We start from the raw sequence: 140,912 nt of genomic DNA, 5'->3' as shown, positions 1-140,912 counted from the left end.
CTAAACCAATTTAACAAATTTACTGTATAGGAATACTTATTGTGTACATTGCACTAATTTAAAAGATCAATATTTTAATAAAAATTAAAAGAGAAAGCGAAGGTAAGTACAAGTAGGTAGACGTAGAGAAACTGCGGTCGAAATCGCTGACATGTCAAATTAAAATGTTCTATAACCTTTACTGTGGAAAGTGGAGGCCGGAGATAAGTCGGTCCATGGATCTTTATTATTATTTTTATTAAACAATAAAAATTTGGGTGAGAAAATTTAATATTTGTGCACGTTCTGAAACAGTTTGACATAGATTGATTGATGCGATAACATAGTGAACATCCGGGTATTTAGGTTCATACTCCCCGGAACTAACATGGCGGCCGTCGCTCCATCCCGGCACAAACCTTTAACGTTGTAGTCTCGGTCACCCACAACCTCCTAGTCTTCAACATACGGAGGGTCTGGGAAGGTTGTCAATATTTGACGTAAAGTCCATTGCCCATGCGTAACCGGGAGTTTGGTTTTTAATGTGGTTGATTATCCAGTCTCTTTAGCCAAGTCAAGTAAGAGTTGCGCCCCTTCCCACAATAAATCCCATAATTCTTGCATTAATATAAACAAACATGAATCGTGACGACGAATTAGGATTAATTTTAAAAGCATAGATATGGCTCAATGAAGAGAGAAATTTTACAATAAAAAAGTAAGAGTGTTAGATATTGGACTCGCATGCAATCAAATGAATTTTTTGAAATGACATTCTTAAATTAATTTCATGGGCGTAAACATCTTAAATTTAAGGAGTTATCTCCCTTAGACATTGTTTATGATAATGTGAAAGACCGGCTTATCTAGCCAATTTTTCTCAAATGTTGACAACCTGTCCAGACTAATATTCGTAGAATATTTTTCTGGATGATAGAGACTATTAACGTTGTAGTCATGGGGGGTCACGTGATCAGTGCGGACTCTAGTTTCTATATATAACTCTATGGTTAAACCTCATTTCATTTCATTTATATTGTGGGTATTCCACAGAGTAAAACTTTACTCTGTGGATATTTCCCAGTATTTAATAATATGCAGACGTAAGAGTAGACTAGACTATCATGTTATTAATTTATAACAACAAAACACAAGACAAGTATAATCTCGTCTACGACACTTTAAATCATAGCCGCAAATAGACGGAGATTTCCCTGTTGGAGATTTTATTAAATATTTCCTTTCATTTTGTCTCGCCATTTCTGTTGACCAGAGTAGAAGAAAGTTGTGTGTTTAAGAATCTGTTACTATAACAACATCATGATGTCTGATACGGTGAGTAGAATTAACATGTCTGTGAATTTTCAACCGATTGTAAAGATAAACTATGTCTAGATTGCGGGGTCTATCTTGTCCGATGCTACAATTATTGATAGGAAAGTGAAGGAGTTATCCCGTAACTGTTTTACAAAACTTGCATCAATTACGTCCTTAGAACCATCCCCTACTGTGACCGGGGGCAAGTTGGAAACATCGTAGTGGAACTATTTCTACAGTAAACCCGACACTCTTTACAAACGACTCAATCCAGCTGTAAAAATGCTTACGCATGACACAAAAAGACCTATAAATATATGGAAATTATTGAAAATGGAAATAACGTCCATTCGACGTCTTCTACATCACCATCTATATTAAAAGCAGACGTATCCCAGCGAACGAACAACCGAACAAGTCTGACCCAATCTCAATACAAGTTATATTGTTTCAATATAATATATAGAAATTAATCTTTATCGTGGTCTTTATCACCAGGAGCAACCCGGATAAAACCCAGAGAAACCCCACGAGGTTAGAAAGGCGACTCCATTTCTTGTCAAGTACAAGCCGGAGATTTAAAACCGCAACACATTGCTCAATAACAGACCTTTACTCAATAACAGACCTTATGGTCTTAGGGCATTAGACCACTAGACTCACCCTGCAAACAATCCACGAGGATATATGCTGATGTAAGAATGCCCTCGATATAAGAATGGACATATACATATTCATTGTCCCCCCCCCCCCCAATCGGAAGAGTTAGGCAGAGCAGAACAATAGGACCTTGAATTCCATTTCAATCTTCCCCAGCTGGTCGAGATTTTTTTGAAAAAAAAAATGACTGTAGATGGTATATCGAGTATATCTTTATGTTTCTTTACTTTTAACTGGTAGCAATCTTTCCAATTTATCAAAAACTATTCGTGATTAAAACGGCCCCAAAGTTATAAAAAGCCCATATCTACTTCCTGTCGTACGTAGAGGCTCCTTCTCTTATTGTGTAGACATTCACTATGGTGACTGACCCTGTGTATACAAGCTAAATAAAATATTGTGTAGACATCTACTATGGTGACTGACCGTGTATATACAAGCTAATGTGTAGACATCTACTATGGTGACTGACCGTGTGTATACAAGCTAAATAAAATATATTTTATGTTTACAGTCACTTCAACAGATTGTCAATCACCAGAGTCTTAATTTCAACCTCCCTTGTAATTTACAAATAGGAGAACACAACATCATACAAAATCATCCGACCAACCAACTCAAAGAAGATGTTGACAGGATGAAGAATGAGATACAACAACTTCAATCAGACAAACAGAATCAAAACGATGATATGATAACTCTTAATGTAAGGCGGATGTAAGTAGATACCTGACCTGGTCTTAATTGACATAAAATCAAACTTGGATCCTTCATGATATGTATTGAAGATTGTAAATCACATTGATGTTGTTCAACTTATTTTATATTCTATATTCTCTTTAACTACTTGATATACAAGAATTATAATTATAATATATTTACCTGTATCTATAGAGATAGGTATTATAATATATATATTTACCTGTATTTACAGTGGTGGTAGAGGTAAGATGGCTATAAGTGTTAGTAGAGATAAAACTATAAGTGAACTAGAACCTATAATACAAGAGGAGTATAGAAGGAAGTATGGTGGAGATGGTGGTGTTTGTTATATTTGTTCTATTTATCATATCTACAGTGTAAAACATAAGAACATCTACAAATATACCAACAACAAAGATCTACCATTATCACATTATGGTGTAGGTGAGGGTGATAAAGTCAATTGTTTGAGAATATTGAGTTAATAGTATTATAATCATATAGTACTTACTATAAAACAATATTCAACATTATTATACATTTGTATTATGTAAGATATAAGTATTGTGATGCTATAATAAACAATATTAAACATTATAATATTATGTAAGATATAAGTATTGTGGTACTATAAAACAATATTAAACATTATTATATTATGTAAGATATAAGTATTGTGGTACTATAAAACAATATTCAACATTATAATATTATGTAAGATATAAGTATTGTGGTACTATAAAACAATATTCAACATTATAATATTATGTAAGATATAAGTATTGTGGTGCTATAAAACAATATTCAACATTATTATATTATGTAAGATATAAGTATTGTGGTGCTATAAAACAATATTCAACATTATTATATTATGTAAGATATAAGTATTGTGGTGCTATAAAACAATACTTATCATATTATGTAGAATATAAGTATTGTGGTGCTATAAATAGTATATATATATAAGTATTGTGGTGGTATAAATAGTATATATATATAAGTATTGTGGTGGTATAAATAGTATATATATATATATATAAGTATTGTGGTGGTATAAATAGTATATATATATATATATATATATATATAAGTATTGTGGTGGTATAAATGATAAACTATTAAAGTATTGAATTACACATACTAACTTTAAAGCCTTTTACATGTAACTTGATCATTATTATTGTACTAATTATGGCTGTATATATGATATAGACCTAGTGGTGGTATAAATGACAGATTTATTATAAAGACTGTGAATATAATATCATCATCATATCATGTAGTGCTTATACGTGTTTTGTGAGAAACCGTATTATATTGTAGTGTTTTATGACAAACATAATGAATACATGAACCGTATTATATTGTAATGTTTATATGTGTATGCAAGAGGGAGTAGGAGACAACATGAGGGTATGTATGACGTCACCATGTAAGTGATGACGGAATAAAAAAAAGCAGAAAGAAAATATTTGACTTTATATAATTAATTCTCAAAATTCAGTAAAATGCACGATAGATGTCCTAAATGCTTTTGTCCGTACATGGATTCGCCATGTTAACCTATTTTTTTTTTATTTTCAAATCGATTAAAATCTGTTGTTTTTTAGTTGTTTTTATATTTTACTGGACTAAATTTTATCAAACATCTGGCTTGTCTAACTTCGTTTTATCCTGGGTAGCTCCTAGACAGACAATCAATAAACTTGTATCTGTGTCCAGTGAATGCCCCCCCCCTCTCTCTCTCTCTCTCTCTCTCTCTCTCTCTCCTTTTACGAAGTCCTTGACAATTGACAATAGAGAAACTCACAAAAAATAAAATTAGTAAATGTATGCAAGTTTAAAGTTCCAATACAATTCAAGGTTCTCTTCATTCGTTGTCTGTAATAACATTCTGGGTCGAATGTTGGCTCCAAGAGTAAGAAGGGTCAATGTTGTCTGTAAGACTATGTTGGCTCCAAGAGTAAGAAGGGTCAATGTTGTCTGTAAGACTATGTTGGCTCCAAGGGTAAGAAGAGTACATGTGATCAGGAAATGTTGTCTCAAAGACAGGAATATTTAGTTTAACCGTTTGACTATCCTGTATTATTCCAATAAACCAAATTAAATATTAAAATCTAGATCGCATTTACACTGTCAACAAATAATACGTCCACTCGATGCAAACTAGGCCATTTCGGGACTCACATATGGTTTAATTTTATTTCAAATATTTGTTTGCCCATATGGGTCTTTAGCACTGGGAGGAAACCGGAGGACCCGTAGAAAACCCACGAGGCTGGACAGGCGACCCTACTCCTTGTCGCGTACAACCGGGGATTCAAAGCCACGCCAGTTGACTCAATGACTGACCTTATGATACAGCGCGCACGTGCTAACCATCCGGCCATCCAACCCCCCTACATGAGTTGGAAGTGTGTCATATCGCAAATTCAGTCAAGTATTGTTTTGATAAATCGTCTTAAAAGTTAAAGTTTTAAAGTTGACAAACCCTAAAGGGTTAGTTTTTTTTTGTTTTTAGTTTTTTAAATTTATGTTCTACAAAATAATTTTGACATACAATACCTAACCCAAGCCATTCGTTAACTCGTTAGAATATAACATATTTGTCATCCATCTAACAGACAAACTGAACATTACAAATCCTCGGTTTGCTGGAACTCAATGTTGCAGGTCTTTGTAAATATTGATGGTTTCTGCCAGGTAAATATTTATGGTTTAAAGGCGGAAGGATGACAGAACTAAGAGGTTGGTTATGGTGATATGTTTATAGTAGGCTACTTCTGGTTGGAGTATTTCAAATTTTCACGTGGCAGCCACATACAAACCTTGGAGCAATTTAAAGACATGGTCAATTATTGTTCCATATTTGAGAAAAGGTTGGAGCCGGCCCCCAGTCGGGAAAGCATGCCAGAATTAACATTAAAATGAAATTGAGAATAGTTGTCTGCATCCCGATGTCTTTAATTGGAGTTATTTACCTTTACCTATATAATGATCGTACGGTACAAATAAAAAACAGTTTTCTATAAGATTAGCATAGAATACCTAAGTACCAGAATGTGTACACCCAAAACATTATAATCTCTATTGCACATCACAGTGAATATGAGGTAGTGTTAGTTATAGACCGGTCTAACCGGTTTATATTGGGGTATTCCCATTATTTAATAATATGCTGACGTAACAGTAGACTAGACTGTCCTGTTATTAGTTTGTAAACACAAGACCAGTATAATCTTGTCTACAGCGCTTAGATCATAGCCGCAAATAGACGGGGATTTCCCTGTTGGAGATTTTATTAAATATTGCCTTCGCGCTTGTCTGGCCCTTTCTGTTGATCCGAGTAGAAGAAAGTTGTGTGTATTAAATCTGTTACTACTATAACAACATCATGATGTCTGATATGGTGAGTAGAATTAACATATGTCTGTGAAATTCAACAGATTGTAAGGATACACTTGGCCTAGCTACGAGAACGTAGCTAAAAACATTGAGATATACGGAGGGTGGAGGGATGAGGTTTCTTATCTACACTAAGCCTAGATTGCGGGATATATGTTGTTGACTGATGCTACAATTATTGATAGGAAAGTACAGGGGTTATCCCATAACTGATTTACAAAACTGGCATAAATTAAGTCCTTAGAACCATCCCCTACTGTGACTGGAGGCAAGACGGAAACATCGTAGTGGAACTATTGCTACAGTAAACCCGACACTTTTTACAAACGACTCAATCCAGCTATAAAAAATGTTTACGGATGAGACAAAAAGACCTATAAATATATGGAAATTATTGAAAATGGAAATACGTCCACTCGACGTCTGCTACACCACCATCTGTATTAAGCAGACGTAATCCCCCACGTACAAACAAACGAACAAGTCTGACTCAAAACAATTTATATAGTTTCCATACAATATATAGAAATTAATCTTTATCAAGGTCTTTATCACCAGGAGCAACCCGGATAAAACCCAGAGAAACCCCACGAGGTTAATAGGCAGGTGACTCAATTTATTGTCAAGTATAAACTGATGATTGAAAAACCGCAACACAGACCTTTACTCAATGACAGACCTTATGGTCTAAAGGCGTTAGACCACTCAACTCACCCTGGAAACAATCCACCACACCCAACTTTATTACTGCGTCCCCACACCGACAGTAAATGGTGCTTTCTAGCGTCAAGGGTCCTCTCGGGTGGCACCTGTCCAACCTCGTGGGTTTTATCCAGATTCTCAAGTTCCTCCCACTACTAAACACCTATACGCACAAGCCAATTATTGAAATAAAATTAAACAATATGTTAGTCTCGAAATGACCTAGTATGTGTCGAGTGGACGTTTAATTCCATTTCTCTATTTCTCCGCTCTGTTTGGCATCATTATCATTCATGATTATTACATCATCATATTGCGGCAAAGGATATATGCTGATGTAAGAATGCCCTCGATATAAGAATGGACATATACATATTCATTGTGCCCCCCCCCCCCCCCATTCGGAAGAGTAAGGCAGAGCAGAACAATAAGACCTTAAATTTCATTTCATTGTTCCCCAGCTGGTCGAGATTTTTTTGAAAAAAGAAATGACTTTAGATGATTAACTTATCGAGTATATCCTGATGTTTCTTTACTTTTAACTGGTGGCAATCTTTCCAATTTATCAAACACTATTCGTGATTAAAATGGCCCCAAAGTTAATAAAAAGGCCTATATCTACTTCCTGTCGTACGTAGAGGTTCCTTCTCTTATTGTGTAGACCGTGTATATACAAGCTATTGTGTAGACATCCACTATGGTGACTGACCGTGTATATACAGGCTATTGTGTAGACATCTACTATGGTGACTGACCGTGTATATACAAGCTAAATAAAATATATTTAATGTTTACAGTCACTTCAACAGATTGTCAATCACCAGAGTCTTAATTTCCACCTCCCTTGTAATGTACAAATAGGTGAACACAACATACAAAATAATCTGACTAACCAACTCAAAGAAGATGTTGAAAAAATGAAGAATGAGATACAACAACTCAAGTTGGACAATCAGAACCGTGCTGACGAGATACAACAACTCAAGTTGGATAATCTACAATTTCAATCCGATAAACAGAATCAAGCTGACAAAATACAACTCCTTGAATCAAGAGTTAAAGTTGTGGGAGATAAAACAAGAGTCAAGAAAGTAGATAAAACTATAAATAAAGTAAAGGATGATATGATAACTCTTACTGTAAAACGGATGTAAGTAGATCTCATCTTTATACAAATTAAAACATTTCTAATCTAATCTTGGATCCTTCATTATGTGTATTGAAGATTGTAAATCACCTTGATGTTGTCCAACATATTTTATATTCTATATTCTCTTTAACTATTTATAATATATTTACCTGTATCTATAGAGGTAGGTATTATATATATTTACCTGTATTTACAGTAGGTATGGTGATATAAGTGATACAAGTGTTAGTAGAGATAAAACTGTAAGTGAACTAGAATCTGAAATAAAGGAGGAGTATAGAAGGAAGTATGGTAGAGATCGTGGTGTTTGTTGTATTTATCGTATCTACTGTGTAAAACAGGGGAAGATCATCTACCACCGTAACAACAACAAAGATCTATCATTATCACATTACGGTGTAGGTGATGGTGATAAAGTCTACTGCGGGCTAGAGTCATGTTTGATAGAGAGATAGAGAGAAATGGGGTTTAACGTCCACTCGACACAAACTAGGTCATTTCGGGACTAACATATGGTTTAATTTTATTTACATAATTCGCTTGCGCGTAGGGGTCTTTACCAGTGGGAGTCATGTTTGATAAACTTGACTGGGGGTACCAGTTTGATTATATTGGGTTATTTAATAATCATATACATACTTAAACTATAAAACAATACTTATCATATTATGTAGAATATAAGTATTGTGGTGGTATAAATAGTATATATATATATATATAAGTATTGTGGTGGTATAAATAGTATATATATATATATAAGTATTGTGGTGGTATAAATAGTATATATATATATATATATATATATAAGTATTGTGGTGGTATAAATGATAAACTATTAAAGTATTGAATTACACATACTAACTATAAAGCTTTTTACATGTAACTTGATCATTATTATTGTACTAATTATGGCTGTATATATGATATAGACCTAGTGGTGGTATAAATGACAGATTTATTATAAAGACTGTGAATATAATATGTCATCATCATATCATATTGTAGTGTTTTATAACAAACATAATGAACACATGAACCGTATTATATTGTAGTGTTTTATGACAAACATAATGAACACATGAACCGTATTATATTGTAGTGTTTTATGACAAACATAATGAATACATGAACCGTATTATATTGTAGTGTTTTATGACAAACATAATGAATACATGAACCGTATTATATTGTAGTGTTTTATGACAAACATAATGAACACATGAACCGTATTATATTGTAGTGTTTTATGACAAACATAATGAATACATGAACCGTATTATATTGTGGTGTTTTATGACAAACATAATGAATACATGAACCGTATTATATTGTAGTGTTTTATGACAAACATAATGAATACATGAACCGTATTATATTGTAGTGTTTTATGACAAACATAATGAATACATGAACCGTATTATATTGTAGTGTTTTATGACAAACATAATGAATACATGAACCGTATTATATTGTAGTGTTTTATGACAAACATAATGAATACATGAACCGTATTATATTGTAGTGTTTTATGACAAACATAATGAATACATGAACCGTATTATATTGTAGTGTTTTATGACAAACATAATGAATACACGAATCGTATTATATTGTAGTGTTTTATGACAAACATAATGAATACATGAACCGTATTATATTGTAGTGTTTTATGACAAACATAATGAATACATGAACCGTATTATATAATACATGAACCGTATTATATTGTAGTGTTTTATGACAAACATAATGAATACATGAACCGTATTATATTGTAGTGTTTATATGTGTGCATGGGGAAGTGGGAGACAACAAGAGAGCAGGTATGACGTCACCATGTAATTGATGACGGAATAAAAAAAAAAGCAGAAAGAAAATATTTGACTTTGTATAAATAATTCTCAAAATTCAGTCAAATGCACGATGGATGCCCTAAATGATTTTGTCCGTACATTGATTTGCCATGTTAACCTAATTTTTTGATTTTCAAATCGATTACAATCTGATGTTTTTCGAGTTGTTTTAATATATTTTACTGGACTAAATTTTATCAAACATCTGGCTTGTCTAACTTCGTTCGTTTTATCCTGGGTAGCTCCTAGGCAGACAATAAATAAACTTGTATCAGTGTACTGTGGATGTTACCCCCTCCTCTCTCTCTCTCTCTCTCTCTCTCTCTCTAAGTGAGTCAAGTGCCGTAGCTTAGCGACCCCCACACTTCAACTTATTAAGCTTCATGGGTTTTCTCCAGGCCCTCCTAAAGACCCCTACGCACAAGCAAATTAGTGGATGAAAATTGAATCATATGTTAGTCATGAAATGACCTAGTTTGTGTGTATGTGTGTCTCTCTCTCAATTAAATGTTAAACAATCAATTTAAGTACAGTTTTACCCTGGAGTAATAAATTTGTATATATATATATATATATATATATCTAATGTCTTCAAGTAATGTGTCCAGTGTGTTTCTGGGGTGAGGGGGCGACAGGGCCGTAATTAGCTCAGAGCAACGAGTCTCGGGGGTGCTGTAAAATATATCTATCGTCGACAATTTTTTCACAGGGAGGGGGGGGGGGCGAAACTTTTTGCAGGACTGAGGGGCCTGGGGGCTGGAGGAGAAGGGTGTACCCATAAATATTGTCTGATAAATACTAGAAGATAAAATACAGATCCCTTGCTGTTCTGTCACGGTTCAAATTACTATCTTAGTTGAATTTAAATATAAAAAAATAAAACCGTAAAATGTGTTCTGCTCTTTGGAGATAGTTAAAAGCTTTGAATAAAAAGTGGGGTTGTGGTGGTCATGTGGAGCGACACCTTCAGAATTTTTCAAACCCCCCCCTTCACTTGTCAGTGGTAGCGGGTGCACGTTGGGGTGCACATAAAAGATCCCTTGGCAGTTGAAAATCGAAGAATTGTTCACGGAAATTCCGTGCACAATTATTATCCTTACTTCGCATTGTTTACATAAACATAAAAATAGAAATGCCCAATATAAAGATGCTTTCATCTTTTACTGTCAGTGCGTGATACTAACTGCCTCATAGGCAATTATACTGTGTTGATAGGTGTCTCTGTTACTGGAGCCATGGTGACTCAGTGAGTAAGACGTTGGCTAAATAACCTGGAGGTCCACTGTTCATTCCCTGCCTGTGTTGGCCGAGAAAGTTGATCGGGATTTTCCGGTATGGTTCCCCCGTGTCAGTGGAGCAGGAAAATGGGCATGGCATGGGACAACGTTTAGTTGTTAGGATGGGACGAAAAAAACTGAGGTCCCGGATACAGATAGGTGTGCACATAAAAGATCCCTTGGAAGTTGAAATTTGATATAATAGTAGGCTGTAGCTAGCGCCACTGTCCAGGCAAAAATTCCCTCATTACACACTGTGTATGCCCATCTTTATTAGCATAGTCGAGGCCAAACAGTAGGATGTTAAACCCAATTCCATTTTGTCTGTGTTACTGTCTTCAGGATATGTTGTCATGGGTATCGCATTTGTTTGTGGCTTTAATCACCTGCAGTAGACAGTTTTCCTGACCTGGGATTGAAACATGCCAGAATTCGCTGGTTTCAGATTCTACTCTGTCTTGTCCTCTTGAGACAAAAGATTACTAAGAACATTTTACTTGAACAATTCTTTTAACAAGAAAACAAATATCATATTTTTATATTACGACACACAGATCAACTAAATGATATCTATCCAGAGCTCTAAATGGCTTGTTCTAATAACATGTCATCTATCCTGTGCCATGGTTTCAATAACATGCCATCTATCCAGTTCTCTTGTTCTGATAACATGCCATCTATCCTGTGCCCTGTTTCTAATAGCATGTTATCTATCCAGTACTCTGGTTCTAATACCATGCCATACCATTGTTATATGTCAGTGTTGACATGTAACATATTTTGTTTCGAGTGTCGACGTTAAACACTATTTCATTTCTCTAACTAGATGTCATACCTGCGAATCCCAGCGTAACACCTGTACTATTCAGTCACTTCACCCATGTTAATCAAATCATGGGTCTGGATTGTAGACACAAGGACCGTCGGAGGTTATAGGAAAATATATCATTAGTTTAAAATTGTAAAATGGCAGAATCATCGTAAATACCCCACCCACCTCAACCCACAACCTGGGAAAGTAATGGTGGTCTGCTTCCGATTGTCTTTAATTGGAGTTGTCTACCTTTAACTTTATCATCATACTAATAAAACATTTACCAAGTTTATAGCAGTGGGTATTCCCAGTATTTAATAATATGCTGACGTAACAGTAGACTAGACTATCATGTTATTATCTTGCAACTATTAAACACAAGACCCGTAGAATCTAGTCTATAACGCTTAGATCATAGCCGCAAATAGACGGGGATTTCCCTGTTGGACATTTTGTTAAATATTTCCTTTCATTTTGTCTCGCCATTTTTGTTGATCAGAGCAGAAGCAATTTGTAAATCTGTTACTATAACAACACCACGATGTCTGATATGGTAAGTAGAATTAACATATCTGTGAAATTCAAAAGATTGTAAGGATACACTACAATTATTGATAGGACAGTACAGGAGTTATCCCGTAACTGTTTTACAAAACTTGCATCAATTAAGTCCTTAGAACCATCCCCTACTGTGCCCGGGGGCAAGTTGGAAACATCGTAGTGGAACTATTTCTACAGCAAACCCGACACTCTTTACAAATGACTCAATCCAGCTATAAGAAATGCTTACGGATGGGACAAAGACCTATAAATATATGGAAATTATTGAAAATGGAAATAAATAGCTACGAGAACGTAACTAAAAACGCTGAGATATACTGATGTGAAACACGGAGGGTTGAGAGATAAGGTTTGTTATCTAGGAAATAAAGTCCATTCGGCGTCTGCTACACCACCATCTGTATTAAAAGCAGACGTCTCACGAACAAACAACCGAAGAAGTCTGACTCAATACAAAACAGAGAGAGAAATGGGGATTAACGTCCACTCGACACAAACTAGGTCATTTCGGGACTAACATATGTTTTTTAAATTTTATTTCAATAATTTGCTTGCGCGTGGGGGTCTTTAGCATTGGGAGGAAACCGGGGGACCCGGAGAAAACCCACGAGGTTGGACAGGCGACCCTACTTCTTGTCACGTACAACCGGGGATTCGAAACCACGCCAGTTGACTCAATGACAGGCCTTATGATACAGCGCGCGCATGCTAACCATTCGGCCATCCCCCTCCCCCTCCCCCAATACAAAACAAGTTATATTGTTTCCATACAATATATAGAAATTAATCTTTATCAAAGTCTTTATCACCGGAAGCAACCCGGATAAAACCTAGAGAAACCCCACGAGGTTAGGATACGACCTCATTTCGAGTCCAGTACACTTTACTCAATGACAGACGTTTTGGTCAACAGGTGTTAGATCACTCGACTCACCCTGCAAACAACCCATGTGACCACACCTACCTTTATTACTGGGTCCCCACACTGACTGTAAATGGTGCTTTCTGGCTTCAAGGCTTCACTAGATTCTCAAGTCCCCCCCCCCCTCACTACTAAAGACCCATACGCACAAGCCAATTATTGAAATTAAATTTAACCATATGCTAGTCCCGAAATGACCTAGTTTGTGTCGAGTGGACGTTAAACCCATTTCTCTATCCCTCCGCTATCGGCTGAAACAAAATATAGATCTGTATTTTAATCAGATTGGCGGGTGGCAATTTTTCCAATTTATCAAAAACTATTCGTAATTAAAACGGCCCCAAAGTAAAAGAAAAAGTCCCTGTCTACATCCGGTCGTACGTGGGGATCACGTGGCTAAGTGGGTAAGACGCTGGCTCGTTAGCCTGGAGGTCGGATGTTCGATCCCTGCATTGGTCGAGAAATTTCATCCAGCTTTTCCGGCATGGTTTCCCCTTGTCAGTGATGCTTGACGCAGCTCCTGACAAGGACAGCTGTCTAGTCGTTCGGATGGGACGAAACACCGAGGTTCCGTGTACATATTGGCGTGCATGTAAAAGATCCCTTGGCAGTTGGAATTCGATATAAGAGTAGGCCGTAGCGCCGCTGCCCGGGCAAAATTTCCCTCATAGCACACTGTATGGCGTATGCCCGTCTTCATTAGCCCAGGTTAGGAGCAGAACAGTAGGACTTTAAAGCCCATTTCATTTCATTTCATCTTTTGTCGTACGTAGAGACTCCTTCTCTGATTGTGTAGACATCCACTATGCTGACTGACCCTGTATATACAAGCTAAATTATTATGTTTACAGTCACTTCAACAGATTGTCAATCACCAGAGTCTTAATTTCCACCTCCCTTGTAATGTACAAATAGGTGAACACAACATACAAAATAATCCGACTAACCAACTGAAAGAAGATGTTGACAGGATGAAGAATGAGATACAACAACTCAAGTTGGACAATCAGAATCAAGCTGATAAGATACAGAAACTCCAATCAGACAAACAGAATCAAGCTGACAAAATACAACAACTTGAGTCAAGGGTTAAAGTTGTGGAAGATAAAACAGGAGTCAAGAAAGTAAATAAAAAAATAAATAAAGCAGAGGATGATATGATAACTCTTAATGTAAGAAATATGTAAGTAGATACCTGATCTTTATTGACTTGTTACTCAAACTAAAATTAAAACATTTCTAAGCTAGTCTTGGATCCGCCATGATATGTATTGAAGATTGTAAATCACCTTGAAGTTGTTCAGCTTATTTTATATTCTATATTCTCTTTAACTAATTAATACGGTTGACAAGAAACATAATTATAATATATTTACCTGTATTTATAGAGGTAGGTATTATAATATATATATTTACCTGTATTTACAGTATTTACAGTATTTGCGGTAGTGAGTATTATATGATGGCTATAAGTGTTAGTAGAGATAAAACTATAAGTGAACTAGAATCTATAATACAGGAGGAGTATAGAAGGAAGTATGGTACAGATGGTGTTTGTTGTATTTGTAATATCTACAGTGTAAAACAGGAGAAGATCATCTACCTCTGTAACATCAACAACAATGATCTACCTTTATCACATCATGGTGTAGGTGATGGTGATAAAGTCAGATTTCGATTCTAGTCTGTTTGATTATATTGAGTTAATAGTATTATAATTATATAGTATTTACTATAAAACAATATTAAAGATTATTATATTATGTAGAATATAAGTATTGTGGTGCTATATTGAATTGTACTAACTATAAAGCTTGATCATTATTCTTATATTATTATTATGGCTGTATATATATATAGTGAAGGGAATCACGTGGCTAAGTGGGTAAGACGCTAGCTCGCTAGCCTGGAGGTCGGGTGTTCGATCCCTGCATTGGCCGAGAAAGTTCATCCAGATTTTCCGGCGTGGTTCTCCCTTGTCAGTGATGAAGGACGGAGGGCCTGACAAGAAAAGCTGTCTAGTCGTTCGGATGGGACGAAAAACCGAGGTCCCGTGTACACTTTGGCGTGCACGTAAAAGATCCCTTGGCAGTTGGAATTCGATATAAGAGTAGGCCGTAGTGCCGCTGTCCGGGCAAAATTTCCCTCATAGCACACTGTATGGCGTATGCCCGTCTTCATTAGCCCAGGTTAGGAGCAGAACAGTAGGACGGTAAACCCCATTTCATTTCATTTCATATATAGTGAATCACTATATATATATATACAGCCATAATAATAATATAATAATAACGATCATAGCCCTAATAGTAGTTTAAATGACAGATTTATTATATAATTATAAAGACTGTGAATATAATATCATCATAGCATATTTTAGTATTTTATGATAAACATAAACGTGTAATTGATGACGGAATAAAAAAAGGCAGAAAGAAATATATGACTTTATATAAATAATTCTCAAAATTCAGTAAAATGCACGATAGGTGTCCTAAATGCTTTTGTCCGTACATGGATTCGCCATGTTAACCTAATTTTTTGATTTTCAAATGGATTACAATCTGATGTTTTTCGAGTTGTCTTTATATATTTTACTGGACTAAATTGTATCTAGCATCTGGCTTGTCTCCCCTCGTTCGTTTTCTCCTAGTCCGGTGGCTGAAAGGGGGTGGGGGGGATCGCCACCCGAGCTGTGAATTTATGAGACAAATTTTTTCTAGACCAATTTTTTGCGAAGATTCCGAGGCTGGGTTGTGATCAGGCGTTTGAGGGGGCGTTTTCGAGATATAGGGGGTCAGATTTCTACAATGGGGTGGGGGGGGGGGTGACATCAGTATGTTGGCATAATATTTGACCCCCTATCAAATTGTTTTAAGTTTTTTTTTATTTCAAATATCGTTCGTTTTCGGGCAGCATCCGTCACTTTTGCTGAATGAGTTAGTTGTCATACTCGTGGTCACTTTCTGTGAAGTTAATTTGCGCTCTTTTTTGGAACCGCCCTGTATGTACGCATGAAAACGAGACTTATTAGTAACACGTGAGTTTCCACCTAGGTGAAAGGGTTATCACCTAGGTGAAAAGGTTTCCACCGAGGTGAGAAGGTTTCCACCGAGGTGAGAAGGTTTTCACCGAGGTGAAAACGTTTCCACCGAGGTGAAAAGGTTAGTCTCTGTTACTAGAGCCATGATGGCTCAGTGACTCAGACGTCACGTTGGCTCACTAACCTGGAGGTCCTCTGTGTTGGTCGTGAACGTTCATCGGGATTTTTTAGCCTGGTTCCCTCTTGTAAGTGGTGAAGGACAGAGGTCCTGACATGGGTCAACGTATAGTTGTTAGGACGGTACAAAAAACTGAGCTCCCGTGTATACATAGGTGTGCATTTCAAAGATCCCTTGGCAGTTTGAATTTCTGCCAATGTAATAGTAGGCCGTTGCGCTGCTGTCTGGGGAAAATTCCCTCATAGCACACTGTATGGCATGTGCTCATCTTTATTCGCCCAGTTGGACTTAGTTGAACCTTTTTTTAATTTTGTCTCTTACTATCTTCAGAATATGTTGCATGTACTGGGTGTCGTATTTATTTGTGTCTTTCACGGACAGTAGACAGTTTTCCAGAGCTCTGTACAGAATTGGCTGGTTTCAATACTATCGTAAATACAACACAACTCGTAAATAGGGAGTGCTAAACTTGTATTCTACAGTAAGGAGAGCACGCTGGATCGGAGACGGTCTAGCCCATATGACGTCATATTATATGAATTGTGGGTTAGGGTAAGGGTTAGGCTTCGTTAGCAACAAATATTCACCAGGCCGCTACAGTCACTGATAGGGATGAAATCGATACGGCTTAATGAACCCCCAATATTAACTTTTTCCTTCTGCAATTTAAATTCTAAAACATTGTTTTAAGCATAAGAAAAATAAAGGTGTTTGAAGTATATATAGGTAAAAAATATTTTCTATTTAGTGCAAATAGTGATGTAAAATGAGCAACGTCTAAGTAAACACCATTAAAGCTATATTGTAGTAGACGCAGTTCATATAATTATTTACAGGCTTACCTGATCAGACATTTTGCAATCTTCAATAATTTGGTATACTGTTGGGAAAAATACAGCAATCAACGAAGCGTGTGTTAAGAATAACACCGGATGTGTACAGCTGGCTGACAAGAAACAAACAGGAAGTGAGATCGGCTAACCTTTCCACGTCATAAGCCTCCATGTCCGCCATATTTATTTCACAAATTGGAAACAAGTATGGCGGCTTGGGGGCGTTAACTTATTTTTATTTAATTATTTCGGTATTTTTGTAACCGGAGTTCAGCTTTAAGTCAATGATTGACTCCCCGTGATGTGACGTCACAAACTCAAAGCAGTCATCTTTTACAGAGTTATTGCGAAACAGATTGTCTATTTATAATATATGCTACATTATTTTATCGTGTCGCAGTTGACTATCTCAACATACGGGGGTGTAGATAGGTATGTCATAGATTTCCGCGAAGAGTATATAGGAGATAAAACATACATTTTTTAAACGAAAAGAATAGCGGAACATACTATCAAACATACATTATGCAAGAGCTAAATCTGTCTATTGCAGGTCTTTCTTTACGCCTGAAATGTTATCTAAACTATTAATTAGACATTAATTAACCTATCCAGACCATAATCAACTCTAGATGGCATCGCTAGCCTGCGATCTTAAGTGGTTTATGAGCCGATTTACTGCACAAATTTCCTTCACGATTTAACGATTAAATGGATAATCGAGACTATGCTGTTTATCGTAATAATGATAGAGGCTAGGCGGAAATTTCAAACGCTTAGTTGTCAGTTCATAGTGGGTCAATTTGAATGAAATTTTCAGCAAATTGCCTTTACATCATCTAGTTTTTATACGCCCACATTTTCATGTGGAAGTATATTGTCGTCGCCCCTGTCCGTCCAGACATCCGGACGTCCGTCCGTCCACAATTGTTTGTGGACACTCTACAGGTCACAATTCTTATCCGATTTTGACGAAACTTGAAATATAGGTTTATCTCCAAAAGATCTCGACTGCTATCGATATTGGCATGTATCGGATCGAAACTTCATGGACTGGACGTATATTGTCGTCGCCCCTGTCCGTCCAGACGTCTGGACGTCCGTCCGTCCACAATTGTTTGTGGACACTCTACAGGTCACAATTCTTATCCGATTTTGACGAAACTTGAAATATAGGTTTATCTCCAAAAGATCTCGACTGCTGTCGATATTGGCATGTATCGGATCGAAACTTCATGTATTATGGCCCCTGTTTGTACGAAAAATCACGTTTTTAGCTTGTGGACCCTATAGAGGTCACAATTTTTATCCGCGATTTTGTTGAATTACGGCCCCTGATTCTACGAAAAATCGCGTTTTTAGCTTGTGGACCCTATAGAGGTCATAATTTTTATCCTATTTAAAAAACCGTATTATTATATCACCGTTACACCCTAAGGACAAATGAGTTCGAATTTCGTGAAAATCGGCCCAAAATTGACGGACAAAATGGCCGCCGTTCGTTCTCAAATAGCGTAAAAATATGGTATATCAAGGTTGTGGACCCTATAGAGGTCACAATTTTTATCCGATTTTGTTGAAACTTGAAATGTAAGTTTTTAGCTCGTGGACCCTATAGAAGTCATAATTTTTATCCGATTAAACAAAAACGTATTATTATATCACCGTTACACCCTGAGGTCAACTGAGTTCGAATTTCGTGAAAATCGGCCCAAAATTGACAGACAAAATGGCCGCCGTTCGTTCTCAAATAGTGTAAGAATATGTTATATCAAGGTTGTGGACCCTATAGAGGTCACAATTTTTTATCAGATTTTGTTGAAACTCGAAATGTAAGTTTATAACCCAAAGATCTCGGTCCCTTTCGATATTCGCACATATCGGACCGTAACTTCCTGAATTATGGCCCCTGATTCTACGAAAAATCGCGTTTTTAGCTTGTGGACCCTATAGAGGTCATAATTTTTATCCGATTTAAAAAAAACCGTAGTATTATATCACCGTTATATCACCGTTATATGGTATATCAAGGTTGTGGAGCCTATAGAGATCACAGTTTTTTTTATCCGATTTTGTTGAAACTTTAAATGTAAGTTTATAACACAAAGATCTCAGTTCCTTTCGATATTCGCGCATATCGAATTGTAATTTCCTGAATTATGGCCCTTGATTGTAGGAAAAATCACTTTCTTGTTAGCTTGTTCTCTATCCATCTCTCGAAAATGTGGGCGTATCCTGCCTGGCAGCCGCTGGTTAACTATTACGGTGAGAACTGCCAACTCGTTATCGAATCCCCCATAACGTATCTTTAATATTATTATACAACAAAAAGCTCACATTATTATTATAAGAATATAGTTTAATTCATAAGAAAATGAAATAAAAGATACACCAGATAAAAGCGCTATTAAAGATATTTAACTTGCATAGGCTTTTAAAAATCAGATTTTTTGTGCAGACGGGTAAAGGGAAAAAAAAAATATTTTGTGGAGGAAAAAACGCTTTTGCCTTCTAGCCGGCTCGAAATTCCACGACGTTTTGGTCTGGGGCCATTCCGGATTGTGTGACAGTTTTCGGTCATCGATCATTAATTATATCATCAATAATTTGGGAATCGAAATTTCTATAAATTTACTAATGGATAAAACATGTAAAATCAATGTAATTCAAATGAAAGGTCTGTAGCACCACTCTGCTCTAAGCGCGACATTTGTTTCGGGCATATTTGTTTTAACAGTGAAATTTCTGGTGTTATGTGAATTATTAATATTATTATTATTATATTTATATAGCGCTTCATTACATACAGGTCTTTCTAAGTGCATTCACAACAAAACAGTTCAAAAACATTCTTGAAATAAATATGTAGTCTTAAAGCTCTGGGTGGAAGAGGACCCCCCAAGAGATTTTGAAGATCATTCCACAATTTAGCTGCTCTAACGGAGAAAGCATATTCACCAAAACGTTTATTATATTTAGGAATCCTCTATATGCTACGACCACTTGGCGGACGAAGGTTGAATCTCCGGGGAGTATGGAAATCAAAGAGTTTTTTTTTTTAAATAACTGGGTGCAGTGTCAGAATAAATTGATTTGAACCCATTCACAAGAGCTTTAAATTGAACCCTCGCTCGAACTGGACGCCATTGGAGTTTCTGTAACTTAGCTGATATGATCCAATTTCACGCCCTAGTCATGAGACGTGCAGCATTGTTTTGCGCTATTTGTAGTCTGTTTAATGCTGTTTCTGATGTTCCTAATCGAAGTGAATTTGCATAGTCCATATGCGACGTTACTAATGCTCTAACAACACTCTGGCAAGCATTAATATTAACATTAGAGCGTGTTCTCGAAATAGTTCTCATTTGAAGATGCATTTTCCGTATGATACTATTGATTTGGGAAAATGGGGACATAAATTCGTCGGTTACATAGCCAAGATGTTTAGCCTGCTTCTTGGGAGATATAGAGCAATCACCGAAATTCAGATTTGTCACCGTCAAGTTTTAGTCTATTTCTGTTCATCCATTCTCGAATGTAATTAAGACAAGACTCTAATAGTCTAGTTATAGAATCCTTGGGACCAAGATAGTTGTTGTGCTGAAAGTATAGTCATATATTTGGGTGTCATCAGCAAAGGCGTGGTTTTGTACCCCATGTCTTATTATGATTTGACCAAATGGAAATATAAATAAGAGAAAAAGTAGAAGTCCTAATACAGATCCGTGTGGAACACCAATTGTAACAGCACAGGGTTGAGACACAGACCTGTTTAATTGCACCTGTTGTGTTCTATCTTGAAGATATGACTTTATCCATGACTGTGCGGCACCACAGATCCCAACTGAATATTCCAGCTTTTGAAATTGAATGCTATGATCTATAGTATCAAAAGCAGCACTGAGTTATTAATAATAATAATAATAATAATAATAATAATAATAAGGTTTTATATAGCGTCTGCTCAAAACGCTGGGTGCACAGCTAGATTCCTATCTAACACCAGGTCAATATCGTTTTTTAATTTTAAGTAGAGCCGCCTCTGTGCTGCGAGCAGATTGAATGCAACGACAATAGCCTGATTGGTTGATTTGTTGATTGGAGTTCAGATGTCTTCATTACAATGAACCACTTTCAGGTTGCTGTATTTACGCCCTGAACAACGTAGCAATAAACCGCGTATTCCGGCTAAAAATTTTAAAATATCTCTGGGGGAGACGGCGTGTTTCACGACTTCGGCACTCGACGGTGACCTTTAATTCAGAGACATCGAAATCCATTGTAAAAGTCACATCTTACAAGATTAACGCTAGTCTTATTGGAAAAATGACATTTTAGTACTGAATAGACTAATGGAACAATAGAACAAGCTCACCGTGATGGTGACAAATACGTAAGACGATATGGACATCAACAAATGATATATGATTCAACGGAAAGGTGATATATATGCAACATAGGAGGTTAATATCTACATTCAAGTTAAACCAACTGTGTCTATATATTTTACGTCTTACGTCGAGCTGAATAAAGTATATGATTTACTGTCATTAAAACATATATGGGCGGTTAAACTATAAAATATAAACTATTATTGCATCTTTGTAGAAATAATTATATTAATTTATTTGAGATGGCATACGGTTTCACATACCTCCCAGGCAGATTCAAAGAAATAATATAAACTAAGATATTATTAAATTCAATACTCAGTAGTTGGGAGGGGGGCGGTAATTTATTGTGTAACATTGTGATTATAATAAAGACAATGAACCACATTCTATACCACCAACAAGCCATAACAAGAAATCCCTCCTATTGCCAAAATGTAATGTACCTAGAATTTTCTACACGAAGTCTATTACATCCAGATATTTAAAGCGTGTTAACAATATATTCATTTAAGAGAAACTATGTCATTTCGGGATTAACATATCGTACAATTCACATTCATCTGACGATCGACCTCCCATTTACAAAACTACGGGAGGCATCATGGTTTAGAGACTTAATATAAACTACATGGTAAATCGTGGCTTAGAGACAATATCCGAACTATAGGATACATCATGGTTTGAAGACTCTAAACTCCGGCCCGTCCCTTGTAATATCAAGACCGATAGTTACCACGGGTTCATTCCTGTCTGTTATTCATTTCACGACAGGCGCTTGTGATTGCCACAGTAGTACAGTGTTTCACACGCAATGGACACTAAGGGGGGCGGGGTAGGGGGGCGAGAGTCCCTGAAAGTCGCCTCACGAGGGTTTCCCACTCTATTGGGGGTCCAGTGGGGTTATCACCTTGCTTTTATAAAAATGACCATAAAAATGATTTCTGTAATTTATCCGGATGTTTCTAGCTTATAGCTTATGCACAAATTTGGTGTGTGACAGTCCTATCTGAAATTAAGTTTTGAAACCGAATATTGAATTCTGTTACCTCAAAAATCCTTATTTTGGTTTCTATTTTACACCATCTGGACTATTCTGAATTACTTTTTTTTTCAGATAGAGATTGAACCATAACAACCACAAAACCCATATATAAGACATATAACAAGTCATATCCAACGGAAAAAAATGACGGTTAATTAAAAGTCCACCAAGTTAGATTTCTTTTTGACGGCCATTTTGAAATTCTACAAGCAAGAATTCTCGAAATTTATTTTTGAGATCAGAGTTGAACCCAACAACCCCAAATCACATATATAAGACATATTAATCAAATTCCGCATTTTTTGGATTACGTTTTGCTGGTCATTTTGAATTTCTACCATCAGGGATTCATTTTGAAGATCAGTATTGAAGCCGGCGACATCGAAAACCGTGTAAATGACATGTTACAAGTAATAGGTAAAAGGACGATTTAATTAACATCTGTTGATTTGTGTTGCTGTCATTTTGGATTTTCGAAATTTATCTTGAAATTCACAGACATCGAAAACCATATAAAAGAGACAGCAAACGTTATCGAGATTATAGTTGCCCTTTTATTACCAAATCTATGGTTTTTTTTAAATGGCATTATATTACCAAATTTGGCAGCCATTGTGAAAGAAATTCCCGGCACCATATGAAAAATGCATTGTTTTAATTGATGTTTCCCACATTCGATTTTTCGGCACATTTCGCTTGCATAACCACTCTGTGTTTGATGAATCTAAAAAGAAATGATTTATCCTCACACCACTAAAACACGCCGATTACGAGATATCGCTCTTTGAAAATTCCTGAAGACCGCACCTATAATGCTGCAAGAAGTAAATAAACGTTTTGTTAACTAAAGTAGTTGGGACCCAAAATGGCGCCTGGAAATGAGTTGTCGTAACTTTCCCTATATAGGACTTTGTGATCAGTTACATGGTGACGTCATATACATGCTCTCTTGTTGACCTCCACTCTCTCATGCACACATGCACGTATAACCACTAGAATATAATACGGTCCATGTATTATTCTCATAAAATACTACAATATGATATGATGATGATATTATATTCACAGTCTTTATAATTATATAATAAATCTGTCATTAGTCTATATCGTCACTCTGTACGCCATAATAATAGTATAATAATATTAATCAAGTTGGGGATCACGTGGCTAAGTGGGTAAGACGCTAGCTCGCTAGCCTGGAGGTCGGGTGTTCGATCCCTGCATTGGCCGAGAAAGTTCATCCAGATTTTCCGGCGTGGTTCTCCCTTGTCAGTGTCTAGTCGTTCGGATGGCGTGCACGTAAAAGATCCCTTGACAGTTGGAATTCGATATAAGAGTAGGCCGTAGTGCCGCTGTCCGGGCCAAATTTCCCTCATAGCACACTGTATGGCGTATGCCCGTCTTCATTAGCCCAGGTTAGGAGCAGAACAGTAGGACGTTAAACTCCATTTCATTTCATTTCATTTCATTAATCAAGTTACATATAAAAGCTTTATAGTTAGTAATAGTTTATCATTTATACCACTACAATACTTATATTCTACATAATATAATAATGTTTAATATTATTTTATAGTAAGTGTGTACTATGTATAATTTTAATTGGTCAGCTCTTTCTTTTAAAAAATAATATAATGCATCTTTAGAAAATCAATACCTTGTTTATTATCGCATCAATCATATTCAAGACTATACTTGACAAAACGTAGAACATTCATAATTTGACTGAAAATCTCAACACATTCATTTGTCTATTTTTAAAATATTATAGCGAGTATGCCCAGCTCTTTATTTAAATACCTAATGCACTTCGGGTGGACCACTTGACTATATCCAAATCTTCTACTCCATAATCTGCTAATGCCAGATCTTTGTTGTAGTTAGAGTGGTAGCGACACTTCTCCTGTTTTTTACTGCAAATAGCAGTAATAACAACATCACTATCTGTACCATACTTCCTTGTACACTCCTTCTGTGCTATCGCTTCTGTTTGTCTAATAGTTGAACCTCTACTAACACGTATAGCCGTCGGAATCAAACCACTGTAAATACAGGTAAATATATAATATATTATAAAACCTACCTAGATACAGGTAAATATATTATAATTATATTAAGTAGTTAAAGAGAATATAGAATATAAAATAAGTTGAACAACATCAATGTGATTTACAATCTTCAATACACATCATGGCAGATCAAAGACTAGACCCGTTTGATAATATGTCAATAAAGACCAGGTATCTACTTACGGCCAATCTAGTGTAAGAGTTATCACATCATTCCTTTTTTTATGTATATTTCTATCTGTTTTCTTGAATCCTGTTTTTTCCACAACTTTAACCCTTGACTCAAGTTGCTGTATCTTGTCAGCTTGACTCTGTATCTCGTCAGCCTGCCTCTGTTTGTCTGATTGGAGTTGTTGTATTTCACTCTTCATAATGTCAACATCTTCTTTTAGTTGGTTTGTCAGATTATTTTGTATGTTGTACTGGCTTATTTGTACATTACAAGCGTGGAAATTATGACTCTGGTGATTGACAATCTGTTGAAGTGACTGTAAACATAATATATGTTGTATTTAGCTTGTATATACACGGTCAGTCACCATATTGGATGAGCTGAGCTGAGCTGAGCTTAATTCTATTACAGTACGATGGCAGTTATCTACCAAGAATGCCATCATTACTAGTCAAGTTCCTAGCCTACAAATGACTGGAGCGAGTGAAGTCGTTCGACAGTCGCTGAGCTACTAAAAAAACATTAATGTCGAATCTTATTAAAAAATCTTCGACGTCGACACGACAACAATTTTTGGTTTCACTAACGTATCATTTCAGAAAGTTTATACCCCTTCACCTTAGAATCACACCATGAACAGATTTGTAAAGCCCCACCTCCCTAAATTTACCGCGTTGACCCACCAGCATGCAGACAGACATGAAAAATATGAAAATTTCGGAAAAACTCATCAAAAATAATGATTAAATTCCAGCCTTTATCATGGTTAAATAACATCAAATATACACCTCCGTGTTCTAGGATATATTCATAAAATCTCTATGGCACATATTCAGTATCAAAGTAGCAAAAATACGGTAAAAGGACGAAGATATTGTACGGACCTTTTCCGTATGAAAGCTGTTCGATACGGGCTGCCGTACGCGTGTGCCGTATCACGTATGAGAAATACACACACATTGATGACGTCACACGCAAAGTCGATACGGATACGCGATACGGACCGGAAATTTACGCTTGCCAAAAGTGTCTAATCAGAGAATGTGCCTCTTTTTTAAATCACGAATTGTTTAGTTTATGATGAATTGGAAAAATTGCCACACGCTAAAAGTATGCATAAGCAAGAAACATCAGGATGTACTCGATAAATTAACATAGGCGTGCGAGCTCGATGAATGTTGGGGGGGGGGCAGAACCTGAAATACCCGAAACAATTTCCTGTTACAGACGGCGGTGCCGGCTGTCCCTCTGCGAGAAGCGAAGGAGCAGAGCTTACCGAAACCACCCCCGCCCCCTAAAGACCTTTTATACTCATTAACGCCGTCACATGTGTAAAAATAAAATATATATTTGAGTAACTTCCTTGGTGAATAAGTATGCCAATAATAATATACGTGTAATAATATATAATATAAAGAAGGCGATGTGTGAAATTTTATACTATGGTTGGTGTAATTCTTTATTTATACATTTGGATGATGACGTGACTTTTAAATTTTTTAATAACTAGAAACCTTTTATATATGAAGGGTGTTTCACTGGTGTCCTCTTACTGCAAGGTAGATCTAGAAATATCAGATATCATTATTTATACATAGTCCCGGAATGTTAGTGGACGGGGGCTAAAATGACTGAAAAACTTTAGGGTTACAGAATTCGGTGCCGGTTGTCTGCGAGAGGCGAAAGAACCGAGCTTACCGTGTAGGTACCCCCCCCCCTCCCCACGAGACACACACCCCAAAGAAAATTGGGAAAATTTGATTTGACGGCCGAAAACGGGGGAGGGGTCCAAGAATATTCAGACCGCCCCAGAAAAACAATTTTTTTTTTGGGGGGGGGGGGGCCGCTAACAGAAACCTTGATAATACAACAATAAAAAGGGCCATGGCACGCATAAACGCAAAGGCAGAGGGGCTAGATGGGAAGTCTGGACTCTGGGTCAAAGACTTCCTTTCGAACACTGTCCCTCTGAGTTTGACCGTTTTCTGACCAAGCAGTGTGTGACAGGACCCAGGTAAAGGTTGATTGTCCAAGTCAAGGTGGCGGCCTTTTAAAATGGTTACGTAGAGCGGGTCGTAATTGAAGATCAAATATCCAAAAATGGATTTTGAAAATTTTGAGTTTAGTTTTCTGTAACGCGACCTTGACCCACCACTTTGACGCAATTATCTTTTCTGAAGCGCATCGCCTCTGCTTTCTTCTCGAACATTAACTTCGATGATACAGCAATAAATATAGCCATGGCATCCATAAACGCAAAGGCTCCGAGCGCGATAGGAAATTTGAAGTCAACGTCACGGCGATATTTACACGTAAAGGCCAATCCAACTGGTCAACGCCAAATAGTCGTTTATAGAAATTGGTGGCTTAGCACAAAAATTAAAATATACAAAATTTATTGTTATAATCAATCTGCAGCGTTAGGCAGGAAGCCAGTATGTTGGAACCCGTCTTAGTGTCTTGGTATTCGAGTCTAAATAGTCAACAAACAAAATGGCGTCAAAATCAGATAAACTTTCTCAAGTTACAAGCTAAACTACGGTAAATTGGTACGAAAGTGCAATAGCGCCGGTAAATTAAAGGTATTATTATTGTTCGATTTATATAGCGCTTCATTACACGTGAAGTGTTTCTAAGCGCATATCACAAAAATATACTTCAAACACACAGAAACATTCAAAATCAGGAGAACATAATTAAACACAGCTGCCTGTTAGGCGCTATTATTCAAAGTTTTATATCCAACAAATCAACCGGCTAAAGGTACTATTTCAGTAACGTACATCTACCAGTTCCCATGATCGTAGAGACTTGAAATTTTCAGGGGGTGTTCATGGTGCCTAGCCATGACCTCGCACCAAATTTCAGCCGAATCTGTCAATAACTTTTTATTTTACCGTAGTTTAGCTTGTAACGAGAGAAAGTTTATCGGATTTTGACGCTATTTTGTTTGTTGGCTATTTAGACTCGAATAACAAGACAGGGTTAGGGCTAGCCCTGTCTACATCTACAGGTCCTAGCCCTTACCCTAACCCTTATCCTAATCCACAATCCCCATATGACGTCATTCGAGCCTAAATAGTCAACAAACAAAATGGCGTCAAAATTTGGTGTGAGGTCATGGCTAGTCCCCGTGAACACCCCCTGAAAATTTCAAGTCTACGATCACAGGAACTGGTAGAGGTACGTTACTGAAATATTACCAAAATAAAAAATGATTGACCGATTCGGCTAAAATTTGGTGTGAGGTCATGGCTAGCCCCTCCCCCCCTGAACATTCCCTGTAAATTTCAAGTCTCTACGATCACGGGAACAGGTAGAGGTATGTTACTATAAATAAAATAATCATTGTGACTTGATAGTATAATCCAACAAGTTAGATGTTACTCTTTGATATTCTGATGACGTAACATGTAACATCCGAACAGTCAAAACCTTGTCGCAAAAGTTGACAACTAGTTTACGTCGTTCAGCGGACGGCAAAATTCACAATTTTCAGTTATCTGCACCACTAACACATTACACTTCCATATTATATCCATCTATGTTCCGAAAAATCTTTTTTGGGTGTCTATTTTAAGAGATTTCACAAAAATCTTTGCCTACAACCAACAACACACAGTGAAACAGGAAATGACCTACATTGGCGAAATGTGAAATCTGGCAACTTTGTCTCACAGAAATTCTTGCGTGGATGACAGAACATTTCTTGAAATTAAATCCAAATAAAACGGAACTGCTAGTAATTGGAACCAAGCAAAAAACTCCGAAAAATTGATCAAAAGTTAGTTAATTTTGATAAAGAAATAATTTCAGGAACCCATAAAGCTCGAAATATTGGTGCTATATTAGACTCAAACCTATCGTTTAAAGATCACATACAAAGTATTTGCTCCACTGCCTTCTATCATATACATCGAATTGGAAAGATCCAACGCTATCTTAAATATGAAAATAAAGAAAAACTCATTCAAGCATTCATCTCAACTAAACTAGATTAAATAGTTTACTATACGGCTTACCAGCCAGATTAACAAACTACAGCATGTTCAAAATTCAGCAGCTCGACTCCACACTAAAACTAGCTACAAAACACCAACACATCTCCCCTGTATTGCAATCTTTACATTGGCTCCCAATTCAGCAAAGAATTTACTCCTCTTCGTCTTCAAAGCGTTAAACGACCAAGCTCCACCTTATATGAAAGGTCTTGTAGAACCCTATACTACCAGGAGAAATCTCCGTTCTCAGAAAAAACATCTTCTAAAATCTCCAGCCATTAACTTACAACTTGGAAAACGTGCCTTTTCTTATGCTGGTCCTTTTCTATGAAAAAGACTACCACAATCAATAAAACAATCACCGTCTGTGGGCCATTTTAAATCTCAACTCAAAACATTCTTATTTCAAAACCGTGATCTGTAAATAATCAGTGAATATAAAAACCAACAGCGCCTTAGAAACTGTTTTCTTCGGTATTAACGCGCTTTCTAAATGACGATATTATTATTGTTTTCTTCGGTATTAACGCGCTTTCTAAATGACGATATTATTATTATTATTATTATTATAAGTAGTAGTAGTAGTAGTACCACCAAACACAATTAGAACCAGATTAATTGACACAGAAAGTAATTGCACGAGCCGTTTGTCTATCTACAAATATAAAAATTGCACATTCCGTGACGGAAAATGACAACAGTATGTGTTATGAAGAAAGGCAGTGGTGTCTTGTCAGCTAATTTCAGCTACGCCATTTATAAATTTTTGGTGCCGTTGTAGAAGAATCCTAATTTCAAGCACTAGTCATGATCTAGGCCTACTAATTAATCATGAAACAAATAATTATTAAGTTCTCAATGGACGTTGTGTATTTTCAACTACGTGTGAAGAGCGACCTAATTATTCCTTCAATAAAAATTGTCTTCTATCCCGATATAAAATCTCTACAAAAACAGTACATACGCAATCCACAGAAATGTTATACAAAAATGCACTTCGTTTCGCTTAAAACAGGGGTCCTCAAATTTTAATGAGGAGGATATGACGTAAAACGGGGAACAAACTATCCTAACATGGCGACTGAAAGAAATGTTGGTGAATGTGATATTGGATAAACCAGTTTCACTGAAAAAACTTTTGTTTTTCAGTAAGTGTTATTGTTGTTCAGAGATGGGTCACACAATAAGGTAGGACATGCATTTAGAATTTATCGACTGACGCCTTTCAGCTCGTGGCTATTTGATGCGCCAACAATTCAGTCGGAGTCCGCCTCAACTAAATACAACTTGAGGAATCTTGAGGTTACGTGTGACGAAACCTCGAGACACTCTGAAGACGGAGTATTGATAGTAGTGTAAATCTTAATTCAGTGACGCCAGATTATCGGGATGTTTGTGTAGTACGGTGGCTGATAAGGGACATGAAAAATAATATAATTTGTTTTTTTATTATTTTCACCCAAGTCAATTTTCATTTCCACCCAAGTCAATTTTAATATAATTTGTTTTTTATAATTTTCATCCAAGTCAATTTTAATTACCACCCAAGTCATTTGTAATATAATTTCAATTCTGTTGAATTTCCACCCAGTGCGTGATGTCATCTAAATTAGCCTCGTTTCCAATGTAATATATTATGTTTTATCTTATATTAACGAGATATTGTTCTCATTCTGTAATTACATGTATCAGATTGTAATAGATTATGTTTTACCTTATATCAAAGAGATATTTTTGTACGCCCACATTTTCATGTGGACGTATATTGTCGTCACCCGTCCGTCCGGACGTCCATCCAGAATTTGTTTGTGGACACTACTATACAGGTCACAATTCTTATCCGATTTGGACGAGACTTGAAATATAGGTTTATTTCCAGCAGATCTAATCTCCTTTCGATATTGGCACGTATCGGATTTAAACTACATGAATTATGCCCCCTGATTGTACGAAAAGTCACCTTTTTAGCCATTACTAGTGTAATAAAGATTTTTGATATTATAACATGATGACTTATATTACGTGAACACAAGCAGGCCTGTCAACGTATCAGAGCCAGATATGAGGCCTGTAATTACATTTGATTTATACTTTATGGACTGAAATTATCACAAGATCTCTAAATCAAAGGGAAGAAATCCTGACTTTCATTAAATTTTCAGAATTGAAAAGGGTGGGGGGGGGAATAGTTGTGTGTGCATTGCATCATAATTCAAGTGGCGTTGTTTTGTTATAAAAAAAACAAATTATATTAAAATTGACTTGGGTGAAAATTATACCCCCCCCCCCCCAAATTATATTAAAATTGACTTGGGTGAAAATTATAAAAAACAAATTATATTAAAATTGACTTGGGTGAATATTAAAAAAAACAAATTATATTATTTTTCATGTCCCTTATTAGCCACCGTAGTGTTCCTACAGTCTGTGGAATTTCACAGACATGTTAATTCTACTCACCGTATCAGACATCATAATGTTGTTATAGTAACAGATTTACAAATTTCTTCTAGTCTAATCAACAGAAATGGCGAGAAATATTTAACATAATGTCCAACAGGCAGTATGATCTAAGCACCGTAGACAAGATTATACAGGTCTTGTGTTTTGTGGTTACAAGTTAATAACATGATAGTCTAGTCTACTGTTACGTCAGCATATTATTAAATACTGGGAATACCCACAATTATAAACCAGTTTAGACCGGTAAATGATGGGGCCTACTAAGCGTGGCCGCATGTCAGTAAATTTGATTGACAGTTCGATATACGGCCTTGATATCAGTCTCTATTATCCAGACAAATATTCTACGAATATTGAAGACGAGGGGGCACACTGATCCGCAGTGAATATTTGCTTGGCCGCGACAATCACTGATAAGGATGACATTGATGCGGCTTAATGAGCTAGAAATATTAACTTTTTTCCTGCGACAAATTAAATTCTAAAACATTTTTTGTATATATTGGAAAAATAAATAAAGGCGTTTGACGTATTTGTAGTTAAAAATTATTTCCGATTTAGTGTAAATGGGTATTAAAATGACTAAAATGCAGCATTCTCTCCGAAGCAGTTATGTCTTATGTAAACAATGCACGCGCCATTCAGCCAATGATTCACACCGCGTGCTGTGACAGCACGTGTTAAGGCAGTCATCTATGACAGAGATATTATACGAGACTGGGTGACCGAGACTACCTTGACAAATCGGCCGCGTTTGTCGCGACGCAGGAGCGCCATCACGTAGTGATCTCTAAAACTATTATGGCCACTTCCGCCTTCATTTCTATCGGGTTTGGAGCTCAAAGTACGGCAATAAACTCGCCCTAACTTGACTGAATGAAAAATCTAACATACCTTTCGACTTTGTGGAATAACAATCTATAATTCTACTGATCTTTTTTTTGAAAATCTTATCGGATTCCTGAGAACAGATGTAGGCCTATTTTCTTCATGATCACCATCAAAACATTGAAGAATCCATTAAAATGTCGTAAATTTTATGTTAATTAGATTGCCATTACTTAGATTTTCCTTATTCTCACTGTTTTATTGTCGATTTGGGATGATACGAATATTTAGTATATATTAAAGACGTCTCTATTCATTTGACCTCATTTGACGTTTAAACCTATATAATGTACATGAATTTTAGGTACTATTTTTTTTGCGGATGATTACAGCTGTTCTGTAATGCTTCATATTGATCTGTAACATTAAGAGTTAAGTGGATTTATCTCCCTTTCATGATTGATAATAATGTTCTCATGAGCCGTTTTTTTTTCGGCATGAAGCCTTAGTGCATAAGGTACTTATATGTGTATCTCCCCTGTTGGGAGCTATGTATACTATTATATTTTCTTACTTGACTGTCATTTGGGTTTTCTCTCTTTGTTTGCTCTGTACCATGTCCCCTGTGGACCCTTGATTGGAAATAAAGCTATTATTATTATTATTTATTATTATTGTATTCTGTTGTAGACTGTGAAAATTTTGGATCCATGTGTCGACGCTTTAAATCACATGGATCCATTAAACCTTCTAACTGTTTAATTCCATTTTTTTCATTGAAGATTCTTATATTACAAATCTTTCCTTACACTAGAAACGTAATCACTGGATATTATGTTTAGTTGTGATTAAAATGAGAGTTTGGATCTTCCTACACCGGTTTCTTATGTTTATATTTTGTATAAATTTTCTCAATTAATTTCCATACTTGAATGTTAATATAAATTATGAATATTATCTTATATCTAGTAGGCAAACTCATCGCCCTATATCACAAAGAATCTAAACAGGCTCGCTGTATAGTAGTTGCGAAAATGGGATGTTGGATCTTCTCTCTCTCTCTCGCTCTCTCTATCTCTGTATAGTAGTCATAGGCGTACGAGCCAGGGGGGAGGCAGCCTAACTTTCGGGCAAGCTGACTTTTCGGGCAGACGGGTAAAGTGAAAAAAAAATTATTTCATCTACTTGGCAAAATAAAGTACCCGAAATCTATAAAACACTAGTTTTACGGGCTTGAATAGCAGTAAAACGCGTTTGCGTCTGTCAAATATTCCAAAATTTTTGGGGGGGGTCCATACAAGGTCAGCTCCGCTTCTTCACCTCTCGAAGAAAACCGGCGCTCCTGTTTGTAAACCTGAAATTTTTTCGGGCATTTCTAGTTTTGCTTCCCTAACTGTCATCGAGCCCTAATAAAACACTAATTTTACTTTTCTTTTAATTGAATACCACGAATTTGTACTGAGTTGACTATGGATTAAAACATTTTGTCTGGAGCTACTCTACTTTGTGCGACATTTTTTCGGGCATCGATTATTATTTGTGAATGCAGCAGCAACAGTCTGATTGGATGGTTGGAGTTCAGAATGGGATTTCGGTTACAAAACCATTGGGTACTTTTGGAGTTGCTTACACGGGCTAAAATAGCAGAAAACACATTTGTGGTGGTTAAATTTTCAAAATTTTATCGGGGAGGGTGGGGCCCCGCGACGATTGATTGGTTGTTTGGAATTCGGGTCAGCCAGGTCTATATTGGACCAAATTGAAGTTGCTGTATTCACGGGCTGGAATAGAAAAACGCGTTTGCGGCAGTTAAATTTTCAAAATTTTCTCCCAACGGTCCCGTCTCCGTGGATTGGAATTCGAGTCAGCCATCTTAATTAGGCTATATTATCCACTTTAGAGTTGCTTTGTTCGCCGGCTTAAATAGAGGAAAACGTGTTTGCAGCCGTCAAATATTCCAAAATTGTCTTGGGGGGGGGGGGATCCATACAAGGTAAGCTCCGCTTCTTCGCCTCTCAAGGAAGACCGGCGTCGCTGTCTGTAAACCCAAATTCTTTTCGGGCATTTCGGGTTCTGCCCCCCCTAACTGTCATCGAGCCCGTACGCCTATGATAGTAGTTGCAAAAATGAGATGTTGGATCTCTCTCTCTCGTATTTGAAGGATGTTAAAGTAGGCCTATATAAATTAAGACTATTAAATCATTTTATATATCCCAGAAATTGTGAATTCCATCGCACTGTACCAAATACTTAAATTAAATGCAGTCAGCCTTTTTCTTATGTTTGAAAGATTTGGGGCTATTTTTTCAATTGATTTTCATAAAATATATATTTCTTTCGAGTGTTTTAAGTATATTAAGCACATTAGCCTATATACATATATATATATATATATATGTATATATTGTGTGTGTATATATATATATATATATATATGTATGTACATGTACATACTATGTCTAAATGTTTGTACAAATTTATGTCTGTTTTGTCAAATGTCCGTATTGCGTCCATGTCTGCAAATGTTTGTCCTTGTCCAAATGTTCGTCCACATTCATGTCTGTTTTGTCACAAATTCGTCTGTTTGTAAACGTCTACTGGCACTTTTTGATTCTTTGCACCTGTTATCTCATGTCTCGACCTGTTATCTCATGTCTCGTCCTGTTATCTCATGTCTCGTCCTGTTATCTATTGTCTCGTCCTGTTATCTCATGTCTCGTCCTGTTATCTATTGTCTTCTGTATATATATATAAAAAAAAACTATTTATCCCCTTTTTCACTAATCACATTGTAAATTATTGCACCTTGTATACATAACATGTTATTGTCTGCGATATCACCTCGGTGGAAGCGGACGTAAAATACAACTAACACACACACAGTCTCGGTGGAAGCGGACGTTAAATAAAGCCATTTCACAGACAGTCTTAGTCGAAGGGTGGGGGGTGCAGACCTCAGCAGAAATATTAGTTATTTCGCTCTGTGGTAAGCATTCCAAGGGGAGACTTTGGTGGTTCGCAAGTCCCGCAGGAGTAATCAATTACTCCGCTCGGGGCGACCAAGATCTCCGGAGTACAGTTTCGTCTTTTGGTGATGGGCATTCCAAATATATGTTGTTTATATTTTAGAGTTATGGGTTTCTAATTATTGGAGAGTTCCGTTTGGGTGATAAAAGATTTGGTGCTTTCCTTTGTACGAATATTGTTAGTTCGCCGCGGGCTGAGGCAGCTGCGACTCATTGTTTATATTTTGTTCGAGTTCTGAGTTTTAATTGATTCTGAGGGTTATCGCTCGGAAGTTATAAGATTTGGCGTGTCGTGGTTCTGTAAAGCGGACATATGTGACATAAGGCTATTTAATGCAAACTTGGTGCAAGTGCTGGTAAGAAGAAGAAGGAGAAGAAGAAAAAGAACCGATTCGGGTGGGATGTAGTCATAACGGCCCTATGCCATAACGGCCAAAAACAGGTTTGGTCAAAACGACCCTATTTTAGTCATAACGGCCAAACAATTTGGTTTTAACGGCCAAAAGATTTGCTCATAACGGCCAAACATTTCAATTTAATGAAAAATAATATATTGTTATTGTTTATTAAAGATTTAACGTCCAATACGTTAGATATGATAATATTATGGACAGGTTGATTTAATATAATTATTTACATTTAATGGGTTGAAAATTGGTAAAAACATACAATACAAACGTCCGTGTATATCAAAAGTCTCCTTAAAAGTGGTTAACACACAAAATACAAAGTCCTTGTATAAAGCACACTTATAAAATTGCTGTCGTGAGAAGCGAGGGCGGGTCATCTCTCCCTTTTTCATGCCAGAATTAACATTATGAAATTGAGAATAGTTGTCTGCATCCCGATATCTTTTATTGGAGTTATCTACCTTTATCTATTTTGTGATCGTACGTCACTCGGCAAACCTCGGTTAATTCCGTTACTCTACATCTAGCAGAGGTTTGCCGAGTGAATCGTACGGTACAAATAAAAAAAAAAACTTTTCTGTACGATTTGCATAGAATACCAGAATGTGTACATCCAAAACATTATAATCTCTATTGCACATCACAGTGGATATGAGGTAGTGTTAAGTTTGTTGTGGGTATTCCCATTATTTAATAATATTATGCTGACGTTACAATAGACTAGACTGTCCTGTTATTAATTTGTAAGCACAAAATACAAGACTAGTATAATCTTGTCTACACGTTTTTACACTCAGGTCACAGCCGCAAATAGACGGGGATTTCCCTGCTGGAGATATTAACTGTTTATTCCCGTTTGTCTCACCCTTTGTGTTGGTCAGAGTAGAAGAAAGTTGTGTGTATTAAATCTGTTCCTATAACAACATTATGATGTCTGATATGGTGAGTAGAACCAAAATGTGTCTGTGAAATTCAACACTACAGATTGAGGGAATAAAGTAAACCCGACAATCTCGCGTCAATAACTTGAGATTTACAAACAGTAAACTAAACAGGACTCTCGTCATAAGAAATGTTTACGAATGAGCCAAAGACCTATAAAAATGAAATGAAATGGAGTTTAACGTCGTACTGTTCTGCTCCTAACCTGGGCTAATGAAGACAGCCAAAGACCTATAAATTAAAAAAATAATAACCATAATATCATCCTGGATAGTAAAAGCAGATAAGCCCCACGAACAAACGAGCTATTAAGAAACCACAGGAATCTGACCTTCTATCTGTATAGGCCTATATATGCATAGACCATAGTCAACAAGAAAATATAATAGGGCCTATTATTGTCTAGTTCGGTATGGTGCATGCATATTTACGATTAGAAGCGATGCCTGTGAAGAAACGAAGGAATTCCAGACCATTATGAAAAAATCCCACAGTTCATTTTGGCGTACAGGGAGCAACACGGATAGAACCCCACACGGTAAGACAGGCCACCCCACTTCTTGTCACACGTCTGGGTTTGAAACCCAATATTTTACTCAATGAAAGACCTTGTGGTCTAATGGCGTTAGACCACTCGACTCAACCCATTACATCCACCTTTATTACAGTGTCCCCACACTCTGACAGTAAATGGTGCTTTCTGCGTGTGGCAATATTTCCAATTCATCAATGAAAGGTTGCCAGGCAATGAAACATACACCCTCAACAGCTACATGTAAATCTTCCTGGCACTCAACAAGAGTATTTTCACATATTTTTACTTTTGTTGGCAATGAAACATTTATAATATACCAAAATCTGATTTTAAAGTACGGTAACAACTCGTTAAGTAATTATCAGAAAGTCATTAGAATTTGTTTGGCCCATGGTAATGTTTAGTATACAAAACATTTAATATCATGGCTTTAGCTGGTCAAATTATCAAAAACCATTGAAAAGCAATATACTTGTTCGTTTCAAGACCTTAAACCCTATGTATCAAGCCAAAGTCAATCGAAATGATTATATATAGACGTAAACATGGCATATAAATATAAAATCAATCAGATGATAACTATGGTCAAGATTTTTCAAAGTGATCAAGGGCCATTTAAGGAGACTTCGTCTGATGACCGTAAACACTGTGTATAAATTTAATGTCAATCGGATATTAACTTTAGCCTCGAGAGCGTCCACAAGATTTTTCAAAGTGATCAAGGGCCATTTAAGGAGACTTCGTCTGATGACCGTAAACACTGTGTATAAATTTAATGTCAATCGGATATTAACTTTAGCCTCTAGAGCGTCTACAAGATTTTTCAAAGTGATCAAGGGCCATTTAAGGAGACTTCGTCTGATGACCGTAAACACTGTGTATAAATTTAATGTCAATCGGATATTAACTTTAGCCTCTAGAGCGTCCACAAGATTTTTCAAAGTGATCAAGGGCCATAACTCTAGCAGTAATTATAGGAAATCGTTGAAAATCAATAGGTTTCCTTGTCTCATGACCTTAAACACTGTGTACATGTATATATTTAAAGTCAATCTGATATTATAACTTTTGCCTCGAGAGCGTCCCCAAGGTTTTTCTTAGTGATCAAGAAATTATCGGAAATCGTTGAAGATCAATAGGCTTCTTTGTCTCATGACTTTAACCACTGTGTATAAATTTCAAACAATTGTGGATGCTGGACTGACGGGCGGCCGGACAGACGGGGGCGACAACAATATACGACCACATTTCAATGAGGGCGCATAAAAACTAAACAATTCAAGACTAAAAACGGCCCTTAAGGTAAAAAAAAAAGTCCTCCTATCCACTTCTACTGACACTACAGACTCCTTCCCAGCCCATCCCTGACCGTTTATACAAGCAAAATAGTGACTGACCGTTTCTACAAGCTAAATAAAATATATTTTATGTTTACAGACACTTCAACAGACTGTCAACTACCAGAGTCTTAATTTCCACCACTCTTGTAATGTACAAATAGGTGAACACAACAAAATACACAATCATCAGGCTAACCAACTAAAAGAAGATGTTGAAAAAATGAAGAATGAGATACAACAACTCAAGTTGGACAATCAGAATCAAGCTGAGAAGATACAAAAACTCCAATCAGACAAACAGAACCAAGCTTATAAGATACAGAGCCATGCTAACGAGATACAGAAACTCAAGTCAGACATTCTTCATCACCAATCAGACAAACAGAGTCAAGCTGACAAGATACAACTCCTTGAATCATTGGTTGAAGTTATGAAAGAGAAAACAGATAAAACTATAACTAAAGAAAAGGATGATAGGATAACTCTTAATGTAGACTTTGTGTAAGTAGAAACGGATATCTAGTCTTTATTGTCCCCCGCCTTTCGAAGAAAGCAGGGGACTATTAAAATGGGTTCGTCCGTCTGTCTGTCTGTCTGTCTGTCTGTCCGTCTGTCTGTCCTTCTGTCTGTCCGTCTGTCTGTCCGTCACACTTTTTGGGACACAATAACTCTCTTCCTAATTGAGCTAGAATGTTCAAACTTGGTGTATGTGTTTATTAGGTCAATGCCTTGATGGAGTTCGAAGATGAGCATTTTCCGCTTAGGGTAAGCAGAGATAAGCAATTTGATTGGTTGATGCTTTGGGACACGATAACTCTCTTCCTAATTGGGCTAGAATGTTCAAACTTGGTGTATGTGTTGATTAGGTCAATGCCTTGATGGAGTTCGAAGATGAGCATTTTCCGCTTAGGGTAAGCAGAGATAAGCAATTTGATTGGTTGATGCTTTGGGACACGATAACTTTTAATTGAGCTAGAATGTTCAAACTTGGTGTATGTGTTTATTAGGTCAATGCCTTGATGGAGTTCGAAGATGAGCATTTTCCGCTTAGGGTAAGCAGAGATAAGCAATTTGATTGGTTGATACTTTGGGGCACGATAACTCTCTTCCTAATTGAGCTAGAATGTTCAAACTTGGTGTATGTGTTGATTAGGTCAATGCCTTGATGGAGTTCGAAGATGAGCATTTTCAGCTTAGGGTAAGCAGAGATAAGCAATTTGATTGGTTAATGCTTTGGGACACGATAACTTTAGTTCTAATTAAGTGAGATTGATGAAACTTGGTGTATAGTTTCATTACAGTAATACCTTGACTAAGTTTGATAATGAGCATTTTCTGCTCAGGGTAAGCAGAGCGATACGCAATTTGATTGGTCGAGACTTTGGAAAACAATAACTCTCCTACTTTGATTGTCCCCCGCCTTTCGAAGAAAGCCGGGAACTATTAAAATGGGTTCGTCCGTCTGTCTGTTTGTCTGTCCGTTCCGCTTAGGGTAAGCAGAGATAAACAATTTGATTGGTTGATGCTTTGGGACACTATAACTTTAGTTCTAATTAAGTGAGAGTGATGAAACTTGGTGTATAGTTTCATTACAGTAATACCTTGACTAAGATCGATAATGAGCATTTTCAGCTCAGATTAAGCAGAGCGATAAGCAATTTGATTTGCTGAGACTTTGGAACACAATAACTCTTTAATTATTTTCCTATTTCGGCGGGGGACATCAGCCTCACTGTTGGCTTGTTTATTTTTTAATCAAACTGACAATGAAGACATTTCTAGTCATGTCTTTGATTTTTCACAATCTAAAAAGATCCCTTGGCAGTTGGAATTCGATATAAGAGTAGGCGAGAGTGCCGCTGCCCAGGCAAAATTTCCCTCATAGCACACTGTATGGTGTATGCCCGTTTTATCTTCCAAAATTCGTCTCACCACATAGTTTAACGAGTTGTTCATCATTCACAAGCATTATCCAGTCAAATTACTATGCTGGAATAAAATGAGGGGGGAGGGGGGTCAAAAACATTTAGGCCAAACGGTACAATTTACCCCTTGGGTGAGGAAAGTTGTTTCACCATATGGAGTAAGTTAAACGAGTCAAAGGAAGTTTGCAAAGAGAAGTAAGTCTCATCGAGTAAAGAAATCAAAATTCAATCGCTAAATTTTCAGCAAATTCCCTTTACATAATCTAGTTTTTAACTATTATAGTGAGAACTGCCAGCTCTTTATCTAATCTCCTATAATGCCCCTCCAATTTGATCGAACTGTTCACATTTCACCGAGCATAATTGATTAGAAATTACAAATTTTTTTTTCTTCAAAAATTAAACATAAATCACTTTACATACATTCATATTACATTATGTGCTTTTACTTTTTAGAACCAACCTCGTGGGTTTTCTCCGGGTCCTCCGGTTTCCTCCCACTGCTAAAGACCCCTATGCGCAAGCGAATTATTGAAATAAAATTGAACCATATGTTAGTCCCAAAATGACCTAGTTTGTGTCGAGTGGACGTTAAACCCCATTTCTCTCTCTTTTACTTTTTAGAAACATTTTTTTCTATATCAAAGTTCCCAAAAATAGATCCATACGCCCTTAGTACTGTTGACAAGAAAAATAATTATATTTACCTGTATCTGTAGCCTGTACATAACTATTATAATATATATTTACCTGTATTAACAGTTGTAGATATACTACTATTACAATATAATATATCAAAGTTCCAAAAAATAGATCCATACGCCCTTAGTACGGTTGACAAGAAAAATAATTATAATATATTTACCTGTATCTATAGAGGTAGGTATTATAATATAATATATATTTACCTGTATTTACAGTGTGTATGATAAGATGACTATAAGTGTTAGTAAAGATAAAACAGTAAGACAAGTAGAAGAGATGATACAGGAGAAGTTAAGAAGGAAGTGTGATAGAAATGTTGTTGGTTATATCTATAGCGTAAAACAGAAGAAGAACGTCTACGATCGTTACAACCGCTACAACCAAGATAGATCATTAAAAGATTATGGTGTAGAGGATGGTGATATAGTCCACTGGTGGGAGTATTGAGTTATGTTGTACACGATGGGGAATGTAGTCTGGTTGATTAAACTGAGTTAGAATGGTATTACAATCATATATACTATAAAACAATATTAATCATTCAACTTGAACATTATTATTATGGTGGTGTTTTAGTGACATTATTAAAATATTAAAACATACTAACTATAAAATAGTTTTACCATAATCATGTGATCAGTTGAGAAACCACAGAAGAGAACAATCTCAAAACAAAAACTGTTTGATGAAACAAGGAGAAAGTTATTTTCAGAGTTTACAAGATGCACAATTAATTTTTTTATAAACCATAATTGTGGACATAGCACTTTGTAGTTGATTTACCCTAGAAATAAAGGACCTATCTTATTAAATGTTTTATTGGTGAAGCACTGTTGCGACGATGTGGGTTGTAGAGAGCGGATAGGGGTATGTCGGACCAGCAGTTGAATGAAATCGAGCTGTGAAATAACCATGCAGCATTTGGGGTATTTAGTAATACTGTGGCTTGAAATAACTATATATAAAGAAAGATGGAATTAGTTGGGGTGTCAAATTGTGGAATCAAAGTAAACAACCAATATGCAGCATTAAAGGGGGAATGGTTAACGCATGCGCATTTTATGATAAAGTCAAATGGCGTGGTTTCGATTCCCCTCTTGTACATGACTAGGAGTAAAGCGGTGGATACATTATACGAATCGATCAGCCGTGAATATTATTCGGCCAAATGGGTGGACACACTAGGCGAATGCTTCGCCCGATTCATCAGCTGATTGTATTACCTTTTACCGTTACACGATTAACCATGCGCCAACCATGTCTTCAAATTTAAACTATCACGTGACTTCTCGATATGAGTGGTAATTGGCTTATAAATTTTTCCTTCGGCCGAATCATTCGACTAGTATGTCCACCGCTTAAGGTTGCCTGTCCAACCTCGTTGGCTTTCTCTGGTTTCCTCCACTGCTGAAGAACCCTACACACTAGCGAATTATTGAAATAAAATTGAATATGTTTGTTCCAAAATGACCTAGCTTGTGTCGAGTGGACGTTATACGCCATTTCTCTCTTCGAATGGACTATCTCACGTGACTATTAAGACGTTTCACACGTCTATTTAGACATTGCTTCACACTTGCTTCACACGATAGGTCCATGGTTTTCATAAGAAATGAAAATGAAATGAGGTTTAACATCTTACTGTTCTGCTCCGGCTGGGCTAATGAAGACAGGCATATGCCATACAGTGTGCTATGGGGGAAATTTTGCCCAGGCAGCGGCACCATGGCCTACTTTTATATTGAATTCCACCGGACCAGGCAGCTGTCCTTGTCAGGCCCACCATCCTGCACTATTGACCAGGGGAATCCATGCCGGAAAATCACAATGAACTTTCTCGGCCAATGCAGGGATCGAACAGGCGACCTCCAGTGTCTTATCCACAAAGCCACCGTGGCTCCGGTTCCCCCCTCAAAGTAGCCATTCATAACCTTGCTGAGAATAAAGTCATTTAAATGAAATTTTCAATATATTTATTTCTTTCATTATCTATGGTTTAACTATTGTTGTGTTAATGGAATGAGGCTGCTTTATTATAAATTACTTATTTTTGAATTTTTCCATGACAACAAATCAACAAAACATTAACATTAGTACATGTATAACAACAAAAGATTAACATTAATACAAGTATAATAACCAAAACAACAAAAGATGAACATTTATACATGTAAAACAACAAACAAGCGGTTGCCATGCAAGATACGCCCACATTTTGCAAGAGATGGACAGAGAACAAGCTCAAAAAAAGAAGTGATTTTTTCGTACAATCAAGGGCCATAATTCAGGAAGTTATGATCCAATATGTGCGAATATCGAAAGGAACCAAGATCTTTGGGTTATAAATATGTATTTCAAGTTTCATCAAAATCGGATCAAAATTGTGACCTCTATAGGGTCCACAACCTTGATATACCATATTTTTACGCTATTTGAGAACGAACGGCGGCCATTTTGTCTGTCAATTTTGGGCCAATTTTCACGAAATTCGAACTCCGTCGCCCTTAGTGTGTAACGGTGACATAATAATACGTTTTTTTAAATCTGATAAAAATTAGGACCTATATAGGGTCCACAAGTTAAAAACGCGATTTTTCGTACAATCAGGGACCATAATTCAGGAAGTTAAGGTCTGATATGCGCGAATATCGAAAGGAACCGAGATCTTTGGGTTATAAAATTACATTTCAAGTTTCAACAAAATCGGATAAAAATTGTGACCTCTATAGGGTCCACAACCTTGATATATCATATTTTTACGCTATTTGAGAACGAACGGCGGGCATTTTGTCTGTCAATTTTGGGACGATTTTCATGAAATTCGACCTCAGCTGTTTTTAGAGTGTAACGGTGATATAATAATACGTTTTTTTAAATCGGATAAAAATTATGACCTCTATAGGGTCCACAACTAAAAACGTGATTTTTCGTACAATCATGGGCCATAATTCAGGAAGTTACGGTAAGATATGCGCGAATATCGAAAGGAACCGAGATCTTTTGGTTATAAACTTACATTTCAAGTTTCATCAAAATCAGATAAAAATTGTGACCTCTATAGGGTCCACAACCTTGATATACCATATTCTTACGCTATTTGAGAACGAAGGGCGGCCATTTTATCTGTCAGTTTTTCGTCGATTTTCATGAAATTCGAACTCAGTCTTCCTTAGGGTGTAACGGTGATATAATAATATGATTTTTTAAATCGGATAATAATTATGACCTCTATAGGGTCCACAAGCTAAAAACGTGATTTTTCGTACAATCAGGGGCCATAATTCAGGAAGTTACGGTCCGATATGCGCGAATATCGAAAGGAACCGAGATCTTTGGGTTATAAACTTACATGTCAAGTTTCAACAAAATCGGATAAAAATTGTGACCTCTATAGGGTCCACAACCTTGATATACCATATTTTTACGCTATTTGAAAACGAACGGCGGCCATTTTGTCTGTCAGTTTTGGGCCGATTTTCACGAAATTCGAACTCAGCCGTCCTTATGGTGTAACGGTGATATATAAACACGTTTTTTTAAATCGGATAAAAATTATGACCTCTATAGGGTCCACAAGCCAAAAAACGCATTTTTGCGTACAATCAGGGGCCATAATTCATGAAGTTACGGTCCGATATGCGACAATATCGAAAGGAACCAAGATCTTTGTGTTATAAACTTACATTTCAAGTTTCAACAAAATCGGATAAAAATTGTGACCTCTATAGGGTCCACAACCTTGATATACCATATTTTTACGCTATTTGAGAACGAACGGCGGCCATTTTGTCTGTCAGTTTTGGGCAGATTTTCACGAAATTTGAACTCAATCTTCCTTAGGGTGTAACGGTGATACTTTAACACGTTTTTTTAAATCGGATAAAAATTATGACCTCTATAGGGTCCACAAGCCAAAAAACATGTTTTTGCGTACAATCAGGGGCCATAATTCATGAAGTTACGGTCCGATATGCGCGAATATCGAAAGGAACCAAGATCTTTGTGTTATAAACTTACATTTTAAGTTTCAACAAAATCGGATAAAAATTGTGACCTCTATAGGGTCCACAACCTTGATATACCATATTTTTACGCTATTTGAGAACGAACGGCGGCCATTTTGTCTGTCAGTTTTGGGCCGATTTTCACGAAATTCGAACTCAACCGTCCTTAGGGTTTAACGGTGATATAATAATACGGTTTTTTAAATCAGATAAAAATTATGACCTCTATAGGGTCCACAAGCCAAAAAACGTGTTTTTACGTACAATCAGGGGCCATAATTCAGGAAGTTACGGTCCGATATGCGCGAATATCGAAAGGAACCGAGATCTTTGGGTTATAAACTTACATTTCAAGTTTCAACAAAATTGGATAAAAATTGTGACCTCTACAGTGTTCACAAGCCAAAAACGTGATTTTTCGTACAATCAGGGGCCATAATCCATGAAGTTACGGTCCGATAGATGCCAATATCGAAAGGAACCGAGATCTTTGGGTGATAAACCTATATTTCAAGTTTCATTGAAATCGGATAAAAATTGTGACCTGTAGACTGTTCACAAACAATTGTGGACGGACGGACGTCCGGACGGACAGGGGCGACGACAATATACGTTCACATGAAAATGTGGGCGTATAAAAATTAACATTAATACAAGTATAATAACCAAAACAACAAAAGATGAACATTTATACATGTAAAACAACAAAAACAACAAAAAATTAACATTAGTACAAGTATAACAACCAAAACAACAAAAGATGAACATTAACACAAGTATAACAACCAATATAATATAATATATAACAACCAAATATGGAAATAATTAGTTATAAATAAATACATTTAAATCACAGTCTAAAATAAAACAAAATCTTTTACGTTTGGATGGTCTATAAATTACACCCATACAGAATTTATATGCTGCGGGAATCATTAAATTATTAGTCAAGAAACCAAGATAAAATCACAGGTTAGTTTGTGACTTCACTTCCTGCTAAGAGTTCAGATCTGAATAAAAATTGAATCCAGTCTAAAATGATTTTATGGGCCTTTCGGCTGTATTTTTTTACTTTTAGGAATATCAACTACAAAATGAACTAATTTAACAACAGAATACATAAACGCATTCTCCATCAATCAATAAACAAAATCATTCAACATGTGTCAGAATTAAATCTATCATTCAACATATCTCAGAATTAAATCTATCATTCAACATACATGTATCTTAGAATTAATTCTATCATTCAACATATCTCAGAATTAATTCTATCATTCAACATATCTCAGAATTAATTCTATCATTCAACATATCTCAGAATTAATTCTATCATTCAACATGTCTCAGAATTAATTCTATCCTTCAAGATGTCTCAGAATTAAACCTATTATTCAACATGTCTCAGAATTAAACCCATCATTCAACATTAAAATATATGTATCATTTAAACATACATTATGCAAGAGCTAAATCTGCCTATTGCAGGTCTTTCTTAAACATACATTATGCAAGAGCTAAATCTGCCAATTGTAGGTCTTTCTTTAGGCCTGAAATGTTATCTAAATTATTAACTTGACATTTATTAACTTATCCAGACCATAATCAACGCTAAATGCCATCACTAGCCTCCTGCAATATTTATTGACTTTGAATACATTTTGTGATGGATGATTTGACGTCAAAATGGATAATCAAGAATTTTTAATCTCCCATAATGCCCCTTTAACACATACAGGAATTAGACCAATCATTTAGCAGGTATGAGCAATAGACCAATCATTTAACAGGTATGAGAAATAGACAAATCATTTAACACATATGAGAATTTGTCGAATTTGACGACGAATGTTGAGATTTCTCTGATGGATTGTTTTTATCATCAAATAGAAGTGGATGATTTTGAGAAGACCCAGAAACCAGAGGAGAATCACAATCTTCCGCCTCAGTTGCTGAGGTTTCAGACACTGATACATCAGTCAACACCGAGAAGTCTTTACTTGCATCATCAACATCATTATCAACTTCCACGCATAGCAATTCACTAGTAAACTCGCCCTCCGTCATCTCGACTTCAGCAGCGTTCCCTTCAATACAATCTGAATTTTCACTTTCAAATTCGTCCCCATCCTCGCTGTCTGGTTCCTGATCACTAGTTGTCATGGTAACGACTTCAACCGAATAATCATCCTCATGGATATTGGTAACAAGCTGTGTTGACTCATCAGCCAATTCCACCTCATCGTCATCGGTCTCTCTAACCCAATCAGCTTCTTTTATTGAATCATGTGATGTGTTAATATTATGGGATGGAAGTAATGAATCAACATCTTTCTCTATATGAATAGCAGGAATAGAAGAAGTATGAACAATGTTGCAGTTTGTTGGTATGCAATCTGTATTCTCGTCGGGGCTAGGTTCGAGATCTTCATCTTGTATAGGACTGCTGCCATTGTTTGCCGACTCAAACTCAGCTTTAAAGTCTGTATTTTTATCACAATTCAAAGAGTTTAAAACAATGTTGTCAACCTCCACTGATTGACAAATAGTGTCTTCCAAAGATACAGAAACTGTTGAGGTGCTGCTGTGGTTGAATGTGGAAGATTCAGAGTTATCACAATGTTCTGTAGATTCTGCATTGTTCTCATTCACGGAGACATAAGTGGGCTCTTGATTTGAAACTTGAGGCATATCACAACTTTTGTAATCAGCAATGGTTTCAATAACCGAGGCAGGGATTGGGTCATGACTCGAGACATGAGATTCTGAAGAAGAGTCATGATGCAAGAGTTTAGGCTTGGATTCTGAAATATCCAAGTGAGATTCAGTTTGATCACTGTGCCCTGATGATTTTGAATTGGATTCACAAATTTCCACACTGGATTCAATTGACTCTCGAGATTCCAAAGCAGTAGCTGCCATTCTTGCAGGGACTACGGCAGATGATTCTGAGCTCGGGTTGTGACCTGTCTCTTCTGATTTTATTAAATCATTGTCAATCTGTTCAGTTATGTTTGGGGCTTCCACCAATGTTCTCAATTCGTGAACTGGTGAATCCATATCTATTAAATTTTTATCAATCGAGGCATTTTTCACATTTTTTGCTCTATTTATGTCTTGTAGATCACTTCCGGTAACTTTGCTAGGTTTCACAGAGTTATCTGTTCTTGAATCGAAATCACAATCAACATTAATAACCAAAGACGATTTTGGCAGCGATTTCCGACTGACTTGTGATTTTTGTGTGTTCTTTGCTGGTCTCAAAGACTTGTCTTCAACCAACTTATTTTTATTTTGTAGTTTAGCCGTTGCATCGCCTAATAATAATGATATTTTATCTGTCATTTCGGAATCGTAATCGACACCTTCTGTATTGTATTTCTGTTTCTCTGGACTACTTTCGCTTTCACTTTGACTATAGTTATCCAGTAATGATCTAGAATCTAATTTAGAATATTTGCCTCTTCCAGAATCTTTCCGAGTTGTATGTTTCCTACCAGTTTTTCCGATGATAAATCCGGCTAAAAGTTGATCTGATTCTGACTCATCATCCTCAGATTCCGATTTAGCTGGAAGACATTTTTGATTGGCTGACAGAGATAATTCTGAAATATAAGTATTAAAAATACTATTAAACATATTGAAAGATATTATTTACTTTTAACAGAAATAATAGACACTTCTGGCCTGAAGTTCACAAAACATTCTCAGACTTAAGTTAAGAATTTACTCAAATTTGTTCGCCTTGTTTTAACTAAAATATAGCCCTTTATAAAACTGTTGTTGTTTTAATGTATCAAATACATCAAAACGAAACTATGTGCACGTTTTTTTGTTTCTGGATCAAAGGTATTTCTCATAAACAGTGATTGAAAGTTGAGTAAATTCTTGACTTAAGCCTGAGAATGCTTTGTGAACTCGGGTTCTGTATTTTAGGGTTTTATCTACGATATGTGTGTCAGAAAGAGAGTGAGAAAAAATTTAATCTGAGGCCAAAATTTGAAAATTTCAAATGAGAGAAAGAAAGAAATGGGGTTTAGCGCCCACTCGACACAAACCAGGTCATTTCGGGTCTAACATATAGTTCAATTTTGTTTCAGTAATTTGGTTGCGCGTAGGGGTCTTTAGCAGCCCTGGAGGAAACCCACAAACGGGCAACCTTACTCATTGTCAGTATTTCTAGCCAAGATCCAAAAAGTTCTTAATACTGCAGCCCGAATAGTAACAAGGACACATAAGTTTGATCACATCCAGAATGTGCTAGCTTCTTTACATTGGTTACCCGCTGAGGCGCGAGTCAAATACAAAATACTAACATTAGTATGTCACAATAATGCAGCTCCTCAATACTTATCTGAACTCTTATATGACTACAACCATATTAGATCACTTCGCTCTCAAAATAAACAGTCACTAGTTGTTCCAAGATATAGTTTAAAGTCATACGGGTATAGGTCTTTCAGTTCAGCTGGTCCTAGATTATGGAACGAACTTCCACAACAGATCAAGAATCAACAAACTTTTAATCAATTTAAATCCACACTAAAGACTTTCCTGTTTCAACAGTTTTACCAGTAGAGCCATTACAAAAAGTGTTTTGAGCATGTGTCAACATGGAGAAGACGCTATATAAAACTTCATTATTATTATCATTATTTATTACAAGCAGGGAATCGAAACCACGCTACTTGACTCAACGACAGACCATATGATCCAACGAGCACGTGTTAACAATTCAGCCATCCTACCTCCTCCAAATGAACTGATTTCCACCCACTGCTAAAAGACCCCTACGTGCAAGCGAATTATTGAAATAAAATTAAACCGTATGTTGGTCAAGAAATGACCTTGTTTGTGTTGAGTGAACATAAAACCCCATTTCTCTCTCTCCCTCCTTCCGAAAGAAGGGTGGGCGGACAGGGGTGAAGGCAATATGTGTTGATACATGTGTATAAAAATAAAATAGTACTAACCTGTAGTTTTGACTTCCTGCGTGGTTTCTTTAGTAGGAAGTAGATCCAAGTCATCCATGTGAACTGTATTCGCAGAAAAACGCACAGACTGGGTAACATGCACAGGACTTGTAACAGAACTGGGAGTACTGGAAGATAATTCTGATTCAAAGTCATTCAGATCGTCCAGTTTCTCTGTGTTTGGAACAGAATTGTCACTGGATTCCGAGAAAAGGCGAGGTATAAGTGTTTTAACTTCATCACATTCATGTCTCAATTTCTCCAGGCTTGTCATATCTGCAATATAAGAAAATCAAAATTCAAAGCAAGTGCGTAATCAGGGTTCCTGCGGCTTCGTCAAACGTTTTTTCAAGGATATTCAATGATAAATATACGTCAAATTCAAGGATTTTCAAGGACATTTTTTAGCCTAAAGTTACAATTTTTCATCTTAAAAATAACCAAAACATTACCAACTATCGTTATAATCTCATATTTAAAAGGAATTGAAGACATTTGAAACAAAATTAAGGATCTCAACTGAAATTTAAGGATATTTTTCTATTTGTGCGAAATTCAAGGATATTCAAGACCTTGAAAATGAAATTTTAAATTTAAGGATATTCAAGGATTTTCAAGGACCGCGGGAACCCTGGTAATGCTCAATTTTTATTAAGGGATAGATAATTCAGATGCGAGAGAGAGAGAGAGATGGGGTTTAACGTCCACTCGACACAAACTAGGTCATTTCGGGACAAACATATGGTTTAATTCTATTTCAATAATTCGCTTGCGCATAGGGGTCTTTAGCAGTGGGAGGAAACCGGAGGACCCGGAGAAAACCCACGAGGTTGGACAGGCGACCCTACTCCTTGTCACGTACAACCGGGGATTCGAAACCGCGCCAGTTGACTCAATGACAGACTTTATGATACAGCGCGCGCACGCTAACCATTCAGCCATCCAACCCCCCTAACTCAGATGCAGGAATAAAACCAGATATTAGTTTTTCAGTTGCAATATAGACTGTCATCCTCAGTATTCCCAGTGGTCTCATGCCATTCCACTCCCAGAGGGAGAGAGAAATGGGGTTTAACATCCAGTCGACACAAACTAGGTCATTTCGGGACTAACACATGGTTCAATTTTATTTGTATGATTCGCTTGTGCATAGGGGTCTTTAGCAGTGGGAGGAAACCAGAGGACCCGGAGAAAACCCACGAGATTGGACAGTGACCCCACTCCTTGTCACGTACAACCGGGGATTCGAAACCACGGCAGTTGACTCAATGACAGGTTTTATGATATAGCACGCACGTGCTAACCATTCGGCCATCCAACCCCCCCCCCCCCCCCCGGACGAAATACATGTACAAACAATATACTCTTCACAAATCGAATAATAATATACAATATACACCCAAAATGTCGAAGAATTGTAAATAATCGGAAGTGATTTATGACAGAGAGAGAAATAGGGTTTAATATCCAATCGACACAAACTAGGTCACTTCAGGACTAACACATGCTTCAGTTTTATTTCAATATTTCACATGAGTGTAGGGGTCTTTAGCAGTGGGAGGAAACTGGAGGACCCGGAGAAATTTGATATATTTGATATTTTCCGTCAAAATGCAAATCAAACATCATTACTTTAAAAACAATCAATTGTCTCACCTGGTACATTCCACAATCCAGAAACTTCCAACGTTTTTAATTTCTTCTCTAGTTCAGAAATACGACTACCTAAAATTCTATAAATATAACAAAAGAAAAAACATTTCCATTACTATACAAAAGTCAAACGAAATTGGGTTTAACGTCCTACTGTTCTACTCTAACTGGGCTAATGAAGACGGACATACAGCATGCTATGATTGAAATTTTTTTGGGACAGCAGCACTGCAGCCTACTCTTATATCAAATTCCAATGTGTACACAGGACCTTGGTTTTTCATCCTATCCGAACCACACCAGAAAAACTCTATGAACTTTCTCGGCCGTTGCAGGGATAGCAATGTCTTACTCACTGAGAGTGGCTCACCTAATTACCAGACAAAACAAGTGTTATCTGACTACAGACCAGGAAACTAGTACAACATCATTGCAGCCATTTTTAAATTGTGACATGGAAAATAGAAAGCATCTTATCGATTAGAAATTGTCCAAGCATGTCAAGTTTCATGGTCTCTCGTACGGTAATTGGTTGGAGTCTTAGGCTTTTTCGAAAGATACTAACATACTATTATATGTACTCAGTTACACTAAATAGGAATTTTTTTTTATCCAGATATGCTTCAAACACCTTTATTTTTTGTTTACAACACCTCAAAAAAATATGTTTTAGGATTTAATTTGTAAAATAGGAATTATTTTTCATCCAGATATGCTTCAAACACCTTTATTTTTTTTAATAATACCTCAAAAAAATATGTTTTAGAATTTAATTTGTAAAAAGAAAAAAGTTAATATTGCTAGCTAATTAACTCGCCCCAATGTCATCCCTCTCAGTGATATTAGTGGCCTAGCGAATATTCACTGCTGATCAGTTTGGGTTGATATGGGTACAAAGTTCCATAAAGATATCGTGAACGGTGTACACGATATGCTCCAGAAACATTATCAGGATGGAAAGATGGATGGAATAGCAAGATCTTCCCTGGTTTTTTAGTACAACTAAATATTGACTTAAATTAACACACTTATATGGATATACTACTTCTGAATTTTATTAACATGCTACATTTCAATACACCTAGAGGTATCGTTATCAAGCAAATGCATGTTAAAGGGCAAATCCAGATAATATTTTTGAGAATAGAATGCTGAATTTTGTGTTAAAAGCCCTTAAACTCCTCTACCTAAGGGCCAAGTAACTAACTCAATATTTGTGATACGTTTTCAAACAACTTAAACCTGTCAGTCTTCATCTGGAAATGAAGACCGGTGTCCCAAGCTGTATTATGCGGTGTCTGGATAAAACTAGACTTTTATTTTATAAAAATAATGTGTAGGTGAAATTTCATTATCAAGTACAGCACATGGGTCATTTACTGTATAGACCTCTAAAGGAACAGGAATCGATTATCAGATCACCCAATGAATTAATTAACCTGAAATCATAAAAGGGTTTCGTGTCCGGATAAGCATTTTTGACGTTCGCGTCCAAACGACTCAATATTTTGAGCTGAAATTTTGAGACAAGGTAAATACACCATTCCTCTATATTTTGGCACTTAAGTTTCATACGTACTCAGACTGTTATTTTTGAGACTCTGTTAGTCCCTTTAATAAAATTCAGAAGTAGTACATCCATGTGTTAATTTTAGTGAAATCTATTTCTATATGTCTTATAAGGATTCTAAATATTTGACTTACTTGTTAGTTTTACGTTGGTGAGACAGAGCAAGGTTTTTATCGTTTATCGTATCTAACAATGCTCCACACAGGCCCTGTAAATCAGCCATTGCTTGCGGCGTTGACGGCATGGCATTTGGATTGTGTAACATTTGACCAACTGAAATCGAAGTCAAAGAAGAGAGAGGTTAGAATTTAAAAAAAACTGAAATATGTAAATCAACTTTATATTGCATGCATTTTATTAAAGCTAAAATAACAGAGTTGCCAGTCAACGAATGTATGTCCAGCAAGATCACTCTTATCGGTGGCTTTCAAGTTTTTCGAGATAAGGGCCTAGAAATAAAACAGATCTGAAGTAGCAGTGGTCGTATTCAAAATTTACATGTCATCGGACATTGACCCAACACAAAACTGTTGCATGCTTATAAATTTTGATACAGTTCGTTTGAAGTATATAGTGATCACATTGACTGCTAAGTTTCCTAGCTAAATATTCAATCAGGGGAGATAACCATAACAAGATACACCCAGATTTTGGTTAATCCTCATGAAATCATTTTTAGTGACCTAAACAGTCTAAAACCATAAAGTCATAACTTCTTCTTGCGAAAATGCGAGTTAAAGGATTAAAGCTAATAAAAGGATTAATAGGTGTAATTCTTGCGAAAATAAGAAATAAGGGATTAAAGCTTACAATAGGATTAGTAGGTGTGTTTACAGGGTAAAAAGGAAAATATATAGTTATTTCCTGTACGTATTATCAAAGTAATTCATGTGTTACAGGTAAGTAGTGGTATCTGCATACTCCATCACATATGCAGCCATGGTGGCTCAGTGAGTAGGACATTGGCTCAATAACATGGAGCTCGCCTGTTCGATCCCTGCATTAGCTGAGACAGTTCATCAGGATTTTCTGGCAAGGTTCCCCCTTGACAGTATGGCCAATGGCCTTGTAAGGGACAATGTATAGTCATCCGGATGGGATGAAAACCAAGGTCCCCTGCATACATTGGCAGTTGGAATTTTTCTGGGCAAATTTACGCTCATTGCACACTGTATAGCGTATGCTAGTCTTCATTAGCCGAGTCAGAGCCGAACAGTAGGACATTAAACCCCATTTCATTTCATTTTCATCACATCTATTTCTTATCTTGTGTGATTCGCCATTTCAGACCCACAAATCGGTACTCGATTATGATGTACCGTACTTATATGACGTTTTCTGGGTGCATTGGTCTGCGCCAGATTTTCCAACGAATGATGGCATTGATGAAATTGAGATCTTTTTCTAATCAGACCATTCACATTTTCGTAACCTGTAGTAAATCTCTTCATTGTATAGTAATAAGATTAGTTTTAATAGACAATTTAATTGCTTCTTTTAAATATTATATTAGAAATGAAATGAAATGGGGTTTAACGTCCTACTCCTAAACTGGGCTAGTGAAGACAGGCATACGCCATACAGTGTGCTATGAGGGAAATTTTGCCTAGCCAAGTGATCTTTTACGTGCACGCCAATTTGTACATGGGACCTCGGTTTTTCATACCATCCGAACAACTAGACAGCTGTCCTTGTCAGGCCCTCCGTCCTGCACCACTGACAAGGGGAAACCACGCCGGAAAATCTGGATGAACTTTCTCGGCCAATGCAGGGATCGAACACCGGACCTCCAGGCTAGCGAGCCGGCGTCTTACCCACTCAGCCACATGATCCCCTATTTCATTAGAACATATTGGTAATCAATCTGATTATAATACAGATCTATATTTCGTTTCCTTTTTTTATACTTTCAATGGCCTACACTACATGAAGATCTGACCGGTTGTAGTGATAGGTCGCGTCAGAGGTCACATGAGCGGCTTTTGACCCTATGACATCAGACATTTGATTAACCGATCAGTATTGATGTTTCTAGTGGATTACACACAGTTACGTACACCACATGCCTAAAGCTCGCCGTAACAGACCGTTTCATTGGCTAATCCCTCGCTTCAACCAAAACGCTGGTAGTATAACAACTTTGCCAGATCCTTGTATTATAAAACACGAAACGGAATAGGATCTATGTTTTAATGGGATTGATTGGAAATACAACAAACCTTGTTTTTGTGTTATAACCAAACCACCACTTCGACTCTGACCAAACTTTAATATCCCTTTATTCTTCTTTCTTTCCAAGATACTCTATTGAAATACAGAGAGAAACAGGGTTTAACATCCACTCAACACAAACTAGTCATTTCAGCACAAACATATGGTTCAATCTTATTTCAATAATTCAAGCGCATAGTTGTCTTTAGCAGTGGACAAAACCCACTACGTTGGACAGGCGACCCTACTCCTTGTCACCTACATGTACAATCAGGGAATCAAACCCATGCCACTTGATTCAATGACAGACAATGTGATCTAAAGAACATGTGTTAAACCAGTCGATGACCCACCCTCCGACCCCCTGACGAAATACAAACAATATACAATATACACCCAAAATGTCGAAGAATTGTAAATAATGGGATGTGATTTATGAGAGAGAGAGAGAGAGAGAGAGGGTTTCACGTCCACTCAACAGTCATTACGGGACTAACATGTGGTTCAATTTTATTTCAATAATTCGCTTGCGCATAGGGGTCTTCATCAGTGGGAGGAAACCGGAGGACCTGAAGAAAACCCACGAGGTTGGACAGGCGACCCTACTCCTTGTCACGTACAACCGGGGAATCGAAACCACGCCAATTGACTCAATGACAGACCTTATGATACAGAGCGCACATGCTAACTATTCGGCCATCCCCCGACCACTCCCAACCCCACCAGTGTGCTATGAGGCTAAATTTTGCCCTGACAGCGTCACTCGCTACAGCCTACGCGTTTATAAAATTCCAACTGCCAGGAGGACTTCTATGTGCACACTGATGTGTACACAGGACCTCTGGTTTTTTTTGTCCTATCCAAACTACTATACATTGTCCGTAGAAAGGTGTAGGAAAGAAAGATCAGTTATACTGTAAATATTACCTTATATTTGGAGGCTGTTGCCATGGCCATTGTCTTTTCTTCTTCCATTTGTTTTAGTCTCTCCATTAAATATCTGATACAAATAAAATAATAGACTGCATTTACAAATACTGCTCAATCTGATTAAAACACAGATCCTATTTCGTTTCGTTTTTTATAGTTCAAAATTTCGTTTTACTCGTCTTTACTACACTGAAAAAGTTGTAATATAACCCACATTCTGGATGCTGTGAGGGATTAGCCAATGGAAGGTCAGTTATGGCGAGTTTTTGGCTGTGGTGCACAGAGCTATGAGTAACCAACTAGAAACATGTTTTTTATAGTTCAAAATTTCGTTTTACTCGTCTTTACTACACTGAAAAAGTTGTAATATAACCCACATTCTGGATGCTGTGAGGGATTAGCCAATGGAAGGTCAGTTATGGCGAGTTTTTGGCTGTGGTGCACAGAGCTATGAGTAACAAACTAGAAACATGTTTTTTATAGTTCAAAATTTCGTCTAACTTGTCTTCACAACACTAGTATCTGGAAGAGTTGTTATCATTGACATGTTCTGAATGACAAACTTTAGGCATGTTTTACATGGTACTGTGGGTAATCCACTAGTAACAACAACGCTGATTGGTTAATCAAATGTCTGACGTCATAGGGACAAAAGCCGCGCGTATGACCTCTGACGTGACCTATCGCACCAACCGGTCCAATCTTCATGTAGTGTATGCCGTCGAAAGTATAAAAAAACGAAACAAAATATAGATCTGTATTTTAATCAGATTGGATACTGCTAAATTCGATATCTGATACAAAAAACAACTAGATTTAGGGGGTACTGACAAAATTAATATCTGATCACAAAAAGACTGCATTTAGTTTAGAGATACTGATAAGTATCATTTGAAGTTCTGCAGTGAATTTACATTTTATTAATACAAATTTACTGAAGTCTAATAAAGTGCATGAATATTGTCAAAGGGAAATAACTCAGATCAAGAATCAGTTACTGATTCACATCCTGTACCTACCACCTGGTAAAAATATATAATTTAGAAATGTTTTCTTTCTAAACTGTCATATAAGTATAAGGTTGAAAGACTATTGTTTGACTTGCATGAGAGAGTTATGAATTTCACTTCGGTAGTTTTGATTTTACTTTTCAACATATGTATTCCCTTAGCATGGGGTATTTGTGGTTAGTGTACTCGGTACATGTTATTTGAGAATTCAACAATGCGGATTTCGCAGTTATTACAACCAATATATATTTTTCTATAGTAATCACATCTCTTCATATGATTTTGTTACATTAATCATGACCAATTAAGTGGCTTTGACAGTTAAATCATGACCAATAAAGTGCCTTTGACAGTTAAATCATGACCGATTAAGTGGCTTTGACAGTTAATTCATGGCCAATTAAGTGGCTTTAATGGTTAAATCATGACCGATTAAGTTGCTTTGACAGTTAAATCATGACCGATAAAGTTGCTTTGATGGTTAAATCATGGCCGATAAAGTGGCTTTGACAGTTAAATCATGACCGATTAAGTTGTGTTGACAGTTAAATCATGACCGATTAAGTTGTGTTGACAGTTAAATCATGACCAATAACGACTATACATTGTCTAGTAGAAAGGTATACTAACTTATTCTCCATAACTAAAGCATCAATGTCCACAATCCTCTTTTCATCTCCTTTTAAAATATAGTTTAATTCACGATTTAAATTTTCATATTTTCTTTTGTAGGCATCCAATTCTGTCTCTTGGTCTTCTTTTTCATCCAGTAATTGTTGTAGATCGTGTTCCAGTTGTAAATACTAAAACATGAGACAGAGATAGAAATGGGGTTTAAGTCCACACAACATAAAAAAGGTCTTTAAGGACCAACATATGGCATTTGAATAGCCAAGTGAGAGAAGATCTAAGTTGCATTTGAAGAGCCCAGGGGAAGAACAATCCAAGTAATATTTTTGTTTTTCACATTGGAAGAGCCCAATGGGAGAACGATCTAAGTCACATTTGCAGAGCCCAGTGTAAGAACAATCTAAGTCACATTTAAAGAGCCCAGGGGAAGAACGATCTAAGTCATATTTTTGTCTTCGATAAAATGCAAAACAAACTTTTGGACGAGAATGCTTGACCCTAACGAGTGTGTTTAATTACAACTTCAAAATGATGTTTAATACGAATCATAATTACCAGTAGCTCTGACTTCAACTTTCCAGTCAAACTAAGCTAAAATAGAGCTTACGATGGACTTATACCATTTCAGAAGGGCCTGGTTGGATGTGACTTTGATCGTTTTTACCTGCAAACAATTGCTCCACAGAATGCTTTGGTTAATTTGCCACCAGATGGCACTATTAACTGGAGTTTATGGAAAAATTGACTAAAATTGTCCTTCCACTGGGCCCTTTTTAAAAAATAATTTGTATAGTGGTCTTTAATAGTAGTGGGAGTCTGCAGAGCCTGAGAAATATCAATAGGGTAAAAATGATCTTTTCTGTTGAAATTTGTTTACTACCTGTTCTCTGGAAGCTTCTAATTGTTTCACTAAATCTTCTCTTTCATAGGCTGGAAAATGTCTAGTTGTCATGCCTTCATCACTTGTTCCAACTCTCTGTCTAGCGATCTGTTCCCGTAGCAACTGTAAAACATGTCATTTAAATATATTACATGATTGTCAATTCTACAAACGTAAATCCAGCCAAGGAGGGGAGAAGGGAACCAACTCAAATAGGTACATAGACCATCAAAAACTCGATCGAAACGAGCCAAATGAGTTTGAGAGAATTGTAAAATAATTGTGCATTTTGTGGTAAATGCATCAAATTTGACACAATCATATACATTATGGTATACTGAACAATCTCGAATGTGGACACCATTGAAAAGTGTTTTACCAACTGGATTGAAGCATGTAATGAAAATCGAGACTAATTTTTAAAAATCATACCACACAGTTGTCAGTTCTACAAGTATTGATCTGGTGGGGAGAGGAAACTTTAATATAACCCACCTATATAAAACACTCATAGAAATAGGAAATGAAATGAAATGGGGTTTAACGTCCTACTGTTTTGCTCAGAAATGGGCTAATGAAGACGGGCATACGCCATACAGTGTGCTATAAGGGAAATTTTGCCCGGACAGCGGCACAACGGCCTACTCTTATATCGAATTCCAACTGTCAAGGGATCTTTTACGTGCACGCCAATGTGTACACGGGACCTCGGTTTTTCATATCATCCGAATGAATAGACAGCTGTCCTTGTCAGGACCTCCGTCCTGCATCACTGACAAGGGGGAACCCCGCCGGAAAATCTGGATGAACTTTCTCGGCCAATGCAGGGATCGAACACCCGACCTCCAGGCTAGCGAGCCAGCGCCTTACCCACTTAGCCACCGTGATCCCCCCAATAGGTGATTAGTTGTTGGTGATATCACTTTGATGATACAGACGTTAAATAAAGTTATTTTACACAAGATCATCAGTAACTATTGTTTTGTCGAGTAGTTTTATTTCTAACCAGTGCAGTTAAAAAGGGTCATTTGAATTTTTTCAAGGTGGGGCAGAGAACTGGCAGGCACCTGGCCCCTATTCCACAGACCCAACCATGACTTTATATTGATCTACTGAATTATGAGTTTAATGAGTTGTCATAAAAATAACTTTACATGTAAGTGATGTACTTATGCATTGTTTGTCAAGTTTATTGTTTTTTGTTGCCCAGTTTTCCTGCTCTAATGTTCATTTCTTTTGAGCTGGGACTTAAATAACACTTATACTTTAAATATGGGTATTTGGTTTACGTATTTCAACCAACTTATTTTTAAAAATCTTTTTAATGATACCTATCTTTTAAAATATTGGTATGTTTTTAGTTCCAGTCTTCATTAGCCAAGAAGGAGCAAAACAGTAGGATGCTAAACCCCATTTTATTTCATTTCATTATTTGGTTTACATATTTAAATCCACCATTTTTTAATAATACTTATCCTTTAAAATATACATAAAGATATGTATACAGATAAAGCGACCTGTTTCTATTATTGATTGAATAATTTGATAATGAATTAATTATAACACAACGCTGCATGTATAGCTAGTATGTAGGTTACAACAGCTGTTACTTGTTGATACACACATTAATATCACTTTCTATGGTTTGTTTTTCTATCTTTTTCTTCGATTTTTGTGCCTTGAAATTTATCAAATAAATATTTGAATTTTTTCTCTTTGTGGCAGCCTAAGCTGGGATCTGGAAATTATGGGTACAATTAAAGATTGTTGTTTGCCTATCATCTGCTGTCTGGTCAAATACATGTTTTTCATTAAGGTAGATAATAACAATGACAGTATTTATCACACTGTCTGATATACAGATGGTAATTATCTGTCTATCATCTGTTCAAATAAATCAATAACTAAAACTAACTCCTCTAAACAATACATACATAACCAGCAGGTGCATAGACTTGTAAATTTGTATAATTTTCTAATTATATATACATGTATCCATACATATTATGCATAAAAGGAACAATGTGTTTGTTTGTCTGCTATATTACTGTACATGTAAACCAAAAAGGTTATTAATTCTAAATCAAATTCATAATAACCAGAATTTGGTTATGTATTTAATGATGAGACTGATTATTAAACATACATTATGCAAAAGTCAAATCTGCCTATTGCAGATCTTTCTTTAGGTCTGAAATGTTATCTAAATTATTAATTAGACATTAATTAACTTATCCAGACCATAATCAATTCTCGATGCCATCGCTAGTCTGCGATGTTTATTGGATTAGGTTCCGATTTGCTGTTCAACGTCCATTCATAATTAAATCATGAAATGAATAATCAAGAATATGTTTACCGATTTTAGTAATGATGATCGAGGCTAGGCTGAAAATTCAATCGCTAAAATCTCGATTCACAGTGGATCAATTTGACTGAAATTTTCAGCAAATTGCCTTTACATTACCTAGTTTTTAACTTTTATAGTGAGAACTGCCAGCTCTTTATCTAATCTGCCATAATGTTTCTTTAAAGGACAATATTGGTGCCAGTCATTATCACATATGTGTTAGAGCTGGTTAAACACATTCCAAATATACTTTTAACACAGAGATCATTGCTACGATAGCTGAGTAATACAGGTTTCCGATATCGGAAGTAACGAACGCCAAAGGAAAACACGAGTCGCTGCTCTATATAACTGACTGAAGCGACGAGTGATAACATATACACAGCCGAATTTCTGCTCACTAATAATTTCTTCGAAGACCAAAAGTTGTTGTGTGAGACTGCGAGAGGATATCTGACAATTTTTACCTTACAAAGTTTATTACAGGTGTGTTATGACTAGGGTTGTATATACATGTATATGTTGGGTGATAATTTGTACCTGACAAAGTCTGTGTCAGGTGCCTTACATGTATATCCATTATTTGGAAGTAACCCGAAGATGAGATATACCAAGATCTCAATCAGTTATAATCCGAAGTGAACATGTGGGACCAACCAACATGATGTGAGTGCCATAACAAATGGCTACATACCTTGATGTCACCCTGAGCATCAGTTAATTTCTGTTTCAAATCATCCGTTTCAAACTGTAGAGATTTCTTTATTTCTTTTGTATCACACAGAAGCTGAACCAAGCTCTGAAACAAATTAGGATCATCATTTCTAGGGATTCAATTAATTGCGCCCCTTGTTTCAATAAGTACATTGTATAAGCGTGCACTACCATCAGCAAAATTTGTAACTAATTCACCCCAAAATATGTATTCATCGCATGAAAATCAACTTCTAGTCACCGGATGTCGGCAATGCAAATATTCATAGTACCGTAAAATGAAGCACGACCGAGATTGTCATTTCGGTAATCCCTATAATCGTTTGGATTATGACTGTAATCTGGTTTAGTCTACCTGTCAGAAGCATGTGAGAAATGAAATGAATTGGGGTTTAACGTCCTACTCTTTTGCTCTTATACTGTGCTAATGAAGACGGGCTTACAACATACTGTGTGCTACGAAGGAAATTTTGCCTGGGCTGGGCGCTATGGCTCACTCTTATATCGATTTCACACTGCCATGGGATCTTTTATGTGCACGCCAATGTATACATGGGACCTTTTGTTTTCCGACCCATTCAAACGGCCAGACAGCTGGCCTTGTCAGGCCCTTCGTCCTGCACCACTGACAAGGGAAACCACGTCGGAAAATCCTGATTAACCTTCTCAGCCAATGCAGGGATTGAACAATGAACACGCAACCTCCAGGCTAACGAGCCAGCATCTCACCCTCTGAGGCTCCCCAAAGCATGTGGGACATTCTAGATATTAACGATACCTCTGTAAGCAAAGAATGTCCTTAAGTAAATTGAATATAAAAATAACTGTGTTAATTGTTGAATAGAATGTTATCGGAAATCAATAGGATTCTTCGTCTCATGACCTTAAACACTGTGTATAAATTTAAAGTCAATCGGATATTAACTTTAATGTGGGCGTAAAAAAATGAAATAAATTAACCAGGTTAAATAAAATGCCACGCAGTGTGCTATGAAGAGGTCGAACATTTTGTCGGGATTGTGGTGCTTCTGTCTAGATGTCGTTGGTTTTTACCAAAGACTGGATGTGGTTGTTTTTTTATAAATAACAATATCGCTACTTTTACTATAAGAAAGGAAATGATAATATTAATTACCTCTGTTTCCATGTCTTTATACATATGAACATCTAACAGATCATTTGATGAACCTTGTGGTGACTAAAAATAATTCAATAATACCACAAAAAAATAAAACAGAATGAATAACAATCATCGGTTCATATCATCATGAAAGAAACTTATAAATCAGGGGCCTGTTTCACGAAATTCTAACTAAGATAAAATCCAAATTTTAGTAATTTGATTGGATAATATTAGATTGATTTTAGTGCTTTAGCCAATCAAAATTGAAGTATATGTATCTACTAAAATTTGGATTTTAACTTTAGTTAAGATTTCGAGAAACAGGGCCCTGTATTCTAGCCCATTGCAAACTATATGAAGCTGACTTTTGTACCTTTTCAAAGATATACAACCGTTAGGTTTTTTCCACAGGGTTAACCAAACAATTAAGTCCCCAAATTGCACAAATTTAATACTAGTAAGTGATCATTGCAGCTAAGGGCTTTTAACTGATACATGTAAGCACAACACAAACAAGTTAGGTCATTTCAAGACTAACATATTGTTCAATTTTATTTCAATGATTTGCTTGTGTGTTGGGGCCTTTAGAAATGGGCAGAAACCGAAGGACCGGGAGAAAATCCTCAAGAATGGACAGGTGAACCTATGCCTTGTCACGTACAAGCTGGGAATTGAAAACCATTCTACTTGACTCAATGACAGACCTTGTGATCACATGTAAAGTGCACATGTTAAACCATTCAGCCCCCCAACCCCAACTTCCCGAACTCAAGTTTTGAAAAGTACAGTTTACAGAAAAAATGAACACAAGATTGTTTCCTTATCAATGTTAATGATGAATTAATAGTATCATTCTTTTCTGAACAAATGACTTTTGCTATTTTACTTGTAAAGACGGGCATATGCCATACAGTGTGCTATGAGGGAAATTTTGCCCCGGCAGCGGCACTATGGCCTACTCTTATATGTAATTCCAACTGCTAAGGGATCTTTTACGAGCACGCCAATGTATACACAGGGCCTTGTTTGTTTGTCCCATCCGAATTACTAGACAGCTGTCCTTGTCCGGCCCTCCGCCCAGCACCACTGAAAAGGGAACACCAACGAACTTTCTCGGCCAATGCAAGGATCGAACACACAACCTCCAGATTAGCGAGCCAGCGTCTTACCCACTGTGGCTCCTACATGCACGTGCAATGTGTGGGTGATGGTCTAGAGTCTAAATTTGACAGTAATATTTACCCTTCCTGATATTTGTCTTTTTAAAGCCTGATATCTTTCTCTCAGTTGTTCAGCCATTAACTTAAATTGATCTCTTTCACTCCGACATTGGTCCAATTCTTTACTCAATATAAGCAATGCTTCACATTTACTGTCCAATTTACATCGACATATCTGATACTAAAAAAAAAACAAGAGTCCTTTAATAAATTCGCCAGTCAAGATCATGCATCTTTCAGGATATGTATTTAACTTTTTTTAAGGCCTACATTTATATGTACATGTAAAATGCATTCAAATACATGTATATAGATAAAATGACGAAAAGGGCCATCAAAAGTTTTTTTTTCTTCTGTACAGAGATATTCAACTCTCAACAGTCCCATTACATTTGCATTTGCGACGAAAGCGTCTACAGTACAGAAATGGGACTTACACTTTCGTACTCGTTTTATTATTTGTACAGTTTGTAATGTTCTATATGCATACCGGTGGTACATGTAACATAGTAGACCTATACCTGAAAGCTACATGTACAGGTTGAGATGCATTTTTTTGTATGAATGATTTATGTTAACTTAATATCCTACTGTTCTGACCCAGACGAGCGTACAACATGATGTGTTAGTCTCTATAACTTAGAGGCATTTTACCCAAACTGGTGGCGCTACGGACTACTCTTATAAAAATTCCAACTGTCACTTGGAGGGTTCTTTTACGTGCACGGGAATGTTTACATGGTGCAGGACTAGTAGAGGATCTGTCTAGTACTAGTAGTACTAGTAGTCCGGATAGGACGAAAAACCGAGTTCCTGTATACACATTGGCGTGCACGCTAAAGATCCCTTAGCAGTTGGAATTCCATAAAAGAGTAGGACGTAGCGCAGCTGTCCGGTCAATATTTCCCTCATAGCACACTGTATGGCGTATGCCCGACGGAGAAGAACAGTAGGACGTTAAATCACATTTTAAAAATCATTTATTTCGTTTCATTTACTACAGTACAACCCACCTCGTTCGCCAAAACATCATACTTGGCTTGCAGATCATTCAAGTCATACACCGACATCTTTCCGATATTAAGTACATTTAACCGTAGATTATATGTCTTGTGTCCTTGTAAAAACATATAATTCACACATAATCTGGCAGGTTGTTCCGATTCCAGACGTTTTCCACTGCCATTGATTTTACACAGGTGGCATAATTCAAGGGCTGATAACTCTAGATGTAAATCAGGTCTCGGACAACTAATCTGTGTTAATTCCATAACATGACAATAACCAGTGCAGGATTAAGACGCATGGGGGCCCTGGCTCACCCATAGAAATGAGCCCCCCCCCCCACACACACACATACACACACACATAGGTTAGGTATATATAGAAATTGATTTATATAAAAAAAATATTATTGAATTATTTATTGATTTGAATACAAATTGTTGATTTAATAGAAAAAGTCGAAAAGAACGGAATGCCCATCAAGGTTAGTATGTCAATTAAATATCAAATTGTTGTTCAGTAGACTTCACGAGAATTGGTTGTTTACTTGTCTTTCTCGCACTAAATGGATCAATGACATACGAACAAAAACTTTGAAAGTTCCAACACTCTTCTTCAATTCTAGACCAAAAGTTCAACCAAAAAAATGCTATGCAAAAGGGGCGAAAGACGGATTTTTACACGTTAAATTAGGAGTAGATACAAGATTTTTAAAACCAGGAGTGTTATGGTGGCGGTGGGGGTAGGAGGAGGAGGGGGGAACAAACAAAAGTCGTGTAGAACCAACCTAAATAAAATTGAACCTTTCCTTTTGTAGTGATTTTTCCAAGAAGTGCATTTTGGTACATGTTATACATAGGCCTATTACATTTAAAATAGTTTTGGACCTACTTATAGTCTTTTCATATATTCAAGCAATGTTGTCGGGTTGGTGACAGTGGCGCAAGCGAAAACTCCTAATGTTTGAATATGCGTGTGACGTTTATAGGCCTATAATACATGCAGAGTGATTGAGAGAGAGAGAGAGAGAGAGAGAGAGAGAGAGAGGGGGGGGGGGGTAACGTCCACAATGCAAGTTGTCACTTGCCAGGCCTTTTCTCCTGCAACACTGACATGGGATAACTGCTTTGGAAAATCCCGATGAACATTCTGTAATTTTCTTTCAAATACGATACGGAGCCATGGTGACTTAGTGAGTAAGACTCAGAATCGCTAGCCTGGGGGTAGCGTGTTCGATCGCTGCATTGGCCGAGAAATTTCATCGGGATTTTCCGACGTGGTTTTCCTTGTCAGTGGTGCAGGACAGAGGGCCGTTCGGATGGGACGATAAACCGAAGTCCCGTGTATACACTGGCGTGCACGTAAAAGATCCATTGATTGTTGGAATTCGATACATACATGTACGAGCAGGCCATAGTGCCGTTACTCGGCAAAATTTCCCTCAGAGCACATTGTATTTCCCCCCCCCCCACCCTAACATCCTTGCTACCCCAATCATAATGATAATGGGAGCGAAATAACGATCGGCAAACAACTACATGTATACTATATGCAACACGATTAATATTCATTCTATAGGAGCACCCAGTATATTTTGTTGTCATCCATTGTATGGTGGGATTGTGGATGGCGCGCCAGATCTGGAGCCGCCCCCTCCATTCACAGCTTTTATCCGCTACTGAGCGTGTTCAGGAATTTAAGCATTGGGGTCCAACGTGAATGTAGTGTTAAGTTTGTGGTTAGTTCTGGGGAATTACCCGAGAATATTATAAATCAGAAGGTCTGAGACAATATTTCTGTTCATTTAGCACGTATAGTATTAGAGTGGGGTGAGACCAAAACCGCGGCAATTCTTCACACGATTTGTCGACGTTAATAAGAATATGTTATGCTCTGCGCGAGCAGTGTAGGTACGTGACCCACCACCCCTCCTGGACGAGCCTGCCCCCCTCCCTCTCTTATACAAGGAATATAGAGATATTAATAAACAAATTTGCTATGTACATATTATGAAATAATGGGAAACAACTCAAATCACATAAATTGTTGTACAAACTTTATATACAAAAGAGAAAAGAAATTAATTAACAATTGATCAGAAAAAAGTATGACTTAAATATTGAATCGATTCTTGACCTCAAAGTATTCATATACTATTTTAAAGATCTGAATGGTTGAAGCCTGTTTATCAATAGAAACGTTTGTATTGATTGATGCCGCAGTCGTAACTTGTAAAGGGCACGAACGGAGAAATTGTTCCTGATCTTCAAATCGACGTATTCAGATGCAAGATTGTAACAAAGTACTCTATAACTTTCATCAAATTGAACGGCCATTTAAATGCTTAGAACTGTATGATCTCAGCTGATTTTTGTTTTGATAACATATGATACTGACTTTTCAACTCTGTATAAACTTCGGTTAAGATACGGACTGGCGATGATCTAATTAAACATGTAATTAATCCCATATGTCATTTACAAACTACATATACATATAGTCTAGTTCCTGTATATTAGTTTAAGTACCTGTATTGTTGTCGTATGTATGCAGCTGTTTTATATACCTGCTGTAAATCAATGATATATTTACTAAACTGATCGCTGTTATCACTAAGATAGTGTTACAAGATTGATCTTTGGAGGTATGGCTGTTTAAGTCACTATAAGAAAGGGGGTCACGGTGGCTAAGTGGGTAAGACGCTGGCTCGCTAGCTTGGAGGTAGGGTGTTCGATCCCTGCATTGGCCGAGAAAGTTAACACCCAGATTTTCCTGCGTGGTCCCCCCTTGACAGTGATGCAGGACAACTGTCTAGTCGTTCGGATGGGACGAAAAACCGAGGCCCCGTGTACACATTTGCATGCACGTAAAAGACCCCTTGACAGTTGAAATTCGATATAAGAGTAGGCCGTAGTGCCGCTGTCCGGGCAAAATTTCCCCCATAGCATACTGTTTGGCGTATCCCCGTCTTCATTAGCCCAGTTCGGAGCAGAACAGTAGGACGTTAAACCCCATTTCATTTCATTTCACTATAAGAAAGCCATAGATGATCATTTTGCACACAGAGAACTAACTACCTCGAGAATAGATCTCTGCCCTCGAGAATAGATCTCTGGCAGTAAACTATTTTACAATGTGGCTCTACTACGTTTCCCATCTGTCATACACACAAAGACTAAATAAACCTTTGTAATTATTTCCATTGTTTGTAAGATTAAAAAAGTATTTAGTCAGTATAGAATTAAGCCTTTTAAGTATGCAGGTGTTTTGATCTATAATAATTTTATAATAAGTGTCAGTTTGTCGTCTGAGTCTTTCTTGTAGTGTTATAAACCAAGTTTCGTTTTGTCACTGTCAGTTTGTCGCCCGAGTCTTTTTTGTAGTGTTATAAATTAAATATCGTTGAATAAAGGTTGTTCTTATTGTTATGTCTGTATTTTATTGTGCAGTTCTACAGCATAATATAAAATCCAATTGACATAAGGCTAGGGTTCCCAATAAAAGTAATCAAATGACAAAAGTATAAATATCAGTTCACTGAACAAGACTATATCTAGATGAGCTCTTCCTGTTTTACAATCACATATACATCAAAGTGTAGACTGTATCACCATCCTCTAAACCATAATCTGCTAATGTTAGAGTGTTGTCGATATCATCATGTCTGTTTCTACTGCCGATACACAGAATACTAGAAGCTGTTACAATTCCATCATACTTCCTTCTACACTCCTCCTGTATGATCTTTTCTAGATCACTGACAGTTTTATCTCGGCTAACACTTATCATTATTTCAAAATTCCCATCACTATAAATACAGGTAAATATATACTATATTATACATACTACTGTAAATACAGGTAAATATATACTATATTATACATACTACTGTAAATACAGGTAAATATATATTATAAAACATGTAGTTTATACTTACATACTAACGATGTCAAGAGTAATCATAGCCTCCTCCTCGTCATCCATCTGATATTCTGGTTCCTCAGTGTCTCTGTCAGCATTAGTCTGTACTTTAGCCTCCAGTTGCCTTACCCTTACTTTTAACTCATTCACCTCTTCTCTCAGTTCACCCACCTCCTCCCGTAGCTGATTGTTGATGTGTAGGGCATTTTGACCATTCCCAATTTGTACCGCATCACTTCTAACATTGATGTTTACTATCTGAATAATATAATATATACATAAAACATTGTATATTGCATTTCCAATCTGCACCGCATCACTTCTTACATGGTATGTATTGTTGATGGTTACGCTCTGAATAATATATTATAAATACATAAAACATAGTATATATAATACATTGTAGTAATTAAACAGGACGAACATATATTTTTATTTAGAATTTTCTTAAATCAACGTATTTATTATTACGCTTACAGGTGTCTGAAATAATAACGCAATATATTCGTCAGACTGGTTTTATTATAATTTATAATAGTTTATTCTAATATCTGATAACAGATATTGAGAAAACACATTCATTATAAATAACGGGAATTCCCCCAACTTGACCCTGGTTTTAACCAGTAACTGTTTACGTCCTTGTTCAATACTGATTACGTCATATTATAAATTCAGTCCGTCAGCGGCGATAATGTTTGTGTTATAGCTAATGATTTTAAAATTAGATTACAGAAAAATATTTTATAATATAAGATTACAAAATACAAAACTTTCAATAATTTGAGAAAATACGACATTTCATTGACCGCGTGCCCTAACGGTGCGCTTTAGATCATAATACCTGTGATTGAGTCAAGTGTCATGGTATCTCTCTCTCTAACAGGTGCGTTAATATTTTTACTCACGTGATCTGACATTGATACTAAGTAAAGGGGCGAGACTGTGATAAACAACAGGGTAAACACAAATATTTTTTCAGAGAACCCCACTATGGAAAAATCAACCTATATAGGTCTAATTATGGTAACTGACTAAGCATGAGCTTGTTGAATGTCAAGGTTGGTCTATACTCTGTGTACATTTGTATTTTATCAATATCATTTACGTAATATTTTTAAAATTTATTAAAATAAAGCCTTAAAATAGATGGTATCTATAAACAGTCCTACCTTGTTAAAGAATAATCCTATTAATCCTATAATTCACTATTGCCAGTTGAGAAATTGGCAAAAATAACATTTTCCTCTTCAAATTCAAACGTTTGAGGATAGCTACTCCATGGTGGAGAATAGAAAACAAGGGAGATAATTGGGAGGTAATTGTGTTATTATTTCCGGTGTAAATGAGCTTTAAGTGTGAGAACGACACCTATGATCGTATAAAAGTGAGTTGATAACCTATTGAGCAAAAGACATAGAAATAATTATGTTTTGACTTTCTTAGAAAATATGAAATTGTAACTTTAATGTTTAGAGATACATTCTCACGAAATGTATCGGATGGTTATTTCTAATAAAAGTATGGCAAATTTGGAACATTATATGGAACGTATAAACGCATAATCTTACTAGAAAAATACTGGATTACCCGAAAAAAAATGTCAGGGCATCACTAACTAGCAACCTGACTGTTGTCTGCCAGCTTATTGCCTGCTAGCTTGACTTAGGGATCGGTTGTTATTTCTTGATGGAATGGTTAGGCGGTCTTGGGAACACCGAGGAGTGTAAACGTATAACAGACTCTGTAATTAAACGGCAGAAAAAGAAATTGGCAGAAAATAATCCAAGAAATTACTTAGGCCTCATCAATATGTATGGTAAATGGACAGTAAGCAATGACATACATTCTAAAAAAATGGACCCTCCCTCAATCAAGTTAGGTGACTAATATAGCTTCTAAAATGGGTTTTTATAGTTTGCGGTTTCTCCCTGCGAATACAAAGTTTTGAGAGGGATTTGAAACAAATTTTGGGTAGTTTGAATATGTCTTTAGTCCAAATATATCACCAAATCACACAGTTTGTACGCTAGGAGGTATCTTTATGTGATCAGAAATGTCCATGTTGAATAATCATACGCCATTTAGTACCGACACATAGTTAACGTCATGTTCCTGAGGCAACGACCGCGAGATTTACAACATCTTGACGTTGCTAGACTATTTTGCAATTACCGAACTTATAGCTACGTTATCTCCCTTTACCGTAGACTCATGAACAGTAGCGTCCAATCAGAGTTTGTGACACAAACACACTCAAATTAAACATGGCGACCTCCACGGAAACCTTGAACTTTGAAACTCGATTATCATAGGTAGACATTTTAGCTAGAAAGTGCGAGAATGGGTATTCGCGATGATCGCGGAATCTGATAGACCCCCAAACTGGATCAGTAACCAATCGAAATTATGCAGGGTATTACGTGAAGCGCCTGATAAGATGTACGGAGTTAAAGCAAGATCAATTCTACTATTGGAGATGAGGTAACGCGTGGGATGTTGTGGAGAATATCTCCTTATTTGAACCCCCCTTATGGTGCCTCACAGGCAGGTTATCCCCCGTCACACGATCATGTGATATATGTTTCATGGTCATATTATGGTACTATATTAAAGCGGGATTCCCCCGCGCTTTTTTAGGAAGATTGTAGCGTGGATTTTGGTGCAATAAAATTTTCTTAGCCAGATTGCTGTCACCAGGTGTATGAGGGTGTTCGTGGGTTGCAAACAGGTCCAGTTAAGATGGAGTTTTGTGTGTTCTTTCCCGTGAAAGGTTTTTAAATTAAGCATCAAGTATTTGCCAATTATTAAAGCTCCCCACCAAACCTCGTTTACTCCCCAGTGTTTAGGCTATGAACCAGAATTTATTATGAAATAATGTTTAGGCTATGAATCAGAATTCATTATTAAAATGTGTTTAGGCTACGAATCAGAATTCATTATGAAATAATATTTAGGGATATTGCATCAAAACGTCCATTAAGGACAGCATACATAAAGCATACAGTCATATACATTTAATAATACATATTATATAGACAACACATACACGAACACAGGTAACACAAGTAAGTAATACAAACATTCATACAGTTAGTTTGATATGATATCTCTACTTACCTGAAAAGACATATTGATAATTATAATGAGCGTGGTAGATCACCTTTTAACCCAAATACACAACCGTCTTCCACCGATGTTATGCCGCTTGTGATTCTAAGAAAAGGGGCGAGGCTACAGGGAAATATTGTTTTTTAGAACACCAATTTGGAAAATCTAACCTATTTATAGTAACTGACTCAGTTACTGAGGCCAACAAAAGATATGATAATACAACCTACTGTCTATTATATCAGTACAAAACTGGGAATTCCTACAGATAAAATGAAATGAAATGGGGTTTAACGTCCTATTTTCCTGTACCGAATGGGCTAATGGGCCATACAGCGTGCGATATAAGGGACATTTTGCCCGGACAATGGCGCTACGGTCTACTCTTATATAAAATTTCAACTGTCAGGGATTCTTTCACGCACATGCCAACGTAAAGACGGAACTTTTTTTTTGTCCCATCAGAACGACTACACGCATCTCATCGCCAGACCCCCCGTCCTGCACCACTAACAATGGGAAACAATTCCGGAAATTACCGAACAACACTGAGGGCAAACCCAAGGCCTCCAGGCCACCCAGCCAGCGCCTTACCTAGACAGAGAGAGAATTGGGTTTAACGTCCCCTCGACACAAACCAGGTCATTTCGGGACTAACATATGGTTTAATTTTATTTCAATAATTCGCTTGCGCGTAGGGGTCTTTAGCAGTGGGAGGAGACAGGAGAACACGGAGTAAACCCACGAGGTTTTTGGAAATTTCAAGATAACCATTCTGCAGGCATACTTTACAGTTGTGCGTTTAGCAGAAACACGATATAGGTATCTATGACATACAGTACATAAGTCAGAGTTTTACTGAAACCGGAAACTAATAATAAATGATTTCCATCCCTAGTTTTTAATATCATGCGCAGGGGGACTGACTGCACCACACATAATTTACACAGAAACAAATACATGGACAAGACGTCATACTCAAGAATTATCGACCACCGCGGACAAATCGAAACAATGTTTCACTGTATTATATCTTTAACAGACTGACATCCTACTTTTCCTTCCCCCAGAAAATATGTATAACCCAGGAGATACCCTAAAAAAATATGTATAACCCAGGAGATACCCTTAGCTTGTATTGAAGCCATGTTTAATAATATTTCAGGTATTAGTTGTGGTATTGTGGACTGTGATGGTAGAACTAACTGTAAGGCAATCTCTATTTCAGTTATTAGTTGTGGTATTGTGGACTGTGATGGTGGAACTAACTGTAAGACCAATCTGTCCAGTTTCATAAAGTTATGGTAAACAGTGGTTGAATGTTCTGTATCACGTATTTTAATTTGTCTGTAAGTCTGGGATCGACCAATCACAGATATAAACATAAGAGTATTAGAGTCAACATCTTCCTGCAAACATGTTCTCGTGTGAACGTCAATGGTTGTTCTATTTTCTTAACCGTTGATTATAATCTCCGACACGTTGTTACACAAACTGATCAGCAGTGAATTTTCGCTAGGCCGCTACATTAGAAGACTTTCGTAATCCCCTCTGAAAAAGACTGGTTGTTGCACAATAATTATAACTATGGTAGCCACACAATAACACTATGACAGTCTCTATGACAGGGTGCGCGCTGTATTATAAGGTCTGTCATTGAGTCAACTGGCGTGGTTTCGATTCCCCGGATGTACGTGACAAGGAGTAGCTTCCCCTGTCCAACCTCGTGGGGTTTCTCCGGGTTCTCCGACTGCTAAAGACCCCTAGACGCAAGCGGATTATTAAAATACAATTGAACATTTGTTAGTCCCGAAATGACCCAGTTTGTTTTGAATGGGCGTTAAACCGCATTTCTGTCTCTCTCTCCCCCAATAGCAGGATTATAGTGCAGTGAGGCCAAAACAGCGACATGACATTCTGCGCACAGACACCTATCTACTTCAATAACAGATCTCTGCCCGGAATGGCCACCATATCTAATAATTAGTATTCTATCTTGTATGAGGTTCTACCCCGTTCTGCAACGCACGGGTCGTAGGGGTTAATATCTCGCAGGCCAGCCGCAAGAAACCGGGTAAAAGGTTTGTGTGCGCAGGACCAAAAGTCTTTACGGCAAGCCTGCGATCTTCTACGGTGCCGAACACACGCAAGTGACGCGTAAGACTTACGCACGGGTTTACTAAACTTCCCACCGTAGACTGGCCGTAGTAGCACTCACGGCGGGTTGTGAGCTAATTTTAGACAGACAGCGTAAGTTTAGTATATTACACTGCTTCACGCATTTGTTTGTTCGACTGTTTCGATGAACGTAGGAAAAAGAAAGTTTGCTCTGCGCGAGCAGGGGAGGGAAACCCCGACTTTCCCGAACACGGAATATGAAAGATATTATAGTAAACATATTTACTACGTATATATTATGAGATAATGGGAGACAATTAAAACCAGACCAAGAAAATCAATTTTATAAACTTTTTATATCAAAGGAGAACAGCAGAAATATATCAATTAAAAATTGATCAGAAATGAGAATAACTTAAATATTTAAACGACTAATTACATCAATGTACTATTTTAAAGATGTGATTGGTTAGAGCCTGCTTATCAAAAGAAGCGATTTAGTTGATTAGTGATACATTGGTCACTGGTAAAAGATCTGCTGTGCAGTTGCGTCCATCTAAATATAATTTATACGAATCTTCAAATCGATGCTAGTTGCTGCAAGATAGATCTTCGGACATATGTCTTTTTAGCTCACTACAAGAAATTTGGAATAAAAGATCATTTAATATGTATTTGGAAGCATCAGTATGTGTTCCATGCGTTAGTTGAAGAGGGCCCGAGAAGATTTTTGTTCAGCATTGATAATCTGAAATATTTGTATTTTTTCTAAGATTATAAGTATTTGGTCAGTATAGAATTAAGTCTTTTAATTATGCAAATGTTTTGATCAATAATAATTTTATAATAAGTGTCAGTTTATCCCCTGAATCTTTCTTGTAAACCAAGTTTCGTTATATAAGAGTTGTTCTTATTGTTATGTCTGTATTTTATTGTGCAGTTCTCCAAGATTATCTCAAATCCAATAGACATATAAGGCCAGGGTTGTCAATAAATGGAATACAAATGACAAAATATAAGTTATTTATAATATGACATTGTGATAACGTATAGATGGGATGGTGTAAATATCAGTTCACTGAACAGGACTATATCTAGATAAACTCTTCCTGTTTTATAATCAAAACGACTATCACCAGTAGACTGTATCACCATTACCTATACCATAATGTGATAATAATCGATCTCTGTTGTTGATCTTATAGTTGTAGATGATCTCCTCCTGTTTTACACTGTAGATACCGGTAATACAACAAACACCATCTATACCATACTTCCTTCTCCACTCCTCCTGTATTATAGCTTCTAGATCACTTACAGTTTTATCTCTACTAACACTTATAGCCATCTTACTATACCCACTGTAAATACAGGTAAATATATATGATATTATAATACCTACCTCTACAGATACAGGTAAATATAAATTATATTATACTATCTCTAGATACAGGTAAATATATATTATAAAACATGTAGTTTATACTTACAGACACCTGACGTCCAGAGTAATCATATCCCCATCCTCCTCCTCCTCGTCATCCATCTGATATTCTGGTTTCTCAGTGTTTGTATCAGTATTAGTCTGTAATTTAGCCTCCAGTTGTCTGACCCTTTCTTTTAACTCATCCACCTCTTCTCTCAGTTCACCCACCTCCTCCCGTAGCTGATTGTTGATGTGTAATGCATTTTGACCATTCCCAATTTGTACCCCATCACCATTAACATGGTATGTATTATTGATGTTTACTATCTGAATAATATATAATATACATAAAACATTGTATATTGTAATAATTAAACAGGACAAAAAAATATTTTTATGTGGAATTTTCTTAAACATACATTATGCAAGAGCTAAATATGCCTACTGCAGTTCTTTCTTTAGGCCTGAAATGTTATATAAACTATTAATTAGACATTAATTAACAAAGCAAGACCATAATCGACCCTGATCGATGGCATCGGATACTCGAGATTTATAACTAGATTAAAACGGTTCGCCATTCAAAAATTTAATTTAAAAATGGGAAAGCGAAACTTAGGCCCGATTATACCAGTGCCCTGGTTACCACTGTGCACACATCTTGTCAAAACTACAAACAATGATAACTTGGCTGAGAATGAAGTAAGTTGAATGAAATTTTCAAAATTTTCTTTTTTTATCATCTATTTTTGAATTAGGCCTATCATAGCAAGAATGGCTAACTCTTTATTAAACTCTTAACTAATGTATCTTTAAATAAACTAATTTATTATTACGCTTTCGGGTGTCTGAAATAATAATACAATCTACTCGTCAGACTGGTTTTATTATAATTTATAATAGTTTATTCTAGTATCTGATAACAGATATTGAGAAAACAAATTCATTATAAATAACGGGAATTCCCCCAACTTGAACTGGTTTCAACTAGTTACTGTTTACGTCATTGTTCAATTGTTGACGTCATATTATAAATTCAGTCAGTCAGCGTAGACTGGACAACATGCTCTAAATGACGTCAGGCTGGTTCCTACGTCACTGCGCTATTCTGACTGCAAGTCAGAAAAGGAGTGACGTAGGAGCGAGTCTGACGTATTAGAGCAGGTTATCAAGTCTATCAGTCAGCGGTGATAGTGTTTGTGTTATAGCTAATGATTATAAAATTAGATTACAGAAAACAATTTTATAATAAGATTACAAAGGATAAAAATTTCAATAATTTGAGAGTAAAATACGATATTTCATTGACCGCCTGCCCTAACGGTGCGCTTTAGATCATAATACCTGTATCATGGTATTTTCCCAAGGTCGGGTCTCAAGCCCTCTCCCTCCCTCCCCCCCCCCTCTCTCTCTCTCTCTCTCATGCGATGATCGTGTGAACATATACATACCAATACACTCGTATCTAGCTATTCAACTAACAATATATTATAAACTACCAATTTGGATGGTTAGTAGGTGCCTTAATATCTGTACTCACTTATTCTGACATTGATACTATTTGAGAGTTAAGATATTTTGTTTAGGGGGGGGGGGGGGAATGGCCGAATGGTCAGCACGTGCGTGCTGTATCATACGACCTGTCATTGAGTCAACTGGCGTGGTTTCGAATCCCCGGTTGTACGTGACAAGGAGTAGGGTCGCCTGTCTAACCTCGTGGGTTTTCTCCGGGTCCTCCGGTTTCCTCCCACTGCTAAAGACCCCTATGCGCAAGCGAATTATTGAAATAAAATTAAACCATATGTTAGTCCCGAAATGACCTAGTTTGTGTAGAGTGGACGTTAAACCCCATTTCTCTCTCTCCCTCTCTCTCTCTCTCTCTATTTTGTTTAGAGAACCCCATTATGGAAAAACCAACCTTGGCCTATTTATAGTAACTGACTAAGAGTATTCAAGTACAGCTATTGATACGATAATATCGGGAATGCCCACTGCACGAGCTTGATGAATGTCAAGGTTTGTCTATACTCTGTGTATATTATCAATATTATTGTTTAGAGATACATTCGCACGAAAGTATTTATTGGGTAGTTATTTCCAATAAAAGTATGACAAATTTGCTATATATGGAAAGTATAGACATCCAATCTTACTAGAAATATACTGGATTACCCGAAAAAAAAAAGTGTTAGGATATCACTAACTAGCAACCTGACTGTTGTCTACCAGCTTATTGTATGCTAGCTTGACTTATGATCGTTGTTATTTCTTGATCGAATGGGAACATTGAGGGGTGTAAACGTATAACAACAGGCTCCGTAATTAAACGGCAGAAAATAATCCAAGAATTTACTTAGGCCTAATCAATATGTATGGTAAATGGACGGTAAGCAATGACATACATTCTCAAAAATAGACCACACCTCCTCAATCAAGTTAGGTGACAAACATAGCTTCCCAAAATAGCTTGTGGTGTATCCCTGCGAATACAATGTTTTGAGTGGGGTTTGAAGCAAATATTTGATAGATTAATTGGTTCGAATATGTCTTTAGTCCAAAGATATCATCAATTCACACAGTTTGTACGCTAGAAGGTATCTTTAAGTTATCAGAAATGTCGATGTTGAATGAGAAAGAGAGAGTAGTTCATTTCGGGACTAACACATGGTTCAATTTTATTTCAATAATTGGCTTGCACGTAGGGGTCATTAGCAGTGGGAGCCCCCCCCCCCCGAGGACCCGGACAGAACCCACGAGTTTGGACAGGCGACTTTACTCCTTGTTTACGTACAACCGGGGAATCGAAATAACGCCAGTTGACTCAATGACAGACCTTATGATACAAGGGGAACGCACTAGCCATTTGGCCATTATATAGGAGGCAGACCACCATTAAATTTCATCATCTCAGTACCCACGAATTGTAGTTCGTCTATTTATAGCAATTCTCTCTCTCTCTCTTTTCTCCCCTTTTGCATGCCCATTTGTGTTGATTTTCTGGTCTAGAATGGACGAAGAGGGTTTGAATTAACATTTTCTGCCAGGTTTTGGTAAATATTCATGATTTTGAGGCGGAAGGATAAGAGGGTTATCAGGTTAGCTACGGCGATATGTACGGCAACTAGTTACATGTTTTTAGTATGCTTCTTCAAGTTTGTGTATCTCAAAATTTTGGTGGTCAACCTCATACAAATTTTAGTGCAAAGACATGACCATTTGTTCCTCTGTCTGTAGTGAAAAGCATTCAGCCCAACGAAAATTTGGGGAAAAGTTGGAGGTGGGCAAAGAGGCCAGAATTAACATTGAAGTCAATGGGGAAATTAATGGTGGTCTGCCTCCTATATCCCCCGAATTTACTTAGGTACGTTATCTCCCTTTACCGCAGACACGTGAACAGTAGCGTCCAATCAGAGTTTGTGACACACACACACACTCAAATCAAACATGGCGACCTCCACGGAAACCTTGAACTTTGCAACTCGATTATCATAGGTAGACATTTTAGCTGGAAAACGCGAGACTGGGTATTCGCGATGATCGCGGAATCTGATAGACTCCCAGACTGGATCAGTAACTAATCGAAATTAGTGTCGAAATATGTAGGGTATTACGTGAAGCGCCTGATAAGATGTACGGAGTTAAAGCGCGATCAAACCTACTATTGAAGATGAGGTAACGCGTGGGGCCTAACAGACAGGTTATCCCCTGTCACACGATCATGTGATATATGTTTGGTCATATTATGGTACTATATTAAAGCGGGATTCCCCCGCGCTCTTTTAGGAAGATTGTAGCGTGGATTTTGGTGCAATAAAATGTCGTATCTAGTCAGATTGCTGTTACCTGGTTTTTGAGTTAAAATGGCGTTTTGTGTGCTCTTTCCCGTGAAAGGTTGTGACACTAAGCATCAAGTATTTGTCAATTATTAAAGCTCCCCGCCCTACCCTCGTTTACTTCCCAGTGTTTAGGCTATGAATCAGAATTCTTTGTGAAATAGTGTTTAGGGATATAGCAATACATCAAGTACTGTCAGTACTGATCTGTCAAACATATTCCTGGCCAAACCAGTAGACTAGTCTCATATAGTCTAATCTAATAACATAAGATGCTTATTGCATCAAAACGTCTATTAAGGACACCGTACATACAGCAATGAGACAGTCATATTATACATTTAATAATACATATTACATAAACAACACATACACGAACACGGGTAACACAACCAAGTAATACATTCATACAAACAGTTTGATATGATATCTCTACTTACCTGATCAGACATATTGATAATTATGATGTGCCTAGTAGATCAACTTATAACTTAAATACACAACCGTCTTCCACCGATGTTGAGGAGCTTGTGATTCTAAGAAAAGGGGCAAGGCTACAGGGAAATATTGTTTTTTAGAACACCAATTTGGAAAATCCAATCTATTTATAGTAACTGACTCAGTTACTGAGGCCAACAAAAGATATGATAATACAACCTACCGTCTGTTATATCAATACAAAACTGGGAATTCCCACAGATAAAATGAAATGAGATTTTACGTTCTACTGTCCTGCGCCGAATGGGCTAATGTAGACGGGCATGCACCATGCATTGTGTTATGATGGACATTTTGCCCGGACTTTTATATAGAATTTCAACTGTCAAGGATTCTTTTACGTACATGCCAACGTAAAGACAGAACTTTGCTATTTGTCCCATCCGAACAACTACACGTCTCTGTTCCCAGGCCCTCCGTCAAGCACCACTGACAATAAGAAATCACGCTGTTAATTATCGATCAGCACTGGGAGCAAGCCCGAGACTTCCTGGTCAGAACGAGCTAGGCGGGTGGGGGGGGGGGCAAGCTGACTTTTCGGGCAGCCGGGTAAAGTGAAAAAAATTTTTTATTTCAAAGTGCCCGAAATCTAATAAAACACTAATTTTATGGGTTAGAATAGCAGTAAAACGTGTTTGCGGCCGTCAAATATTCCAAAATTTTCTTGCGGGGGGGTGGGGGGGGTGGGGGGGTGGAGGGGGTGTCAGCTACAAGGTCAGCTCCGCTCCTAAGCCTCTCGAAGAAAACTTTTTTCTAGCATTTCTAGTTTGACTATGGATTAAAAAATTTTGTCTGGAGCCACTCTACTTTGTGCGACATTTTTGGGGCATTGATTATTATTTGTGAATGCAGCTGCAACAGTCTGATTGGATGGTTGGAATTCAGAATGGGATTTCGGTTACAAAACCATTGGATACTTTTGGAGTTGCTTACACGAGCTAGAATAGCAGAAAACGCATTTGCGGTGGTTAAATTTTCAAAATTTTCTCCGGGAGGGTGAGGCCCCCATACCCCGCGACGAATGATTGGCTTTTAGGAATTCGGGTCAGCCAGGTAGGCTATATTGGACCAAATTGAAGTTGCCGTATTAACGGGCTGGAATAGCAGAAAACCGCGTTTGCAGCAGTTAAATTTTCAAAATTTTCTCCAAACGGTCCCGTCTCCGTGGACTGTAAACGATTGATTGGAATTCGAGTCAGCCATCTTAATTAGGCTATATAAGACCACTTTGAAGTTGCTTTGTTCACAGGCTGAAATAGCAGGAAAACGTGTTTGCAGCCGTTAAATATTCCAAAATGTTCTTTGCGGGGGTGGGGATTCCATACAAGGTAAGTCCACTTCTTCGCCTCTCGAGGAAGACCGGCGCCGCTGTCTGTAAACCCGAAATTTTGGGGGGCATTTCGGGTTCTGACCCCCCCCCCCTTACTGTCATCGAGCCCGTACGCCTCCATACAGTTTTTTATACATCAATATTACCAAACTAGGAGGTTGGATGGCCGAATGGTTGTCATTGAGTCAACTGGCGTGGTTTCAATTCCATGGTTGTACGTGACAAGGAGTAGGGTCGTCTGTCCAACCTCGTGGGTTTTCGCTGGGTCCTCCGGTTTGTTCCCATTGTTATAAAGACCCATATGCACAAGCGAATTATTGAAGTAAAATTGAACTATTTGTTAGTCCCAAAATGACCTAGTTAGTGTTGAGTGGACCTTAAACCCGATTTCTCTCTCTCTCTCTCTGATATAACCAAACTGATCTGCAGTAAAGTTCCACTAGACTGCTTCATTCACTGACAGGGATGAAATAGTTAATGAGGATTATTATTTAATCAAAAAATCAATCATTTTAAAGCAATATAATATCACACATGTAGTTACTGTTAGGGCTGAAACAAATATCTATGTAAACAAATCAAATTGTGTTAAAACCTATTGATCATTGTAGAAATATTGTCGTTGTGACATTGTTTTTTTTTAAATTTATAGACAAGGAATAGAGAAAAATGATGGCATTATATTGTATTAAAGATGGGTTCCCAGAAAAGTATTTATCGGTGGTTATTTCCAATAAAAGTATAGCAATTTTGGTATATATGGAAAGTAGAGATATCCAGTCTTACTAGAAAAATACTGGATTCCCCGAAAAACACTCATGGAGCGTATACGGGAAAAAATGTAAGGGTTCCCCTAATCGACAGCCCGACGATTAGGAATTTCTGCACGCGTGATGTCAAAGGTCACACGCGAACATTGAGTGCTTGATGTACAAGTTTGTGAACTTTATGAAGAGTTGTACAACACTTTCTGAGATGAAATTGACGGAATAAAACGCGGGTGGTGGATAATCCGAGAATCTAATTAGGATTCGATATTTCTAATAAATAGTAAGCGATTAAAGACAACGTCGTCTTATGTATGCAATGAATTCTCCTCTGACTTCCAAGAGAGGTAAGTCGCGTGACGTAAATATGACCTGGTTTGATCGAATTTGTATAGCAGGGCATTCCTTCGCAAATACAATGTTTGAGAAGGATTTAAAGCAAAATTATGACAAATTAATTAGTTTGAATATGTTTTTAGTCCATATATACCATTAAATCACCCAGTTTGTACGCGGGAATGTATCTTTAATTAATATCTTTGAAAAGTTATTAGATTCACATATATGTAGTATGTACTTCAATTAACTTATTGAATCAATGACATATTTCTATATAAAAAAGTGTCATACTGTGCTAAACATTCAATTCTCGGTTGATAACATATATCTTGTGGGAAGTTTCGTCGGTATATTTCCATTTTCCATATTAGGGTGGGTTTCGACGTCATTAGCCTAAATTGACCAGTCTCTTTGTTTATTTACATCATATTTGACCATTTGGATAATTGAACGTCAAAACCCAAAGCTACAAAACTATCATACTTGTGAGAATTTGCTAGACAACAGCGTGATTCCAGAAGGGAAAAGATGTAGCAATTTCTATCAGCAGACTTGCCAAGCGAGTCTGACTGGATGGGGTTTGAAAGACTGACTTTACTGTTATTGTACTATACTTGTATCTACATATATGTATCCGGCTATGATATATAAAATGTAAAAATAAACTGTTGCATTGTTATAACTACTGAGAAGACAAACGTCTTAAGATAACAGTATGAAGTAAATACACAACGTGAAGGGGAAGCAAAGACAGCTAGAGACAAATTCTAGATGATCACAAGGCTACTAAGATATGTAGTAAGAAAAGGTGCATGGGTCGTACGTAGGATGTCGCGACCGGTTTGAGAAGTTCCGCTTTCAACGTCTGACAGAAGGTCCATGGTGCTACAGCACACACACAATGTTTCTTATATTCGCAGTCTTTTGTTGATTGCGTCACGTGAAAGTGGCCAATAACAGTTGATGGCGGACACGATCTATGGGACGAGAGAGAAATGGAGTTTAATGTCCACTCGACATAAAGTAGATAATTTCCGGACTAACATTTTATATTACAATTATATTTCAATGATTTCCTTGCGTTTATGAGGCTCTTTAGCAGTGTGAAGCGGGGAGGGGGGGGGAGTGGGACCTAGACCCAGACAAAATCCTCAGAGCTGGACAGATGACCCAACTCCTAATGTTTAAAGTATTGAGATTATTCATACCTAAATAAAAACAAATATCACAGTAAATATCAATTTAAAACACTGATCACAACATTATATGTATATATAATTAAAAAACAATCAATGGAAATCAGAAATATACAATTAAAAAATTTCTATAAATATTTGTCTCTTTTAAAAAGTCTAGTAATTTACCATACAGAGTAATAGAAAAGGCGTCAATTGGAAATAATCGACAGAGTTTAATAATAAACTTTAATCGTGGTTATAATTATTTAGTTTCTGATGATGAATATTTTATAGCCTGTGTATCCAGGAACAACTAAACACAGTCTTTACAAACTGTATTTTCAATTCTTATTACTCAAACTATTTCAATGGGCACAAGAGATTGGTATATATTTAAAACAAACACAAGTCAAACGACAAAGAGACATTCAAAATGTCTGGTTGTCATGGTAACAATTACAGTCACAAAGTCCTAAAGAATTACAAGTGTCAACTTCACCCGTTCGGGTAATAAAACAAATTCAAAAGTGAGGTTGTTGCTTCAATAAGTTCACAACGTATAACATTGTAAACGGTGAACAGGTGCGCGGACAGGTGAAATAGTTAATGCACTACAGTGATTAATAATGGCGTAAATATTTGTGTATGGTAAAAAGAAATGCACTACATTAGCCATCTTCAATAGAAGGCTCGATCTCTCTTTAATTCCGTCAGCTCCTTATCAGTAATACTTTCTTGCTTTCTCTGAGCTAGTTTTCCTCAGTTTTAGGTGGTCCTCTTCTATCTGTTTGCTATTGTTGTGGGTAACACTCTTTTCCATCCCGTCGATTTTGGACTTCACACCCTCAACCTCTTGTTGGAGTTGTTCATGTGCAATAGTTAGTGCTTTCACTTTCTCATTTACTGCCTTGATGCGCAATGCACAGCGAGGACATTACCAGGATACTTGGCCGGAAATACTTTCATCGCACAGGACCTGGTGTAGAGCTTCTGTAACACCACCACATACACAGTGGATCCATAGATTACAACCATCACACTCTACTGCATTGTGATTTGTGATTTTTGTTTACTTGTTCTTTACATTCTGGACAGGTTAGCAGTGTAGTAGATTCTACTTGATCCTCGGAATCTTGGTTTGTCTTGTTACGTAATGTGTTTCTAGTTGCTGTAGGAGTATCTTCACCTGCTAGGCCCTTTCTTCCGTTTTCCTGTGCGTTTTCTGCTGGTCGATGAAGATGCTGAGTCGCTGGTGTCAGTGGTTGCAAATTTCATGAACTTTGACATAATTGTTCAGGTGACGTATTATAAATGCAGGGGTTATTTGAATCATTCAAAGATAGGTGGGTTATGTTGTGGCTCTTGTCAGTAGGCCCTGTTTACATATATCTGTGGGGGGTGGATGGCTGAATGGTTAGCGTGCGCGCGCTGTATCATAAAGTCTGTCATTGAGTCGACTGGCGTGGTTTCGAATCCCCGGTTGTACGTGGCAAGGAGTAGGGTCGCCTGTCCAACCTCGTGGGTTTTCTCCGGGTCCTCCGGTTTCCTCCCACTGCTAAAGACCCCTACGCGCAAGCGAATTATGTTATTAAAATTAAACCATATGTTAGTCCCGAAATGACCTAGTTTGTGTCGAGTGGACGTTAAACCCCATTTCTCTCTCTCTCTCTCTCATATATCTGTGTAATTAAACAGCCAAAATGGCGTAACCATGTGCACATGTTCTGGTTTGTTTTTGAGTCTGCAATACGAACTAAGGTGTTTGTCAGAGGACAACTCCCCCAAAAATAAGTCTATACCACTTCAGTGACTTACTACCTATTTTGTGGTTTCGTTATGTACAGTAATTAATCTACTGTGGTGGACTATCGATCGGTACATGACACTACCTATTTCGTACTTCTCAGTGACTCAGTATACGTAGTCAAAACAAACAAAATGGTGGCTGTCGTGAAACACTTCTCTCGTCAGATTTTGAGTCTGTGCTGGAAATTTACGTGCTTGTCGTAGACAACTCCCCAACAAAATAAGCCTAAACCAATCTATGGATAGTATGGTCTACGACCTATCTTCACGCATGCGCACCACCAAAATGTGTCACATGATTGAATCATTTTTTGACTGATATTCCAATTATAGATTCATATTTCACAATATTGAAGTTTACACGTAATTCCATATAGATAAAAAGACCCAATGGGACTTTAATGAAGTTTGGGGGGTTGGATGGCCGAATGGTTAGCACGTGAGCGCTGTATCATACGACCTGTCATTGAGTCAACTGGCGGGGTTTCGATTCCCCGGTTGTACGTGGCAAGGAGTAGGGTCGCCTGTCCAACCTCGTGGGTTTTCTCTGAGTCCCCCGGTTTCCTCCCACTGCTAAAGACCTCTACGCGCAAGCGAATTAATGAAATAAAATTGTAATTGTACCATATGTTAGTCCTGAAATGACCTAGTCTGCGTCGAGTGGAGATTAAACCCCATCTCTCTCTCTCTCTCTCTCTCTCTCTCTCTCTCTCTCTCTCTCACACACAATGAAGTTTGTGAACAACGTATTCGGCTTACAGTATGTGATCCAGTTCAATGATTATCAGTCGTGTATGATATAAAATAACTATCATTTAAAAACACTAAAAATATATTAAAACCTAAAACAGTCTAATAAATTAAGTAGTTTAAAAGTATTACATGTATTTTTTATTTTAGTTTTCAGGGCATCGCATCGGCTCAACGAGCTCATATCATATAATATCCCCTGTCATTCGTACCCGATCGGTTGCAAATTATCATAGCCCGCCTATGGTAAATAGAATTTCTTTGAATCCATTACTAACGAGAGAGAGAGAGAGAGAGAGAGAGAGAGAGAGAGTTGGGGTTTACCGTCCACTCAACACAAACTAGGTCATTTCGAGACAACTGTCACAGATGATATAAACAAACACATTATTTGATTGACGAGATCTAAACTATTAGCAGTAAGTTAAAATCTGATAAAAAAAAACCCAGATCCTATTTCGTTTCGTTTTTTATAGTTCAAAATTTCGTTTTACTTGTCTGTATTATACTAGTATCTGGAGGGGTTGATATATAACCCGAAATTACGCTTGCCAAAAGTCTCTAATGAAAGCCCCTTTTACCGCATACAAATTGTTAACCCCTAAATAAAGAAAACATTAATTTTAAAAATATAAAAACAAAGATCTGTTAATCTGAAGTGGGTGGACCCAAAATAAAAGGATAGCTTAGACCATCCGAAAAGGTCATATGTCATATTATCATAAGGTAGGATTAGATAAAGAGCTGTCAGTTCTCGCTATAATAGTTAAAAAATAGATAATGAAAACAGAATATGTTGAAACTTTCAGTCAAATTGCTTCACTCTGAACCGCGAAATTAGCGATTCAATTTTAGGCTAGGCTGGATCATCATTACTAACGTTGGTATTATAATTAGTAAATTGTGATTAGTAAACTATAGATATAATGTTTTGGGTGGAAATATTCTGATATTTTAAGTGTCATATGAAAATCTGACAAATCTTTTTTTTTATTTGTGCGATCATTCAACAGATAAAGGTAGATAACTCCAATTAAAAACATCAGGATACAAACCACTATTTTCAAATTCATTTTAATGTTAACACCGATATCTTTGCCCGGCCCCAACTTTTCCCCAAATATTCGGACGGCTGACCACAAACGGAACAATAACTGACCATGTCTTTGTTGCAAATACCGATACATCCCAGTTTATTACTAGTCCTATACCTATATCACTCAACAAATCTCTTATATACCCCAGTTTATTTTTTTATATACCCCAGTTTATTTTTATTACCAACAAAAGGGTACATTTCGAAGGTCCAAAGTATATTTCCAATAACACTACTTAATAATTTATGGAAAGGGCACTTTTTGAAGAATGGCTCTTGTCAGTGGTATTGGACGGAGTGTCTAGCAAGGAACAAAGTATCGTCGTTCGGATGAGGCGAAAAACTGAATATTTATCAATAAATAAATAAATCTCTTGAAGACCGTACTGTTGTAAATCTATGTTTATACAGTTCTATAACATAACTAATATAGTATAACATCTATATTATAAACCCACTCATAGAACTATAACATGGCTAATACAGTATAACATCTATATTATAAACCCACTCATAGAACTATAACATGACTAATACAATATAACATCTATATTATAAACCCACTCATAGAACTATAACATGGCTAATACAGTATAACATCTATATTAAAACCCACTCATAGAACTATAATATGACTAATACAGTATAACATCTATACTATAAACCCACTTATAGAACTATAACATGGCTAATACAGTATAACATCTATATTATAAACCCACTCATAGAACTATAGAATTCTTTGGAATCGGTGTCCAGCTACATTACCTCAACAAACAAAACGCCCAGATTTACACGTTTCATAGAAATCGAAAAGTAAATGTATTATTTATTCTATTACTCAGAGTTGCTGGGTGGGAGGGGGGGGGGGGCGTACCCATCCTCGGTATCCCCAGTGGTTTTATTTCGTTCCACTCCACTAACCCCTGGGATAATCGTTAATCACTAAGGGAGTTGGCGAAGGGAGGTAACTCTCTTCGGGTAAAGTAATCAAAACGCAAAGGCTCCCCTTCAAGACACAAGGTCAGGAATGAGTCAGGAGGTAGCCTAATTCTCCTCAAGCAAAAAATGAGAGAAGGCCTAATTATGCTTAATGCGTATTTATTAACATCAAAATACAATATTAATGTTATATATTAATGAAGACCAGACAGGTATTTATATATGTAGGTTAAAGAGTTTAATTGAGAATAGGGGGATCACGTGGCTAAGTGGGTAAGACGCTGGCTCGCTAGCCTGGAGGTCGGGTGTTCGATCCCTGCATTTGCCGAGAAAGTTCATCCAGATTTTCCGGCGTGGTTCCCCGTTGTCAGTGATGCAGGAGTGCCTGACAAGGACAGCTGTCTAGTCCTTCGGATGAGACGCAAAACCGAGGTCCCGTGTATACATTAGAATGCACGTAAAAGATCCCTTGGCAGTTGGAATTCGATATAAGAGTAGACGATAGTGCCGCTGCCCGGGCAAAATTTCCCTCATAGCACACTGTATGGCGTATGCCCGTCTTCATTAGCCCAGCATAGGAGCAGAACAGTAGGACGTTAAATCCCATTTCATTTCATTTCATTTCCTAGATTTGAAATGTAATTTCCATACACCTTAAAATGGACCATTTGAAAATGTCAAAGCGCCACGCCCTTTTTTGGATAAGGCCTATTTTACTAATATCAACACTATTTACCTGTGTCTTCTAGAGCTGTGTGATTCTCTTATTTATGTTATGTTAATAAAGTAAGCATTCATTAAAAAAATAATTTAAGAATATTAAAATTGAATTTCAAATAGGCATATAACGTTTTCTAATAAAACAGATTTGAGCCGTTGGTTGTTTTCCAAGATAAAATACCTTTGGCTCCAACGTTGACTCACTGTGTGCTTTTATGATTTTTGTTCTATTAATAAATGTAGGCTTTCATTTAAAAAAAAATAAAATAATTAACGATATTAAAATTCTATTTGAAATTGGCCTATAACATTTTTCAATAAACATTATTTGAGTTGATTGGTTTCTCTTTTTACAAACAAGTATAAAACAAAAACAACTTGAGAATGAATACTTTGCATATTGCTCTGGGTGTCATGTAATGTTTTGACGGCCTTTATAGGCCCCATAATACTATGAAATTGTCCATTTTACACTACTGCACAAGAATATATTAAATTATTATAAATCTGAAGTTTGCTCTAGATATCCATGACATTAGGTCTGATCTGTGTTCAGAGTTACTTTTGTTTTTGTGATTTTTTTGTCAACTGATTATTTAGAAATAGAAAATTTAGTTTAGAATTATCTGCCATGTAAACTGAAGCTAACCATACAGCATACTATTACTAGATAATCACAGAGTAAATTAAAATTATTTTGAATTACTGAATGGTTTAAAACTAGTGATAGTGCTTCAGTAAATATTTTATTGGTCGGATTAAGGCCTACCAGTAAAAGGGGAAATGTGATTTTAAAAAGCATAACGGTATATAGACTTACTGTTTTATTAAAAGCTTATTGCAACTGAAAATTGAGCAAAATAATATTTCTGTTATGATATTTACAAAGGTATATTACAATACCATAAACTTTACACTTAAATTGTTTACCACAAGTAATTGTAGGCCTACATAGAATCACATTTTTCGATACACAATCTTAGAAAAAATTATGGCTTATCTGTAGTAATATGGAGGGAAAGAATTTGTGCTTAGAAATTGCTTGTAAAATAATTTTATGGTTTTGATTAATTATTCTCCATTGCCAAAATATTAGCTAAGGTATAAGTTAATTCGGAAACGCAAATTAAAATTGTTTAGGAAATTTGTAACAATAACAAGACAGGGAGAAATATGATGGCTGGAACAATAGCGTTATCTTTCATATTATCGATGCTAACTTCATAACCACAAATATAGAAAGTATATGCTGGTTATTTTGATACGTTAACTAAGCTATAGATTAATGAACATGTTGGTCGTTTACATTTTTCTTTGTTATAAAACATATATCATATTTGTTGACTAAATTAGGAAACAATTCCTGTCGATATTCAGGTTTGGGGTGAATGTCCAATCCATATTTGGAATTTAGCTGTTATCAGTTGTTTACGTAAATAACAAGAGACAAAAGAATAAACAGAGACAAAAAAATATGCACCTATATAAGAGAGCGGGGCTAGAATAATTGAGAGAGATCATGTGGATTCTTTAGACGACTATTTCATGCGGTAATGTTTTCCTGGGTCTAGCCATGCTGGCTAGATTTTTACAGGACTGGGGTTGGAGAGAAAGAGATGTTAATTTTAAATATTGTAATTTAGACTACTGTGTAACTGTTGTGACATAAAATGTTTAGCAAAAACACTATCGTTGTTCCTGTTACTCATTTGAGTCGGTATCGTGAGAAAACACAACATTTGGTGAAGTCCTTAAAGAAGAAAGATACAACAGTAGCAGTCCAGAGCCAACCAACCCCCCATTAGACGATCAGGCCAAAAACTAAGATGTGTAGTTGGATAGTACTACAGGGTTTAACGCTCTACTTTTCTGCACCATTAAAACTAACGAATTGTTAAAAAAAATGTCCATTTCATTTTTCGTTTTAATTGCATCCCAATTATATTCTAGAATCAACGTATCCTGATTAGTTACACATTACAGACAACCGAAACTGGCGTTCCGCGTCCTCCTTCTCGAAGATATTGAACTATCGCCAGTGTTCTGTTTTTGTGCAGCAATATACTACAGTTACCATCATGTGGGGCATATACAGTGTCGACATTCAAACAACTGTTGAATTTACTAATAAATGGATATAATATATATTTTGTCTCTCCTGCCCTTTTGTGTGGAGGCCGACCACCATTAAATTTCACCAACTCGGTACCCATTAATTGTAATTCGTCTATTTATAGCAATATTCTCTATGATTTAGAGGCGGAATTAACAGGTTGGTTTGGTTGGTTACGGTGATATGTATGACGAATGTTTTTAGTATGCTACTTCAAGTTTGCGTATCTACAAGTTTTGCTGGTCAACCTCATACAAATTTCAGTGCAAAGACATGGCCACTTGTTTCTCTGCCTGTTGTAAAAAAAACGTTCAGTCCAACGAAAATTTTGGGAAAAGTTGGAGCCGGGCAAAGAGACAGAATTAACATTGCAGTCAATAAGAAAATTTAGGATGGTCTGCATCCGTGTAGATCTATTATAGTTACCTCCCTTTGTCGAGCTATTTCCTAAAATCTGCTGGTAAATCATGGAATGTATAACGTTTATATAAAACAATCGTAATTAGAAACAATCGTAATTTGACTCGTGCGGCAGAATCATTGGCACGCATGAGCTGATGACAGCAAAGTCGACCAATAACTCTGACCAAGTCATTCGCCACACTTGGTTAAAAACCACACACCGGCGCCACACGCAAACCCATCAAAGCAGAGTTTTTAAAATTTGCAGTCATCAAGATTATGAAGATAGCTAAGTAGTTTATAATACATATAAAACAAAACCATAAAAATCCTTCTTAATGTCAACACTATCTTTGAATTCACATGCATAGATAATGTAACAAATTAAAACAAATAGGCTACCACCGTACTATGGACCATATAGGCTGACTATGACATCAATCGATGCGTAATTGTCTAAAGAACATATCGAAAGTAAAGTACTTTTTTGATGAGCCCCTTTTTAATCCAGCCGTTAGAATTCGATATAAGAGTAGGCCGTAGCGCCGCTGTCCGGGCAAAATGTCCCTCATAGCACACGTATGCATGTTTTCATTAGCCCGGTATAGTTTTAGGTCTGGACTTCTGATCATAATTTTACGGTTGAACACACCCGCTCTCTAATAAAATACATCTTTTACATTAAATTTATCAGTGGATTTGATCCCTTATAAAATAATAGAAAATGAAATGGGGTTTAACGTCCACTCGACACAAACTAGGTCATTTCGGGACTAACACATGGTTCAATTTTATTTCAATAATTCGCTTACGCGTAGGGATCTTTAGTAGTGGGAGGAAACCGGGGGAGCCGGGGAAAACCCACGAGGTTGGACAGGCGACCCTACTCCTTGTCACGTACAACCGGGCATTCGAAACCACGCCAGTCGACTCAATGACAGACTTTATGATGCAGCGCGTGCACGCTAACCATTCAGTCATCCGCCCCCCCCCCCGAGAGAGAGAGAGAAAGAGAGAGAGAGAGAGGATTTAGCTACGACACCAACCAGATCATTTCTTGTGTGTGTGTGTGGGGGGGGGGGACACCAGCTGTGGGAGGACACTGGAGAATCTGGAGAAAGCCCACGTGGTTGGACAGGGGACTTTATGACAGATTTAAATCGTTTATTATCATTTGGCTAATAGATAATTAATGCGACAACAATTATTCCATGTAAAATAAACGAAATGTATTTAAATGGATTTTATAAAGTAATGTACCAAATAATCCCCATGTAATTCTATACTCGTTGAATCAAAACCACACAACCTGACTGAGTAACAGACGATATGATCGAAAGCACACGTGCTAGACCATTAAGCCACCGACACCCCCACCCCACTCCCGAACCACCCGAGTGAATAGAGCACGTGTTATTAGACCCATCATGCCATTGACTACTCTCCTCACCCCACCCCGAACCCGCCCGAGTGAATAGAGCACGTGCCAGACCATAAGCCATCGACCCCCCCCCCTCTCTCCCGAATCACCCGAGTGAATAGAGCACGTGCTAGACCATTAAGCCACCGACACCCCCCACCCCTCTCCGAACCCACCCGAGTGAATAGGGCACGTGTCAGACCATAAGCCATCGACAAAAAACCTGTCCGAGTGAATAGAGCACGTGTTAGATCATTAAGCCATCGCCCCCATCCCCCTCCCCGAACCCACACGAGTGAATAGAGAAATGAATGATAAGATATCCGGGGAGATTATGTTGGTACTCCCTTTATTAAAACTATTTCATTTATTTTATGAAATTTCCTTAAATCTAAGTGTGACAAAATCAAACGCATTGTATCGTTTAGTAACCTAAATATTTGCTTCAACGAGTATAGAATTACATTGGGATTATTTGGTACATTACTTTATAAGATCCAATTAAATACATTACGTTTATTTTACATGGAATAATTGTTGTCTCATTAATTATCTATTAGCCAAATAATAATAAACGATTTAAATCTGTCATAAAAAAATATCCTATGATTTATTAAGTTTATTGTTGTCTTCAATAGTAGTTGGTTGAGATGACTGGGTACTTAACTACCGGCGACTCGCAAGCAAACTATTTAATTTATTTCATGATATAAGTGTTATCACGTTAACGGATTTAATCCATCGTACATTTGATTATACCATTTGATTGATTCAATGATTTTCTAATCGTACAAAACACATAAATTATTGCGTTGAAACCCACGTATTTAACGGTGAAGTAGTTTGTCTGTTTAGTTTATGAATGGTTTGTACGGTCTGTTAACGGTGTTTAAGTGCGCTCATTGAAACATTATTCGCTTGTGGTTTATACCCTTAAAGTGAGGAGCCCACTGAAGCCAAAATGTTAAGCCATTCATTTTCACTGGTCGATTTATAATGCTTTTTTTTTTACCTCATAGTGATATTGTCTGCGATATCAGTATCGTAGAGGCAGACGTTAAACTATCTAGATACATTCAGAAAGAGAGAATGAAAATGAAATGAAGTGGGGTTTAACGTCATACAGTTCTGCACCGACTGGGCTAATGAACACGGGTATAGGCCATACAGTGTGCTATGAGGGAAAGTTTGCCCGGGCAGCGGCTCTATGGCCTACTCTTATATCGAATGCCAACTACTTTTAGGTCAAATGCAATGTGTACACGGGACCTCGGTTTTTCGTCCCACCCAAACGACTAGACGGCTGTGCTTGTCAGACCCTCCGTCGTGCACCAGTGACAAGGAGAAACCACGTCGGAAAATCTCGACGAATCTTCTCGGCCAATGCAGGTATCGAACACGCGACCTCCAGACTAGCGAGCCAGCGTCTTACCCACTTAGCCATCAGAAAGAGAGACAATGATATACAGGCGTACAATATGACGTTTGGTGGTCTTTAATTCGGTGGGTAGAGTGGTTTAGTCTGTCATTGAGCCAAGTAACATGGTTTCGATTCTCCGCTTGTACGTGACAAGGAGTGGATTCGTCTGTCTAACCTCCTAGGTGAACCGTCCATTTTCGGGCAATGTATACTTCCGTGTTTCGGGTACAAATATCAAAGAATAAGAAATATAATTATATAATTGTAAAATGAAATCGCCAGCGGTTTACGTCTTGAATACTATAGTACTTAATACATTTGTGAAAAACTCGCTTTAGGTAACGATTGATTCCTTCTGAATATTCGTGTGAAAAAGAATTTTTTTCGGGCAAATAACCTCAGCCACCCCCTATATGTGTGTGTGTCTCTTACTGTCTGTCTGTCTGTCTGTCTCTCTCTCTCAATTGATCGGGTGCAGGCTTATTTTAAAATGTGATAATACCGAGTACCCCAAGAATACCCACGAACGTAGACAGGTGACTTATTGTCACGTATAAGCTTACGATTAAAGCCAAGAGATCTGAACCATAGTATGTTTTACAGCCGGCGCGTTTGACCTTGCGTTTCCTCATCGTACACCAAAGCATGAAGGTAGATGTGTTCTTTCACGCTCAGCGACATTAAAGGGGCTTTCCCCTTCGAAAGAGTTTAAATTTAGACGGAAATCGATCGTAGTCAAGAACAAACCTTTTTCGTTAAATAAAGATTCTATTTCAGGCCATCTCGATCCCAAAGTATCTCGGTTGCCTTAGTATACTTAGAAATAGCTATCGTTAACACCCGCTTCCGCAGAAGTGATATCGCCGACAAAACGGTTGAATGGTAATAACTATAAATAGCGGAGAACGCCGTATTTCTAACATGTGTGTATCGCTTTAAGGTTAAAGCACCGTGACCGCTGGAATTAATACATACCATTGATAGGTATAATATACCAGCCGCTGTTTCGTAGAACGCCGTTACTTTAACAAGTGTGTATCGCTTTAAGGTTAAAGCACCGTGACGGCTGGAATTAATACATACCATTGGTAGGTATAATAGGTCTACACGTGTATATACAGTAGATAAAGATGTATATGGAGTTAGATATGATATATACTAGGCTTTATAAAATATACTCTGCTAAACAAACACTATGACCTTTCTACGGTCATTTTTATTTCAAGTTGCTTTGTGAGTTTTATTAAAGCATGTTTCTTCAGCAGTATCAATTGAGCCATTCATCAGGTAGCTGATTCAGTGTTGTTGATAATCGTGTTATTAAATGAAATAGTTGCCATTACAATAATCAAAAAGTGAACTTATCAGCAAGAATTGTTGTGTCATTCACCTGGGTCTGTGGACGTCATATAATTAAGGATAGCACTGTCAGCAGTTAATGATTGTTTGCAGTCTCACCATTTGCGGGAGTAGACGTTAAACCCCATTGTGTTATTCACTGGTGTCTGTAGATGTATAGATTTGAAGATAGCACCAGATTTTGTCTAACAGTGTAGCACTAAAGAAGCAGTTTGAAGATTGTTTGTCGCCGCATCATCTGCGGGGGTGGACGTTAAACCCCATCTGAAAAAGAAGAAACAAGCTAAAGAAGTCTTCCAAGACAACGTCTGATAAACAAGTGACATTTGAACACGGTTTTGGAGAATGTTTGGATACTAGACTTTTACAAATCAAGATGTGACCAGGTTTACTGGTGTATGACGATATGATATACGTCACACAAAAGATGTAATAGATTACATTGATGAAGACCTACTTACTTGTAGCGGATCGTTCCTCCTACTGATCTAAAGATACGGTGCGTTATAATTGTAGATAGATATAAGTACAACCAAAAAACAACCTTTATTGAACACAATTTATTGTGTCGTATCAGAGAAGTCACGAAATCGTAAAGTTGTCGGATCAGGATCGAGCATCTATAGTGCACAACAAGGTCCTAAAAACTCGAGTGCAAACTCATAACCTAAAGAAAGTTGAAAGCTATTGGAAGTTCAGTGCAAATTCCAGACTGAGCAAGAACTTTGTTCAGTCGAGTGCAAATTCCTAAACGTGAGTGGTATTTCTCAGTTGGGAGTCTGTCTTCGATAAAACAAAAACAAAAATATCTAAAAAGTTTCACGAGTAGATTCTGAATTCCAACGACGCGTGTGCTTATAATACTTGGATGTAATGTTTGTGAATCGCTGACTAAATTAGATCTTGTGTTAGTGTTTTTTCGGTTGTAATAAACTAGTCAAGGTATATATTATATTGTGTGTACCGTGTTCATAGCGTCTATTGTTTGGGAAGTTGTGAATATACAACCATACATACTTATTGGTTAAACTCAAGCAGGGGTTTAAACAAGGGTGAATTTTATTTGGATTCACGTGGATTGCTGTCGTGTTCGTTTAGAGTGTCCGTTAGTTAGAGCTTGCTGAAGGATGTACAATTTATCTATAGGGATTTTCCCGACTTAGAATGTTATCTTGGTGTAGATATTTATTAATTTATCATAATTTGTGATCACAAAACTGATTGTTATATCTACATTAATATTACTGTAAATTTTGTGATCGTATCCCGGTGATATTTTAAAGTTTATTTTGTGTTTTAAATTTGTAACAGAAATCTAATCGTCGCCATGGAATACCGTGTCTTATACCTTCTATGTGTTTTAGCCATTTCTACATGTTTCGAACCTGTTTCTGCTGCGGCTTCAGAGGATGAAGCTGTGTGTGGATTTACACATAACGACTGTTCGTATGAAATTCGACTTGTTCCGAAAGGTAATTGTCGGCATCAGGATAAAGTCTTTATGGAAAGCATGATGGACAAACAATTGGATAGCAGTGACTATTCCTCAAAGATGAATCTCATGGAACGAGCTTTCTCCGACGTACGCGTTGACCACGAAAAACGTCTGGAAGGATTGGAAAAGGCTGTCCGGGATCTTCTGGGACTCGACCCAAATTCCGCAGAAATTGATCAAGAAGTCCATCGTAGAAGAGGGAATTTTCAGAACAGCGACGACAAGGAAGTCGTTTCGAAATTACACGAAGAGTTTACTAAATTACGAATTGAAATTAAAAGAAAGAATTCGGATTTAATGGACGCCGAGATTAAATATAATAACAGCATGGTTACTCTGAAAGATGCTCAACTAAAACTTCTGAGAACGAGTCAGGATTTATTAGATGCCGAGAATAAAGTGTCATTTATGGAAAGGGAACGAATGATTCTCAGAAACCAACTGAAGGATAAATCTTACAGATTGGATAAAACAGGTTCGAAGGCGACGGAATGTGAAAATAAAACAGGCACGTTACAAACGCAGGTCTTCTCCTTGTACAGATCCGAGGCGACATTAAAGGAAGATCTCGAAACGTGTGTATACGAGAAGAATAGTACGATAGTCAAGCTAAACGAGGCTAAACGACGTCATGCGCACCTGAAACGACGCCATAGTGATCAGCGTACTGTATTGACAATCAGAGAAAACGAACTGATTGATTGTTATAGCGGTAAGTAGATTTCTATAACCTTGACCGTTTGAATTCGAAATAATGCTAGGCCGTAAAGGGACTGTCCAGGCAAAATTTCCCCCAAAGTACACTACATGGCGCACACCCGTCTTCATTATCCCAGTAGTAGCAAAATAGTAAGACGTTAAACCCCATTTCATTTCAGAGTTTTATAAACAATATCAATTGATCATTTATGGTGCTGGAACCATACGTAATTACTTTCTATGACCAGAATTTTCCGTTTACGACCGGAATCGAGAGGCTCGTAGGAGGCCACGCTGTTATAGTCGAACTTCTTTAATTAGAAATGTAATGAGGTTGATCCCTGCGTAGGCCGAGAAAGTTCACCGGGATTTTCCGGCGTGGTTCCCCTTTGTCAGTGGTGTGGGATGGAGAACGTATAGTCGTTCGGATGGGACGACGAATAACCGAGGCCTTGTTAACACATTGGCGTACACGTGAAAGATCCCTCGGCAGTTGGAATTCGATATACGAGTAGGTTATAGCGCCGCTGTCCGGGCAAAATTTCCCTCATAGCACACTGTATGGCGTATGTCCGTCTTCACTAGCCCAGTCAGAGCTGTACAGTAAGACGTTAAACCCCATTTCCTTTACTTATAAACTGATCGTGAACCCGGTCCATGAGACGGGACGATTCTCTGAATTAAACACAGTTGCTGTAAAAATGTGGACACTTGAATGACATTTGAATAACATTTAAGCATGTCATAATTATGACTTTACCTCTTCAATTAAATATTTTAAAAATCCGTAGGCAATTTACTGTAGATATGCAATGCATTACATGTCTAAACGTCATAATTATGACATTACCTCTTCAATTTTATATTTTAAAAAATCCGTAGGTAATTTATAATATTTTTCTGTAGATATATGCAGTGCATTACATGTTTAAAACGCCATTATTACCCCTTCAATTGTATATTTTAAAAAATTCGTAGGTAATTTATAATATTTTACTGTAGATATGTAGTGCATTACAACTTCAAAATAAATTGTATAGACGCGTCGTTTATTATTTGCCATGTCAATTATAATACATTCCTTTTAAACCTTTTTATTCAGTCTTAAATACAGGTTTTTTTTTATTCAAATACCCATATATTATAGCCTAGTCAGACGTTACATTTTTAGTTGACTATAAAGACATGCCTATGCATAATCTATTGTTGCAACTTTTATTCGGTGTCTTGTATAGATCATATATTATAGCAGTTAAATACTATAAAGAAAAGGGGGTTTTAAATAATAATAATAATAATAATAATACACTTCTTCCAATTCTAGCCCCACCCAAATGACTAGACAAATTTTCCATGTAAACTTCGTGTACTAACCCGTGCGATACGCGTAATTCGAACTCCCCAAGAGGTGCGAGGAACGATTTAGAAAGTAAATGGACAGTGAAATATCTGGGCTTACATAGGAAGGATCTTATTGTTTGGATTCGTTACGCCCCGTAGACAATTTGTGTCGAATCATTAAGACTCTTCCTTACATCAGTGTTTCCTTTCATCAAGAATTCGAGCTACGTCACTGGCTTCATTGTGAACAATAGAAAGCGCATAGGGTGGGAGTGGGGGTCGAATAACATACAAATAATTACACAAGACAATCACCCGGACAAGACAGAGACACTTCAAGCAACAAACGCACATATCCGATCAAATTAATGGGTCCGAGAAGTAATGCCCCCATCAGACCGGGGTGGCGTCCTTACTGCGCTACTGCGTCTGTATAGCGACCAGAAAATGCACAAGGTCGCCGGCAAACGTGAACATAACGCGACAAAATTTCTTAAACAATTACAAACTTGAAAAAGGTCGAGTTATCACAGCTTTCCAGGTCAGATCGCAGACCCTTGGCGTTTGTTTTGACATGCTCAAAACAAACGCCGTGACTCGGCGATCATTGGCGTCGATGGAGACCACAGCACGATATCTGGCGTTACCACCAAGCTTTTACAACGCTTATGGCGATCTTGAAGCGCTCTGAGATCATTCTTCGTCGCCGTAGCAGCGCAGTAAGGACGCCAGCCCGGTCTGACGGGGGTATAACTATGGCATACAGAAAAAATGGAAAATGTCCCAGGTGTGTGTCATGATACCTTCCCCTTCCTCCTGGGGAGGGGGGGGGGGGTGGGTGGATGGCTGAATGGTTAGCGTGCGCGCGCTGTATCATAAAGTCTGTCATTGAGTCGACTGGCGTGGTTTCGAATCCCCGGTTGTACGTGACAAGGAGTAGGGTCGCCTGTCCAACCTCGTGGGTTTTCTCCGGGTCCTTCGTTTTCCTCCCACTGCTAAAGACCCCTACGCGCAAGCGAATTATTGAAATAAAATTAAACCATATGTTAGTCCCGGAATGACCTAGATTGTGTCGAGTGGACGTTAAACCCCATTTCTAGATCTATTTGTTAAGGCCAACTCAGGATTTCATCAAGATCGCTGAGATGTAAATAAGGTTAGGGCACCTGATTGTTTGCGAGATTTTAGGTTAGGGCTAGGTCCGGTTAGGATTGGGATTAGCGCTAGCCCTCTTTACACCTCGTGACCTTTCACCAAACTTGAAGTTACCATTATGAATTAGATCTAACCGCATAGGCGTACGGGGAAATTTTTGACTGGGGGGCGGTGTCCAAAAAATGTAGTTAGGTTCTTAGTATGTTACATAATAATAATAAATTCGCTGTTAAATTGAACAGATTCAAGAACACAATATTTTTTATACAACTTTTACAAAGTGCCCAAATTTTCCCAGCATTTGGTACCCAAAATGGGGGGAGGGGGTCGGCCGCTCGTACGCCTATGTCCACCGTGCTAGCCCAGCTGATGTTGACCCAACATTAAATGTCATTTCATTTTCTCCACGCGTTGCTCAGCCCATTTCACAGACTGCCTACTTTCACACTTGTTCGCTGTGAAATGTGCAGATTTTTAGAATTCTTGTCATTATACGATATAACATGAACTTTATCACTGATCTCTTTGTTTCTAACAATAAACATATTTTCCCAGACTTGTACTTCTCGGGTCATTGATCTGTTACACACAGACAGAGGTGGAACCATCCATTATCATGCTGTGTACCAAAATGTCGACCATAATCAGAGAGAGAGAGAGAGAGAGAGAGAAAGGGAGAGAGATTATTATTATATTGCAATAGTTCCCTTGGTCAGGCAACTTGGCAGGAAACCAGAGCACTAGAAAAATACCTGGGCACGCGAGCATATTCTTTGTCACCTACAGACCGGGGATCCAACCCGAGATGCATAGATAATAGGCCTTATAGATAATATGCCTTATAGATAATAGGCATCACGATCTACAGCTTACGAGCTAGACCCGGACCGGTTGAAGCTTGCATGGGGAACCTTACTGAAAATTGTCACTGGGGTTCTTGCATTAACAGTGAAAGGACGGGGGAAATATTTTGGTTATTACCCCATCACACTAACCCAAATTTAATCTGTATGCCAGTATGGTAGATAGACAGATTTATTTATTTATATACAATATAATGATGTATGGTACAAAATTGATTTGGAACTAAGTTTGGGTTCTTTTAATGTTGGGACCTTTGACTGCATCCCAGTCCCCCCCACCCTCCATGTAAATCCGACCCAAGGTTAGACCACCCCGCCCCCTTCTTATCATTTTAAACTGGATTCGTTTACTTTTTTCGTTTTGACTTGTTGGCAATCGCAACATTGACATGACAACTCATGTCGCCACATTATTAAGATAAAGACCGAGGACACAGTCATGTCAATCTGATTAAAACACAGATCCAATTTCGTTTCGTTTTTTATAGTTCAAAATTTCGTTTTTACTTGTCTTTACTACACTTGGAATCTGGAAGACTTGTTATTTAACTCGTGTTCTGCTTGAAATGAGCGGTCAGCCAATCAAATCGAGCGTTTGACCTTTTTTGCGCGGAACTGTGGGTAGACATTACCAGCGATAGAAATCAAACCAAAGCAAAAGTAGATTTAAAAAAGCATGGCGGTCACTAATTGGTTAATCGAATGACTGACGTTATCGGGTCAAATGTCGCTTGCTTGGTACCTGACGTCATAGAACGTGAACTCCCACTTTAACTTGTTAAATCGACATGTAGTGTAGGCCATCGAAAGTATAAAAAACGAAACGAAATATAGATCTATATTTTAATTAGATTGCAGTCATGTATACCATATACATCATTGGCATGGTATCTTATGATTAGCACCACATCATTAAGATAAAGACCGAGGACACAGATGTGTATATTATGTACAACAATGACATGGTATCTCATTAAGATAAAGACCGAGGACACAGATATGTATACCATATACATCAATGACATGGTATTTCATGATTAGCACCACATCCTTAAGATAAAGACCGAGGACACAGATATGTATATTATGTACAACAATGACATGGTATCTCATTAAGATAAAGACCGAGGACACAGATATGTATACCATATACATCAATGACATGGTATTTCATGATTAGCACCACATCCTTAAGATAAAGACCGAGGACACAGATATGTATATTATGTACAACAATGACATGGTATCTCATTAAGATAAAGACCGAGGACACAGATATGTATACCATATACATCATTGGCATGGTATCTTATGATTAGCACCACATCATTAAGATAAAGACCGAGGACACAGATGTGTATATTATGTACAACAATGACATGGTATCTCATTAAGATAAAGACCGAGGACACAGATATGTATACCATATACATCAATGACATGGTATTTCATGATTAGCACCACATCCTTAAGATAAAGACCGAGGACACAGATATGTATATTATGTACAACAATGACATGGTATCTCATTAAGATAAAGACCGAGGACACAGATATGTATACCATATACATCAATGACATGGTATTTCATGATTAGCACCACATCCTTAAGATAAAGACCGAGGACACAGATATGTATATTATGTACAACAATGACATGGTATCTCATTAAGATAAAGACCGAGGACACAGATATGTATACCATATACATCAATGACATGGTATTTCATGATTAGCACCACATCATTAAGATAAAGACCGAGGACACAGATATGTATATTATATACAACAATGACATGGTATCTCATTAAGATAAAGACCGAGGACACATATATGTATACCATATACATCAATGACATGGTATTTCATGATTAGCACCACATCATTAAGATAAAGACCGAGCACACAGATATGTATATTATATACAACAATGACATGGTATCTCATGGTTAGCATCATTAAGATATACATGTAGACCGAGGACACAGATACAGTATGTATATTATATACATCATTGACATCGTATCTCATGATTAGCACCATACCATATACAACATTGACATATGGTATCTCATGATTAGCACCAAATCACTAAGATAAATGTATGTCAAATACAATACAAATTTCACCTTTCTATACTAAACTCCTATGTTTTTTTAAAGGCCCCGAACCGAATTACCGACATTTATGTTCGGAGTTAACTTGCCCTCTTCAATGATAGCCTCATTAACAAATAGCTTTCAGCCAAAAATGGATAAAAAGTGGTGGCTACGATGTTATTGAAAAAAGAAATATTGTTGTCTTTTTAGCCTCATTAACAAATAGCTTTCAAGCAAAAAGGAGACATAAAGTGGTTTCGAAGACGTCATTGAGCAAAAACAAATATTGTTGTATTTTTATGGTGTTCTGCTGTGTGCCAAAAGTTTAGGACAGGTGTTTAGGTAATTATAAAGTCAAAAGTTCATTTGGGTAACTCCATTATATGGAACATAACAAAGTTCCGCCAAATTGAGTTTAAAACAACGCAAACGAAAATGAGAAAGCAGATAGAATTACCGTGTAATTAACTCTTATGTGCTGATATGTTAATTTCGTCAATTGAAAACAAAAAAGGTCCAGCAACTTCAAATATGGCGCCGCATACATAAGTAAGGAATGTCGGTTAAATGATACATCCTTGATTTGATTATAACCAGACATGTCACTACACTGTAATTTTAATTTGTTATGTGATTTTTTTTTCATCCTCCCATCGTTCTACAATCTGATTAGACTACGGATTTTCGTTTCGATAGCCTCCAATACATAAAGATCTGACTAGTTGTAATGGAAGGTCGCGTCAGGGGTCATACGAGCGGCCTTTGTCCCTATGACGTCAGACATTTGATGTTTCTAGTAGGATACCAATAGTCCCGTGCATCTCACGCCAAGAACTCGCTGCAACAGACTGTTTCATTGGGTAATCCCTCACATCAACCAAAACGCGGATAATACCTAGTGTATTAAAGACAATTTAAACGAAATTTTGAACTATAAAAAACGAAACGTAATATGATCTGTGTTTTAATAAGATTGGCCGTTGTAATATTGTAAAGAAATATTATATCCTCATTTGAAGGGTTTTGTAAACTACGGTAATCTATAAGTTGAATCACTAAAAGTCCACGAATGGTTCCATTTCGTTCAGTATTTACAAAGATGATGAATTGAAATTTCACAGCATTCTGCATCCTCTACAGATGATAAACTACTTATAGATGTTGGCTAAAATCTAATGATAGGCCAATTTTAGATGTTGGCTAAAATCTAATGGCAGGCTACTTTTAGATGGTGGCTAAAATCTAATGATAGGCTACGTTTAGATGTTGGCTAAAATGTATAGGCCACTTATAAATGTTGGATAAAATCTAATGATAGGCTACTTTTAGATGGTGGCTAAAATCTAATGATAGGCTACGTTTAGATGTTGGCTAAAATGTATAGGCCACTTATAAATGTTGGATAAAATCTAATGATAGGCTACTTTTAGATGGTGGCTAAAATCTAATGATAGGCTACGTTTAGATGTTGGCTAAAATGTAAAGGCCACTTATAAATGTTGGATAAAATCTAATGATAGGCCACTTTTTAACCTGAATGAATCCAAACCTGAAGTTAATATACCACTGATCTCTTGGTATTTGTTAAACAGGCATTATGTAAGAGCAAAATCTAGCTATTGTAGGTTTTTCTTTAGGCCTGAAATGTTATATAAATTATTAATTAGACATTTATTAACATGAAAAGACCATAATCAACTCGCAATACCATCTTATGTGTCCGATTTTCATTGGAGTTGAATCCGATCTGCTGTTCAACGCTCGTCGCTCATTGATGATTAAACGCAAAAATGGATAATCGAGACTTTGTTTTTTTTTTATCGTTCCGACTTTAGTAATGACGATCGAGGCTAGGCTTAAAATTCAATCGGTAATATCAGAATGGGGCAATTTGACAGAAATTTTCAGCTTATTCCCTTTACATTACCTATTTTTTAACTATTATAGTGAGAACTGCCAGCTTTTTATCTAATCTTTCATAATGCTCCTTTAATTAAATGTCAGACCATTAATCTGAAAGAATTTAACGAAGATAATTTGCGCAAACTTAGATATTGTCGGAATCCTTCAAATGAAAAATGACTATACATTGTCCACACGTATCAATCATTGTAGTGCACTTGCTAAGTCATCGTCTGATCCTACGTATACATTAGAGATTACAATCTTTACATTTTTAAGACTTCTCAGACACGTTGTTTTTTATTGCCTTCTATTTTGATGTTTAAAGAAATCTACAGAGAATTTGAAATATTTGGTTGGTTTCTGTTCAAAGCTCTAACTGTTATAGACAGAGGTTTTACGTAATTTGTCATTCTTAATTACTATACCATCAAGTCTTGATGTTGGTTTTTTGGCAGCCATGTTTTCACCCTTTCTCATTAGATAATTTGTGAGATAATTTAAACATCTTCTCACCTGTTGTAGATATCCGTGATCTTTATAATTTGGGGTGTTGGGTGGCCGAGTGGTATCACGCGTGCCCTGTATTAACCAAAAGGCCCTTTAAAAGATTTTAACCAACATTTATAATGTTGATGTTCTCAGTGTTTAACGTCCACTTCCACCGAAGGTGATATCGCAGACAAGTTGTCTTTTTTTTATTTTCATTATCTTAGGGCATGCCCTTTGGGTCTTTCCTGTGGGAGTAATCCGGAGTACCCGGAGTAAACTCACGAGGTTGAGAAGGCGCCCCCTATCTCCAAGCCACATACGCTCACACCAGGGATCGAAACTACTACCGCAAGTCAGAGGTGATCCGCCGGCTAGAGGTCGAAGCACGACACTCTTAACCACTAGGCCAGCCCAACATTCCTCAACATTTATAAGTGACGTATGTTTATTTATACGGAATGTAGCGGATGCCGAATGTTTTTGTGAAATTTAAATTCATCATATCTTTGTAAATACTGAACGGAACGGAACTATTTATACTCGCCCATCACGCTTCGTCGCCGCGATCCACCCCCATATGTGGTTAAGCCACTGAATTCGGGCCCCCGGCGAATTTTGGCCAAAGGCAAACCCAGGTCGGACGAAAAACCGAGGTTCCATCTACACATTGGCTTGCACGTAAAACTAAAAGAACCCTTGACAGTTGGAATTCGGTAGTGACGCTGTGCGAGCAAAATTACCATTCATAGCACACTATATAGCGTATGTCCGTCTGTATTAGCCCTTGATTACGATATCAGCCATGGTGGAAGTGGATGTAAACTCTAGGAACCAACACGAACGTATTAGCCCAATCGGTGCAAAACAGCAGAACGTTGAACGCCATTTCATTTCTTTTCTGACCCATGACATGAACGCGTTTAGATCGATAAGTCTTTAGAAATGGACAGACTAATGACCGGCATGTTGACATGTTTATCAACTAGATGTATAAATAATTACCATCTAGATCTGGTAACCTAATCACAATCTACTCACAGTTTACTCAATGGCTATTTCCAATGGCCACAGGCTATGTCCAATAACCGGGGTAGGAATGTGTTGGTATACCTTCAAACTGGAAGTTCTAAACATTGATCGTTTTAACAGATTGTTATTAATATTTCCTCATACTTAACGAAACCAAAGAAATAACCAGAGAGAATAGAAATAGTATTAGAAGCAAACTATAATAGCCGAAAATAATAATAGCAGCTCTTTAGTTCATAATATCTACTAGAAATTCAGCATTGTTCCCCACACTTAACGGAACCCCCAAAAATCAGAGAGAATAGAAAAGGTATTAAAAAGAAACTATAATAGCCGAAAAGAATAACAGCAGCCCTTTAGTTTATAATATCTACTAGAAATCAGCATCTAGTCGTTCGGATGGGACGAGAAACCGTGGTCCTGTGTACAGTTGGAATTCGAAATAAGTGTAAGCCGTAGCGTCACTGTCAGAGGGAAATGTCCCTCACGTGGCGCTTGTCTGTTTTTATTAGGTTGATCTGGACGGACATGTAGGACGTTAAACCTCATTTTAATTCGGCGGGGGGGGGGGGCGAATGGTTAGCACGCTCGCGCTGTAACATACGGTCTGTCATTGAGTCAACTGTTGGGGTTTCGATTCCCCGGTTGTACGTGACAAGGAGTAAGGTTGCCTGTCCAACCGCGTGGGTTTTCTACGGGTCCTCCGGTTTCCTCCCACTGCTAAAGACCCCTACGAGAATTATTGAAATACAAATGAACGGTGTGTTAGTCCCGAAATGACCTAGTTTGTGTCGAGTGGACGTTAAACCCCATTTCTCTCTCTCTTCTCTCTTCTCTCTCTCTCTCTCATTTCAATTCTTCGTATGCTAAAATCTCGATTACCATGGTGTTATTCTAGATCACCATGTCTTTGGCGGGGCGGGGTTGGGAGGCGAATGGTTAAAGCGTGCTCGTTGCATCATAAGGTCTGTCATTGAGTCAAGTGGTGTAGTTTCGATTCCCTGACGCCTGTCCATCCCGGTGGATTTTCTCCGGGTCCTCCGGTTTCCTTCTACTGATAAAGACCCCTACGCACAAGCCAATTATTGAAATAAAATTAAACCATATGTTAGTCCCGAAATGATCTAGTTTGTATCGAGTGGACGTTACCACCCCCATCCCCTCCCCCTCTCCCTCTCTTAGCAATAATTTTGTAATATTCTGCCCCATGAATAATATCTAAGCTGTACTTTTCAGTGATCTACTTTTCCTAAAACGAGAGATCTCAGAGAAAAGTGAATAGCCACGTTGTTGTCAAATGGTGTGGCTATATATGCTCTAGCGTTATGTTCTTTGTGTGTTTTTTTAAATAAAAAAAAACTAAAAAAAGAAAAGCTAAAAAAGATATCTTTTCTATCAAGTTTATTATAAATCTTCAACCTACACTTATCACACAGTCTAAACTTAAAACGTAAACCAAACAATCTATTTAAAGAATGTTACAATTTGATCTGATGTAAACTACGTTGAAGATTTGAACACAATCAGCAAATTTTTCCCTTCACCAATCTGTGAAGGAATTTGATAATCAAGATAATAGTTCAAGCTGGTAGTATTTCAGTTTTGGACTTGTCTACAACGCAAATTATTAAACATACAGTATGTAAGAGCTAAATCTGCCTATTGCAGGTCTTTTTTTTAGGACTTGAATATTATCTAAATTATTAAATACACATTATTTAACTTGTCAAGACCACAATCAACTCTCGATGCCATCGGTCGTCTACGATATTTACTGGATTAGAACCCCGTCTGCTGCTTCTGATTAAAAAAATTGGATAATCGAGACTATGTTTTTTTTTCCTTTATCGTACCGTCTTTAGTAATGATGACCGGGGCTAGGCCCAAAATTCAATCGCTAAATACTCGGTTCAGTAAGGAGTTTTAAATATGATAAATTACGAGTAAACATAATAAATGAGAATTGTATTAATAAAGCGTGTTCTTGAAATGAAATAAAGTCAAAGTAACTTGGGCTTAGCGCCATATTTTTCTGTCCCAATCAGGCTAATGAAGAAACAAATTTTGCCCAGACAGCGACCGTGTAACCTACTCTTATTTTAATTTTGAAGGATCTTTAACATGCCTCCAATAGTATACACGGGACGTCGATTTTCCGAACGTCTATACACCTTTTCCTTATAACCCCCCCCCCCCCCGCCTCCCACCATCCTGCATCATTGACTATAATATACCAGGTGGTCACGTGCGGGTTCGATCCCGCTGTGGACCGCAAAAGTTCCACGAGACATTCTAGCGTAGCTTCTCATTGTCAGTGATACAGGGTAAGGGCCTGCTGACAAGAACCAGTGTTAAGTCGTTCGGACGGTACGAAAACCAGAGGTTCCTTACTCAAGTTGACGTGTACAAGAATCATTGACAATTGAAATTCCACGAAAATTAGCTCGTAGCACCGCAGTCCTGGCGTATGCTCGTCTTCCCGGTTGGTTAAGAGAAGGGGGAAATCAACCCCTATTTCATTTCAATTTTCATGGTTTAAAAGATATATTTACGGACCTGTCAAACTTAATTCACTGAGTGAAGACAGCCATGTTTACATTGTAAATAAAACCTAAAAACCATTTTATCTTGTCTTTGAAGATTTTTTGTATAGAGTTGTAACGTAATTTATAATTATCTCTATCTCTCGCTATACCAGTATATTTACCTTATAATTAACATGAAGGTTTCACATGTTTGAAGGCGTGTTGAGTGACATGTAACTGGTTTTATTAATCAGAAAAAAACAACACAGCTCTTTGTTCTCGTCCAGGTTAAGTGATAAGTTACACCTCCATGTAGTGACGGGAGTCTCGGTGGTTCAGTGAGTAGGACGTTGGCACGCTAACGTGGAGGTTACGTGTTCTATCCCTGCGTGCACCGAAAAAGTTCATCCGGATATCTCGGCGTGGTTCTCTCCTTATCAGTGGTGCAGGAAGGGGGGAGGGGCAGGCAAGGGACAAAGTATAATCCTTCGGATGGGACAAAAACCGACGTCCAGAAACAAGATATTCGGAATTCGATATAAGAGTAGGTCGTAGTGCCGCTGTTCTCTCATAGCACAATGTAAGGCGTATATCCGTCTTCATTAGTCCAGTCTGTGCTGAACAGTAGGACGTTAAACCCCATTTAATTTCATTATACATTTAGTGACTTTGTTTTTGTTTTTGAAGAGACGGGGACACGTTATACATTTCATTATACATTTACTGACTTTGTTTTTGTTTTTGAAGAGACGGGGATACGTTATACATTTATTAGTTACGGCTCACTGCTTATAAAAAATGACCTTGGTAAATTGAGAAACCTACACCGTAAGATTTTGTGTAAGCTGTTTGACATTCCTATCAAATTATCTAAAGAGTGCGCGTGACCTACATTAGAATTGCTGTTCTTGATATATTTCAACTCGAGCGTAGCATCGTCATTATCTATTTAAGGGAGATGGCTGACACATTTCGGGGCCACGGTGACTCTATTAGTATGGCGCTGGTTTTCTAAACAGGAAGGGGATCACGGTGGCTAAGTGGGTAAGACGCTGGATCGCTGGCCTGGAGGTCGGGTGTTGGCCGAGAAAGTTCATCCCGATTTTCCGGCGTGGTTCCCCTTGTCAGTGATGCAGGACGGATGGCCTGACAAGGACAGCTGTCTAGTCGTTCGGATGGGACAAAAAACCAAGGTCCCTTGACAGTTGGAATTCGATATAAGAGTAGGTCATAGTGCCGTTGTCAAAATTTCCCTCATATGCCCGTCTTCATTACCCGGTCGTAGAAGAACAGTAGGACGTTAAACCCCATTTCATTTCATTTCTAAACAGGGAAACCATGATGCGATCCCGGTGTTGGTCGAGAAAGTTCCCCGTAATTTTCCAGCGTGGTTTTCCCTTACCAATAATGCAAAGCGGAGGGCTTGGTCAAGAACAGTGTTTAGCCGAGACCCCGTGTACACTTGACAGTTGGAATTGGAAATAATATCAGACCGTAGCCTTTCTGTATGGTCAAAATTTCCCTTTTGGCTCACAGTATGTGTGCCCGTCATCATAAGCTAGGTTGACACAGATATATAGGACGTTAAACTTCATTTCATTTCCAACCCATTTATATAATCTATTAACAAATATAATCTATTAACAAATATAATCTATTAACAAATATAATCTATTAACAAATATAATCTAATCTATTAACAAATATAATCTATTAACAAATATAATCTATTAACAAATATAATCTATTAACAGCTAATCGGATAAACTTTATACATTGTATAGACAGACATCCGATATTATTGCTTTTTATGGGAATTCGAGGGAGAGACATGGGGTTTAACGTCTACTCGACAAAAAATAGGTCATTTTGGGACTAACATATGGTTCAATTTTATATCAATAATTCGCTTGCGCGTAGGGGTCTTTAGCATTGCCCGGAGAAAATCCACGAGGTTGGACATGCGACCCTACTCCTTGTCACGTAAAACGGGGAATCAAAACCTCGCCAGTTGACTCAATGACAGACCTTATGATACAGCGCGCTGACCATTCGGCCATCCAACCCCCCAAAAAGCAAATCTATAAGGTTTACAATTTACAATTTCAGCTAGATTGAAACGTTCTAAAAACATTTATTCCTGGAAGGAAACCCAAACATCACTGAATTTTTTCCATATCTATTAACATATGTGAGGTTTAAAAATAACAAAAAAAGAATAGTTGTCATCCCGTTTGAAAACCTTCCATCTGGGTTCTAAATCTATTTGTTAAGGACAGCTCAATTTTCGTCAAGGTCGCTGAGATGTAAATAAGGTAAGGACACTTGATTGTTGGCGTGATTGTTGGTAAGGGTTAGGGTAAGCGTTAAGGTTGGGTCCAGGGTTAGGGTTTACATCTCGCTACCTTTGACCAAACTTGAAGTTGGCCTTATCAAACAGATCTAGCCAACCGATTAAGTTTAAAATACGCACGTGCGGTAAGTAACACGAGAATACTATGGTAACAAGGTGATTTAGGAAGATTATTTTCGTATTTACGAATTACGTTTACAAGATTATTTCTAATCCTTGAATAAACAAAAAGAAAATCGTCTGGATAAAAATATAAATTCATTTCATTCATCTGTAAGTAATATTATCAGAGACTGTTATTTAACACTGATATTTGAGAATGACGACCACCTGCTAGTCTATCATCTTGATTTAAAGAAAGGAAAGAGAGATTTATCTTTTTATCAACATCCAGATTATTTCAAGGCTGAGTAATAGTCATTGGGTTGTGAAGAGTGTGAGGGGGGTTGGGTGCTGGCGGGGGTGCCATGGATAGAAATAAATTAACCTTCAGGCGTACAGTGACCATAAAGATGGCCATAATTGCGTATGGATGACTCGATTTCATTGAATTTCAATCTGATTAAAACACAGATACTATTTTGTTTCCTTTTTTATAGTTCAAAATTCCGTTTACTTGTCTTTACTACACTGCTCTAGAAGAGTTGTTATATAACCCGGATTCTGGTTGATGTAAGAGATTAGAAAATGAAACGGTCCGTTGCGGCGAGTTCGTGGCGTGCGGTGGGTATCCCACTAGAAACATCAACGCTGCTTGGTTAATCAAATGTCTGACGTCATAGGGTCAAAAACCCCTCGTATGAACTCTGACGCGACCTCCCACTACAACCGGTCAGACAGGTCTCTGTGTGTGTGTGTGTGTGTGTTGGGGGGGGGGGGGGGTGAACGTATAACAAAAACGAAACGAAATATAGATCTGTATTTTAATCCGACTGATTGAAGTTAGATATTAATTTTTTGTTTGTGGTGACAATCTGTCTTTGTTAAAGCTTTTACTCCTAGACATTCGGTCGGTGGTGAGATATAGACAATTGTGTATTAAAATGGAGCGAGAGAGAGAGGAGGGGCGGGGGGGAGGGGAGGGGTAACGTCCGCTCGACACAAACCAGGTCATTTCAGGACTAACATATGGTTCAATTTTATTTCAATAATTCGCTTGCGCGCAGGATCTTTAGCAGTGGTAGGAAACCGAAACACCCGAAGAATACCCACGAGGTTGGACAGTCGACCCTACTCATTGACAATCCTTATGATACAACTCGCACCCGCTTGATCTGTGCATAATGACTTTGAATTTGTAATAAACATCAACAAGCCAAAAAGCTAATAGGTTCCGTATTCTTTTTCAAAATTTATTTGTACAGAACATTAATGAAAATAACACAAAAGACCAACCAAATTCGTTATTTTATCTCAACCTATATGAAAACTGTTTAACTCGTACAATTTATAACCACCAAGGACAGACTACGTCGGTTATGGGGTTAATGGATTAAGTAACAAAAACACATATTTTAATACAATGGTTACACAATGGGCCATTTATACGTTACAATTATTTTCCTGTCGTCTACACATCGTCTGTCAAATACTTGGCTCTGTTCACATGATTTATGTAGATTATACACTAGATTATTGTATTATATATTGGCTCGACAAAATTATTATCGTCCACATACAAACTGTCGAATGACAGAAGCGGGCTGGAAAACCGCGAAGTTTTGTTCGGCCCAGGCCGGGAGATTAGAACATAGGACATTTTTGTTGATAGTCAAGTGTCCTAACCGTTTCACTACCACGAACCGCAATTGCATGAATGCGCCAAGTCGTGTACACACTTTCCTCGTCACTAAATGAAATGAAATGGGGTTTAACGTCCTACTGTTCTGCACAGACTGGGCTAATGAAGACGGACATACCCTATATGATATGCAATGAGGGAAATTTTGTTACAGCCTAACCTGTCAAGGGGTCTGTTAACGTGCACGCTAATGTGTACACGGAACTTCGATTGTTTGTCCAATCCAAAAAACTAGACACTGTTCGTTGCCATTTCCTGCATGATAGATATATAAAATAAATATGTAGACGGTTGTTGCCGACGTCTAAGGAAATGGGTTAATGAAGACGGACGATATCTAAGAACTAAAAAAAAAATACAATCACGTAATCCTCGAATTTGGTTTCACAAAACGTCTGTAAAAGTCATTAGCTACTACGAACAGGATGTGATTTAAAAAAAAATATCTCAAATACAGACGAGATGAATAGATATAACTATTAACCCGCGTATTTTATGTCTCACAGCTGTACGTCTTCTAGAAATCTTGGTAAATTGAATTATTGAGACATTCACTCCTCTCTGTGACTTTTATCACCCTAATAACTGATAACGAAGTCGTATTGAGTGATAAATTACAGTTAAGCAAGGGCGATAATTGGCTAATGAACCATGCTAATGTCTTCCATGCTGTTGGTTGTGATGGGTTAATATCTCTATTGCATCATATTTTAAAGAGACAACACCAAGGTCGAAATACAGAGAGAGAGAGAGAGAGAGAGAGAGAGAGGTTTAACGTCCACTCGACACAGACTAGGTCATTTCGGGACTAACATATGGTTTAATTTTATTTCAATAATTCGCTTACGCGTTGTGGTCTTTAGCTGTGGGATGAAACCGGGGGACACGGAGAAAACCCACGAATTTGGACTGGCGTCCTTACTCCTTGTCCCGTACAACCGGGGAATCGAAACCACGCCAGTTGACTCAATGACAGACCTTACGATACAGCGCGCACGTGTTAACCATTCAGCCATACACCCCCCCCCCCCTTATATTTTATATAAAATAATATATGTGCTTGATTTTTAAAATATCTACAGAGTTGTAGTTCGGCGTCTTATATTCAGTATTGTGTTGTCTCACAACTTGTTATTGTATATCGATGGGTTGATATTCTTCAATTGGTCACTTTAGGAGTAATGGCGGTGGTGGGTGCCAAGCGCGGAGGCGCATGCTTACTCTTTCTAAAACATCCGCCGTCTTCATTAGGCCAGTCGGTGCAGAAAAGTAGGACATTAAACCTCATTTCATCTCATATATTTTCAAAACATCCAGCAATTACTTTTGAATGTTGCCATGGTGATGTTCACGTAATATTGCACTATGTTGTCGTTATTGTATTTGCGGTCTTTAAGTTTGATTTCACATCAAGATCGGCGATGCTCTATTAATTTATTCATGGTAATTTGACGGGGATATTTTTTGGTTCTTGGTTTATTTCTCAACATTAACTTATTTACAAATTCTTTTCATTTCGTTTATCTAACATCAGTAAAAATCATGCTGTCAATGTGGATATATGATATATGCCATAAACTGTAAATTGCCTATATATTTTGTGTTTATGATATTTTTGGTCCTCTTTATGTTGTCGGTATTTTAATTTAGTTTAGAAGTTTAGAATTCTATATTGAAAAATGTAATAAGTATTAGACAGTACACGTAAATATCCCTGGGTCATGGCGCAAGCTGCTATGCTGAAATCCTCCCTAACCATAGAAATATCTTAAAAGCGCCACGGTCAGATAGAGGGGGGGGGGGGGAGAGAGATGGGGTTTAACGTCCACTCGACACAAACTATGTTATTTCGGGACTAACACGTGGTTCAATTTTAGGGATCTTTAGCAGTGAAAGGAAACCGGAGGACCCGGAGAAAACCCATGTATCGAAACAACGCAAGTTGACTCAATGACAGACTGTATGATACAGCGCGCACATACAAACTATGTTATTTCGGGAGGTGGTTCAATTTTAGAGATCTTTAGCAGTGGAAGGAAACCGGAGGACCCGGAGAAAACCCATGAATCGAAAGAACGTCAGTTGACTCAATGACAGACTGTGTGATACAGCGCGCACGTGTTAAACATTCTGCCATCCAACCCCCGGTCAGATGGAAGGTTATGCCCGTAAAACTGGGGCTATATATATAATTCGACATCTTATACAATAAAATGTTCTTCTGCCATCCTTAAATTTGTAATGAATTTGTTTCCTTTTAGGGTTGTTTTTGGTTTCAGTTTTATGCAAACAACTAGAGTTATTTTTCTAGGCACCACCTACTAAGGACTAAGGACCAGGGCCGTAACAAGCTCAGAGCAAACGAGGGAGGGGGGAGGCGGAAGTGTTCTCAGGGGTGTTGTATATCTAGTTTTTGTTATGGTCGAGAATTTTCGCGAGGGGGGGGGGGGGCTAAACTTTTTGCCCCTAGTTACGGGCCTGCTAAGGCCCGTGGTGATTGATCGCGATAGTGTCATATTCAGTTGACACATGCACTTTCACTCGAAATTCCCATATTTAGTCGAGAGCAACTTTCATGATCAACACTGGGGTCGAACCCGAGCCCTCCTGGTTAGTGAACAGGCGGCATACTCATCGAGACCTCGTGGCTTCCCGGTATTTACTCGGGAGGAACTTTCACAATCAACACGGGGGTCGAACCCGAGTCCTCCATTTTAATGAAAGAACGACACAGTCACCGAGACCTCGTGACTTCCCGGCATTTAATGAACCACTAATTTATTTGTGGAATTTGTTAAATTTAAAGGTCAAAAATGATAAAATATCAAAAGGGCAGGCCATTGTTTCCTGTTTGAAATGCGTGCGTTGATTTCGTGACTGGGATGCGACAAGGACGGCATCTGCCACGTGTCCTGTTCTAGGTCGGTGGTAATAAATTTGACAGGAGCAAACAAATTACGTGTAGGTACAAAAAATGATGATGTGAAATTATTTGGTGTTCCCACATTTTACCCCGTTACAATAACATTTTCAGGGGCGGATGTGGGGGGGGGGGGGTACACTCCTGGCTCAGCTACAATTTTTAAAAAAAAACCAGCACTTTTATGAGAAAGGTGTCACGGTTGCGTGCTTTATCCTTTATCATCAGATGGTGGGATGGGATGGGCATTCAAAGCCCGATATAATGATATCGACATATGTGATATCACAATTAATACTTTGCATCAATGAAATTGAATCACAATGTGATTGTATTAATTCATAATAAAAACTTATGTCAAATGAGGTGTTGGATTTCTCTATTAAAAAAGCTCAGTGTGTATGTATAACTACGTAATTTGAAGAGGGTGGTGGCAGGAACCTGGCGAACCCCCTCCTGCAAAAATTCCTGGATCCGCCCGTGATTTTGAATTTTTTGTTTAAATGACGTTATAGATAGACATGTCATAATGTAAAAAGTTCTTCTAACGGATTTTGTACATCTGATAATACGATCATTCTGGGGTTTCAACCACTCTTGTTTCAACCACTTTATATTTGTAACGGATTTCATACATCTGATACGTCAGACATGTCATAAAGTAAAACGGTCCTGAGCCACCCTTACAATGGATACGATTGTTGTTTATCTGGTAGTCATTTTGTTAGTAACTTTTAAAGGTTTTTTTATTAGAGTTTTGTTGGTGCATGTCACTTGCGTGTGGTCGGCACCATAGAAGATCGCAGACTTGCCGTAGAGACTTTTGGTCCCGCACATATAAATTTTTCACCCGGTTGCTTGCGGCTGGTCTGCGAGCTGCCAAACCTTCCTTACGACCGATGCGTGTGGAAACACGTAAGAGCGTAGAAGACCTTTGCGTACGGCGGGTTGTGAGATAGTCTATGAGAGCGTATAATGCCTATTTGATGGGAAATTTATCCTGTGAAATAGATTAAACAGAATACATTTCAATCATTGATAATCTATGACAATCTGTCATTAACTTCATTGAACACACCTACTATTATCTCACATTTAAAACTAAAAACAGTTGTGTGACCTTTAATTAAACCTAGGGGTAATCTTCATCATCACCGAGTTCACAAAGTTCACGGCAACTTCCACTTGTTGTAATGAGAATATCAGCTTTAGGTTACCCATTTCGTTATAGTTATGGGTGGTCGCTGCTGAGATGTAATAGCAAGCACACGAGCAACGCATCACACATTAACAAACAGATACAGAAACGACAAACCCACGGACGTGACCAATTATACACGGAGACAAATGAAATGAAATGAAAATGGGTTTAACGTCCTACTGTTCTGCTCCTAACCTGGGCTAATGAAGACGGGCATACGCCATACAGTGTGCTATAGGGGAAATTTTGCCCGGGCAGCGGCGCTACGGCCTACTCTTATATCGAATTCCAACTGCCAAGGGATCTTTTACGTGCACGCCAATGTGTACACGGGATCTCGGTTTTTCGTCCTATCCGAACGACTAGACAGCTGTCCTTGTCAGACCCTCCATCCTGCATCACTGAATGAACTTTCTCGGCCAATGCAGGGATTGAACACCCGACCTCCAGGCTAGTGAGCCAGAGTCTTACCCACTTAGCCACGTGATCCCCCATACACGGAGAGAGAGAGAGGGAAAGCGAGAGAGAGCGAGGGAGAGAGCGAGGGAGAGAGAGAGAGAGAGAGAGATATTTAACGTCCACTTGACACAAACTAGGTCTTTTGGGGAGTAACAGTCTTTGGCAATGGAGCGAAAGCGGTGGACCCGGAGAAAACCCATGAAGTTGGACAGGCGACCCTACTCCTTGTCACATATAGTCGGCGAATCGAAACCGAGAGAGAGAGAGAGAGAGAGAGAGAGAGGGGGGGTTAACGTCCACTTGACACAAACTAGGTCAGTTCGGGACTAACATATGGTTCAATTTTATTTCAATAATTGACTTGCACGTAGGGGTCTTTAGCAGTGGGAGGAAACCGGAGGACCCGGAGAAACCGACGAGGTTGGACAAGCGACCCTACTCCTTGTTACGTACAATCGGGGAATTGAAACCGCGCCAGTTGACTCAATGACAGCGCGCACGCGCTAACCATTCGGTCACCCCCCCCCCACGTACATTGTAAATAACAAAGTTATATCAAGGAGAATATCAGCCGTAGGTTATCGATTTCGTTAATATGTTATGGGTGGTCGCTGAGATGTAATGTAATATTAAGCACAGGACAACCACACAAAAGACAAATCCACGGATACGAAGACAGAGAGAAAGAGAGATGGGGTTTAACGTCCACTCGACACAAACCAGGCCATTTCGGGACTAACATGTGGTTCAATTATATTTCAATAATTCGCTTGCGCGTAGGGGTCTTTAGCATTTGTGAGAAATCGGAGGACCCAGAGAAAACCTACAAGGCTGAACGGATACGAAATATTACACACGGACATTGTAAGTAACAAAGTTCTGTCAAACATGTGGTCGTTGTGACTTAATGTGCAGTTTCCCCTCATAGCACACTGTATGGCGTATGTACGTCTTCATTGGCCCAGTCGGAGCAGAACAGTATGAAGTTATCCCTAATTTCATTTCATTTATTACGACAACGTTCGAATTCTGACGTGTGTCAAGAATAACCTGTATATTCTTCACACCCGGTCAACATTTGGCAGCATTTTTGACATGTTTCTTAACCATTTATATGAGAGCAAAAACCTAGATCCAAGCGTTGCCTGTTGGAATTTCGCGAGGTGTACGGAAAATTGTCCAACCTAGAATTACATACGGGAACCAACCGTATGTTGATTCTCAAATTCTGCACATAGGGAACTATCTACACTACTTCGAGAATAGACCTCTGCCCTGAATGACCGCCATATCCAACAATTAGTATGCTGTTTTGTAATGCAGCTCTACTCCGTTTCACATCTGTTATACACAAACAGATTAAATAAACCTTATTAAAGGACAATATTGGTGCCAGTCATTATCACATATATGATACAGCTGGTTAAACACATTCCAAATATAATTTTAACACAGAGATCATTGCGACGATAGCTGAGTAATACAGATTTCCTGAATCGGAAATGACGAAAGCTGAAGGAAAACACGAATGTATTTAACCAGCTCTATCACATATGTGATAATGACTGGCACCAATATTGTCTTTTAAATGTAAAAGCAGAATAGACACTTCTTAAAATTCTTGAAATATACTTAGTGTTTTTTGAATAAAATCGCTGATTTAGTACTTAACATGTCGGTCAACTAGCTTAGTGTCTGTTCTCAAGCGGAGCTAACTGTAGACAGACAGCTTTAGTTTCGTATGAGTTGACACTCCATCCTTTCGTCTTTGTTATTTCTGCTTAATAAATGTTTACGTTTGTAATGGTTGCTGCCATTGCACTGCATAATACTTGATTGTTGACGATAACTAAGTTTCACCAAGCATGAAATTTATCAAATGTTTTGTGTATTTCACAGGAGTGTTTTCAAAATAATAAAATACAAGACAACAACATAAAAGCTTTAGCCACCCAGCGTGAAATTAGTAATGTATAGTTTATATAACATGTGTGCAGTTGATTATGAAAAAAACCCAACTTATACAGCGAATTGGAAAAAAATTTCTGGGCGTCATTTTTCACATTCTTATATGCACTGGGATATATCAACAACAAATTATGTTATATATAACAAACACATTTCTGCTCGGCGGGTAACCGGTAAAACATCTTTCGTGGCTATACAAAATCAGTGAAATAAAAACGAAACTTCAAAACACATCAAGATGTGAAAAAAAATGCTATAGTTGAATAAAAAAATTGAAATAAAAAGTTGTCCCCGCACATCAACACATTTCTGCGCGCTACTGTCCTGTTTAAGTTCTTTTGCATATATCAAAAATACAGCTACAATTGAATTATACTTAGAATTATCAAAAGTCGTGTGGCCTGTTCCTAAAGCAACGACTGCGAGTTTAACAACATCTGGACGTTGCTAGATTATTTTAGAATTCCCGAACTTTTTCGCTATCTTATCTACAGACACGTGAACAGTAGCATCCAATCAGAGGTTGTGACATAGCGACCCCCACGGAAACCTTGACATTGAACGAACCTTGAACTTTGCAACTCAATTATCACAATAAACTATAACACATACTTATGTAAAAACAGCTACTTATTCAGTTTTCTCTGAACGTTATCAAGCTCTGTTTTTCCATAAGTATGTCTTATAGTTTATTGCTCTATCCAGTTACTAAATGCCTCTCAAAGATTATCAATTATCACAGGTAGACATTTTAGCTGATGGGCTCCCAAGCAGGGTGAGTACCCAATCGAAATTAGTGCAAAAATAAGCAGGGTATTACGTGAAGGCCTTGATAAGATGTACGGAGTTAAAGCGAGATCAAGCCTTCTATTGAAGATAGAGTCGTGGTGGCTCGGTGAACGACATGATTACGGTGTTCGCCGAAAAAGTACCTCGGGATTGCCTAGTCTGGTCTTGCCTCGTCTTAGAGAGAGAGAGAGAGAGAGAGAGAGAGAGAGAGATTGGGTTTAGCGTCCACTCAACACAAACTAGGTCATTTCGGGACAAACACATGGTTCAATTTTATATCAAAAATTCGCTTGCGGGTAAGGGGCCTTTAGCAGTGAGAGGAAATCGGAGGACCACGAGGATACCCACGAGGTTAGACAGGCGACCCTACTCCATGTCGCGTACAACCGGGGAATCGAAACTACGCCATTTGACTCTATGACAGAACTTATGATACAGTGCGTACGTGCTAACCATTCGGCCATTCGGCCATCCAACCCCCCTCTATTTACATAAAACGTATAATCCTAATAGAAAGTATAACAACAACAGGTGTTATCTTTGCGACCTCTTCAAATTAGAAAAGGTGTCTGATGCTGTAGACAGAGCGAGCCTCCCCGTCGCGATTAATAACCAAACACAGCCATAGATTAATAATTTCACATAAATAAAAATGAGTTTAATAATAAACAACTACCTTCTTACGTTGGGTGTCATGTTTAAACATTTCTCATCCCAACCCAAAAAATACCCTTCTATTGTAATATTTATTAGATTGGATATAAACAAACTGGGTGAATATAGCCCGTTGAATAACATCACTCATTAAAATCACCATATTAACACGTACACAAGGGACGGGTGGTAGGGTGGGATCTACAGATCACATGACCCTGTTTAAAATATGTTTAAGGTATATAAAGGCTTCACCCCGAGAGGTATGACGAGTCATGATCGTTGCTATTCAGTTCCGCTGTGGTACTCGCGAGGAATTTTAATCTTTCTTTCTCGGTAAACATTACTTTATGAAGTTATAATTTGTTCAACAACCTGTACAATGTTCATGTTTATCGGCCTTGTTTATTTTGAAACACTTGACGGATTTATTTATGAACTTACGTTCATGCAAAAAAAGGGGCGGACTCACGGTTAAATAAATATTAAGTTTTGACCCATATTCCATTGGATATATGAACATTGTTTTTTTTTTATTGATGTAATATCAAAGGCGGGAGGGGATGGGGGTGGAGGGGTTTGAGTGAGTGTTTTTTACATCCCCTATTGGGAATAATATAATATTACAAAGATTTTTGGGGGCGCTGTTTTTTTTACATCCCCTATTGGTTATGATATAATATTACAAACATTTGTGGGGCGGGGTGGTTTTTTTTTTCATCCCCTATTGGGTATGATATAATATTGCCAATATTACAAACATTTGGGGTGGGGGGGGGGGGCGGGGTGTTTATTTTCTTTACATCCTTATTGTGTAGGATATAATATTGTAAACATTTGCGGGACGGGGTGGTTTTCTACTTGTACCACCCCTATTGGGGATGATATGTTATTACAAACGTGTTGGGGCGGGGTGGTTTGTTGAAACCCCTATTTAGAGTTATATATTCTTATAAACGTGTTGGGGGCGGGTTGACTTGTTACAACCCCTATTAGGAATGATATAATATTAAAGAAGGTTAAGGGGGCGATGTGGTTTCTGACAACCCCTATTGGGAATGACATAATATTGAAGACGGTTGGGACGAGGTGGTTTGTTACATTCCCTATTAAGGTTCTTATAATATTACAAAGGGTTATAAGATGGGATGGTTTGTTACAACACCTAGTAAGGTTGACATTACAAAAAGGGGTAGTAACAGGGGCTCGTTGGTAACAAGATACGTATTTTTCTAGTTCTATTATAAATACAAATTTATGAAATTTATAAAGATAAAGAACTATACCTGGCCATTGTATTGAGGATTTAAAGGGGATTATCATATGTGATATTTGAAGACGATACATGATTCTGTAATGATAGTGTATTGAAATACCCAACGAGTAAGGACAGTTCACTAACCATTATAGGCCATCATTATGCGATGACCCATAAATAACACATTCACGTGACTGTCCCCATAAATCGTCATAGCCGATAAATCGCCATAGATAATCAACCGTCACAGATTATTAATCGTCATAAATAATCCATCGGCATAGATAATCCATCGTCATAGATAATCCATCGTCATAAATAATCCATCGTCATAGATAATCAACCGTCATAGATAATCAATCGTCAAAGTTAATTAATCGTCGTACATAATCTATCGGCATAGATAATCAATCGGGGAACCAATCAATCGTCACAAATAATCATCATGAATAATCCATTGGCATAGATAATCCATCGGCGTAGATAATCAATCATCACTGATATCAATCGTCATAAATTAGTGTTGAGATATACCGATTATATGTTGCCGGGTGGACCAGCATTAAGGCAATAGCTATACTATATACACGAAAGCAAGTTAATTTAATATACTATATAAACTTCATGTAGATCTTGCTCATCACACACCGGCGCAACCCAATTCAATACTATATTTATACCTAAAGGGTTCAACTCCTTTATCGTGCGATCTACTGCGTCCACAATCTGCTACGTGCAGATACATTCAGACACGTTTCGATACGATCAACACGATTGCTGCGACTGGCTTCAATATATATGATAAAACCTGATAGGATTACTACGAATACTCCACAGTTAAAACCATGATTTCAATCATAGCACGGGGTGTGTGCACGCTGTATCATAAAGTCTGTCATTGAGTCAACTGGCGTGGTTTCGATTCCCCGGTTGTACGTGACAAGGAGCAGGGTCGCCTGTCCAACCTCGTGGGTTTTCTCCGGGTCCTCCGGTTTCCTCCCACTGCTAAAGACCCCTACGCGCAAGCGAATTATTGAAATAAAATTAAACCATATATTAGTCCCGAAATGACCTAGTTTGTGTCGAGTGGACGTTAAACCCCATTTTCTCTCTCTCTCTCTCTCTCTCTCTCTCTCTCTCTATCATAGCACAGATCGTGATAGTGGAAACCTAGCATAAGCAACGTAAAAAATAAATCGAATGTGGGCATATATATAAATTAATATAATTTAATTAAATCAACACCGAAGAGTGTACAATTTAATATGTAAGCAGTTGAAAAAAAAATACAAATCAACATAGCTGTATGAATTCCTCATTTAAAAAGTGGTATCATGTATTTAAACTTTGTATTGGCAGGATCCAACAATAGACCACTTCTAACGCTGTATATGACAGGGCCAAATCATAGAACGCTTCTAAGGTTGAATATGACAAGACCAAACCATAGACCACTTCTAAAGTTATATATAACAGGACCAAACCATAGGCGGTATCTAATTTTCTGTATATGACAGAGTACAGACCAAACCATAGAACGCTTCTAACGTTGAATATGACAGATCAAACCATAGACCACTTCTAACGTTGTATATGGCAGGACCAAACCATAGACCGCTTCTAACGTGGCATATGACAGACCAAGCCATAGAACGCTTCTAACATTGTATATGCCACGACAAAATCATAGAACGCTTCTAACATTGTAAATGACACGACAAAATCATAGAACGCTTCTTAAATTGTACATGACACGACAAAACCATGGAACGCTTCTAGCGTTGTATATGACAAGACCAAGCCTTAGAACGCTTCTAACATTGTACATGACACGACAAAATCATAGACCGCTTCTAACATTGTAGACACGACACTCTTTGTATTACATTTTCGTTTAATTGTTCTTTCAGCCAAAACCCAAACATTTTGCGGTTTTGAAGATCCGAATATATGTGGCTTTACCCAAATTAGTGGTACTGTAGGAGATGATTTTGATTGGACTAGGGCCCAGGGTAAAACACCATCAGCCAACACAGGCCCTCTTAAAGACCATACCTGTGAGAGTGAAAAAGGTGAGAATTTATTTACACTATCAAATTGAAATAAAGGTTGTGAAAAGGGGGGACAGTATGTAGAAAGTAACTTAAATAAACATTGTGAATCATCAATGAAATCGGTATTGTGCATTAGGGATTTGATTGTCTTAGCCAATGCACTTTCAAGGCATTCTAAACAATACAAATAATATTTCCATTGACGTTTGACTAAAAATCACTAAAAAAAGATAAGAGGGTGGGGTGGAGTCCGTGTGTTTATTTTGTTTTTACTTAGGAATTCATGTGAAAAAAATATCCATGTTACGGGTTTGTTCACAATGTTAGAGCCAGAAGTGTTAGATTTTATTTGGATGAAATAGATATTCATATATACTCTTCAAAAAAAAGTAGGGATATTGAAATGCAAATACCTATGCAGGTTGTGATATGATAAATAGTCATGGACACTTGACATGCGTTGAGAGTATATTCATAGATGAAGAACTTATCTCCCAAACAGAACCACTGAGCTGCACATGCGACACGCATGATTGCCATACACGTGGGAGGGGTTCATTGTCAAATTTGACACTTCAAGGAAGGGTTGATGACAACTGCCGCGTGCTGGTTTATCTATCCATGTTTGCTTTCCTGTCGGTTCTTGCATACGATTTACTGTTTAGCGTATCTTTGCTTTAGTGTGTTACGTTTAATTTGATCGGGAGACGTGTTCGTCGACGTCAACGTTAACCGACAACACTGCAAGAATTGGCCGTGGCACTGCAAGATGGGTGGGTCAGATTGCCCCAAATTGTGATTGAACGGTTGATGTTGAGCATGAAATAAGGCCGTCAGATAAGCCGCCCATATGAACTGTTTATGTTCATGTGTAGGTAATTGGCCTGTTATTAACATACACTTGTTGCCTGTAATAAAACAGCAGTGCATTTCCGCAGTTGTGTATTGTTTCTGAATATCCCCTACTTTTTTGAAGAGTATAATAAAATTAAGTGATAGAACTTACTTCCCACAATATCTTTGAATTACAATCACTATTATATACTATTCAAGTGGACATTTTACATAACACACTTTTAGAAATATCAACTTGTGTATAAACAATCAAGGAAATGAAGAAGGGGATACGACGTCAGTTAATTGTTTCGTGTTAAAGGACAATATTGGCGCCAGTCATTATCACATATGTGATAGAGCTGGTTAAACACGTTCCAAATATAATTTTAACACAAAGATCATTGCTACGATAGCTGAGTAATACAGGTTTCCTGATTCGGAAGTGACGAACGCCAAAGGAAAACACGAGTCATCCCTCTATATAACTGACTGAAGTGACGAGTGATAACAGATACATGGGCGAATTTCTACTCACTAATAATTCCTTCCAAGACCAAAAGTTGTTGTGTGAGACTGTGAGAGGATATCTGACAATTCGTAAAAAGAATTGACTGCCACTAGATAAGAGAACACGAAAGAAAAACAGAAAAGGTCCGTGCATTACCATGTTTTTATAAGGTATAGACTGAATATAAACAACCTGTGTTAAAATTATATTTGGAATGTGTTTAACCAGCTCTATCACATATGTGATAATGACTGGCACCAATATCGTCCTTTAAGATACAAGGCATTCCATGTGACGCGTACACAATAAATTGAAACATTTCCAGATACATTTTGTGAATGCGTGTGTACTTTCAGGTCATTTTATGTTCATTGAAGCTTCTGCCAAAGGCAAGGGAAACAATGCCATAATTTATTCACCCTTATATAGGGGTATGACTCAACAGTGTGTGGAGTTCTTCTATCATATGAATGGACGACACATTGGTACGCTCAATGTCTACGCTAGGGTAAGTAGTAATAAAATAAAACCAAGTACGAACAATCCAAACCATTAGACGAAATTCGAAGTCCTTAGGGATGTGTGGTAGCTGTAGACAGGTGAAATACCTCTTTATGGCGAAACACAATTATTGTTGTCCTATTCAAAGATGACCTTTTCCTTATTCTTTCTAGAACATCGGACACCACTATCCGAGAATTTCCATCGCTAACAAACTTTTGTTCTCCTTTTCTTTGGGGATCACGTGGCTAAGTAGGTAAGACGCTGGCTCGCTAGCCTGGAGGTCGGGTGTTCGATCCCTGCATTGGCCGAGAAAGTTCATCCAGATTTTTCGGCGTGGTTTCCCCTTGTCAGTGATGCAGGACGGAGGGCCTGACAAGGGCAGTTGTCTAGTCGTTCGGATGGGACGAAAAACCGAGGTCCCGTGTACAAATTGGCGTGCACGTAAAAGATCCCTTGGCAGTTGGAATTGGATATAAGAGTAGGCCGTAGCGCCGCTACTCGGTCAAAATTCCCTCATAGCACACTGTATGGCGTATGCCCGTCTTCATTAGACCAGTTTAGGAGCAAAACAGTAGGACGTTAAACCCCATTTCATTTCATTTCATTTCTCCTTTTCTTTATTTAAATCTCTTGGCTGGTGACTGACCGGTGGACTTGGGGCTAAGATATCTTCTGGTAGTAGGCTTCTGAAATCCAGGTCCAAAACATGAAATTAAATGGAGTTTAACGTTCTACCTTTCTGCACAAACTGGGGGGTATGAAGTCGAAAGGTCCAATACATCACACCTGTTAAAGTGGTGCAGGATTGCTGTTCCAGAACATCTGGTACCATTTCTCATTTAAGGAGTCCACATAGCTAACAAAGGCGGCCATTTTACTCACTTTTTCCCTCAACATGAAATAATGTTTAACGTTCTACTGTTCTGCTTCGACCGTGCCAATAAAGACGGGGTTTCCCCTTAACATGAATACTGGTCTATGAAACCAACCTAATGTAACTAATGAAAATCAACCAGGCACATTATTAGCTCTTTAAGATATTGGTATGATTTATTTGCTAGATTTATTTGCTAGATAAACGTTACGTCGAAGTCATGTAGAAGGGGAATAAGAACACGATAGAAGTCACATCAACTCAAGATTAGTGTAGAATTTAAAATACCTGAAATACAATTATTGTGAACTTTCCAATTAAATTTTAATATGATTGAACCCTACCTAGTATGGCTAAATAGGCCGATTTACTTGGATTGATATCTGTTGTCTATTTCTTGCAATATCTGCTTAGTTTGTCGTGTCCGCAGCATTGTCCTATTGGCTTTGCTTTGCGTGTTCTCCTAGACTTACTATTAGTCCACAGCTCCCCAAGTAAGCAACACGTGTCCCATGGATTAATTCACATAATAATTGACAATCAATTTGTCATATCATAACTAAGGGAGGGGGTGGGGCGAATGTTGAACGCGTGCGCGTTGGATCATAAGGTCTGTCATTAAGTCAAGTGGAGTGGTTTCAATTAACGGCTTGTACGTGACAAGGAGTAGGGTCGTCTGTCCAACCCCATGGATATTCTCAGGGTCCCCTGGTTTCTCCCACTGCTAAAGACCCCTACACGAGCGAATTATTGAAATAAAATTGAACCATATGTTAGTCCCGAAATGACCTAGTTTTTGTCAATGTTCATGTTAAACCCCATTTCTCTGCCTGTCATATAACTAACTTCAGGCGTTTGTTTGTATCTGAATAGGAATCATGTTAGTCTTATCTGTAATGGTATAATTTCAGGCCAGAGGTGCGGAGTTAGATTCTGTTTGGAGGGCCTACGGTAACCAGGGTAACGTCTGGTCGTTTGCACGTCTGGGTATACCTAAAGAACTGGCAAGAGCCGGATATCAGGTAAAAAACTAGCTAATGAAATTGAAAATCATGGGTGGGGGTTGTGTAAGTTCGTCAACACATTTCAACGCCATTCAACTCGAACTCGCTTCATGTGTATCCATACCCCCTCCACGTCGCCACACATTCAACTCGAACTGACTTCATGTGTATCCATACCCCCTCCATTTCGCCATTTATTCAACTCGAACTGACTTCATGTGTATCCATACCCCCTCCATTTCGCGACACATTCAACTCGAACTGGCTTCATGTGTATCCATACCCCTTCATTTCGCCACACATTCAACTCGAACTGGCTTCATGTGTATCCATACCCCCTTCATTTCGCCAAAAATTCAACTCGAACTGGCTTCATGTGTATCCATACTCCCTCCGCGTCGCCACACATTCAACTCGAACTTGCTTCATGTGTATCCATACCCCCTCCACGTCGCCACACCTTTGACGAAGTTTCATAATTACACAAATCTACGACTAGATCTTTTTCTTAAGGGCACCAGAATTCGTCAAAGTCGCTGAGATAGAAATAACGTTAGGGCAGGTGATTGTTGGCGAGATTGTGGGTTAGGGTTTGGGTAAGGGTTAGGGTTAGTGCTAGCCCTGTTTACATCTCGTGAAGCTGGGCTTAAGAAATAGATTTAACCATAAATATACTGCTGCTGAGATTTTCATTCAACCCCATCCCGTTCCTGGAAAACACATGGGTGGTTAACTGCAACTGAGTGGAAAATTTGGTTGCTCGTTTATCAATAGACAAAACCTAGAACAACCACCCCTCACCCCTCTAGTTCTCACAATGGGCCACATGTTCAAGTGGTTCTCAATCATTTATTGGTCAGTGGCACACCTTGGAACACATGAAAAAATAACGACACGCCTGGCTAAATATATATTAAAAATATCTAAATTTGACAAAATAAGAACATGGCAAGTCTAGTTCTCACAATGGGCCACTTGTTCAAGTGGTTCTCAATCATTTATTTGTCCGTGGCACACCTTGGAACACATGAAAAAATAACGACACGCCTGGCTAAATATATGCGAAAAATATCTAAATTTGGCAAAATAAGAACATGGCAAGTCATAGACGGCATACAACTGTAGACACAGACTAGTCATAGACACATAGAACGACTCAAACTAAATAAAGATATGAACTTGCCAGTAGACACCAGTGAATACTCAATTGGGATCACGCTTTTTTTCGCATTTTGAAACTTTGCGGCACACTGTTTGAGAATCACCGTTGTAGATAAAGGTCGCCAATGGCAATGGCTTAAAAAGCGGTAAAATCAAGGGATCTGAAATGAAATGAAATGAACTGGGATTAAACGTGCTACTGATCTGCTCTGACAGAGTGTCTGAAAATAACAAGTTTATTCGAATATTCAATTGGGTTCGCGTTAGTGTGGCGATAAACTAGATATAGGTCGCCGATAGGAATGACTTAAATAGAGGTAAAATCAATGGGTCTGAAATGAAATCAAATGAACTGGTATTTAACGTACTGCTGACTAACAGTGTCTTTGAGCAGTCATAACAGCAAATTTATTCGACTGATTTCAGATTGCCTTTGAGGGAATCACAGAGAATGGTTACCAAGGTGATATATCAATTGATGACGTCAGTGTAACAGATGCCGCGTGTCCTGTAGATTCGGGAGTTACAGCCGTTCAGGTGGCCGTCAACTCCACAGAACTCATCAAAGCCGGCAAAAGCTTCGCTAGGAATTTAAGAAAGAAAAAACTGAGACGTGTCCCCAAACCTTAAAAACCTATCGATGAATAATTTCATCAGAGAAACTAAACGTCAATGGCAGCATTTTGTTCGACAGTTCTTAACGCTTCGGGTTCTTTCTTCGAATTAACAGATTCTGATAAATTTGTAATATATTCAGATTTGTAATGGATATTGTTCAAGCAACACAACTGCTCAAAGCTCAAATGCTGTAAATATGGCGTCGTTTTTAATCATGGTAAAATAGATAGAAATTCTCTAAACGCTTTATGCTACTCATTCGACATAATATAAATAATGCAATAATTAGTTAATTAGAATTAGTTTGTGGACAGGTTTTCGAATTAAAATTCATTTTAATAATCTGTAGCATTTAGGCTACGACTATAATAGAGCATATAATAACTTCTTGCTGAGAATATTTAGGATAATGTATAATTTGTTCACGACTTAATCCTGGCTAAATTCTATCCATTTGATTATTTGATATTTAATTAAGAACACAAACCCAAACTTTCAAGTGGGGTTGAGTGGTCGATTGAATAAGGCGTGCGCGTTGGATCATTGAGTCAAGCGGTGTGATTTCGATTCCCCGCTTATACGTGGCAAGGAGTAGGGTTGCTGTCCAATCTCGTGGGTTTTCTCCAGGTCCTCCGGTTACCCCCCCCACCCCTTCCACACTGCTAAAGCCCCCGCGCCAGCAAATTATTGAAATAAAATTGAACCATAGGTTAGTCCCGAATTGACCTAGTGTGTGTCGAGTGGACGTTAAACCCTATTTCTCTCTCTCACCACAAACTTTCAACGGTATATTTAAAAGAGGCCTATCAAAATATTTACTCAACATTTATAAGTGGTCCTGGATAGGATGCTGAATTGTGCGAAATTACGAAATCATTATATCTGTAAATACTGATTGGACTGTGCAAGACATTCTGCACTCAGAGAACTATTTACTTTACTTTGAGAATAGATCTCTGTTCTAACTGTCCGCCATTTCCAGCCATTAGTATACTGTTTTGTAATGCGGTCCAACTTCGGCTCACACAAAACCTTTTCAATTTTATTAAATGAAAGTAGAAAAAAAACTTCTCAAAATTTTCATAATATACGTTTCATTTACTGGCGTACTGTTAAAAATGGCAAAATCCTCCGAACAATAAAAATAACAAAACAAAAATTTAATTATTATTTAAATGTTTATGGCATACTGTTAAAAATGGCAAAATAGTCTGGAAAAATAAAATTAGCGAAATGAATTGTTAATGATTAATTTTGTTAATTCACTGTTCAACACGAACGACTCGTTAAATGGCATATTGTTAAATAATGCCGTTTGAATAATAGTTATGAGATTTAATAATATAACATTCGGAGTTCGTTAGTTCGTTCGCATTTTTTGAACACAGTTATTGAAAATAAAATGGCAAAATACTCTGAAAAATAAAAATAGCGAAATGAATTTTTAATCATCAATTTTGTTAATTCACTGTCTGTTCAACACGAACGACTCATTAAATGGTATACTGTTAAATAATGCTCTTTTATAGACATTAAGTAACTGGATAGAGCAATAAACTATAACACATAATTATGGAAGAACAATTACTCATTTATTTGGGCGACGTTTCGAAGAGTATTCTCTCAACGTTTTCAAGTAATTGTTCTTCCATAAGTATGTGTTGTAGTTTATTGTTAAATAATGCCCTTTGAATAATGGTTATGAGATTTAATAATATTATAGCATTCGGAGTTCGTTCGTTCGCAATTTGTGAACACATTTATGGAAAATATATTTTAAAAAAGTAAACTTATAATGTTATAAAAGATTTGTTTTTTAAAATAAGCATAGCTTTAATTTAACATCCAAGTAAAATAACTGTGCTTATTGCCTAGAATTCATTATTGTATTTTAGTAACCTGTAATATATGTGTTATTGTTTTAGGTTTTAATAAAACTAGTTTATATTTTTATTTGTCGGACTTGTTTGGTCATTCATAAAAACGGGTGTCGTTAACAAGACAGGGTATACTTATTCACTTATACCACTTATATATTTGAAAAGTTTGGTGACACTTTTCATGACAACCTAAATAAAAATGTTTATGGGTTGTGTTTTTCAAAAACATACCGATTTATTATTTGTCAATTAATTACATTAAAACCTATTTCATATCGATTGCAGCCTTAAAACAGAGGGGTTTGGGTGGTCGAATGGTTAGCACATGCGCGCTGTATCATAAGGTCTGTCATTGAGTCAACTGGCGTGGTTTCGATAACCCCGTTGTAAGTGACAAGGAGTAGGGTTGCCTGTCCAACCTCGTGGGTTTTCTACGGGTCCTCCGGTTTATTCCCACTGCTAAGTATTGTTTAATGGTCGAGAGCGAGACATTAAGTAATATATTGTAACAACATGAGGGCCGTGAGGCCCGAATGTTTTTACAATATTTATTACGCAATGTCTTAAGCTCGAGACCATTAAACAACTTAAAATACAGACACTTGCACGTGCTTTGCAATGAAATACGTCACTCGAGTTCAATATTTTACCAAGTTACGCTTGGCACATTGCCCGTACGATTATTTGAAATAATGGTACTCCAACATCAAAGGATGACGTCACATCTGTATTTTAAAGATCCCTATGCGCAAGCGAATTATCGAAATAAAAAAGAACCATGTGTTAGTCCCGAAATGGCCTAGTTTGTGTTGAGTGGACGTTAAACCTCATTTCTCCCTCACCCTTAAAATAGAAAAATAGAAATTGGGTTTAACGTCCATCTAAGACACGGATAGTACAGTTCGGTACAAGCATATGGTACAACTCTAGTGAAAAGAAACTTTGAGGCGTGACACGCCCCCCGATACTTCATGTTTTTTTCTTTCTGTAATTTTCATATTTTCGGAACTATCAAAATGGTACAATACATGCCCAGTGTTAGTTGGGTGAAGAAATCTCCGATAACGTGACGTATAACCCTACCTCGGACCAAGAAAATGAGCTCCATCAAAAGTTTGTTTTACAAGGAAATCATGAAATGAAATGGGGTTTAGGCCAATACAGTGTGCTATGATGGAAATTTTACCCAGTGGCGCTACTCTTATAGCAAATTTCAATTGCCAAGGGTAATTCTGCGTGCACGCCAATGTGTACAACTCGACCTCGGTATCTCGTCCCATCCAAACGACTATACGTTGCCCCTTGCCAGGCTGTTTGCCCTGCATCACGGACAAGGGGAGACCACGCCTGAAAATTCCCGATGAAATTCCTGGGCCAACACCAGGATCACACACTTAACCACAAAGTTATCGAGCCAATATCTTTCTCACTGGGCCACGTATCCTATAGAATTATATGCCAATCATATTTGGCGGGCTATAATTTGCCATCAACTATATTGTACATGTAAATGTATCGTTGATTTAGATTAATATCTCTTTTTACTCTGATATTTAGCCCAGGCTCTATGCATCAATTTCTTTACCATTTCCGGTTCCGCCATTTTCATTAATAAACATTCACTTTGATTGATACTGAATGGTTCATTCCAATCTGACGCTGGAACAACTAGAGGCACGTTCGATTTCAAATAACTGAATTCGCAAAAATCCTTGACTGAACGTAAAATAATCTTCAAATGGTGAACCTCTAAAAAGAAATCGCCATCTGCTTTTGTCAAATCTCTCCAAAACTTTCTTTTGAAGTGTTCGTAAAAAATATAGTCCGCCGCTAAAATTTGTATCAATTGTTGTCGATTGTGTGAGGTCAGTGCGTAATTTTGTCTTTTGAGATTCTTGTTGTGCACCATGTAAAGGATATCCCGAAAATCCCAACAAATCTGTCTTCTTAAGTACACAAGTGATTCATCAAAATACTCCAAGAGCATAACAAAATCAAATTCCTGGTCTAGATTGTTCACAAGTTTTAACGCCCTGTCCCTTTCACCCTGTGTGTATGGGGGTAACCCGAAATCCTCTCCTTGTCCGGCCAGGGTTTGTGTTTTTGAGAAGAAATCGTCAAAGATATAGGGGTACTTCGTCATGTTTATCTGTGATGGGTAAAAATAAAACATGGATGACACGAAATTATCCTCTGGTTCTCTTAATATCGAAATTGTGACGTAATCAGGGGGCATAACTCTATCATAGGCTGTTTTATTATACGTGGTATGGGTTGTTATCAGATTGTAATCCTGACCGGGTTTTACGGGAATTAAAGATGATTGGTCCAATTTACTATCTCTGATAATCCAAAATGAATCTGTGAATTCTTCAGATTTGGGTAAAACAAAATTCAAATCGTTTCGAAGTCCAAATCGCTGTAAAATGTTTGAAATAGTGCAACTGCCAGATTTGTGTGTTTTTAGAAATGCTATGTTTAGTTTCTTTGTGCATTTAGTAGGTATATTTTCCGAATAGACAGCGATCTCTGATTTTACCACGGGTTCGTTATGTTCTGTATCCTTCAGTTTATGCTGTTCCTCGGCCATGACTTTTGAACCAGAATTATTTACTTCCGGTACAGGCATGGTCACTTCCGCTCTGGATATACTCGTACTTCGGTTGGTTATATAATGCCTCTGGCGTTGCTGTTGTTTCTGTGGAATTACTCTTTCTTCCGCTGGATTTGATAAAAGAACCAAAGCCACTGTCATGTTGATTATCCTGAATTGAAGAAAAAATGTCAGTCGTTGATAGTAAGTGGAGGATGGGGTGGGGGGGGGGGGGGTTACCGCACACAAACAATTACACAAGGCAAAGCTATGGACAGGAAACAATATACGGACGCCAGAAACATATCAGAGCAAGTGAATGGGTTATAAACAGAAATTGTATTCCATAGAATCGTGTCGCCTTCTGTGCATTTTTAGTGGGTTCACATGTCTAAAATTACATATCTTTGTTTCGAATTATTAATATTGGAAGTCGACGTTTTTAATATATATCTTTATTTCAACTGTTGGCTTTATTTATAGACATCAAATTGTCGATGATGTCCGATAGACAGAACCTAGAACAAATCAACATGTTATCAAATTAATTGAAATAGTCATTTTCGACCCAAATCGAAGAGGGAGGACGCCCCCCCCCCCCCCGCATCTATGAAACCAATATGACATAATCTGAAAAAAAAACCCAACTGACCCTTACATTCTAGAATAACATTAATTTACTGGATACTTAAATTAATTCAATAGTTTGCGTTTTATTACGTAATTAGTTGACAATCACTGTGGGATCGGTTTGGAAGTTGCACGCACGCCCCCCCCCCCCAAACCACTACACACACACCTATTCAAAGCTTCTAGCTATATCCACAACAGCAAAGACATCTTGTCAATTTACGGTGCAGAAACAATGGTAATCCAATATAACCCTTTTTGTGGAAGTCAACAACAACTCCTGTTATCAACGTTCTGTAAAGAAATGCCTCTGATCAAACAGAATATTATTCTTGAGAAGCAATACAATTTTGAAAAGAAATGTCTTACCCTGTTATTAAGATATACTTTCCAATTCTGTGCCAACGAGGAGTCATAATGTTCACTGCATTCACATGTTTAGTCCAGAGCGACTCTCAGTGAAGGATGTATAATATAGGGTATGATAGTCGTCAACTTTTATCAATATTTATAAAGTATATTAAAATGTAAAACTCAGATGAAATTATTCAAACACCTGTTACTATGCATTAAAGATACTTTCCCAGAAAAGTATTTATCGGGTGGTTTTTTCCAATAAAAGTATGTCAAATTTGGTATATATGGAAAGTATAGACACCCAATCTTACTAGAAAAATACTGGATTACCCGAAAAACGCCCTGGGCAAAATTGTCAGGGTATCACTAACTGGCAACCCGACTGTTATCTGCCAGCTTATTGTGTTCCAGCTTAAGTGAGGGAGCGGTTGTTATTTCTTCATCAAATGGTTAGGCGGTTTTGAGAACATTGAGGGGTGTCAACGTACAAAAAACTCTGCAATTAAAGGACGGAAAAAGATCTTGACAGAAATAATTAAGAATTTACTTAGGCCTCAATATGTATCGTAAATGTACAGTAAGTAATGATAAATACAGTTTGAAAAATGGAACCTCCCACAATGAAGCTAAGTTGACAGACATTGCGTCTAACAACAGCTTACTTATAGCTATAGGTATCCCCGGCAAATACAAAGTTTTAATAGGGAATTGAAGCAAATTTTTGATAGATTGATTACTTTGAATATGTTTTTAGTCCAAATATATCATCAAATCACAAAGTTTGTACGCGGGAATGTATCTTTAAAAAGAAACAGAACAGTTCAGGGAATATTTATCGTATTTGTGTCAATAGTAACGTGTGGACAGTGATGCATTGATAGGGTAGATACTGTGGGCCGACGTTTAGACCATCGACGTTTTCAGCCACAGAGGTCCGGGTCACGGCGTGGGAATTTTGCCTGGACAGCGGCACTATCGCCTACTCTTATATCGAATTCCAACTGCCTTTTACGTGCAAGCCAATGTATACACGGGTCCTCGGTTTTTCATACCATCCGAACGACTAGACAGCTGTCCTTGTCAAGCTCGCCGTCCTGCACCACTGACAAGGGGAAGCCACGCCGGAAAATCCCGATGAGCTTTCTCGGCCAATGAAGGGATCGAACACGCGACCTCCAGGCTAGCGAGTTAGCCACTTTTTTTTATATAAATCTTTATTAACAAAAGAATATTTACGTTTACAGGCATCATATAATACAATTATGAATATAATGAATATATACATGTATATATATATATATATACAAGAGAGAGAGAAATGGGGTTTAACGTCCACTCGACACAAACTAGGTCATTTCGGGACTAACATATGGTTTAATTTTATTTCAATAATTCGCTTGCGCGTAGGGGTCTTTAGCAGTGGGAGGAAACCGGAGGACCCGGAGATAACTCACGAGGTTGGACAGGCGACCCTACTCCTTGCCACGTACAACCGGGGATTCGAAACCACGCCAGTTGACTCAATGACAGACTTTATGATACAGCCGCCGCACGCTAACCATTCAGCCATCCAACCCCCCCTATATATATATACAAGTTTAAAAGTTAATAATTTAATATAAGAGGGTTTAAAATAAATCTATGTACATTTTAAACGATGCCTGTATTTGAAATTTATAGTTGTAAATTATCCGAAAATGTATCAGGATCATGTATGGAGTATATGTATGAGCCAGGGTCCTACCCACTTAGCCACCGTGACTACCTCCGAAGTAAGGTACATAGTTATCTGTTGTGCAGAATATATATTATATAGACGAGACGTTAAACTTCATTCCATTCACAGAATTTTATATAAAAATTTTAATCAATGACAGTGTATTTATTGGCTAATATATAAAGTTGAATATTGATATTACATCCTGTTATTTTATTCAATAAACATAAATAACTGACAACAGCTTTCTGCTTACTATTCTATTTTGTATTGCTATAAGGGACTATACTTCATCCATAAATGGATGCAAACCACCATGATATGGATCCAAAACATTATGATTACACCCCCCCCCACACACACACATTGACTTTTATGTTTAATCTTTACACTTTGCCCGACTCCAGTTTGTGGTCAAGTTTTCGATGGGTGTTGAACGCTCTCCGCCACAGGGGAAGCAACATCTACCCATATCTTCCTAGCCTGGAGGTCGGGTATTCGATCCCTGCATTGGCCGAGAAAGTTCATCCAGATTTTCCGGCGTGGTTCCCCTTTGTCAGTGATGCAGGACGGAGGGTCTGGCAAGGACAGCTGTCTAATCCTTCGGATGAGACGAAAAACCAAGGTCCCGTGTATACATTGGAATGCACGTAAATTCCAGTTGGAATTCGATATAAGAGTAGGTCGTAGTGCCGCTGTCCGGGCAAAATTTCCCTCATAGCACACTGTATGGCGTATGCCCGTCTTCATTAGCCCAGCATAGGAGCAGAAAGGACGTTAAACCCCATTTCATTTCATTTGTACAAAACCGACACCTTTGGTCTATTGCCTTGCATTAAAATTGCTCAGTTATGTATGATTGAAACCAAAAAGGGATGATTGCTGTTCGTTCATTCGTAAAGCTTAACGCCATCTTCCGCCATGGCTGATACGCAGACAAGTGTTTCCTGAGAAACTTGCCAGAGGAGCCAGATCGATAAGAAGGCCTATTCGATTCCGTTTTCTTGAATAAAAGCACAATGTCTTTTGCAGGGTAGCGTCCTATTAATTTATACTCTCAAGCTAGTGAGATGAAAAAATGGAATGGGATGTAACGTCCTACTTTCCTGTACCAAGTCATGTGGTGTTCTATGGGATAAATTTAGCTCGGACAGGGGAGTTTCCACGAATCCCAACCGCCATAGGTCCCATTCGAGTGACTAGACACTTTTGGCCTTGACATTCCCTTCGCCCTGCACCACTGACAAGGAATGACCAGGCTTCCGGGAATCTGGCCCTGCCTGATTAGTGCATCGACGTCATACCCACCGCGCTTGTAATTGTCGATAACATTTGTGTATTAGTGCTCATTGGTCAAAGGGAGAGAACTCCATTCACTGGCTTTGATGCAATTTCAGTTTCATTAATTGACCCCACCCCCTATTTCAGTTCCTGGATCCATTGTCCATTATAAAATCACCAACTTTGATGACATCACATCAAATTTTATTGAAAGATCATGAATCGAATCCACTGGAAGCTTGATTTAAAAGATTTACATCAATTTATTACACAACAACTCACGGTCCATTTTGATCCCACAGCTAGGGTTCATGATCGTTTACAAAATGCCTATAGAAAATATCTTAGCAATGTCTCTCTGTTTACATTAATAAAACTTTGGAATTATTGATTCGACACTTTTTGGGACTATTAAAAACTTATCTTGTGAGTAGAAAACGGCGGATTGTTGTCAATAGTGTTCAGTCTTATTTTATTTTATAGCGCTGGACTGGCTTCTACTTTAAACGTGGAATAAAAACCACTAAATAAAAAGCACCCGTATTAATGTTTTGGAATAATATGTTTTACAATTTCCAATATACCGTAATCATTCTAATAATCGTTACCAACATTGTACAAAATAAAAGGTTTAATTGTTTAACATAAAAGGGCGGTAAACATTTAAATTAGAAAAAAAAATTATTAAGTTATTTGAAACTAACAATAACAGTAAATTAATTCATATCTTTAGAAGATAATAAGGCATTATAATATCTATTCTGATTAATGTTTCCACCCCGTTTTATTTGGCGTTACTAAACATTAATTAATATCGTTCTATTGACGTTTACTTTAGACACATTAGATGTTCCAAGAGCGTCAAATGAACCATCTAATACAACGTTATTTCCTTAGCCTTTTCGGACAGCCTGTAAACGTTAGTAAACTATTTTCTTCTAAAGTAAATTATGTAACGTTTTAGCTTATGATTCCTTGAACATTATTGAATTCTTTATTTATGAAGTTATTATTCATTCCATTGGTTTAAACAGTATTTATTTAACATATAATGACATATTAACAATACATAATAAACTATATGGATTCGGAAACAAGCTATGAGGCTTATATTAATCCGTCTCCAAGATAATAAAACAAAACATGGCATGTCTAAATTGCATTGAAATTATAATACATTGCGCGAAGATAAGTACATGTATAATATTGTGTCATTTTTGTCACCGTGGTATTAGAATGTACATAGTGTGTCCTCATCCTCGGGGCGGGCGGGCGGGGGCGAGGCGTGGGTTAGGGGGCTGGGGGAGTTTAAGCGTTTAATTCAATTTGATCAGTACTTTATCAATTTAAATCGTTTTGTAGCACTTATATACGAATGAACAATTTCAAAACAGGCCTGATTCTCACAATCATTTACTTTCGGGTTTCCGTCAAGAATTGCTGAAATATTGTGGAAATGGTAGGGGAGATTGTTGATGGTACGGATTCGTTCTTCCTTGTACAATGGACAGAAGAAGAAAAAGTGTTCTGTATTTTCCATGTAATAGCCACACTTACATGAAGGATTTTCGGAAACATGCATTAGAAATTTATGATAATTTAATGTGCTTTTACTATGTCTAAGTTGTGTATGGACGACATTTACTGAGCGATTACCAAAGTAGAAATATGAGGGGACTTGTTTATCATGTTTGGAAAGATGTTTTTTAAATATTTTAAGTGAAGAGGAATCTTTAACATTGGCAGGTAGATCATTCCAATCGCGAACTGTCAGTGGGACGAAGGAAGATTTATAGGTTTCCGTGTGACACTGGACAG

General features: G+C 37.6%; 3 protein-coding genes and 7 long non-coding RNA genes across 10 annotated transcripts; 5 read left to right on the top strand and 5 right to left on the bottom strand.

The window, feature by feature from the left end:
- Positions 1 to 1,100: 1,100 nt before the first annotated feature.
- On the top strand, positions 1,101 to 3,551 carry LOC130012313 (uncharacterized). The gene is made up of 3 exons (XR_008787736.1): positions 1,101 to 1,314; positions 2,471 to 2,673; positions 2,891 to 3,551. It is a non-coding gene; the product is annotated as an uncharacterized LOC130012313 (long non-coding RNA).
- Positions 3,552 to 5,926: 2,375 nt separating this feature from the next.
- LOC126816990 (uncharacterized) lies at positions 5,927 to 8,669 on the top strand. Its single transcript, XR_007678709.2, has 3 exons — positions 5,927 to 6,070; positions 7,566 to 7,918; positions 8,115 to 8,669. It is a non-coding gene; the product is annotated as an uncharacterized LOC126816990 (long non-coding RNA).
- A 3,587-nt stretch (positions 8,670 to 12,256) lies between these two features.
- Positions 12,257 to 15,970, top strand: LOC126816984 (uncharacterized). The gene is made up of 3 exons (XR_008787735.1): positions 12,257 to 12,415; positions 14,197 to 14,528; positions 14,774 to 15,970. It is a non-coding gene; the product is annotated as an uncharacterized LOC126816984 (long non-coding RNA).
- An 8,506-nt stretch (positions 15,971 to 24,476) lies between these two features.
- LOC126816974 (uncharacterized) lies at positions 24,477 to 31,703 on the bottom strand. Its single transcript, XR_007678691.2, has 3 exons — positions 31,538 to 31,703; positions 25,088 to 25,392; positions 24,477 to 24,877 (listed from the first exon to the last, which is right to left on the bottom strand). It is a non-coding gene; the product is annotated as an uncharacterized LOC126816974 (long non-coding RNA).
- Positions 31,704 to 36,588: 4,885 nt separating this feature from the next.
- Positions 36,589 to 42,080, top strand: LOC126816982 (uncharacterized). Its single transcript, XR_007678699.2, has 3 exons — positions 36,589 to 36,746; positions 38,719 to 39,122; positions 41,467 to 42,080. It is a non-coding gene; the product is annotated as an uncharacterized LOC126816982 (long non-coding RNA).
- A 4,409-nt stretch (positions 42,081 to 46,489) lies between these two features.
- On the bottom strand, positions 46,490 to 65,711 carry LOC126816949 (rho-associated protein kinase 1). The gene is made up of 12 exons (XM_050543750.2): positions 65,533 to 65,711; positions 64,542 to 64,700; positions 63,312 to 63,374; positions 62,157 to 62,261; positions 59,113 to 59,235; positions 58,233 to 58,405; positions 56,590 to 56,662; positions 55,671 to 55,755; positions 53,586 to 53,724; positions 51,885 to 51,961; positions 50,229 to 50,504; positions 46,490 to 48,860 (listed from the first exon to the last, which is right to left on the bottom strand). Exons 1-12 carry the CDS (start codon positions 65,647 to 65,649, stop codon positions 47,068 to 47,070), a joined length of 3,183 nt encoding a protein of 1,060 aa, XP_050399707.1. The 5' UTR covers positions 65,650 to 65,711; the 3' UTR covers positions 46,490 to 47,067.
- Positions 65,712 to 67,565: 1,854 nt separating this feature from the next.
- LOC126816981 (uncharacterized) lies at positions 67,566 to 72,711 on the bottom strand. The gene is made up of 3 exons (XR_007678698.2): positions 72,566 to 72,711; positions 69,462 to 69,703; positions 67,566 to 69,332 (listed from the first exon to the last, which is right to left on the bottom strand). It is a non-coding gene; the product is annotated as an uncharacterized LOC126816981 (long non-coding RNA).
- Positions 72,712 to 75,011: 2,300 nt separating this feature from the next.
- Positions 75,012 to 80,533, bottom strand: LOC126816979 (uncharacterized). Its single transcript, XR_007678696.2, has 3 exons — positions 80,374 to 80,533; positions 76,165 to 76,427; positions 75,012 to 76,035 (listed from the first exon to the last, which is right to left on the bottom strand). It is a non-coding gene; the product is annotated as an uncharacterized LOC126816979 (long non-coding RNA).
- Positions 80,534 to 96,554: 16,021 nt separating this feature from the next.
- On the top strand, positions 96,555 to 132,589 carry LOC126816958 (uncharacterized). The gene is made up of 5 exons (XM_050543767.2): positions 96,555 to 98,280; positions 124,987 to 125,148; positions 126,832 to 126,983; positions 128,765 to 128,875; positions 130,445 to 132,589. Exons 1-5 carry the CDS (start codon positions 97,401 to 97,403, stop codon positions 130,646 to 130,648), a joined length of 1,509 nt encoding a protein of 502 aa, XP_050399724.1. The 5' UTR covers positions 96,555 to 97,400; the 3' UTR covers positions 130,649 to 132,589.
- Positions 131,859 to 136,212, bottom strand: LOC126816964 (galactose-3-O-sulfotransferase 2). Its single transcript, XM_050543774.1, has 2 exons — positions 136,109 to 136,212; positions 131,859 to 135,281 (listed from the first exon to the last, which is right to left on the bottom strand). Exons 1-2 carry the CDS (start codon positions 136,153 to 136,155, stop codon positions 134,045 to 134,047), a joined length of 1,284 nt encoding a protein of 427 aa, XP_050399731.1. The 5' UTR covers positions 136,156 to 136,212; the 3' UTR covers positions 131,859 to 134,044.
- Positions 136,213 to 140,912: the final 4,700 nt, after the last annotated feature.

This window comes from Patella vulgata, chromosome 3, assembly GCF_932274485.2.
Source record: "Patella vulgata chromosome 3, xgPatVulg1.2, whole genome shotgun sequence".
NCBI classification, from domain to species: Eukaryota; Metazoa; Mollusca; class Gastropoda; family Patellidae; genus Patella; species Patella vulgata.
Note: the sequence above shows the minus strand (reverse complement) of the source record. Positions and strands in the feature narration are given on the sequence as shown.

What these genes read in the sequence shown, in the direction of transcription:
- LOC126816949 (XM_050543750.2), bottom strand. Translation starts at nt 65,649, where the DNA reads ATGTTTTTACAAGGACACAAGACATATAATCTACGGTTAAATGTACTT. An exon ending in ATGCTCAGGGTGACATCAAG is followed by an intron (nt 59,236 to 62,156) that starts GTATGTAGCCAT and finishes CATGTTTTACAG; the next exon opens with TTGCTACGGGAACAGATCGC. An exon ending in TGGATTGTGGAATGTACCAG is followed by an intron (nt 50,505 to 51,884) that starts GTGAGACAATTG and finishes CTTATATTGCAG; the next exon opens with ATATGACAAGCCTGGAGAAA.
- LOC126816958 (XM_050543767.2), top strand. Translation starts at nt 97,401, where the DNA reads ATGGAATACCGTGTCTTATACCTTCTATGTGTTTTAGCCATTTCTACA. An exon ending in ACTGATTGATTGTTATAGCG is followed by an intron (nt 98,281 to 124,986) that starts GTAAGTAGATTT and finishes TTGTTCTTTCAG; the next exon opens with CCAAAACCCAAACATTTTGC. An exon ending in TGGCAAGAGCCGGATATCAG is followed by an intron (nt 128,876 to 130,444) that starts GTAAAAAACTAG and finishes GACTGATTTCAG; the next exon opens with ATTGCCTTTGAGGGAATCAC.
- LOC126816964 (XM_050543774.1), bottom strand. Translation starts at nt 136,155, where the DNA reads ATGACTCCTCGTTGGCACAGAATTGGAAAGTATATCTTAATAACAGG. An exon ending in AAGTATATCTTAATAACAGG is followed by an intron (nt 135,282 to 136,108) that starts GTAAGACATTTC and finishes TCTTCAATTCAG; the next exon opens with GATAATCAACATGACAGTGG.